The 144,179-nt window shown below is 42.3% G+C and overlaps 2 protein-coding genes across 2 annotated transcripts; one reads left to right on the top strand and one right to left on the bottom strand.

Annotated features, from left to right (window-relative positions):
- Positions 1–28,442: 28,442 nt before the first annotated feature.
- LOC147434987 (uncharacterized) lies at positions 28,443–65,002 on the bottom strand. The gene is made up of 7 exons (XM_086489710.1): positions 64,889–65,002; positions 62,968–63,002; positions 62,098–62,229; positions 50,427–50,486; positions 29,257–29,365; positions 29,098–29,153; positions 28,443–28,946 (listed from the first exon to the last, which is right to left on the bottom strand). The coding sequence occupies exons 1-7, from the start codon at positions 65,000–65,002 to the stop codon at positions 28,877–28,879; spliced, it is 576 nt and encodes a 191-aa protein (XP_086345836.1). The 3' UTR covers positions 28,443–28,876.
- Positions 29,385–39,871, top strand: LOC147434988 (uncharacterized). The gene has a single exon (XM_086491351.1). It carries the CDS (start codon positions 39,329–39,331, stop codon positions 39,869–39,871), a length of 543 nt encoding a protein of 180 aa, XP_086347477.1. The 5' UTR covers positions 29,385–39,328.
- Positions 65,003–144,179: the final 79,177 nt, after the last annotated feature.

Raw genomic sequence — 144,179 nt, 5'->3', positions numbered from 1 at the left:
AGATGTATAAAAAGATTACTTCATGTCTATGGAAAACTTTGTGGAAATCATGAACTATACAAGTCCACCTTTAAAGCTATCAAAGTGCCTAATCAGACTGATCCAAATTCATGTGGTTGGAGATGTCTTCTCCATGCACAGTATATACTTCAGAGTTTTTTTGCTCTTCATCCATTTATCTCAAAGGTATTTCCTTGTTATGGTATGGTCCAACATTAGTGCTATTATTAATTAAAGTATTGACCACAAGTTAACCTAATTTTGCAGAATGCTTTGGAAAATTATACATTGGAATATTTACAAAGGTACTGTGCTTCAATGATTCAACATCTACTATCTCTTTCAACCCCAAGAATTTTAGATGCAGAAGACAGTTTTGTCGATGACCATATTATAGCTTTAGCAATGACCAGTGAAGAGGTAGTCAGACCAGTTTCCAACACCCTAAACTAAATCCTCAAATTGACCCCATATTAGAGGAAAAGACACCGGTAAACTTTGCAGTTGGAGTGGTTGAATCCAAAGTTGGGGTTAAGCAATGTGGAATAGACCAAGCCCTAAAAATACATATGTAAAATGCTCCTCAAAGACGAAGAATGCAACAAAGGATCTAGGCCAAGCAGAGGAGGATAAGGGAGTGCTAGGGGAGGAGGCCAATATAGAGTCCTCGGCTAATATTGCAAATCAAGACACACAACAGAACAGGTTAACCATTCACCCATGGAAACACAAGAGTCATGTACACAAGCACAAGCGGTGGATACCCTTGGCAATACACAAGGAAACATCGACACTCAACAACAAAATGTCAAGATTAGAAATGACCAGTATGGACTCTTGCTTCAAATAGATATGGTTGTTCCAGTAATATCCATTGTACTTAAATAATAAATGCTTTTTTGTTTCTAACTACTTATATGTATGCACACAATGATTGCAGAGACTGATTATCTTGGATCTCAATGGATTGCTACTACTACGATAGTCGTACAGTGTACATACAGAGTTCTCCTATTTATGTAGTTTTTGCTTGGGAAATGTCAGAGTATTAATTCGACCAGGCACAAAGGAATTTTTGAATTTTTTGATTCCAAGGTTTAGGGTTGCTATCTGGTCTTCAATGCATGCCCATAACCTGAATCCCCTTGTTTCCATAGTTTGTAATTTGGCTGAAATTCAACGATCGGCTTTTCATTTTGTGTATAGTCAAAGAAATTGTAATACCATTGCGGGACATTTCCACCCGACTAAAGATAATGTACCACTTTTCTACAAGCCCTTTGAGCAGATCGATGTAGCTTATGATACTTTCAACACTTTGTTGATTGATGACACACCACATAAGGGTTTACTTAATCCATCCGGCACTACTATATCCCCACCTTCGTTTGAAGGGCATCTTCACGATTTTTACCTAGAGGACATTTTGGTCCCATACCTGCAAGAAATGTACTTAAGCCCATTGAGCACATCGGAATTTGTACTTACAAATGTACTTAGTAATTCATTGATTATACCTTAAATTGATAATGTCTATCTGTCTATGTGTTTCAAATACTCAAAGAGAGAGAGAGAGAGAGAGAGAGCCTTGAGCAAACACTTGATATTAAGATTAAACTAGTCAAAAATGTTACATTTCGTTGAAGCCATTCAAGGATGATTACATGGGCACAATTTGAATACGGCCAGAGAGATCTCCACAGAAAAAATGCTTCTCCCTTCGTTGCATTACTCTTTGTCCGTCCAGCAAGAAAGAAAATTTTACGGAGTCAATGTCAGCAATCTCCTCCACTATGTCATGTCGAAGTTGCAAAAGATAACATTGTTGCCTTATTGTAGTTATTGTCATAAGATTTAGGTCTTTGTCCACCACTTCCACGTCTATGACAGCATAGTTTGCCAAACTTGCTGCCTCTTGATCCATAGGCACATAGCAACCTTCAACAATGTGAGAACGCTTGTACCAAAAGGAGATTATTAATGTCTGTGTCGCAAGCATATACTTGACAATGAAAGTGTCAAGAGCAATATTGCAACATATGCCATCTGTTTCTTTCACATACCACCCTTGATCAAGAAGCTTATCACACAAGAGGGAATCAAATGATTTGCAGAGCAGCATTGTTTTAGCAGCATGTACTTTGCAAGTATGAAATAACTCAACAAAGAGACCAATAGGACAAAAATTTGCAAGTATCACCAATTTAGTGGGTACAGAGTTTTGGAGAGACCTCTGAACATCCCTATAGAGCATGCTCCTCAATGCCTCACTCATTGTTGTGTCGGGAACGGGCCAATCCACGGAGTTCCAGTTGGTTGGTAGTGGAACCTTCACCAACACTCCTCTCTGATTCCTTTGATTGAATTGGTAGAAATGGTCATAGAAGAAAATACACTCATCTGCCAGGCCTTTGCTAGTTCTGCCAGCATATTGCAAGACTCCAATATGAGCATGGGTCACAGAGATGAGACCTATAATGTACTCCAGTGGCTCCCATTCCGCATATGACGAAGGATAAACATCTATGAATGTAATAGAATAGAAATAAATACAAACATCTGTATAACCTAATTATATACCTGTGATAAGAGAAGAAAAAAACAGATTCTCATTTGAAATTAAGATAACATTTACAGAGGAGTGCTAAATAATTAACTTACAGTTGCATCGTGGATTATGCTCCATTGAGACATCGCCGCCATTAGCAATCACATCAAAGTGAGTGAAAACATGTTGAACAAAGACTTCTTTCATGGTCTTCTTACCGACCTCGACTTTGAAATCCAGAACTCTTGCTTTCCATGCAAAACGAAATATGTTTGTTGCTTTTGAGCTTTTTCTCCTTCTTGGCTACATAAGAACCCAAGAACCTCTGCTTATCCTCTGCTCTTGCCACCTATTATCTGTAGTGAGAGAGTTTGAGATTGAGATAGTGCTTATGCTACTACATGGTCTTCTTGGCACACTAATGGTGAGGCAGGTTGGGGACAATGTAGAGCAACCTCTAGAACTTCTTGGGCGGTGAAGCCATAGGTAAAACGGAGGGAGAATGAGGTTTGAAAGCCTTTCATAAAGGTAGTGGATATCTTTTAATGAAGGGAGAGATCTAGCTATCAATCAGTAGTTATCAATCAGTAGTCACTTGTCATGAACTTGACGGCTACTAGCAGTGGGCCCTACTTTGTAAAACCAGGAAGTTACCTTACAAAAATGGGAAAAAATTCAATATTTTAAAATGTTTTCTTTCATTTTTGTATTGCTTTCCATGTATTTCTACCTTATGTAAGGTTGCTGCTCATTGGCTGCACCTTCTTTTCTCTCTCTTCAATAAGGCCCTCCAAATGACCTCCAAAATTTCCTACTAAGACAAAATGCCATATGTAACAAATTCATCACCAAAACTGAGATAATGTATTGTACATTTGTCATCCACAAATTTGACTACAAGTCCAAGCCTAGCAAATGCAGATATAGACAAAAGACTCTTCTTGATCCCAGGTACATACAATGCATCAACAAGTTTGAAAGAACGGCCATTTGCAGTAGTAAGCACAATCTTTCTAGCTCCCTTAACCTGATAAGAGGCACAGTTGGCACAAGTGATTGAATTTCCATGAGGGAGAGAGTCAAGAGAGGTAAAAAAATCACAATGCAAGGTAATACAAAGCACCACTATCAAAATATCACACATATGAATCTGTAGCAACTGACATGCATGCATCATGGACAATAGGATCATAAGTACACTCTGCACTAAATGCCCACTCTACATCTATATCACCATCACAATTTCCTTTCACAAAAAACTCTACAATAGTTGCACTTGTATTGGACCCTGTGGTGGATCCAGTCGCTTTCTTCTTAGCCTCTTTTGCCTTCAACTTAGGACACTGCTTGATCAAGTGATCATTAGCCTTACAATAATGGCAACAAATCTTTGTTTTTTCCTTATCACCAGAATTCCCATACGAATTTCTACCAATAGAAGCATTAGGAATAGGTAATTTACCACCCACAGAAGAACCATGAGAAGTGGCTACATTGTTGTTACCACCTTTTCTTCTTTGAGTAGCTTACCCCCTTTTCTTTTTTGGAAAGTGACTCTTGCAACAGCAATGTGTATAATGCATCAAACTTGAAAACCTCAGGATCTCCTTGGGTCATAAGTCTCCAAGTACTAGAACAAATCTGGTAAGAATTTGGCAAAGCATCAAGAACAGTCTGCACAAGGGAACTGTCGAAAATAACTTCGCCTTCATAAATGAGTTTCTCAGTGATATCCTTGACACCAACAAGAAAAGTGTCCATCTCATCTTCCTCATGCATAATCTTTGACTCGAGGTCTTTACGCAGTAATGCAAATTTATCCTCAGTACGACTTGCATAAAGACCAGCCAGAATATCCCAAGCCTCTTTTGTAAATTTTGCTGAACAAATATGAGAAGTAATAGTATGCTTCACAAACAACATAATCAAAGCATGAGCCTTCCTATCTTTTACATCCCAAAATGATCTTTCTCAATCGTAGGAAAAACAACTCTGGCAGCAGCAATCTTGCCACCAAAACTTGCAACGTCCTCAACATCGCCTACATCCTCAGAACTAGGACGTACATCAATGCCCTACATAATATTCCAAATTCCCTTTGACACAAGGGCATGTTGCATCATATAAGCTCACATAGGGTAATTGTCCCCATCCAATCTATCCTCAGCATCAAACATCTCAAACACATCTATATTGTTATCAACCATGGAAAATGTTGCACCTGATGTAAAAACTGCTCAAAAAGAGGAGAAATGAAGCAGGAACAACACGTGCTATATAGCACAAACCATAGAATATTGTAAGGGACCTAGTACGCAAAAAATGGCACTGATAGAAATGTTGCACAAAATGACGAAATAGCCTATGCAGTACTTCATGTAGCGGAAAAAGAGGCCGAAATGAGTTCGAATTAGAAATCTAAAAAAACCAAGATCTTTGATCTATCTCAAAGTATTTGTTGACTTGCTGACACTTGCCAAAGCTCACAAAAATCTGAGAAACTAAGTAGGCATGTGCTGGAGCTACTAGCAAAACTAAGCCCGAGAGGATGCAACCTGCTCTGATACTGATTGTTAGAATTAGGGTTGTTGAAAAACACACACAGCTTGGAGAATATGAAGGAATCTCAAGACGCACAACAGAGAGTGTATTACTTAGTGTGCAATGGAAAGATAAAATAGCCCTAGAGTGATGGGCATATATACAATGCACGGGGAAAAAACCTCCTAGTGAGGGAAAAAATGCCCTGACAATCCTAAGTGTGTTCACACACATCACTACCATATGTATATAATAACAACAAGAAATCATGTTAAGATGTTTTTGATGCTTTGTGAGTGTTAATATGAAGGTGAATTACAAAGCTGTATCAATATAAGGCATGTATATGTGTAGATATAGGTGTAGTCATGCAAACACTAATGATAGGGCCATAGAATTAAAAAAATGCAACCTTTATGAATTGAATTGTATGCAAAATATTTTTAAAAAATGTGGGGCTATAGCAATAGATTGGTTGCATGAAAAAAAAAAATGTGGTGTTGCATGGGGTTAATTGTGAAAATGTGATGTTTTCAATCAAATGCAACACTACATTAACTTTGAAATCTTATCACTACCTAGGAGTCAAGAAAGATGCATGCTACTTATTTTTCTCATGTAGAATGGGTTCTTAGCATTAGCTCATGTAAGGATGCTTGAAACTTCACACATATACAAGGAGTATTGAATTTTTTTCCACAGCAGATATGCCTTTGCCAGACGATCTTGACATGATGATGCATAGTCAGGTGGTTCTTGATGAGGATGCAAATGGCATTGAGGTTGCTGATAGGGATAGGTTGGCACACATAGTGCATGTTTCATCGGATTTTGGGTCTCTCATGTTTGACCTTTTGGTCTCGAGACCTGATCTTGCTTATGCAGTTGGTGCATTTGTAGTGGGAGTTGTCAGTCGTGTGCTGACTGACACTGGCATTGTGCATTGTGGAGCCATGCACGTTGTCATTTGATACCTGCATCAGGAGTGTCGTCATAGCTCTAGCCACCCACATCCTGTGCTCTCTCTTTTCCCTTCTCACTCTCTACACACGCACTGCATTCGCGCACTCACAACCACAACGTGGTTGGTCCCTATCACGTTGTGGCATGACATCGAGTGTCGCACCACAACGCGATAAGGAGGTCTGGCTGGGTTACACTCCCCCTCCTCGTGTTGTGCCGCCACATTTTTCCTTGTCACGAAACTACACAAGGAGGGGGTTTGGTTGATCAAGGCCCATCCCATATCTTATTGTGCCACAACAGCCACATAGTCAACCTGGTGTCCCAGTCGACATACAGTATGCCATGTGTCCTTCATGCAGTGATGCACTCTTTCCAATGATATGCGCGACTCCATTAATTATGGTTGCTTCCTTATTTTATATCCCACGTTGAGTAATGATGATGATGTCATTGGGGCTTATATAACGTTTCTATTTCTGTATACCCCACTACTATTTGACCTCTGTCCTCACCTCTCAGAGTCATCTTTTGCGATCTAACCTTCTCATTGCTCAATCTTCTTCTTATTCTTCCCCACAATGTTTTCCACATTAAACACTTGTTTCCATGGCTCGTACAAATCAGACCGCAAGGAAGGTTTACCCGCAAGACAACCAACCTTCATCCTCAAGAGTTGCAGGCAAAACCCTGCCTAATTGTCAGGCAACAATGCGTAGTCGGAGATACGAGCAGAACCAAAGCATTGTGCTTGAGTTGTGCAAACTCCAGAGGCATATCTCTCTGGCTATTCCTAAGTTACCCTTCCAAATATTAGTTCTCCAGATTTGTGAGAGAACAAATTTGAATTTTTGATGGGCCGGAAGTGCGATGGGTTGCCTCCACGAGGCAGTTGAGGACTTTCTGATCGATCTGTTCCAAGACAGCTACATCCTCACAGATCATGCTCACAGAGTGACAGTGATGTCCCAAGATATCAATTCTCTTAGGCTATTATGCTTCAAGTACGATAAGACACTTGTTGCAGTCTACCTATCTAACAAGAGAATGTGACAATCCCTCCAATCACCAAAGTGAAGGTGTCCGATGTGAGCACCGATCAGCACATGTATGGCACACGTTTGAATGTGGAGAGGACCCAAGAGCAGCTTGTGGAAGAGCCTTTAGCTTAGTCAAATGAACGGGAGATGTTGTTAGCAATTGACCAAGCTAACAATGAGACCCTACATTTCCTCAGCCCAACTTTCAACATAGCACTTTTTGTCTGGGGCCAAATTTTGTATTTTGGTTTTGGCCCTCAGGAGATAACTGTTTTTAAAAATAGTGTGAGGGAGCTCACATAACAAATTTTAAATTTTGGTCTCTGGTATGTTATATTATTTTTGCAGACGTATTTATTTGATTCTAGCTTATTGGAGATCCTCATCAATTAATTTTATCAATTTGCAGCATGCTGGTTTCCAACCTTGTATGGAATCAACAATCCGAGGTAATCAATTTGGACGCACAGCTGTCAGTCATGCTTACCTCGGAGTTCACTTCCCTGATAGAAGCCGTCGATTGGTTTCAACAAGTCAACATAGACACGGCGAAAGTTTTACTTTTAGCTTACAACAAAAAGTAAGTGTTTTTTATCTCGCTATTTTTTGATATTTTGTATACTATGAATAACAAACTAATTCCTTATTTTGTGCAATCAATTCACATTGGAGCCTTGTTGGACTAAACATTGAGTGCAAGCATTGCTACCTTGCAAATTCTGCGCATGGTTTTCATGGGAATGTTCGAAGGTACGTAGTTACTTGTTTCTTGATTCTGCAATTTTGATGCAACGTGTGGTCACCATATGCTATGTCTTGTAGGTCCGTTCAAAAACTTTTTGTTGCATGGGAAGCATTGACCCAAGATAGTGTTTGAAAAGATATGTTGATTTTGAGTTGCAAGGTCCCAAAACAAGACGACAGTTAGTCTTGTGGATGGAGTATTCTTGCAAATGTGGAGCTTCTTTTGGAACGCATTTATGCTCTTTTGTAATTAAATTACATAAAAAAGCCACGAAATTAATTTGCAGACAAGGAACCTGGTAGATTATTTAAACGTCCATGTGGAGGCATTCAAGATGACGATGATCTTGAATATGATCAATCTTATGGAGATACACGTCCTCTAGGAGCCACCATGCATTTGTCCCGCCACAGCCATGACCACAACCTGGGCCTCCACCTTGGAGGTACGAAGCAGCACCTCAACCAACGACACACCAAGCGCCTGGTCCTGGCTCCCTCGTGTTTCTGGCTACTCAACCTCTAGTCTTTTTGTGATAGCCAATTTTACCTAGGAAGACGAGGCCATTGCAAAATCTTTTCCTCAACCCAAAACCATCACCCAACCCCCAGACCGTCTCCTGAGAATGACCCGGCACCATCAATACCTAAAGCTACCGAGGCTGCTCATTCACCTCCTCTCTCACCTTCCATTCTTACTAACTCTAACACTATACCATCCCAAAGTGAGCCTTTACATTCCAGTTATGATAATCAAGCCGAGGAGAGCTCCCCTCAACTGTAAATGAGAGCTACTAATCAATGGGTCTAATTGGACAATACAATGTACATTATTAAACCCAATGTAAAGACAACTTGAGTCAAATTTGAAAAGATAATTGGTCTTAGACTTTATTTGCAAGAAATTTCTTAACAATTCATTTTTGTATGAATATAGATTACAAGCTTGCTATCAACAACTTTCTTTAATATTCGCAGTTCAGAGCAATGTGATATATTGTGTGAGCCACTTTCTTCAATCAAGAGTTGCATTGCACTAGAAACATCAGTCATCCTTTATCTCTACACACAATGTCTTCTTCTCCTTTTTTTGAGGCACCTGTACGACAGTTAATCGAACAATTAGATTAGACCAATATTTTGTGATGATAACAGTAGGGAAACAATTAACACAGCTTTAATGTTTACATACGAAACATACTACCTTTCGCATGTTGCCCTGGAAAAGAAATTTTGGAGGCAAGCTAAGGTCAACCTCGTTCTCCAAATTCTTGCACATTTATCATAGTGTCACATTGCCTCGAATGCTAAGGACAATTAGCAGATTAGGTCCACACCATATCTCAAGCATTCTCAAAGGATTGTTCAAGTCATCAATTAAATCTTGGTCCAAAAGTTGTTCGTAGACGCAACTCTGAGTGCATATATGCGTGTTCAATGAGAACCTTTTGACTGTTTTACCCGTTTGTGACAAAAAAAAGTTTTTCACCCTACCTTTATAATTGTCCACAAACTTGTTTCCCGTGCGCTTTCTCTTCCTTGTCTGTAGGAGAACCCAACATCCAACCGTAATGGTGGTGGAAAGCCATCAACCGTTGTCCAAATTGAAGCTATTGAAAATTTCGATAGACTTAATACTTGCGGATGGTCATTGAGGTCTTCCGTTCTCCATTAGTGATTCTTCTATGGCAAGATGCACAACACACATGTGAGAGGGGGAGTGTTTTTGCGTGCAAACACAATACAATCAAATGCATGCAGGATAAATAGTTGAGCACAAATGAATGAGAATGAGTGGGAATACTATGAAGTCTCTCCTATCAAAAAAGTGCGCACAACTGCATTGAGTGTGAATTATGGTAAATTTGTCCTATATTTGGTCTTGGAAAGAAAGATTCAATCAAATCACCATGTATATTATTGTTAAGGTTTTTTATGCAACTAGAAACTATTTTTTTAAAATGTTGAAATTTGAGATAAAAACAAGGAAAATCCGAGCTACCGTTATGGTAGCCCGTCATCCATTGGTTGCATTACATTCTCTCTCTAGCACTAAAAGGACCAAATTTGAGTCCAAACTTTCCCTATTGGGTGCATAAAGTGCATAACCCTTTGCCAAAACCAAGAAATGAGAGTGCAAGCAAAATGAACATCCACATAGGCACAAGCCAACGCTTGGCTAAAATAGTTCTATAGCACCTGATACAAAGCACATAAAACCTAGAAAAAATTTGGTAGATTCTCCTCTATAAATGGAGAAAAATCTCAATGCAAATCTCAACCATAAACTGCATCCAAGATGCCAAAGTGGGAGAAGCTCTTGACCACTATAAACTCGCCAAAATCTGTCGACCAAAAGTATGGCAAAGTGGTATTAAACATCAACCATTGTAGTCTCCAAAAGAGGACTCAAAAACCATAAAACCATAACAAAACTCATTGCCAATGAGAAGAAATGCCAAAATGGCTATACAATGTGACATACAATGGCAATCCACACTCAACGTACATAAATGAAGTGACTACACATAAACAAGCACCAAAATAGGTGCAAACCAAAAACAGGTCAATGAAAAAACAATGCTCTCAAGAGAGCTCATCGGCACTCAAAAGTGCTTCCTGCACATGTACATTGGGCATCAATCGTGCACCATAACCATATGCAAATCCATCCACAAAGACCATGAACCAAAAATTGCTACCAAAGTGTCATGTGGAAACCTGTGAAAGAAGCTCCACCTATGTGCTCAAAGAATCTTATCTCTCGAGAGACCGTTATGATGGTGTGTACACGCCTCCGTGATTCTTTACCCAAATCCACCAAAAACCCCTAAAACCACAGGCTCTGTATAAGCTGACATTTTTTCTTCAACTCAGAATTTATGCAGACAACTTTGAACACTTGCCGTGCTTCCAAAACAGCATCAACACTACGAGAAAATAGAAAACTTGAAGTTTTTTGCATATATTCAGTCTGAGCTGAATATCAAAAAAACAATGAGGAATTTGCAAAAAGTTTCTTTTGCAAAGTTTCTTTTGCTTTCTATGAGGAGAAAAAAAATTTGAAAACAGTGTTGCTATGCACACAATTTATAGGACGGCACCTTCACCTACACACTTCTTCCACATTGTCTTATGAGTTTCCACAAGAGCATACATCACTTCACCTGAGCTCACAAGCTCCCATCATGTTCTCACAAAGCCTCCAACTCTCCACTACCAAGAGAGATCAAACTACCACCTTGAAGCTCGTGACACTGTCATGATCTTCGCGATCACCATGTGCTCTAATACCAATTGTGAGTGCGCGAATGCGGTGCATGTGGGGAGAGAGAGAGAGAGAGAGAGAGAGAGAGAGAGAGAGAGAGAGAGAGAGAGAGAGAGAGAGAGAGAGAGAGAGAACACAGGATGTGGGTGGAGCAACTCAACACAATGTGGGTGAGAGATCCCCTCATTCTTCTATCTAGTAGAGAATAAGGAGTGTACAAGTGATGGGTGTTCAGAAGCCTCTGGCGCATCCAACCAAGGTAAGAGGCACACCTCCTTTACCCCAACAACCCATACATGCTTGAGTATACCCCCTTACCAACAATCTACTCTTTAGCAGGAGTGATTGGGCTTAGTTCCTAGTCTCTTTAATATGAGACAAGGTGTTGGGGCACTAGGGAAAAGTCAATTTGTGTATGCACACTATGTCCCTTGCAAGTTTGAGAGGCTAAGCATGACTTCCTACTTGAGTGCTTGATATTTTATTACATTCAAGCTTACTTACTTGACATATTCAGCTTGGGCCACTCCTAGTATTTGTGGACTCTTAGTTCCCACCTCATCTATAATCCTTGAGCATCAGCAATCATTCTCACCACAACAAAGAGCATGCGGCATGTTTAATTTGGCCCCATAGGTCATATTTGATATTCTAGGATGGTGATAAACTCTCTCTCTCTCTCTCTCTCTCTCTCTCTCTCTCTCTCTCTCTCTCTCTCTCTCTCTCTCTCTCTCTCTCTCTCTCTCTCGTGCATACAAAATTGTCTTCTTTTCTAAACTAGGGATTTACACCCATCGTTACATGTTGGAGCCCATCCCCTTGAGTGCAATCCACACTCACATTCATCCAATGGAACTTCCATTATTTATGATGCAAGACATGGCATTGTGATCGGAATCATTGAAAAAGGTTCAAAAAATTGTTGATTCATGTTAAAATTTCTCCCTTTTGCTTAGCAAAAACCTCAAAAAATAATTATGAAAAAGATTCAAAATAAAGGTGACAAACAATTGACACTCAAAAAACAACTGACACTCAAAATGATGGCACAAAAATTGACATGAGAGACAAATAGAACCAGGACACTAAACAACCATTAAAACCAATGTAACAAACGAAGAAAACTTAATAAAAAATGACACACAATGTTAATGGCATAAACACATCTTCAAGAGAAAGGTAGGAATTAGGTGCAGAAATGATGGTAAGATCTGGCTCAACTGATGTCACCTCAACTAATGACTGACAAAGTTGTGCATCCCCAGAGATACCACTGTCTATGTGAAAGTCACCACAACAACCTGCTCTCCATGTAGCACGTCTCAAAAGAGACAGACCTCGCCTCTCACTCAAAGCATGGCTGCAAATACACAGAGACTACCTTGTGTGTTAAAAATATGCAAAGGGTATACCAGACCAGTCCTAGCACCTTTGGCTATCACCAGTGATCCCCTATGCATCTGAAATACCACTCTCCAAGCAGTACACAATGTCCACTACTCTGCAACTAACGCACTAAAATGAGACTCTGGTTGAGTCCTGGTACATAACGTACATCTCGTAGCGTAAGCAATGCACTGCTAGGTAAAGACATGAATACATCTCCAGCACCCTCTATGTCATATATTGAACCATCAGCAAACTACACACAGCCAAGTCTCCCACTAGAGAAAGAGCAAAAAAATCACGACATGGCGTCACATGAAAAACAACATGCTTGTCTAGTAGAAACGTGCAGACAATGTGCTATCCCAAGACACAAAGTATTCTGAAGGTGAAGCAATGGTACCCATCGTGGCCGCAGTGCCAACATGTCAGTCGCGATCATGAGCGAGAACAATGGAGACAACAACAAATGCCCAAACAGCCAATCCAGGAATGTACTCGTCCAAAATCACCTCACAAAGTCATACACAGAGCCAAACCGCTCTATCCAAAGTATCACTCAACGGTGCCACAAATGACATACATATGTGAGTAAAAACATGCTGCCAAAATGTGTCAATGAATATTCAATGTGCCAGAAAACCGTAGCATACACAACTCCTCACTCTTGCAAGAGTGGATACAAGAACACCAAATTGTGTCCAAACTGACAAAACCTGTGAAAGTGAGAGTAAACTTGATCATAAAATATGGCGAGTAAACTCCAACCACTATCCCATAAAATCATACACAAAGCATAAGCTCAAGACACCTGTTGTGTCGAAATCGGTATGCAAGCCAAAACACTGCAGAAGATGTCCTCAGCTACAAATGTCAACACCTATGGGAGTACTAGACTCAACCTGTATAGCTGGGAGTCAAAATTGGAAGCTCCAAATGGCCGAGCACTCATAGATCAAGACCAAAAATGCAAAGCAAAACACGCTCGTTAATTACCACCCAAAAGGGAAAACATTACACGCAAATCCTGAGTGCTACAAGAAATTGCAATCTCGATCGTACCAACGATGCGCTTAAAACTGCTGGGAGAATGTCGCTAGAGTTTTGTCAGCAAAACGGCTACAAAACCAATAATCAAAGTGACTGCATGCTCAAAACCATGAGCAACCAAAGCGCATTAAACTGCACTCCAAATGCATGCACCAATCTCCACACTTTGCATACATCATTGCAAACACTTGCAAATCTAGTACACAAATACCTGCTCTACCTATGACTGCCAAAAAACATACTCGAGGCATACATTGCCGAGCTCAAACTGCAATCACATGAGTCTCCATGAGCATCAAACCCCATAAGGCATACATCGTTCCTTGACTTTCCCAACACCTTGCAGCCGCGGTCAGTCTCCCAAACCGTTCAGAATTTGCAGACTTCCTTCTACAAAGTTGTAGACCACGCAAAAATAGTTGGGAAAATAGGGAATGAACCTGAAATGTGTTGTTTTTACAAGTCAAAACAGATCTGTAAAAATCTACATCTGTGTACCCTAGATGTGCAGGCGGTCTGAGTGACGTATCTCAAAATTGGTAAAGATTTTAAGAAAACTTTCTTCTGCAAAGTTGAAGAGGGAAAAAAAACGCCTAGGACTAGTGGGAATCATCTTGAACAAATAAGTTTTGATAGGCCAAAATAGATCTGCAAAAACGTGCTACAGTTTTTGTTGCTTCTTCTCATGCTTCCCTAGTGAGCTCCAATGGTGCTCTTATACCAATTGAGAGTGCGCAAATGCAGTGCGTGTGCAAAGAGTGAGAATGGGGGAGAGAGAGAGAGAGAGAGAGAGAGAGAGAGAGAGAGAGAGAGAGAGAGAGAGAGCACACAAGATATGGGTGGAGCTCCCAAATCTCATTCTATCAGCACCGTGTGAGAATGAGTGAGAGCTCGCACAGTGTGAGAATGAGTGAGAGCTCCTTATTCTTTGTATGTATAAAGAATAAGGAGATAAATGTGGATGATTGGATAGTGGCCGGCGGACACAAGAAAAACACGGTGAGGTACACCACCTCTACCTAACAATGGTGATTCCTTCCTATCGCATTGTGGTGCGACATTTGGATGTCGTGTCACAAAGCGATAGGGACCACCCATATCATGGAGATACTCCCTATCACGTTGCGGCGTGATATTTGGATGTCGCACCACAACACGATAGGGATCACCCATATTGTGGACACGCCTCCCTATCGCGTTGTGGCGCGACATTCAGATGTCGCATCACAATGCAATAGGGACCACCCATATCGTGGAGAGAGCTCCATATCACTTTGTGGCACGACATTTTTTTGTCGTTGCACATCCTTCATAATCAATAACCAAAAAAAGAAACAAATAGGCAGAGACAAAGGAACAAGATATGAAGACATTTGCATTATCTTCAAAGACTCCATTACACAAGACTAAGAGATGATTGATGCACTATCTTGTTTGTCCATTTCAGTTATTCTTCTTTCTCTTTTATCATTGGTGGTTTCTTGTCCTCACTCTTTTTGTAGTGCTATTTTCCTTAGCCTTTGCCTTCTGGTTTCCTTTGTTTTTCTTCTTCAGCTCCTTTCGAATTTCTTTTGCCTCAGCTAGCATTTTCTCGATCTCGTTCATTTTCGCCATTATCTTTTGGGAAAGCTTCGCCTTTCCTCTCTTCTTGTCCTCCATACCTGCATTGTGTAGATGTGAGTGAGTTCTGGAGTGTGCAGTCAAGGTGCTTTATATAGCTACAGTACTCACCCAACTAGGACATGTGTCATAGGGATGGTTGAGCTTGCCTCGGTCTTTGTGTTGCATTCATTGCACCATTACTAATGCAATCATAAGGGTGACTGAAAGACATGGTGGAGTTTTGAAGGAGTCTATATATAGGAGACTCGTCAAACCCCCCTTTGTATTCACTAGTGTTAGCCAGTGCCTTCCTACCTTCACCAACAACCCAAGTTTTCTTACCTCTCTCCACAAACGGATCCCTTTTAGATTGAGATAGAGGAGGAGCCGCCTTGCTCTAGCGAGGCACCCAAAGACAAGCTATACCATTTTCTCTATAGAAATGAGCTTCAGCAGCGAGAGTAGGAATTCAAGCCTATTTTCAACCCTGCCTTCTCATTGCAAGAGTTTTTGGCTTCTGCGTCACATTTCCTTGCAGAGTTCCATCAGACATACGAGAAACAGACGATCAGCAGCACATTTGAGTTTGGGGGTTGTCGATATGTTCATATGAAGAATATCAGTTTTGATTGTTTAAAGAAAGATATTTTCTACAAGACCAACCTCAAGTTGCCACTGCAGTCTTGCAGGAATGACATGGGATATCCCATACACAATCGAAAGTGTCGAGTTGCTGATTACTATTCTGGGTTTATACTCTTTTTGAATGTTAATCTAGACGATCACTGAGACACAACAGAGGATGCCAAGAGCAGTCACCGTTCAGTCACTCGTGATGAGTTGGTGCAACCACCAAGTGGTGCTTTGTGTGTTTCAGAAGGTGTTCAGTTGCCAAAGGAAGCTTTGCTAACAAATGTGCTCCCTACCATCCGCATCAATGATCATCATTATGTAAAATGCTTAATGACATCATGGAACTGTTTGACTTGAGAGAGGACTACTTTCTTGCTATAGTTGCTCAAAATCTACAAGAGGATGGCACTATAATTGACCCTTTTGATGACAAGTATTCAGTCATGGATGCTCGTGTAATAGATGGTGAGTTTATCGAACCAACAGAGGCACTAGAAATGATATACAAGGATGCAGCCACATGTGCCGTGACGCTTTCAGGGAGTCGAATTTCAGGGTGGTACTACATGAAAGGCTTGGAATCACAGAGATGGGGAGAATTGCTCCATCAACAACATTGGTTTCGTCCTCATCCTTTGCAAATGATAGTACAATTGACTTATGGAATGCTGCATTACTTGAAGAAGATGAAAATCAGAAGGTATACTCGTGTGTAAATACTTTTTTGCTTCCTAGTATGAGAGTTTCATGTGCATATACCAACACTTGGCTTTTATTCTCATAGCTTGTAGTCTATGATGATAAGTTTATTCCTCATCCCTGTGGACAAGGTAAAGGAGACTTGGGAGTTGAACACTCCAAACTTCTCCGAGGACAAGGCTGAATTCCCTCTTTTTGTATTGAAGACGCTCTCAAGATATCTAGGAGGTGCGGCCATCATATGAAATGCAGACAAGGTGATGATGCTAGACAAGCAAGAAACAGTCTCAATTTTTGGTGTAGGGTAGGCCTAGCATGTATGGCCTACACAGTTGCTACTTTTTGACACATGTTGTGTATGGTCTAGCTTGCGGAATCACAGACCCATGCCTGCCACAATATAAAAAACATGATCTGCTGAAACAAAAGCAACCAATCATTCAACTTATAGAAGAGGCCCTGCAGATTGAGGCAATTGAGGAGACTCAATTTCTCGACCTCAACATGCTTGCGACAAATGTTGATGACGAAACACGTCATTTAAAGAGATCAAGGCACGAGGAAGAGGGCCCTTGAGATAAGGTCAAGAGGCTAGAATATTTTGTATCATTTCTAGATGAGTAGAAATAAATAGAATTTATTTGTTTTATTCATCAAAGTTAGATTGATTATGTAACAATGTCTTGCAATGTATTTTTGTGGTTGCAACGATCATTCACATTATGAAAAGTTGAAATGATAAAGTATTAATTTCTTGCAATAATTTTATTTTTCTTGCAACCATCATTCAAAATATGAATAGTTGAAATTACATTGATTCTTCTAGATACATTACTTTTGGTGTTTGGATCTTGCTATGGCTAAGAGTTATGGCATAACTTGCAACGGTGTTGTCCAAACCCTTCCCACACACTGTTTTTGTAGCCGCCAATATGTATATTGTCTAGACATAGACGATAACTTCCATATCTCCTTTCTTCTCCATTTTTTGGCTAATCTCATCGCATGGCCAATCTGACTTTGTTTGACTTGGTCCTTGCGATGTGACATGTGCATTGGTTTTTTATACATCCATTGGTGTAGCTCCTCTAAGCTATTTTCTTTGTCCGTACCACCTCCATGTCGAGTGTGACTGAAATAATGAGTATGAGCTTGGTAGTGGGTTTTTCCATCCCTTGTGCAGACCAAACACCCAAGCTACCATATTGCCTTGCAAACCAAGGCATGTGATTACAGATAATGTGTTGCACACAAAGCATGCCGACATTATAAGGATGAGTATTCGCAATTCAAAAGATTATCATGTCATCAAACCAATTACAGTACCAATTAGTGAGTAATATATTGATTTGTCCACGCACTTATGATGTCTTGTGGAAGGTCTCCACAGCTTCTTGGAATTTTGTATAGTCACCATCAGTCCATGAGTTCAATTTGCAGAACTTGAATATTGCATCCAAGGTTTTCCATACCTTTGCTTTGTGAGTCCTTATTGCACCATTGTCTGCATGATCAACTACAGCATTGTGTAGATTTTTCCACCTATTGTATCTTAATGCTTGTCTTTCTTGTGCACTTTGGCTTTTGCGTTGTCATCCAGTTGTGGGCACTGAAAGGAAAAGTTGGGCTTTCACACCACCAATGGACATCTTCTTTGGAACATCCCGGCCATTTTTCAATCTCTTCTCATCATGCTCTTTCTTAACATGTCCTCCGTGCAAACCCATTTCTGAGAAGGCCATCCTAAGGCTGAGATTGCCCTTTGCTTCGCAGACAGAGGTCAAGTGGTCTACGCAAAATAGATGTAGAGAAAAATTAGTTTTTCTATTATTTTACAAAGTGCATGCATTGTGCATGTGTGTACTCTAGATAGTGGGATATCCAAAATAAGTCAAAAAATAGGGTCGCACAGATGCCTATCCGGAGCTCTTCTCCAAAATGGTTTGTCAAGGATGTGAACCCCTCCCATGCAATACCAGCAAGGGATTTTGCTTGTTGCTCCTTTGGAAACGTTGTGCATGCATTTCAAGGTTTTTAGGTCTCCAGCCATGTGCCACTCTACATTGTAGGATCCCATGCCCTCCGCATCCACTTTCTTTCCATTTCTCTATTCGCTTCTTGTTTTTGGTATGTCTGTTTGATAAAAAAACCCAATTGAATATATCGAAGTTCTCAATGAATACCTGAAAGGATACTTTTGAACTCTTTATATTGCACATTTGAAAGCATTCAATTAAAACATAACAATAAATTATCTTAAACACTTCTACGCACCTTGAACATCGCAAGAAGGAAAATGTTGTGCTCAGATTGCACAATAAAGTTTCAAGGATCATCTGGTCCAATGCTTGCATCCAGAGCTCTATTCAAAAGTGTGATTGTGACTCGCTCAACCTTTGTCTCCTTTACAAGCTCCCACTTATCTAGCTTGATGGCAAACTTCAAGACGTCGTTGCACTCTTCAGGAGTAACATCGAACAACTGCACAATGTATGACTGCAGCACGATCATATCATAAAAAAATATTTTTATAATTTTCATAGACCGTTTCTTCTCCTTTTGGCGATCTGTATGTTGATTCAATGTGGAAAGTACTTCCTAGATTTTGAAGCACCTCCTCGTTGACTTACCGTCTTGTTTTTTAAATAGAGAAAGGGTTTGGAAGTAGCGTGGGCTTGACGTGAAACTTTTTGACATGTCTTTGCACGAACCTGAGTAAGAGAAGTTATTAATCAAAACCCTTTTCTAGTGGAACAGCACTACAAATGATGCAAAACCCTTTTCTAGTGGAACATCACTACAAATGATGCTACATACTTAAAAATGGCAGCATATTCCTTATTGGATATACCAGCTTCATCCAAAATTGATTGAAAGTCCCGTGCATAGATTTGGTTCTCCTGTAAAAGGCTGTCAAGCTATTTAGCAACGATCTTACCATAGCGCTTATCATCCAAGAGGCCAACTACATTTTTGCGATTCAATATGAGCCCGTAATGGGCCGAAGAGGCGGTTGTGTTGCGCTCCACTTCCTTGTGAGGGTGAAGCAAAGACCTGTGCAAGCATATTAGCAGTAAGAGATGTGAGATTTTATGAATATAAACCTAAGAAGGATAGATGCACTCACTTGATGGCTTGCACTCTTTCTTGATTCCTCCCGAGCCAACTCTCAAGTCCTTGATGTCTCTTAGTTTTTTTTCTCTTTGGCGAAGACCTAGCACTGTTTTTTGTTTCTCTGAGTTGTTGTGTAAGCTCCTTGATGGTCTCCTTGCTGCCTTCAACCTATTGTGAATGCACAACTTTCTCGTGTAAGCAGACATTCTCGTTGTATACAATAACTCTTTCTTGTTTTACAGAACGTCATTTCTTGCAACCAACTGCAAGAAATGATGTTAGTGTAGCCATACAAACCATGGTGGCCATATCCGACATAGTTCCCTAAGGATGTAGTATCCTTAAAAGGTGGAGTGGAGTTTGTGACGGGATGCTTTGGATACATTCTTCCGTCTATCCAAAGGTCCATATTTTTCATGCCGTGTGATCTTAAGTTCTCCTTTGAAGCTTCGGATAGCATCTGCTTTTTTTTTTTCTTGCAGAGGGGTTCATACTCTTGTTAGAGACCTATTTGCATGTGATATACATCTCTCCTATTCCTCATAGAAGTTCTTCGTGGAGAAGCTACAAGTGTCAACTGAGACATGACTTATCAAAACTGTGTGCCGAAGGAGGTGGGGTCGATAGAAGAATGGCAATTTGAATATCGCGCGTGCGTGAGAGAACAGAGGAGGGAATGGGGGGAAAGAAGGAGGCAAGGAAATAGATCTTAGTTTTTAAAAATGCACAAGATTGAGATATTTGGCATTGAATTCAATAGCCGTCGCGCATATTGAAGTGTTATCATGACTAGAATACTTTTTGGGTTTTTTAATAAACATACCTTGCATGAATAAGATATCTAGATTTTAGAAAGCATGTATGAAAAAGGGTTAAAATGAATTTTCTATTATCTCTCTCTACGCTGACATGGCATTTCTTAATTACAAGGCCCAAATTTGGGTTCAAACTTTTCCTAATGATAGTTTTGGTGGCAACTGTTTGATCAAATGGTTGTCTTTTGTATATTGTTGAGCAGTGTTGCTCTTGTGGACAATGCATTTACACTCTGTGTGGGCTGATGTATAGACTCATTTTCTGCTCAGTTATGGCATCTTGTAGTGATAGTTTGTTATTGGATACACAAATTGGTATATCAAGCAGATCTCAAAGGTGCAAATATGTGGTTTGTTGGCATTGTGGCAGACTAAGGCACATGAGAAGACACTGTTTTAGGAATTGAGATAGCAAAGGATTCCATTGGTTGGTACTCGCCTTGATACCTTGAAGAGATATGTTAATGTTTTTTCTGCTAAAACAATAGGGAGGGAGGAGGGAGAGGAGAGGGAGGAATAGGAGAGAACAAAGGGCTTTTTTGGGAGGGAGGGGAAGGAATATTGAAAATGTGGACTTAGTGAGCGTAAGTATAAAAAAAAGGTCCCAAATGGTTTTTTTAATATGCATATATGTTGAGGGGAATTTCTAGGTCAAAAATAGGTGAAAATAATTTTTTTGGAATCCAAAAAATTCATTTTTTGGCCTTAGTTACGCACGGTTCTTGATGATGTGCCAAAAGAAAGAGAAAAGAGGGAATAGTTAATGCCACACTCCTTTTTCCCCTTCACTTTCAATAAGCTAGTGAGAGAAAGGGACCTCCTCAATCCACATCCTACATGGGCCTTAAAAAAGGCTAGAAAAGCCTATTAAAAACTAGCTTCTTGAATGCCCTTGTCTCCTTAACCCTCCACAACATTAACTTTAATCCCTTAAAACTAGGCTTTCTTACAAGGCCCATGTAAAGTCTATATTTTTCCTAATGTTGATCCGACTTGTTTCAAGTATAGATAATCGTTTCTCCAGTCTTAGATCAATTGTATCTGTCTTAGGAAAGGTGGTCCCAAAATTAACTCATAATTTTTTTTCTTTTGAAATTTACAATGGCAAATGTATGTTCATAGTCAATTCCACACAAACTAACTATCATGTTTTCTAACAATTCCATTGGTCGTTCAATGTGCCCATCTGCCAATTGCAATTTCATTCTTGTTTGCTTGATTGCCTGTTTGCTTGATTGCTTGATTGCTTGTTTTTTCCAAGCTTTCTAGGCTGCTTTTGTAGCTATGGCAATGCTAGCTCCACTGTCTAGTACAGCCATGGTTTTGACATCCTTATATTCCACCAAAAGAGTTGTGTTTCCTTCGTTGCCCTCGCAATAATCTTTCACTTTGTTCATCGGAACGATTTGACAAGTCTACTTTGAGATTCTTCTAAGCATAAATCTTTGGCTAATTCCTTTGTTAATCCTATTATTTCCACTTTCTCTAAAGTGTTTTGCAGATCTTTCCATAGATGTGGTCTGATCGCCTACAATTCTCCCAATGTTATGGTGCATTGAATAGGTGTTGACATGATAGAGTAAAGGTTATCCACATCTAAAGTCTGCTTTTCCCGATTCAATTTCATTGTTTTGCATACCAAGGATATCTCCCAAGTATGAGGGTAAGGTATTAAGTGTTTGGGCATTTGAAAAGTTTGACTTCCCCAATCTCAAAACAGAGAATGCCCATCCAATACCATGGGTAGTTGGTCTGACCAAATTCTTCACGGCTGGAGCTGACTTTAGAGTCAAACTTCCTCATTTGCCTCCCTAACTCTTTCCCACAAGTGATTTGTCCAATCTCCATTCACTAAGGGGATTCCTTCTAGCCCGTCCTCATTGTTTAGTACTATGGTTTTAGGTTTATCAGTTTCAAATAAAGAATCTCTCAATAACTTATTGTCTTTTGTTTCCACCTACTCTCGTTCTGCCCAATAGTTTTCAATTTTGATTTTTGTGCTTCTTCTACCTAGTTTGCACTAAGTTTTTGTAAGTTTCTATCTTCATTGCTTCCATGTCAGGTGTTGGGTAGTTTTTCCATTTACTTTTCATTATCTGACTTGATTTTAAGCCCGTCGCTTGAGCAACTTCTATTGCATCAATGGGTTCATAAATTTTGTCTATAACACTGAGACTCTCGATTTTGGCTTTGGTTCTTTGAGCCCAATCGACATTGACTTCATTCATGGTTGTCAATAGACTGGTTCTACCATGGTGGATTGCGATTGAGTGTACCACTCTTCCTCAGCTACCACAGTTGATAAACCAGCCTCATTATAGGGCATGACCAGTATTATGGCCTACTTTTCCACTTGTCCTTCAGGATGCATATACTTGATAGCTATTGCATTGTTTCCTAGCAAGGGTGGTTGTTGACCCCTAGCACACATTGTTGCCTCTCCATAGCCATGGGTGTCTTTTGCACGTGCCCCATGCTAGGTGGATACCTATACATAGGTTATCTTTGTTGTCTCATACGCACATAGTGGACATATTGTATTTTAGTCAATAATATCACTCATTAGTCTCATGCTTTGTCCATTTTCCTTCAATGGCACACCGCTTAGATGGCCTTGTTGGTCCCATGGGTTGCCCTTGCGGTGGACTTTGTCTCGACGCTCTTAGTGGCATCCTCTGCATATTGGTCATCTTGTCATTCATATGTTTGAGTGTATCCTCTATGGCATTCATTGGAGCTACCACAACAGGTCCATATGTGCTAGCATATTAGATGTGGTTTGCTCCCTCTGTGTATCCTTAACAATGCTCTCTTCACTGAAAATTTTGTAGTTGCCCCCCAAGTCTATGGCATCTAAGATGCATGCTTTTAGGGTAGTGTACATCTTGATATACAATATAGCATTTAACTCTTTATTGAGTAAGCCTTCTAAGAACAATGAGACAAGACTCTCCTCAGTTGGAATTTCCCACTTTAGACATCTACCGATGTACTACCTCATTCTACTTACGCAATCCCTTTCAAATTCTCCTTACTTTTGCATAAAGTTGTAGATTTGTGCTATTGTATTGTGCTTGGTTCCCATCTTTGAACTAGCACCAACAAACCTTTTAGCCAATGTTGGCAGATCTATAATGGATCCAAGAGATATGGTTTGGAACCATGTCAAAGCCTTACCTTTTAGTGTCATTCCAAGTTCTTTGAATTGAGCATGGAAGCCCGATATTTTTTTTCTCTCAGCACTTGTTGAAGCTAGCTAAATGTTCATATGGATCCCTAGATTCACTATATTTTTTATCCATTTTTTAAACTGAGTTGCTTTGACTCTTTGGTTATGATCAATGCCTTCTCTTTTGGCTAGTGGTACTTTGTCTAAGCTAGCTAAGTGTTCATATGGATCCCTAGATTCACTGTATTTTTTGATCCATTTTTTAAAATGAGTTGCTTTGACTCTTTGGTTATGATCAACGCCTTCTCTTTTGGCTAGTGGTACTTTGTCTAAGCTTTCAAACCAATTGCTTGGTAGTGGTGACTCGTTTGTTTGTCTTTTGGTCCTAGTATCACCCATTCTTCATCGATTTGTAGTGGTTTCTAATAAATGCTTAAACCTAAGCGAGGTTCCAATATCCAAATGCGTAGAAAAGGAAGACATTTATAAACTAGAGTCGGAGTAAGTGTTAGCACTTCTCCAACTATGGTCTCTAAAGGCCCCCCTTGTTTATACTCTCTCCAATAGACATTCTCCTCTCGGTTTCTTTGTTAAAACCTTGACTTTCTATTACATGCCCTGATCTAAGGTACATAAAGACACAAAATTCTCAATAAAATTGAATACTTGGCCTTTAGAACCAATACCAACCCTTTTCCATGTCACAATTCTAAACTGGCTCTTGACTCAACTTGATCTCAATCACTCCGATACAATCAACAGTACACAGGTCCGTCTATCAGCTACAAGTATATACAAGGAGGTCTGTTTAAAAATTTTCAATGTCAATTTTTTGAAAGTAGACAAAGGACCAATCTACAACCTTCAATTTCTCAAAACCCACTTTCTAGTGGCAAACAATGTCTAAATGACTTCAAATTTTTCAAGCTATATGTATGATAGACCTTCTATCCTTGGCAACCACAAAATGTCAAAATTGAACTCTTTGGAAAGTAGGAGATAATAAGCAAGCTTATTATCTACATCAATTCAAAAAAACATCTTTCCCCACCTTTATTGGTTCTTACTAGTCAAGTGTATGTTAAATAAGCTCCGAATAAGTTTTCATATGTTTTAAGAAAACTTAGCACAATTTCTCAACAGTTTCTGTGTTTGGCGATTTCTGATGCAATTTAAGTGGATATTCAAGTCAAAACTTTTCCAAATCACTTGAAACTTCACGCTTACACTCTATTAGCTAGATCCAATCTCCTTTGAAAACTTTTCAAAAAGTTGAATTTTCAAGGTAGGAGATAATAAACGCGCCTATTATCTCTCATGTCAAATTGAAGGATTTTTTTCACTTTTTTGACTTATGTTGAATATTCACACTATAAAGAAGTCACTTTTCAAGTTTCATGTTGTTTGATTCTGTTTTCAAATTTCTAGGCCAACTTTTGCGCTTTTAGATTTCAATGAGATATAAGTTAACTTACAACTCCAAATGGCTCAAACTTGAAATAGAGTCTAATTACACTATGTTCTAACCTGGGGTATTGTCAAATGCTGAAAATTTTGCATTTCAAGGTCCTAAGATAATTAGTGTGCTTATTATCTAGGTGTCCAGAGTTGCAAGTTTTTTTTAACTTTTTCAACTCACATACATAAAGCAAGGTATTTTAGGACTTTCCAAGAGATCTCATCAAATTCTATTTAGTTTTGGGTTTATTTATCTTCAATTACTTGTTGGTCAAGGATGGAAGTTATTTTGGCTCGAACATTGCACACAAATGAATTCAAAACTTTAAAAGCCTTTGCACAATTTTTATACTTCACTAGGACAAGATGAACTTGTCTAAAAAGTTCAATTTCAAGCGTTAAAAAAAATATATGCACTACAGGTTTGAGACAGTACTTATTTGGAATCTTTTTTGGAATCCTAATGTCATTCATGTCTCATACAACCTATTGTAAGTACTTTTTGTCAAAAAAATTCAAAATTGCATGCATACGTCACTAAAGAGATAATAATTTATTTATTTTACCACTTTTTGAAATTTGAAAAAAAAAAAAGAAACTGGTTGTGACTTACCAATGAGTTTCCACATCTTTTCCAAGACCAATTTTGATCAAAAATGTTGTTTTGTGGTATCTCGAGCTTACCTTATGAGTCCGAAACTTGAAAACTCTGAAATTTTGTAAAGCATTTCACTGACAATAATTGAGAGGGTGAGATACATAGGGAATCCATCTTGGTATCTACTTACTCTACTCTTAGTCAAATCATCACAAGGGTAGTGAAAAGTGTCCACCACCACTGACTTTTTTTTTCCTTCTAAAATAAGTGTCAGCTCTCAAACTTTGACATAGTCTAAATCATCAACCACTTGAAAACAACCTAATCTAAATCTAAAAGGTCCTCAGCAAAAACAACTTCTCCCAAGATATCTCCCCTACACAGTTGAAGTAGACGCACTTCAACCATGCGGTTTCTAAAATATGATATTTGACTCTAAGTGAACCTAGAGGAAGTTTGGACAATAATATCTGAGTATTAAGGTTTTCCTTAGTTTAGGGCACTTTGTCACCGATAATGTCACCAAAATGTAAGCTCATTGGTTGCCAAGCCTCTCTATCTTATTATAATGATAGTGAGAACCACATACATAAATGTTATACATTGGGACGTAATCGACATATTTAGCACATGGAGGCTACAAGAGGTTGTCACGCTCTTGAAAAACACATTCACTTCTTATCTACTCAAGCCTACACTCAATTGCATATCAAACATCAAAATATAACCGAAACATCCAGAAGTAACCCTCGATGATTCACCAAGCATACGAAGTCCAAACATGACCAAACTTATAGGACACTTAGGTAATGACTAAAGACACGTGCCTATGGCCTCAAATCACTTTTTTGATCACTTGCCAATGATCACTTACCAAAATTGCGCTTATTATCTACTGGACGAATTTGACGTAATTATTTTTTGTTTAGAATGCACTCTATAGCTTAGCAATGTTTGCCTAATACTCTTCTTGTGCATAAAATGTGATTTGGATACATAAAACTTGAGCTATGAACAGATTAAGAAGAGAATTATAAGCTACAACAAAACCACAAACTCGTCGTGAGAAACTTACGATGTTCGTAGAGCTTTCACTTGCGAATGCAATGTAACAAACGGCACTCTAAACACACTTTTCGCAAAAGACTTACGAATTCAAGAAGAAAGAGAAAAATTACACAGTGCTTAGAGACTGTACGTGCGCTTATTATCCACAAACCTTATAGAAGGGGTTTTTTACATACGTTGACTTTTATACCTTACCTTAGCCAAAGGTTTCAAAATGTGAACGGACTCAAATTTGGATAAGTAGAGGATAGAGATCATGTAGGAATAATTACAAACTGGAAGCTCTTGGCCTCGATTACCAATTACATTCTCGAAATAATAATCAAAATTAATCTTTGGACATAACTGGGTTTTTATATCAAAATTGATGGAAATTACAAAATTGGACTCAAGAATGTGTTGTGTTAGCTTGCTACTAATAGCACCAATAGGTGATAAAAATCTAGTATATGACCTTTATGCCCAACATAAAGTCTTATTCTTACACTTTCCATGACATTAATGAATGATGATCGTGAAGGCACATCCACACTTCTTTGTTGTGCACATCTTGTGTGATCGTGGCCCACTTTTCGTGCCTCGCCTTAGCGATGATACACAAGTTGAATGGAGCCGCTTGAGGATGACTGCCACTTTACCAATCTAGCCTTGTGCTCGATAGCAATAGTCCTTGTCACATGCTAAACATCATCCATTGGTACCATATGTTCAACAACACCATTCTTGCAAGCCCAACCACCACGCCCCCCCCCCCCCCCCCCCCCCCCCCCCCCCCCCCCGCCCCAAACGCAAAACACACACACACACAATAGTAATGCACGAGTTTTATCATGAAACTTTACTATTTGCCAAATCAAATGGTGCTTAGAAACACGCTAAAAACAAGATTATGTTAAACTAGACTAAATTATGTGGCGAAAGATCATAAAGTTAGTTCTATAGAGACCTTAAAAAGAAAGAGGGGTGCATGCAAATAAGTGAAAGATTGAAGATGAGTATGTGCCATGTTTGAAGCCAAAATAGGGCACCCACCACTTTCTAGCGATGCCCTTCTTAAGTGTGCAAACCCTTCACTTGCATTGGCATGGCCTCATTCAAGGAGATTGATTGATCGCTCAACCTTAAAATGTTATTGCTTTCAAACACATAGTTGACAATCCTTAAGTGAATGAGCTTTACATTGATTTCTGTTTTCTGTTCTTCCTCTTTGATGAGAAGAAATGAGCATCAACTGGTCGGTGCAATCCAATGGATGATGAAATGGTTCAATGTTGCACCTTGGCCTTGAAAATGCTCTTACATCTTTAGGTTTGAGGTTTAGCATCAACAAACCTTAAAAGTGATAATACTGGTTTCAAGTTAATATCTCTATTTAGAGAATGTTTTCTATTATAGGCACAAAATGCATGGCACCCTAGTACCTAGACGTAGCCACAAATTACACCCTAGCATCTTATATTTTGTTCTTAAATCCCATGCTTCAATATAGCATGCCCTCTATCATGCCAACAAACATTTGGTGTCCAATTTAGACAATGAGGTCCCTATGTTGACATCTACCCATTTCGTAAGAGGCAATGTCAGAAGTAAGAATTGGTATGAAAGAGGTGTCTTTACTATCTTCTCTACTAGAAGCACACCATTTTTGGACCTACAAACCATCAAACCCCATTGTGCAAAATTTGACTGCCCATCACAAAAAATAGGCTCAGCGCTTGTGATATAAAAGAGCAACTCCCATTGTCAGAAGCATTGAATATTTTAGCATTTGATTTCATCATAAGATAATGCACTTCATAAGCTCGATGATCGCTACCTATCACAAGACTGCCCTTCCAATTTGAAGTGAACTTCATCTTGCTGGCCTTTGGAAAGCAAGATGTACACAAATGTATTGTCACCATGAGGAAGAACATACAAAACAGCCCCAATAACCAGCCCCAATAACCGCAAAACATACAGTTTTGCGCGATATTTACAGAACGTTATGCTGGTTTGCACACTGACAAAGATGGGCTGAGGTTTATTGTCAAAGACATGGCGGAGCAAGCCATCATTGCTTGCTATTGTTCTTGATTTCAGGTCTGGCTGTCAGAGAGAGAGAGAGAGAGAGAGAGAGAGAGAGAGAGAGAATCCACTGCAGAGCTTTCTCTGCGGCTCACGGTCAGAGGAACCGCGCATTAGTGAGGAATGTCTGTATCGATTGTAGGCTGGGTATGCTGGTGTTCGCAACTGCCGTCAATCCTTGCCCTGCACAAGCCAGCAAAAAAATGAGAGAAGAGAGAGAGAGAGAGAGAGAGAGAGAGAGAGAGAGAGCCAAGTGATGCTGTTTTACACAATAACACACAGCACTTAAGTAGTATTAAGATGAAATGGGCATCCAAAATAAAATGAGGCTAACCTTTCCAAAATAAATTTTCCTTCTTTGTATTTTTGAGAATCTTCATATGCGGTTTCCTGTTTGAAGTTAACAATGCAGAAAATGAAAGTAAGAAGATGGCAATATGCTCGTTTTCAAACAAGGACACAATTTATCAGGAAGGGTTATTTCAACTCTTACATATCTCCACCCTACATTTTGATTGCAATATACACAATAAATATCTGCCACTACATGCATCCCAGTTGTCATCATCCGTTCTTCATAGTCACCGACAATCACATTCACTCTGCAACATACAACAGAAAAACACAGAAGATGAGATTGCAGATATTCTTACATGCTTGAAAACAGCTTCCGTTCAAAAAAAGTCAAAAGTTTTGGCGGGTAAACCCCCTCTCAATATGCTTTTCATGCATATTTTGTGTATGCATATAGATGTCCCAACATTGGACACTCTTTTGCGTTCCACCCATGCACTCAGATTGCAGGATGACTCAAACCATATTAACTTAACTTTTTTTCCCCCCGAAAATAAGATCCTTAATAAAACTGCCCATAGGGCTACAAACCACCTCTACTAGAGAGAGGCCTACATCAAAAGCATGGGGAGACTCTCGCAGTGAGTAAACAAGATATGTACAATGAGGCTAAATCACAAAATGGGAGGAGGAAAGAGCCACACAGGTGGCCGATAGTGCCATCTGGGCACATCCTGGACCATGGTGAAGAAGGGCCTTGGGCGCTAGAGTCGCACGAAAGCCTCTCTGCGCTCCCGCGCAGTCGGAGCTGCCCTGAAGCCTCTCAAACTGACCCCTGAGAGTATGGATCAACTCCAGCCAAAAGCGACAAACGGTCTCTGCCGGTGGGTAAGGGTGAGCCACGAAGATGCGGAAGCAACGGGTCCGCCAAATGAGCCAGAGTATCAGGCCATAGACGCGCTCCCAACACACCTCTGTCACTGCACCACTCTTGGGGGGCAAGCTCTGTAGCACACGGAAGTGTAGGTCAACCCCCTTGGATCACTATCATCCTGGTGCTGGAAGATAGCTCAAACTGTAGCGCAGGGCCGGTGAGGGTGGACCAGGCTGCAGCAGCCCAAGTGTACTGTCGCACTGTGGAAAGAGCTTGCATCAGCCGAAGAACCCGAAGCCAACAAACCTGTTGTGCCATGAGGCAGTCCCACAGACAGTGACGCTGACTCTACAAAGGATGATCGCAAGCTGCACACGCTGCCGAAAGGCCACTATGTACCAACCAGCTCCCCACTGCTGTAGCTCTGTGTGCAAGTAGCCACTGGCACAAAGTGACTCGCCTCGGCTGTCTGGAGTCCCACAACCGCTCCCAAAAGCCTGACGAGAACTCGGCTATGCGACCCTCCTCTTGCCAATGAAGTGTTGCAACAGGACGAGCCTCTCTCCGTTCTGGCAGTATGTGACGCCCAATCGAACAGTGTACTGAAAGAAAGGGATCCCAAGGTGGTCGGCTGAAGAGGAGTCTCTCCAAAACCACTCTCCAAGGTGCCACTGCACTCGTGCCAGAGGGCAGCTCTCCCAAGCTCAAAGCCTCCAGTGGCCTGTCTCAAGGTCTGCTGGGTCAGAATCTGTTACACAAGTCCTCCCACAGATGCCACTACTCGTATCCTCTGAAAATAGCACTCAGCAACCTGTGTAGCCTTTATTAAGACTCTGTGTAGTCGACCCTCATCCTGGATCTCGAAGAACATGGGGGGTCGGACTCCGAGCAAGCACGAACTGCAATGAGGACCTCTAGTCGTGTGAAGGCCCCCATCCATCTGGGAGCTGTTGTCTCTGGGGAGGTGAGCCAATCAGCTGGTAAAGCCTTTGTAATGTCCTGGCACATGCTTTGCACCCCTCTCATGCCCTGTAGCTGGATGCTTTGTACCTCCTCTGGCAAACTTGAAAACAGAAGCCAACTAGAGTGCGGGCTCGGCCCTCTACCATGGGACCCCAAGAAACATGAGGCCTACTACCAACCAAGTGGCCTCTCCGAGTGCTAACCATGGGGTTCCAAACAAGGGACTATCTCAAGCACTCCTCCGTGCAAGTGGGTCGGTGCTGCTCCAGGCTGCTCCCAAGAGCGAAGTAGGCTCGCAGCAAATAGATCCTCTAGTCTCCTGCTCAAACCAACTCTACGCATCTTTGTAAAAATCCACCTGATGGAAGGGCTCCAAGGGCCTCCTGCATGAGGCACTTGAGCTCTAAGCCGCTGATGCAACAACTCCTTCTAGGGCTCCTCCCCTGGAAGGAGTCCTCTGAAGGGCTCTGCTCTACTGTGCTGTGTAAGGTGCAACGGAAGTGAATGTTGAACTTTGCTCAAGATGAGTGCTCTGAACTATGCTCAAGGGTTCCTTTTACTTACAGAAGGGAGAGCCTTTCGTTCCTTTAATGAGAGAGTGCAAATGATCATAAACAAAGTGAATGATACTGTGAATGAAGGTGCTGAGATTGAGAGAGAGAGAGAGAGGAATACGAGACCAGAATGTTGTCAAACCCTCCTCCAAGAGCCCCACTCTCTATGGCCAGAGAGGTCTATGCTATCGATTGCACAAATCTGGTACAATGGTCTCAATGTCGACGACAATAATGACGGCGACGAGACGGGCTGAAATCTGCAAATCTGCTATCTGCTGAATTCTGGCACTGTGTCGGCGTGGACGGCAATGGCGACGATGCGACGACGATGCGCTGAAAACGCAGATGCTGAAATCTGTGAACAGCGGGCTGAAACTGAAAAGGCTGGTTGACCTGAACGCGCGGCGAGGAACTGCTGCGGGAAGGTGAGATCTGCAAGGTTAGGGGCTGTACCTGCGGAGTAAAGTGCTGAAAACTGAAAAACGCTGACGTGCTTGGGCTGAATTATCGCCGGGAACTGCAAATCGCTAAGTGGTGCTGCAAACTAGAAACGCTAGGTAGTTGTAGCAAAAACGCTATGCTGCTTTGCATTCTGTAATCTGAAAACACTGGTCACTCTGTAGCAAAACGCCAAGGCTGATCTGCAACAGAAAACGCTGGCTGGTCTTGATGGCTGAAAAACGCTAGGTAATCCTACCGGTCTTGCTGTGAAGGTGAACTGCAAGTGTAGATACTTCTTCTGCCTCTTCTGCCAGAAAGTGCTAGCGCTAGGTTTCTTTTATAGAGCTTAGCAAACTTGCCCTACCCAATTTCCCGACAAAGCCACTTATTAATAATAAATCTGTAAAATGCTCATGATGGATCCGGACTGTAATAACGATGATCATCCTGTGTGCAACCAAAGGATATGCAACTATTGTAAGTGCCTGGACATGCACGGCCTGCGCACACGCTCACAAAGGTGCCAGAACACTTCCTAAGCTGACCTGAACCCTGGACCTGAAGTAGCTTGTCCACATGCACATAGGGTTAGATGTGCACGTGACATGCTGGGTCTATGATCTCCAGCCCCCCCTGAGAACATGGTTGTGATGAGCTGCCAGGCTACTTTGGCCCGGGCTAACCGAGTGTCGCGCCTTGACCAAAGAAAGTTCCTGATCAGCCTCTCTAAATGGCTGATACAAGAGCTCGAGAAGATCGAGCAAGAAGTTATTAGAGTTACACCACCGTTGCTTCGCCATTTTGTACGGCTAGTGATTGTCTCGGGTTGGCCACCCATCACACATTATGTAGATTGCATGGACAGACACTTTTAGCACGTGTTCGGTCGGTCATTTTCTGAGCTTGGCTGGGTGCACACATTTTTAGCTACTTTTTGGGCTTTTATGTTTTTTGCACCAGTTACACATTTTTGCCCTACCTCAACCTAAGATTCTATAAATAGAATGCTTAGGGTCTTGTAGTCATATAGATTGTGTATTGAGAGCATCATTTGCAGAGCACTTGCGTTCTCTCTCTCTCTCTCTCTCTCTCTCTCTCTCTCTCTCTCTCTCTCTCTCTCTCTCTCTCTCTCTCTCTCTCTCTCTCTCTCTCTCTCTCCAACGTTTTCGACGCGAGTGGCTCACACTCTTTCCGTTGCTCACTCTCACATGGTATCAGTCGCCAACAACGGAGAATCTTGATTGATCTCTCCTCCTGAGGCTAGCGCTACCACTTCTACCGGTTTCCATCGCGGCGGAACTCCAAAACGTTGACTAGCGTTTTTCAGCCCTAGCGTTTTCTGCAAGAACAGCAACGTTTTTGCATCTATAGCCTTGATCTGCAATTTTCTCCCTAGCGCTTCCCTACTGCATCAGAATCGCACCAAACCAGTACCAACATCTGCTGGCGTTTTTACAAACCCTAGCGTTTTTGGACAGAACTGCGTTTTACAGACCTTGTTGCGTTTTTCCGTGCTTTGCTGGCGTTTTTTTGGTGATTTCCGGTGTTTTTCACAAAACGTTTATCTTGTGCACCTACGGGAGTGGCCAAGGAACACCCAGGAGTCTTCTACATTGCCTAGAACTTGCAGATCTACACCTTGGACAAGTATCTACACCCAACACCATTTTTAGTAATTATTACTTCCTGTTTTTTTCTTTGTTTTCAGCCCCTCGACGGCTGAAAGATGAGAGACCCCTCTCCTCTGACAGCACCCTTGGCAGCGTTTTTTGGACGGACAGCACGCTGAATTTTTACCTCTTGTGCAGTATAACCATCCCTTGCTTGTCAGGACACCATCCGGTGGTTGTCCGTGCGGTTATTTTGGATTGCTACAGCCTCGGGAACACTACCTTCATCGACAACTTGCGATCTTATCGATCTACCTATGGGACTTCTCTCTGAGCACGCGACATGTCGACTCCGAAGCAGAAGGGACAACAACAACAGTCCCAGAAGGGGGCCACTACGTCTTTTGCAACTACGGTCACTTCCACTTCTGCGACTACGGTCACTTCTGCCAACGCTACATCCAACAATTATGCCCTCACCCAGTTTGTTGAGGAGAAGAAGTTCGATTTACACAACTATTCTGTGTGGAGGACACGAGTCCGCACAATTATTGCCTACCATCAACTCTGGGAATGGTTGAATGATTTCACCCATTAGGCTACTCAGCCTTCCCTTGCCACCGCCACTCAAGCCCAGATCGACGAGTGGGTGGATCGGGACATACGAGTCTTCACCTTTCTTATGATGAACCTCTCGGACCGCATCACAAAGGAAGTTTCCAAAAAGGAACATGCATATCCATTGTGGAGACGGATTCTTGACCAGTTTGAGAAAACCTCGCTTGCGAGACAGATCACACTTGAACGGGAGTTGTATAACCTCGAGTTCAAGGATTACAACTCACTTGATGGGTTGACCCGGCGCATGCGGGAACTCTGGGACGACCTTGTCTCTGCCGTAGGTGACATCACCTCGGCACACATGGCTGGTCTCTTACTATTCAAGTTTCCCCCACGCTTTGATCCCTATTTTCAGAGTTTGCTCACATCTGGACGTACCTCCTTTCCCACTTGGGACGAGATTCTCCCTTCCCTTAGACAGATTGAGGGGCACTCCGCATTCCGAGCCGGAGGTGCTGTTGATGCAGAAGGAGCTTTGATAACTCAAGGAGGTAACAAAAAAGGTAAAGGTAAGAAGAAGAAGAAGAAGAGCAAGGACATCGAATGTTCCATTGCCACAAGAAAGGGCACAGAGAATCAGAATGCAGAAAGAAGAAGCGTGACGAGGCCAACATAGAGAAACAAACAGCCTCGACTGCAGTTGTAGCCTCTCACGAGAGGGCGGGGACCGCTCTTGCTACATCGCAGTCAGGTACTTGGGTTGTTGACAGTGGAGCCATCACTCACATGACTCCCCAACACTCATGGTTTAGCTCTCTCAGGGAAACTCACGGGCAGACTGTCACTATGGGTGACAACCATGAGATTCCAGTGGCTGGCACAGGCCAGATTACCCTCTTTCGTTCTACCTCAGACTCGAAGTTCAGTTCAGTGGAGGCGCTTTACGTTCCGAACATGGCCTTCAACCTCCTCTCTATGTCGAGTTTGGACTCAAGTTTGGACTCTCAAGGAGCTGACATACACTTTAGAAGTTGCACAGTCACCATTTCTGATTCTACGACAGGTACTATCCTTGCGCGCGATGAGCGCGATGGCTCCCTATACCGCTCACTGCTCTTCTGTCTAGGACCACAGAGTAGTCTTCTCTATGGCATGCACGATTTGGACATCTATGTTATCAGCAGCTTCAGCAGGCTCAGCAGGCTGCTAGGACCTCTATGATAGCAATACGCTCCTCATAAGGCGTATGCGAGGCTTGCCAGATGGGCAAGCAACACAGGGTTGCCTTTCCGAAGCAGGCTGTTATGTCCCGCTCTTAGGAGAGGGGATCTAGCCCAGACGCCGTCGAGATGGGCGTCCAGTGTCCGGGCGAACGTAGTGTGAACCTGGTCAGTGTGGCCGGTCATTATTATAAAAGGGAGGCCAAGGCCTCATTTGCAGTTATCGACCCCCACTACCAAGTGCCAGTGGTTAGCCCATGAGGCTAGGAGTGCGCGAGGTCACCTCGAGGAGGTGAGGCCGGGTGGTATGGGACGCTCGGTCTTACAGGTGCACGCCTGCGTCCTCGGACGCTGGCCCCAGCACGGGGGAGCTGCCGGATGGTGGCTATGGTCGAGTGGTTCGTCCGACACGTGTCTATAGGCGGTCCGTGTAGCCAGGAGATCCACTCTCTACATTCGTTTCATGGTATCAAGGCCGGCTTGGCTGCACGAAGAACTATGTGCACACCTACGGGCTGGTTAGAGTCGGATAATCACTGTTTTGTGTAATTTTTGATGAAATAATTACTCAATTGATCATTTCCTTCTCATGAGCTTGTATGCAAGTGATACATTGCTGAGTTTTACTGATTTTGTGATGAAAATCAGGCTTTCACTGATATATTTGCTGATTTTAATTGGCAAATTATTCATTTTGAGTACTCTGTTAATGCTTCTACTGGTTTTTGTATTAAAACCAGACTTTACAAAGGGAAAAAAGAGAGAGAGCGTAGGTCAATCTCTGTAAACTCAGAGAGAGAGAGAGAGAGAGAGAGAGAGAGAGAGAGAGAGAGAGAGAGAGAGAGAGAGATTTACCTCTCTTCTGCTTGTGCAGTTTGAGCCTACAGGGGAGGTACAGGGGACAGCGAGTGAGAGGATGCATTGCTCCTCCACGCTGGCTCCGAATTGGCACATCTTTTGCGTGTTGGGCACGAGCAGACACGCGTGGTCTGCTACCTCCTTTCTCTCCACGCGGCAACTTACGGCTAAGTTTCTTTTTTTTACGTTGTATCTACCTAGCGTTGGATTCTTTTTTTTACACTGAGTGCCTTGACTCATTGAGTATTGTTTTTTTTAAGTAGACAGGCCCTTTTATGTGTGGGCACCTTAAATTTTTTAAAGGTCAGTATGAAACCTGCAAGCTATTAAAAAAAGCACCTTAGATTTTTTAAAGGTCGGTATGAAACTTGCAGGCTATTAAAAAAAACCACTTACAGAGAATGAGTTTTTGCAGAAGAACTTAGTTTTCAGCCCTCTACTTATCTCTCCCGCCGCTCCTCTCTCTCACCTGCTCGCACTCCCGCGCTCCCGCCACCACCTGCTTGCCTGCGGATGCTCACGCCGACGCGTAGAGCTCCTCGAAGTTCAACCTTTCGCGATTGAAAAGTGCAAAAAAGGCCCAATTTTGCGTGAAACTTCCAGTTTTTCACAGACTTCGCCATGGATTCCTCCAACTCGGATGTGCAACATGACGATGCGCCAGGTAATGTTCGAATTCCATTCAGGCATGCTCTCTACACATGGATTACAAGTACTTTCAAGAGCTTCGACCAGCGTGTTACCACTCTCAAAAACGCGAACGTTCAGACGAACCTTCGCTTGGCCTCTCTCGAAGGGGTTGTGCAAGGGCTAAGGGCTTAGTTCCGGACTTACCGCTCTAGAAAATATGGCTCAGTCGACTACGCGAATTTCCGAGGGTGAAACCCATCTCCAGCAATTGCGTCCGCAATTGCTGCTTTTGGGCGTTCATCACAGGGTGGTCCAACTGCCACAATTCCGTACAAAACTACAAATTTCTCAGGAGAGGAGAAAGAGTGTACGGAATTGGCTGTAAATAACTGGCTGCATCAGTGGACCAAGTATTTTGACCTTCATCAGGAGTATGATGAACGAAGGATTCAGACGATTCCTCTCTATCTACACAGTAAGGCGCTTACCTGGTGGTGCGACATGACAAAGAAGCCTACGACGTGGGTTGACTTCTATGTGAAATGCAAGAGGGATTTCGCCAAAATGGATCCTTTGAAAGCTTACGACAAAATGCAGAGTCTTTCGATGAAAGCTTTGTCTTTTGATAAGTACACCATGGCTTCAAAGAAGCGCTCATCTTGTGCAAGGTGGATTCCACGCACGTTGTGCACATGTACTTGCTGGGACTACATGAAGATTACCGTGGGGCCTTAATCAAGGACAAAGCCACGACTGACGTCGAGGATGCAATGGCAAAGGCCTGGACATTTGATAAATGGAGCGAATTATGAGAAGAAAAGAACTTTAGACCATCAATCCGGTGAGGGCGCTTCGAGAAAGCGACCCCGATTCCAGCATAAGTCCAAATCACCGCCGAGATCTTCTCAAGAGAAGAAGAAAGCCAAAATGCTTCAGTTGTTGATGCAGTGAAGAAGAGGGCTTGCTTCGGATGTGGCCAGACGGGTCACCAAGTCAAGGATTGCCCCAAGAAGAAGACAAAGAAACCGCAAGGTCGTCCTTCGGTTCAGATTCACGAGATCTCAGGTAACTTTGATGTCATTCAAGTTGAAATCCATCATTTAGAGCACAGTTCATGCACTAACTGTACTTTTAGCACCAAAGTGTTTGATAAGCACGATTTTCTCCGTTTCCCCGGGAAGATCAATGGTCACGACGTGACCGTACTCCTTGATAATGAAAGCTCACACAATTTTGTGGATGCAAAATTGGTGCAGAAACTGAGCCTGCGAACATGGGACAGTGACCATGAGTATCGCGTGAAGATGGTTTGTGGCGAGGACACGGATGTATGGAATCGGATGGTTCCAGATTTGTCGCTCGAGCTAGCTGATTACAAAGAAAACCTGGATTTCCACATCATGCACCTAGATAGAGCAGATGTTATTTAAGGAATTCCATGGTTTTATGATAAACAAGACTCATTGTATATAGACTACGTAAATGAGTCTTACAAGATGGCAAGCGAGTTTTTTCGAGCGACAAAAGAAACGAGTGAGTCCTTCCGTAAAGTTAGTTGTGAATTGGAGAGATTTTCAAAAGTGATAAGGGAAAAGAGATGGTAGTAGAGTATGACAAAGAAGTAGAGATGGTAGTATAGTATGACAAAGTAGTAGAGATGGTCCTATGTCTAAGTGTAAGTGGCTATCATCCCCCTCATCCACACATGGAGCCACCTCGCACACTATGTGAAAAGGCACAAGCTTCAAAGTACCCTTGAGTTTGTGGAAATTCTCAAAATACCCCTCAAATTTCAAAAATTCCCAATATACCCTTGCATCATTTTGGGATGTATTTGCCCCAATTTTTACATAGTCTAAAGTTTATGACAATGGAAATCTATTTTAGTGTCTTAGAAGAAATTATTCACCAATAAGCTCACCACCAATAGAGGCATCTGCATCAAAAAATGATGAACGACTTCATCTAAAGAGGCCTCAATGCCATTTAAAATCCTGAATCTATCACCTTTTATTGAGGAGAATCAATCATCCTATGAAGTGTTGCAAAAGAAAAGATTTTAAAGATGTTTGCAGTTAATCAATGCTATTTTGGGAATTTCGGTAAAATTGAAGTTCATTTTGGGAATTTTTTGCCAAATGTGAGGGATTCATTGGGAATTTTTTTAATTTGAGGGGTATTTTGGGTTTTTATCCCCTATAAAGAAAGCTCCTAGGCATGTTGGCGATGTTGGACAGCTGATGTCGTGGACCTGTTTTGATAGGTGTCCATATTTTCGAATATGCCTAAGAGCTTTTTTCTAATATAAATGTGATCACTTGAATTTGCCATTAGTGATAGTGGCACCTACTCATGCTGGACCGGTCGACACCATCGTGGCTTGGTACGATGGTGCCTTGGTTTGGATTATGATCACTAAGGTCATATGAACGCATGCTTAAGTTGATAATGTTTAAAAATAAAAAGACCTTGGATCTGATTAGGAACCTGTTGGAACCAGTCCGGGCCGACGCGGACTGGTTTCGACATGTTTCACAAGAGGTAGAGACCGGTGTCGATGCCGCAAACATCCGTTGCCCTGTCCACAGTGAGCATTGCGCTCACTGCTCAGGTTCATCAATCGAGCTTGCTCACCATGGTTGCTATGGCCGCAGCTTCAGCTACATCATCCTCTACCTCGGCCATGGCTGTGAAATGCGCCTCTCCTCCTCCTGCATCCACCGCTACAACTACGCCTGCTAAATTAGGTTACTCACAGTGGCTCGTCCTACTGGGTCTCGTCTGCGCCCCCCTTCTGTTGCAACAGCAAGCGGCTATGGCGAAGGAAATTCCTCTCTTCGGCATCAGGAAAAGGGTAGAACAGGCAGAGAAAGAAGTTGTGAAGGAGGTGAAGGAGCTTGTCAAGGAAGGCGAACAGCTTGTGAAAGAAGGAGAGAAGGAGATCAGCGGTGTGGTTGCCCCAGCAGCGGTAGCAGTTGCATCAAAGCCCTCCATCAACAGCCCGCCCCCTGCCTACCAGGCCGCAGGCGTTGCGGGTGTTGAGCTTGTTGCTGTCCTCATTGCTTCCTCTGTTGTTACAGGTTTGGTCAGTGAATCATGAACCCTCTAATTTTTCATGTAGTCTGATCAACTCTATCATCTGTCAAGGGCTCACGACATTGAGTTTGTGCATATGTTCAGTTTTTCTTGTGCTTATATGCGTTGGTCTTCTTCCCAATATCATGTGTTATTGTGCGTAGCGATCTGTTAGCATGTGGGCAGTAGCAGGAACTTGTGTAAGCTGAGGAAGATTGCAAAGTGGGAGTGTCTTTCTATTTTATGTTGCAATGGTAGTCTTGGCGTGCATTCTTTTTCGGCCACCTGTGTATTGGATGGGCATGCCGCAAGGGATCACATGAGGGAGTGTTGTGTGTGTTATGAGTGACAAAATAGAAAGACTCTGGTAAAATTATTTACAAGTCTTGCTTGGAATCTCTGAATCACTTTTACTAATATTGTAACAACTCCTACAGTTGACAGACAATCCACTATCCTCCGCAAACCATGTAAGGCATCCAAATGGCGTTGCATTTTATCTAGGGAGTCAAAAATCAGCACAATATCATCAGCATATAGCAAAAAGTGGAATCCATGTTCCTGCTAGTTGTGCTCCTGTCACGTGACACATCCCACCATGTGTGTCCGTGGACAAGCTATAGCATAACAGGGTTCCGTCAGTCCAGTCAGTCTAGATTAGAAGTGATCTGGCACTTTTGTGAGTCTATTCGTAGACCGTGCATGCCCAATCACTTAGTATAGATGCATATCCTCTGGTTCCACACACCATGATCATAAGCATTCCCATCAGATCCATCAGAATCCTTCAAGGGAATTTTCCAGTGCATTTAGCCTATTTTACCTATTTTTGACATTTTTCACTTATTAATTTAAGTGATTTTTGTTGGAAAGTAGATAGGGCAAATTGGGTAAGAAAATATATAAGCAAACCAAGGTTAGCACTAAACAGCAGATGAGCAAGGAGAACGGCAGGCCACTGGCGACAGGTTCCCCCTCTCTCAGCAAGACTCCCGAATTCCCATTGGGCGATTTCCCCATGCAAGTATCCCTAGCGTTTTGCATCATCGCCAACAGCCACCTTTTTTTCCTTGGCGTTTTTCAGCAACCCAAGATCGCCGTAGCTTTCTGCACCTAGCGTTTCCAAAGCCAGTATCACCCGCAGTACCTTGGCGTTTCCAACATCAAATCGCAGCATAAGGGCAGCGCTTTCAGCACCAAAACGCAGCCACTATCAGCGTTTTTCCTCAGCCAAACCTGCGTTTTTCAGCAGCATAAAAACAGCCCCGAAATTCAGCGTTTCATTTGCAGCAGATTTCAGCCTTGAGCGTTTTTGGACAGCAGGTAAAGACATTCAGTTTTCAGCCCTATTGTCAGCCTCGCCATCCCCGTCGTCATCGTCGACATAGTTTAGACTTGCATCAGTTTCATGCATCATCATTGTACCAGTTTGTGCAATCAATCGTAGACCATTCTCGCCAACGAGAGTGGGGCCTTCGGAGGAGGGTTTTACAACAGTCTCTGGTGTCGTACTCTCTTCTCTCTCATCTCTCAGTCTCATACACTTGCACGCACAGTGTCCACTCACTTTGTTCGTGATCATTGCACTCTCTCATTAAAGGCGGAAGGCTCTCCCTTCCATAAGAACAAAAAGGAACCTTGAGCACATTATGGAGCACTCATCTTGAGAAAAAACAACATTCCTTCCACTGCACCTTACATTGGTATCAGAGCTTTGGCAGTGTTTTGTATCACTCAAGGAAAGAACCACAAGAATCACCAGGATTGTTTTTGCTTGTTGCGGTCACACGAACCCAAGTTCACTTGGGCGTGTCGATTCCTAATCGTGTTTTTGAAGAGTGACACGAATCTCAAGAAAGAAGGGCTTGTCCAGCCTCCCCTTGTGTCTCTTTCTCTCATTGAGAGCGGACCGTGCACTTAGCGACCGGCCACTCGACATGAGGTGGGAAAAAGCAACCTTGGTGTGAGCGCAAGGCCGCCCAGGGGTGCGCCTGCGGAAAAGAGTAGAACTTGGGTGAAGAGAAGATCCTTCTCAAACACGGTTTGCAAGCGAAAGAAAACCTCAAGAACCCAAGTCCCTCGTGGACTTAAGAACCAAAGATCATAGTGCATGGTCATCACCCGAAGCGGAATGGATACTTCGTATACAGGTGGTGAGCATGAGAGAGGCGATGAAGAGTTCGAGATTTTTCCGACCCTCCCCCTTCTCCATCTACGCCACAGTTGTACCGACTTCCATGGAGGTGATGGTCAAGTCGATGTTGGACATGATGGCCCAACAACAAGAAGCCAATCGCGAAGCAACTCGCCTTGCGATGGCACAACAAGAAGCAAATCGAATTGCGTTGGCACAACAAGAAGCAAATCGCATTGCTTAGAACGCGAGCGCGATGAACAAAACGAAAGAAAAGCACAAAGAAAGGAGGAACAGAAGCTCAAAGAGTGGCCTTGGAGGTCGAGCATGAGGCTCAAAGAGAACTACGCACTCAAGAATTGGTTCAACAAGTACTTGCCTCGAAGTCCAAACCAGCCAAAGATCGTGGTAGTTCTTCAAGTGGCGCAAGCCATGATGCGGATTCCAACAATCCAGTCACAGAGAAGTTGACTTTCAATAAGTATGATGGTAAGATGGATGCTACGGATATTCATTCTTGGTTACATCAATTTAATGCTTATTTTGCGACAACTAAGAAGACGGGAAATAGCAAAGTTTTGACGGTAGCCATGTACCTTGCCGGTGATGCCATCAATTGGTACCACGCATGGCAAGAGGCACAGTTAGCCACGCACCTAGAGGAAGCTGATGAATTCACGTCCCTGTCCTTCAGTTGGGCTGATTTCCAAGACAAGCTCAAGGCGCGGTTTATGCCTCCTCAGTACCTAGCACGATTGAAGGAAGATTGGCACAATCTCAAGCAACATGGTATGCCAGTCATGTCTTTTTCTAACCGTGTTTTGCAGCTCGGCACTCAATTACGCAAATCGGATGATGAGCACAAAGAGGCTTTCCTCTTTGGGTTAGACGAATACATCAAGTTTTATGTAGAAGTCTTTGACCCCGCGGATCTCAACAAGGCAGTAGCGATTGCTCTCTCCCAAGAGATGAAGCACAACAAGGGAAAGCCTAAGGAGAACAGGACCTCTCAGAATTCTCAGACCATGCAGAACGGTAAGAATGGTAAGAATGGTAATTCTTCTAGCCCTTCTTCCTCTAATTCCTCGGAAAAGAACTCTAACAATGAATCTAAGGGTAAAGCTAAAGCACCTACAAAACCTAAGCTAACCCCAGATGAAAAAGCTTCACAAGGAATTATAGGAGGATATATCACGGCTGAAGAACAAGTGATTTATGCTAAGGTAGATGTTTTCAATGTCACGTCAAGGGTCACATTAAGAAGGCTTGTCCTAAGGCAGCCCCACCTAAAGAACAAAAGGCACCCACAGCAAGCACAAGAACTATAAAACACCACCCTGAATCTTCTCATGACTCTGAATCTTCTCATGACTCTGAGACACATTGTTAGTCTCTTATGAAGTGTTATGATCATGTAAAGGGTCAGCGTTTTATCATATTGTTTGATCCAAGCAGTATGCATGATGTGATTAGTCCGTTTCTTGTTGAGAGAGCCCGCCTAGAGGTTAGTCAGAAATCTCCTCTCGAGGTTTTTGGCTTCATTCCTGGTATGGAATCTCTCATCACGAAGGAGTGCCTTGATGTGATGTTTACCGTTCAACAAGCTTCTTTCAGTAGGAAATTTCTTGTGTCTCCTCTCTCAGAATGTGATATAATTTTGGGCATAAGATGGTTTCGTGAACTCAACCCTCTCATTGATTGGGAGGCTAACACTCTCACTTTACATGCCAAAATTGACTCCCCCCTCATCATTCGTGCTGAGGAGGGCTTGCATTCTTCGCCTCTCATCTCTCATGTACAGGTAAAGCGTGAATTACGACAAGGAGCACAAGCGGCATTCATCTATGCTGCTCCAGTTTCCTAGAGCATTCAGGCTCCAGCTAAGTATTCAGATTTGTTTACCAAGTTTAAACATCTCTTTTTGCAGGATGATCTTCCACCTCGTCTCCCACCCGAGCGGCCGGAGGACCATCGCATCGAGCTTATGGAGGGGGCACAGCCTGTCAGTAAGGCTCCCTATCATTTGAACAAGTCACAGGAGGAAGAGTTAGAGCGACAACTCACGGAGTTGGTGGCTAGAGGATTCATACGCCCTAGTGTAAGTCCTTTTGCTGCCCCTATTTTGTTTATTTGCAAGAAGGATGGTTCGTCTCGTTTGTGTGTTGATTACAAGGCATTAAACAAGATGACCGTCAAGAACAAGTTTCCGATGCCTCGCATTGAGTATATGCTTGATAGGCTCAATGGGACAAAGGTCTTCAACAAGGTCGATCTCAAAAGTGGATACCATCAGGTACAGGTATTCAAAGGCGACATTTTCAAGACCGCTTTTCGCACCGAGCGAGGACAATGGGAGTATATTGTTATGCCTTTTGGATTGACAGGTGCCGTGGGTACATTTAATCGTCTCATGGTAGGTCATTGTGGCGATATGGTCGGTGTATGTGTGTTCATCTTTTTGGATGATAATCTCATTTTTTCTGCATCGTAGGAACAACATGAAAGAGATGTCAAAAGGGTACTAACTCGTTTGGATGAGTGTCAGTTGTACATTGCAGCTAAGAAGTCTGAATTTTTTCTTACTGAAGTCGCTTATCTTGGTTATATCATTTCTGCAAAAGGCGTCAAGCTAGATCCCGCGAAGGTGGAACAGGTTCGTAATTGGGATTTGCCCAAAACTGCATATGATGTGCGTTCTTTTCTTGGTTTATGTCAAGCATATAGTTCGCACATAGAGAATTTTGCACGCATTGCTGCACCTATGACTAATGTTTTAAAAGGGGTAAAGACTCGCCGTCAGCGCGTAGACTTGACCAAGGCAACCATTGAGGCTTTCGCAGCTCTCAAGGTTGCGGTGACAAAAGCACCGTGTCTTATCCTTGCCTCTTGGGATGATCCCTTTGAGGTATGGACGGATGCCATAGGCGTTGTGCTTCAGCAGTATGGTCGTCCTGTAGCTTTCCTTAGGCGAAAGCTTATTAGTGCGGAAAAGAATTATTCAGTTTATGATAAAGAACTTTTGTCTGTCATTCACTCTCTTAAGCATTGGAAGCATTTTCTTTATGGTAGAGAGTTTACAATTCGCACAGATCATCAAGCCCTCAAGTGGCTACAGTCTATGCCTAGTGCACATTGGAGTGATCGCCAAGCACGATGGTCACAATTTTTTGAGCAATTTGGAGGTTTGATTGAGTATGTGCCTGGAAAAGGTAACCCTGTTGCAAATGCGTTGAGTCGCAAAAGACAAATTTTGGCTCTTGAGTCAAGATCCACATTTTCTATTCAGGGTGAGTCTTTTGACAGCATGAAGAATCAGTATGCGGATTCTGAGTTTGGTAAGCATTGGTTGCAGGCTCTTGCTTCCCAAGGGCAAAGCAACTATCTCATTCGTGATGGTTTGTTGTATTTTTGTCAACGTTTATGTGTGTTGCCCTCTCTCATGCCAACCATATTGCATGATGCACATGATTCTCTCACGGGTGGGCACAGGGGAATGAACACCACTTTGGAAAAAATTGAAAGATTCTTTTATTGGCCTAAAATGCGAAAAGATGTGTTTCGTTATGTCACACAGTGCACTATATGTCAAAAAGCAAAAGCTCCTCGGGGTAAGCAGCAAGGCCTCTTGCTTCCGTTGCCTATTCCCAATGGACCTTTTCAAGATATTTCTATGGATTTTGTGACTAACCTACCACCAAGTTTGCATTCAAGGAACACTCAATGTTTGACAATTGTTGATCATTTCAGCAAGTTTTGCATGTTGATTCCTTGTAAAGCCACAGTTACTACAAAAGATGTAGCACGGTTGTTCATTAAGCATTGGTACCCCCTCTGTGGTTTGCCAAAATCAATTGTTTCAGATAGGGATGTTAAGTTCACGTCCAATTTTTGGCGCGCACTCTTTGAAAATTTTGACACTAAGTTGAATTTTTCATCAGCTTTTCATCCACAGTCAGATGTTTCGATCAAGGAAGGAGATTGGGTGTATTTAAGAATCATGAAGCAACGTCTTAAGCAGGTTGGAAAGGAATGTCCAAAGTTGTCTTTTCGTATGTATGGTCCATTTCCAGTCATTAGAAAGATAAATGAAGTTTCAATGAAATTGCAGTTGCCTAACTCATGGTCAATGCACAACGTTTTCCATGTTTCTTGGTTGAAAGTGTTTCAGGGAACACCTCCAAAGGACATTTCGGAAGAAGAAGAACCGGAGATCATCGATGAAGTTGAAGTCATGGAGCCGAAGCAAGTGTTGTTGCATCGGTTCCGACATGGTTCGAAGAAGCAAGTGAGACAATACTTTTTGAAGTTCAAGGATCGAGGAACCCACGAAGCGGTGTGGGTCAACGAAGAGTTTTTCAATGATTTTCCAGAGTTGTTGGCAGACTACAAGGAAGCCATGCAACTCGGTATCAGTACCTCACTTTAAAAAGGAGGGAATGTCACGTGACACATCCAACCCTATGTGTTCTTGGACAAGCTACAGCATAACACGGTTCCGTCAGTCCAGTCAGTCTAGATTAGAAGTGATCTGGCACTTTTGTGAGTCTATTCGTAGACCGTGCATGCCCAGTCACTTAGTATAAATGCATATCCTCTGGTTGCACACAGCATGATCATAAGCATTCCCATCAGAATCCTTCAAGGGAATTTTCCAGTGCATTTAGCTTATTTTACCTATTTTTGACATTTTTCACTTATTAATTTAAGTGACTTTTGTTGGAAAGTAGGTAGGGCAAATTGGGTAAGAAAACATATAAGCAAACCAAGGTTAGCACTAAACAGCAGATGAGCAAGGAGAACAGCAGGCCATTGGCGACAAGTTCCCCCTCTCTCAGCAAGACTTCCCAATTCCCCTTGGGCGATTTCCCCATGCAGGCATCCCTAGCATTTTGCATCATCGCAGCAGCCACCTTTTTTCCCTTGGCGTTTTTCAGCAACCCAAGATCGCCATAGCTTTCTGCACCTAGCGTTTCCAAAGCCAGCATCACCCGCAATACCTTGGCGTTTCCAGCATCAAATCGCAGCATAAGGGCAGCGTTTTCAGCACCAAAACGCAGCCACTATCAACGTTTTTCCTCAGCCAAACCTGCGTTTTTCAGCAGCATAAAAACAGCCCCGAAATTCAGCGTTTCATTTGCAGCAGATGTCAGCCTTGAGCGTTTTTGGAAGCAGGTAAAGACATTCAGTTTTCAGCCCTATTGTCGGCCTCGCCATCCCCGTCGTCATCGTCGACATAGTCTAGACTTGCATCAGTTTCATGCATCATCATTGTACCAGTTTGTGCAATCAATCGTAGACCACTCGCCAACGAGAGTGGGGCCTTCGGAGGAGGGTTTTACAACAGTCTCTGGTGTCGTATTCTCTTCTCTCTCTATCTCTCAGTCTCGTACACTTGCACACAGAGTATCCACTCACTTTGTTCGTGATCATTGCACTCTCTCATTAAAGGCGGAAGGCTCTCCCTTCCATAAGAACAAAAAGGAACCTTGAGCACATTATGGAGCACTCATCTTGAGAAAGAACAACATTCATTCCGCTGCACCTTACAACTCCTCTGTCCCATAGTCTCGTAATGTAATCAAAAGCCTCATCTACATACATACCAAACAATGTAGGAGATCGCAAGCATCCCAGCTTCACTCCAATAGTGGAGTGAGCCAAGGTAGAGATCTCCTCTGGAAAGCATACCTGCCCCACAACTGATTTCTATAAAGCCATGATCCTCCATATGCGCTTTGTGGGTATCCCCATGGCCTGCAGTCACCGCATCAATCTAGCTCTAGGTACTGTATCAAATGCTTTGCGGAAGTACACAAAGCTACAGTATATCCGTTTCCCATGTGAACTGCCCTCCTCGATAATGGCTCGCAGAGTTAGGCTGTGATCAAGAGTAGAGAAACCCCTCCTGAGACCTGCCTATCATGCTGCTCGTATACCATGTCTCTCTGTCCATCTGCTCATTGCTGCTCGAGAATGGATGCATACAACCATGCTAATGTGTGATCGATCATAATAGTACGGTAGTTCCCAGGCTCCACAAGGTCTCCTTCCTTTAGGATAGGCACTATAGTAGACACATTCCAAGTCTTAGGCAGGCCCTCACACATAGCACGGTTGAACATCATAGCTAGAAGCTCTGCAAGCATATCTCTGGCATGAATAAAATGCTCGGCCACTAATCCATCATGATCATAAGCTCTCCCAATCTTCATCCTATCAATGGCTTTCCTTACCATCTCCACAGTAAAGAAAGCATATGCATGTGGGCATGGCTCTAGTGTATCCGAAAGAGGTGGCTGCCCAAGGACTGTATATAGGGATGTTGCATATCGGCCCCACACCTCCGGAGAAGTAATAGCTAGAGCGGGAGAGGACTCATGAAAAAGCCGCCAAGCCTCGGCCAGATCCTGACTCTATCTCAAAAATAGCTGGTATAACTCTTACTCGAGGAAAGCAAGAAAGGCCCTCTTCTTCCAGCGTACTAAGCGTCGGAAGGCAATGCGTGACTGTCTATGAGAGGTGATTCCCAAAGAGATCTCTCTTTGTAGCTCGACTCTCAATTCTCTGCACTCCTCATCATACAAATTGTTCTGGGGTATAGTCCCAGAACAACGTCTCCGCTCGGACTGTTTATGTGGATATGCCTCCCTAACTACATCTTGTAGAGTCTCTATGGGTGAGCTCCTTCAAAAGTCACCCTGGTTCATCTGTGCATAACGTCTAGAAATTCCTTCCATGTAAATAGAGTCCGTCTCCGAAGTAAAAGTGCATCTTGTAGGACCTGCCTATGAGTTGTGGTGAACTGAAAGAAGATGTCCAATGTCAAAAGGGCATGATCCACTGCTACCCCAAAGGGCCGGGGTCCAACTATGAAGTCCTCGATATAAGAAAGCAAGCTCGGCATGGCCATAATATAATCCACTGAGCTCACCCCGTGACAATGTGGGAAATAGGTAAAGTCGGCTGTTGCTGGGAATCTCTGTAAGCCATTAACTATGAGTGCCCATATCTACCAGGTATCTCCCATACTCTGTACACTCCGTATCCTATGAGCGTTTGTCCAATCCCATATCTCTGGTGTCTAGTTCTCTCAATATCTCCTCCGAAGTATCATAGAAGATTGTCTGATGGTTGCCTGTTCGAGCATTAAAGTCCCCCAACAGAATGATATCTACATCCCTAAAGTCATCATCAAGTACAAAGAAAGAAGAGACTCCTCTAGGTGACGCATAAGTCAATGTACTTGGAGCAAAGTAGCATATGGCAATATAAAGAAATCTACATGTGACAACCTTCAATCTCACCCAAATGTACTTGGCATGATCGTCTCTCCGAACAGTATGTACAAGCAACTGCAAATCTTCCCTAAAAAGAACTGCTATGCTCAAATCTGGCATCTACTCAATGAGTTGTCTCTCCAGTACGTCCACTTCTTTTACCAACTCTCCATGCCTTTGTGTGTGTAGGTTTATCTGGTCCCATCAACTCCATAAGCTCCTTTACTTCTTCGTTGACTTTATCTCAATCTTTGAGACATGTAACTCTCACATGTAAAGCACGCGAGCGTCTCTGTTGTTCCTCCTCTAGTGTCATGTTGATTATGGTTGGTGTGGAGGTTGATCTCCCCTTCCCTTTTTCTTTCTTGGCGCTAACAAGAACATGGAATCCTGACAAAGCAATTGCCTAAAAGAAACTTAGAAGCGAGTAGGGATGTGAACCACTTTTCTTTGAAGGTGAAATCACCTAACAGCAGCAAAGCAATCTGCACTTACTCTGCCTCTAAAAAAGATAGCACAAAATTGCATTGTTGCATGTTGCTCCATGAACCACATCCCAAGCAGAGGCTAAAAACCACTCAAATTGTAGACCATTGTGTGACACTCAGCCGGGGTGCGATTTCTGAACCAACCACACAACAATCCATATAAGCTAAGTCTAATTCGCACCAGCCAAGCAGGGTGCAGTTTCTAGACCAACCATACAAAAATAAATGGTCTAGTAAGCCAAGTCTTAGATCATTCTTTAAATCTTTTTTTAAAATTATCTTCTCAAAGACTTTGAAAGTTACACAGCTCTAGGCCAGTATTCTAAAGTGATCTGTACGATCATAATGTCTATACTGCTTTACAACTGAGATTTTATCACTAAAATACGCTAACATCTAGAAAGACAGTCTTTGCTTTCCATTCTTAGTTCAAACTGCTATAAGCCAGTAACGGAATGACAAGAGCCTCAAAATATCCACCTGAAAGCCAATTCATTATATGGACTAAGGCAGTACATTAACTTATCAGGTATTTATAGAATAAAAAACAGAATGTCTTTTGTCCATACAACTGAACCCAAGATGTCCTTTTTGCTTTCGATTCTTCAGACATGATATGGAAGTAGCGAATTTTTTGACCAGCTTCTTAAATAAAAAGTAGCAGAAAAGGCCATCACTTACACACTGTTGTAAAGATAAGCCTTTCCACGTCGGCAATGGAACGTCTGAAGGCCAACGAAACTAAAATAAAAAGTTAGTCTTTCCAACAAGCCATTAGATCAATAAAAACAACTCATAGAAGTAAAGGGTTTGTATCCATCAATCCTTAAAGAAAAAACTTAAAATTAACTAACAGTGTCACCTCTCAAACTCAATAAAACTGCCTGTAAAATCTCCACACTTAATATGCTAATATTCATGGGAGGCTGGGACATAATTTCCCATCTACTGTTTTACACACCTCCACAACTTGAAAGGAGGGACAAGAGCCTAGAACTTAACAAAAGGTTCTTATAATCAACAGAACTTGAGTGAACGTCGAGACTGTAAAAGAAGGGTGAAGGTAAGGGGCAGCAATAAAAGGTCAAAGAAAAGAAGCCATTATGTGGCAGAATTTCCACAAAACGTGTTTCCATGTCTTAAAAAATTTCACTTTGGGGGTGAGGTTGCAACAGAAGATTGATGCAGCATAATGGTTGAAAAAACTTGAAATAGAAAATTTGCTAAGCAATCACGCATATAAGCACATGATGATCACGAGTCCTAAATGGGATAATAATTATAAAGTCTGATCAAAACAACAAAATGTAACAGCCATGGTATGCTAGATAGTCAGACATCAGTCTAGAAGCTGGCTTTCTTCATCTTAAGTTTTTTTTTCCAACTTTGAAGCATATCTGTTGAGTGACAAGCTCTTCATCACCCTCATCTCCTATCGACATCCTTCACTACGCTTGAATTGTTCTCATCTTTCTAGGTGCCAAATGTAGCCATTTCCCCTTCCACAACCCTGCAAGAAACAGGTGGAAATGCCATGTGATGCAGTTTCCCAAACAAGGAAGCATTTTCCCTAGCATTTCCCCAACAATGTTAGTGTTTCCTTGTATCCTCCTCCTCTAGGTAGCATTTCCCCCATTTCCCACTATCTTTCAGGTGCCAAATGTAGCCATTTCCCCTTCCACAACCTCTGCGGGAAACAGGTGGAAATGCCATGTGATGCCGTTTCCCAAACCAAAAAGCATTTCCCCAACAATGTTAAGTGTTTCCTTGTATCCTCCTCCTCTAGGAGGCATTTCCCACTACTATGGCTCCCACCTATCTCCATTATATTTGTGGATATTTGGTCATGTGAAGAGGCTAAATCAGGAAGAGATGAGGAGGATACTCCAAATCAGCCCACAACAGCAGCAAATCAGCACCGAAAGGGTGAAAAACAGCAGCAACCAATGATACACGATCCTCTTTGTCACCAAAAATCAACCCACCTCATTAAAGCTCCAATCAACATCCGGGTTGTGATGAAACCGATCGCCACTAAAAACACAAGCAGTGATTAACAGAACAGACTTCAAAATACCACTAAACTGGTAACACCTGCAACAGGGGCAGATTTTCCCTCAAACAGCAGCCCATGTAAAAACTCTAGAAAAGCTTGCATTAGTGGCTGCCACGCCAGCATCTGTCCTTGAAATGTTCTAGGAAGACAGACATGAAAAGCAATGCGAGTCCTCCAATGATCTGACCACCTCAAAAATACATCCATGATCTTCTCGGTGATTTTGACTGGACCATAGTAACTCATGCTAAGCTTTGGGTGAAACTTCTTCTTAACCTCTCATCTCTTTGAGTCTGGCCTTCTTAGACCTAAGGACCCAATCACCTTCTTTCCATTCCAAATCCTATGATGGTTATATGCTGGCTTCTTTTGCCTCTACTGAGGCTTGTGCAGAGCCTCTTTCACCTTAGCAAAACCTAAGGTAGGAGAAACCAAGGAGATTCTTATACCTGAGCAAATCCTAGCGCAACAAGGAAGGAAAGTGAAGGGTGGTAAGCTGCTCTGGAAATACTTGGTCAAGTTCAAAAACTACCTTGCTCTTTATGGGAAGTGAATGAAGGACGCTGACCTGCCGCACACTCCTCGATTATTAGAGCCTTTTCCTTGAGGCTTTTGGGTTGGCTATGATTATTCGAAAAGTAACGCCAATTCAATGAGTAGTCTAAACCAGTCTGTGTTACATGAGAGAGGAGCCACTCCACTCCTTTGTCACATATTCACGACAGATTGGATGTTTTTCTCTCTGACGTTTTGGGGGTACTAATGTGCTAGCTATAACTAGGCAAGCCACTCGCGAGGCGGTGAATCGACAACATACACATGTCGGAACTGAAAATTGTTAACGTTTGAACCCTAGAACAACTAGAGTCGAGACACATTAGAGCCTAGTTCTCTACCCAGATGCACTGGCCCCTAAGTCAAGCGCCCCATTCAGTACTTCTTGTTATATTATTAAGTCAAAGTACAACTGTCGAGTAGTCACTCTCTGCACCATGCATTGGTCTCCAGAGAGGACCTCCAAACCATTCCTTTAAAGGCACTGAAGCCTTGAAGCAAAACCTAGGCGCAATAGCTCAATGCTAAAAACAATAACCCCAAAAGCAAACCGGTGCCCAAAAAGCTCATAAACTCGATGCTTTCAAAAACTGCCCCGGAAAAGGAGCTCGAATGCCACATCAACATCTTGAGATTTGCGCGACGAAAACTCCCGGACTCACATGCCATGCCCTGTCATAAGTAAGGCTCCTCACTTGGGCTATTAACTCCCAAAGCAAGGTTGCCCGCAACGTTTCTCAACGTTTAGCATACAACTTCCGAGCAAATCCAGATGGTGCCCCTTATTGCCCAAGCGTTTCAATATGCTCGCAAATTGCCCATCCCTCCTCCCGATGACTTGCCTTGTTGTGCTTCTCCTCTTGCAGCATTTCAATACGCTAAAACTGGAAGGTAGCTCCACCGCCTACAAAAACGCTACCGTTAAACTCAGCGTTTCAAAACACATGGTCCAATGGACCTTCAGCTGCCACAGTCAAGGACAGCGTCTTGAAATGCTACTGCAACACAAGTCACAAACGCAACAACAGAAGGGGTAGTAGATAGCGCCGGCAAAGGGACTAATCATGAGCGTTTTGAGGTGCCGCCAAGGAGGCAGGGGTAAAACACCGCCAGCACGGGAAAGTTCTCCACAAATACTCTTTACGGTGTCGCCTTGTGTCACAAAGTAATGATGTGTCTACCCGAGAGCCGAAACCCTAACTGCTGCTGAAAACCCTAATTCTGGAAACACTAACCCTAAAACCTGCAAACCCTAAAATCAGCCAAAAACCCTAACCCTAACCCTAAAACCTGTAAACCCTAAAAATTGTCAAAAACCCTAACCCTAGGGCAGCAGGCTGAAGCAAGTAAAAGCGCTGACATGATGACGTGGCACCGTACAGAAGCTTTCCGGATTTTGCGCTGGAAAAAAAAGCAGCTGTTGCTCTATGCAAATTGAGAGAGAGAGAGAGAGAGAGAGAGAGAGAGAGAGAGAGAGAGAGAGAGAGAATACTTTTGCTTTATTATAAAACTCAAGAGAGCTTGAGAGAGGAAAGAGCCTTTGCTTTTATTTTTAGGCTTTTGATTTGAAGCTTTTCCGGGTTCTGCTTTTGGCATCCCTTGTAAACATTAAATAAGTGGTTTGGGCTCCCACTCTGCAGAGCATCTGGACGCAGAGTCTGAGAGTGAGACCCGAACCACTCTTGTACTTTGAACACTGATTAATACATAAAGAAATACCGAAAGGGGCGCCAGTCTTTGGGGCCAATATCTCTAGGCACGGAACTCTGCCGGGCTAGTGCAAATCTATTGTGCACGTGAGCTGTTTTGAAGTGGTTATTTGGTGCTGTCGTGATTGATTCTTGACTTGGAGTGTCCAAGTTTGTTACAATGGTATCAGAGCACGGCCGATTTCTCTTCTACGGGAAATCTCGATCCCAAATTTCTTTTTCCGCGACACCTATGGCTTCACGCAAGGATAAGTCGACTCCCCTGCATCCGGAGATGTGGGCACGGATCACAACGAAGATTCCGACAGAGAGTATGGCATGCCTCGGCCTCCTTAGGCGGAGCAACGAGAGATTCAGCGTCGTCAATTGATCGGGGATGCAACAAAGATGATGCTCAGTATTGCAAAGGACCCAAAATTGGTGAAATATATGAGCAAGACTTCTTTTCAGGAAGTGCACGAGCAGCGAGGCAGAAAACCACAACACCACCCCCGAAACCCGCTCTCAAAAAACCTTCTGCTCACAAGACATACTCAGAGAAGGAATTAGAAGAGGTGGTTGATGCACGGATTGCTCAACTTTTTGACGCGCAGAACAAAGCCAAAAAGCACGGGAGAAAGCAGAAGAAAGGCATTGACTTCCTGGGTTATTTGGGTCGTCAATCGACATTTGATAAGGCAAAGAAACAGAAGAAGCCTATTCGATTTGAAGGAGTACCCAGTTCTTCTTCTTCTTCTTCTGACAGTTCTTCTAGCTCTTCAGATTCGAGCGAAGAAAACAGAAAAGGCAAAAAGCGAAGCAAGAAACAACGCTTCGATAAGGGCAAGAAAAGGCAAAGAAGTCTAAATCTTGCCCATTGAGTGACAGTTCTACAGAGGACTCGTCTACAGACAGTTCAGACTCTGATGATAGCAACTTTTATGCGAACAAGAAGAGTTTTTATAAAGCCAACCAGTATGATTTTCTGGAAGATAAAAGCAAGAAAGTCCGAGAGTTTAAGGAAGGTGGACAGTCGATCAAATTTGACACTTTTTCAGGATACAAAGATGCTTCGAAGGGTTTGTCTTTTATACAGCAGTTCGACATCGCTTTCGCGTGAGGACGCTATTCAGAGCACTCCAAGATTCGAAGAGTTGCCTCTTATTTTAAGGGGAATGCTCAAACTTGGTGGTCCACGCTTCTTTTAAACAAGACTGCGCCAGTTAAATGGCTGAAATTTAAGAAGCTTTTTATTTCTTCTTGGTTGACTCAAGAGTATGAACGTGATATACGAGCTGCTTGGAACCATCTTTGGATGACCAAGAGAGATACAGTGGATGCTTATTGCGAGAGATTCTGGAGCTCTTTTCTACCCGCCTCGTCATTCAAGAAGATCTCGTTCAGAGGACAGATTGAGCGGTTTACCTTGGGTCTACCTACAGAGATCCGAGATCACTGCTTGGAACAGAAGTCCAGCTCCTATTCAGGAGTTGATGAGTATGCGAAACGGGGCTTTGCCATTCACTCTAACAATCTAACCTACCCCACCGATGAGGTCATGACACAACGAGCCGAACAGACTTCAGCGAATGAAAGTAGAAAGAGAAAGAGAAACCCAGAAAAGAAGGATGCACGACTCAAGCTTACTCCTCAAGAGAGAGCTCGCTTCATCAGGGAGGGGAAATGCTTTGGATGCGAGGAACATGGACATATCTCCGCGAACTGCCCTAACAAGGCACCGAATGAACAAGATGAAGAAAGGCCAGAAAGTTCTAAAGCAACTGAGAGACGTGGCAGAATAGGCAGATAAAAAGCAAAACTGGTACCACATGGCGTGGGGCCTGAACCGAATCAAATGAATGGAAGTACAAACTTTGCCGCTTTTGGGGCAAAGCGAAGGATCAGGAAGCTCTTTTGAAGGAGCCAAAGCCAACTTCTTTTCACTTGGAATTGGCGGCTCGATTTAAAACTACGCCCGACAGGCTGAGGCCACAGGCAGAGGTAGTTCGACTGGCACCCGAACGGGATGTTGCCATTACACCGAGCATTGGCAAACTTCGTTTGCAATGATAGGGGTGTTCAAGGCACGCGAGTGACGTTCTACGCGAAATCCCTTGATTCCACAAGAACTACGCCGTGGTTGACTACCGGACCGAGAAAGCGACTTTGACAAATGAAGGGCTTAGAGAATGTACTCGATGAACGTCAGTTTCTTTACTCATTCTTCTGGAAGAGAACTGAACGATGGATAAAGTTCGAATATGTTTTGACTTGAACAAAAAAAACGCCAAGATTTTCTCCACACTCATGCCGATTGCTTTTTAGAGGGCCTGAGAATCATACCATTGATCTGATACCTGGAAGCACACCACCGAACCGGCCACCTTACCGTGTGACCCGAGCACAGAATGAAGAATTTATGAACCAAGTGAAAGACCTCTTGAAAAAGGGTCTTATCCAACCTAGTACTTCACCGTATTGCTCTCCATTGTTGTTGGTTTTGAAGAAAAACGGATCTTGGAGAATGTGCATCGATTATAGAGCTCTCAACAAAATCGCCATCAAGAACAGATTTCCGATTCCTAGGATCGATGATATACTCGACAGATTACAAGGATCCTCGTGCTTTAGCAGGATTGATTTGAAGAGTGGATATCATCAAATCAAAATCGCGCCGGGAGACGTCTACAAGACAGACGACTTTTGGGTTATTTGAGTTTTTTGTGATGCCTTTTGGCTTAACCAATGCTCCTGCGACATTTAAGCGGATGATGGCCAAGATTTTTTCAAGAATACAGGCTATTTGTTGGCACTTTCTTTGACGATATCATTGTTTTCTCCAAGAATGAGAAAAAACACAGAGATCATCTGCTTCAAGTCTTTCAGGTATTACGAGATCACAAGTTAGTGATTAATGCAAAGCAAAGTGAATTTTTCCTACCAGAGATACACTTTTTGGGACACATCGTCTCAGCAGCAGGAGTGCAAATGGATCCGGCCAAGATAGAGACTATCTGTGATTGGCCCGATTTGAAGAATGTCCATGAAGTTAAAAGCTTCTTGGGACTGTGTTCGTACTACAGGCGGTTCATTCGAAAGTTTGCAGAGGTTGCTTCCTCTTTGCATATCTTGACACGGAAAGGAGTCCCTTTCTTGTGGGGACCCACAGAGGTGACTGCCTTTCAGACATTGAAAGAGAAATTGACTACGGGACCAGTTTTGACTTTGCCGGACTTGCAGAAGTCATTTGAAGTATATTGTGATGCTTGTGGTCGTAGTCTAGGTGCGGTCTTAATGCAAGAAGGCCATGTCATTGCTTACGAGAGCCGATTGTTCTCAAGGCCGGAGATGACAGCACAGATTTATGAGAATGAGCTTTTGGCGGTTATCCATGCTCTTACTCAGTGGCGGCATTACCTACTCGAAGCGAATTTTAATGTCTTTACAGACCATCAGAGTTTGCGCTACTTCTTGTCACAGAAGCAGCTTTCGAAAAAGCAGATGCTGTGGGTGAACATCTTGTCACAGTTTCACTTCTAGATTGTCCATGTTCAGGAACAGAAGAATGTGGTGGCAGATGCTTTGTCTCGAAAGCTGTTGGCTCTGGCTATTTCCGCGATACATCATAGGAGCTTCGAGGATATGGTCGACCAGTATTCCACAGATACAGATTTTGCAGACGTTTTCACACGGAGACGGGATGGGGAGACAGTAGCGGGATATTCCATTCGGGATGGCTACTTGATGAGAAAAACCATGTTGTGCGTTACACAGCCGTTGAGAGAAAAGGTTATGACTGAATGCCATTGTCCACCTTTTACGGGTCACCGCGGCATTGCTACCACCATGAAAGGGATAGAGAGATACTTTTTTTGGCCGAGACTCAAAAAGGATGTGAAAGAGTTTGTGCACCGTTGCTTAGTATGCCAGAAGGTCAAATTTGACAGGCATAAAGCACAGGGATTGTTACAGCCTTTACCCATACCCACCCGCCCTTCGGAAAGTATTGCAATGGATTTCATTTTTTATCTCCCGAGAACACAGTGGTCACGATGGTATCTGGACTATTATTGACAGATTTAGCAAATAGGCTCATTTCATTCCAGTGAAGAAAACAATCAAGCCGGATCACTTAGCGAGATTGTTTGTGGCCCAGATTTTCAGATTACATGGCATGCTTGAGACGATTGGCTCCGACAAAGACCCCAGATTTACGAGTTTGTTTTGGAAGGAAATTTGGGAGAAATTGGCACGTGGTTGCAGTTCTCGTCATTGTTCCACCCGCAAACTGACGGGCAATCTGAGATTGCAAATTCAGTGGTTCTAGATTTATTGAATCTTATATCTCGGATTAGAAGACTCAATGGGAAAAATACTTACCTTTGGTGGAATTTGCCTACAATAACACGATACTCTTCGACGTGGAAGGCGCCATTTGAGATTGTTGAAGGTGCTGCGAAGGTTCTACCCTTCCTAAGCACGAAAGATAAGATTTTTGAAGCGGATGAATATACGCGAGACTTAGATACGGCTTTTGCCAAGGTTCGCAAGACTTTGCAGAAATCTCAAGAACGACAAAAAAAGGTAGCGGATCGCCATCGTCGCGACTTGAAATTGAAGGAGGATGATTGGGTGCTCTTACGTTTTGAGAAGGCATGCCTAAGAAAGAAAAAGGGAAAGGAGAGGCTTTTTCCAAAGCTTAGTATGCGATACTACGGACCTTTCCAGATCTCTAATAAGATAAATGATGTCTCCTTCCGACTGAAACTGCCTGATACTTGGAGGATTCACAATGCATTTCATGTGAGTCTCTTGAAACCTTACAAAGGTGATGTGCCTGATGATGGGGAGCATGATGAGCAACCCAAAGTGGAAGAAAACGAGGAGATCCTTGTTCCTGAACAGATTTTGGCACATAAGGATACGAAGAATAAAGGTGAAGTCCGAAGACGGTTCTTGGTTAAGTTCAAGAACTCTCCTGCATTGGATGCGAAGTGGATGGAGGAGGACCTAGCAGATACTCCTCAGATTGTGAAACTTTACCTCGAGGCTTTGGTTTAGCATAGTCGACTCCAAATGGAACCGAGAATTCAGCTTGCCCGGAGATCTGGTGCAGTGGGATGCACAAGAGGGGAGTTACTCCGCTCCTTTGTCAACAGATGCCTTGATTTTGATACTAGAGTCACTAATGTCTCTTTGAGCTTCAGGGAATTCTGCTGTATGACTTTATGAAATGGAATTCCTGATTATGATACTGATTTGTTCTTGACTTCTTTTAAGTGCAGGAATTGATAGACAAAATAACTACAGCATTTTGGTTTGATTGATCTCGAATAGACATGGTTGCAATAGGGGTTAGTCAATCGGACATCGATGAGGTCCCGATTGGATCTAGATGCGATTGCTAGCTACATTGCCGATATGGATGTCCTGTAAAGTCTAGTGATGTCCTATGATGTTGTGTGATGTGACTGTCGATTGGTACATGTGCTAGATGTGTGTTCCTATACGTAGGTACTAACAGTCAGTGTCTACTAAGAGTAATCGAGGGCGATTACAATGCTTTCAAGAGGGGGGTATGTCACAAAGTGACGACGTGTCTTCCTGAGAGCCGAAACCCTAACTGCTGTTGAAAATCCTAATTCTGGAAACCCTAACCCTAAAACCTGCAAACCCTAAAATCTGCCAAAAACCCTAACCCTAACCCTAAAACCCGCAAACCCTAAAAACTACCAAAAATCCTAACCCTAACCCTAGGGCAACAAGTTGAACCCGGAAAAAGCGTTGGCATGATGACGTGGCACCGTACGGAAGCTTTTCGGATTTTGCACTGGGAAAAAAAGTAGCTTTTGCTCTACGCAAATTGAGATAGAGAGAGAGAGAGAGAATACTTTTGCTTTATTTTAAAACTCAAGAGAGCTTGAGAGAGGAAAGAGCCTTTGCTTTTATTTGTAGGCTTTTGATTTTGAAGCTTTTCGGGGCTCTGCTTTTGGCATCCCTTGTAAACATTAAATAAGTGGTTTGGGCTCCCACTCTGCAGAGCATCTGGACGCAGAGTCTGAGAGAGACCCAAACCACTCTTGTACTTTGAACACTGATTAATACATAAAGAAATACCGAAAAGGGCACCAGTCTTTGGGGCCAATATCTCTAGGCACGGAACTCCGCCGGGCTAGTGCAAATCTATTGTGAACTATGAACTGTTTTGAAGTGGTTATTTGGTGCTGTCGTGATTGATTCGTATTGCACCACTCTACAGACGAATGCGAGAATATGTAGCTACATTTGGGCACTTCCCTATGTGCATGTGCATGTGCGTGTGCGTGTATGTGTGTGTGTGTGTGTGTGTGTGTGAGAGAGAGAGAGAGAGAGAGAGAGAGAGAGAGAGAGAGCATCGTCTGAGCCTTTCATGCCTTATGGATTGCACGTGTTTGCTCTATGCATCACCAAAAAACGGGCTCCCCTCCCCCCCTTTCCCCTTCTCTCTTGCACGTGCCCTCCACTCTGTTTTTTTGCCTCAAAAGCATGGAGCAATCTAGCTAGATTCTCACTAATAAAACACCTCAAAAAGATTGGCAGTACCTAGTGGGTCTATCTCGATTTTCATTATGTGAAATCTTCACAAGGTGCTGACTTGAAGTGTCCAAGTTTGTTACACCTTGCTCCACCAAGGCTCTGATACCATGTCAAAGTCGACGATGCGGAAGCGTAGAGACCAAGGGGAGAAAGCAAGAGAGAGAGAGAGAGAGAGAGAGAGAGAGAGAGAGAGATTGTTGAACCAACCAACCTTGGCAATACATACAATGGGGGCCGAGGGTTGCTTATATAGCAACCTCAGTAAATTGCCCTACCTAGACTTTGACAAATAAGTAAAATAAATACCTAAAAGCCAAACAAAATAATGGGATCACATTGGGCAATTCACTTCAGATGCCAAAACTCTAACAGCTGCAACATGTCATTCCTCACCTTATCACTTAATTATGTCGATGTATTTGTATAAATAAGTCTATGCCAAGCTCTCATTGGGGATCTTTAAAAGCCCAACTAAGGCATGTCAAAGAAGATAATCATGGACCCATAAAGGGCAACATCCTCGATTTGAAGACAGAGACCCATGTGAAGAAGAAAGGAAGAAGCATGCTAGTTCACCAAACTAATAAACAATTCTATCACGATGCTCTCTGGTAAAATAATCATACTCTTCATGTTGGATCCAAAGATACTTGATTTATCTGCATAAACTAAACAATCTGTTGTACAAGAAATAGCTGATCGGATACAAAGACTATAGAGCCCTTGAGTTCTCCATGCTTATGTGAATTCCCATGTAATGCAAGGGTTATTTTCACTTCACTTGTCACATTCCCCTTCACTTGTCACATTCCCCTTCACTGATTGCTGGGCGATTATGTGTCACGGTTTTGCTTGCATTTCTCCATTCTTCCTCCAAGCACTTGTCTGGTGTTGATAATTTGAATGTGTGAGCATAGAGTTCTCTTCCAAGATCTCTGCAGGTGAAGTCTCTTGAAATGCCTCTATGCAAATATTTGTATGAAGTCTTTTGAAATGCCTCTATGCAAACATTTTTATAAAGTCTCTAGAAATGCCTCTATGCAAATATTTGTAGTCAACAAAAACACAAGCTCGGCCTTTAACAAACAAAGAATAATATAGTTAAACATGGGAAGAGAGATGTTGAAAATCCAAATTTCAATCGACCATCTAAAGGTCATTATTATGTTTCTTAAATAAAACGGAAGTTACTCTTGAGGCAATCAATGAAAAGAAACCATAATTAGGTAAGCAAGCTTTGTAGCAAAGATGAAGGCAATTAAATCTATGCTTACAAAAGCATGCTTTAAAGTAGGTCTCCACTTGATCCTATTTGCAAAATCTTGGAGGCATTTAGCAATCCACCAATTTTGTGGCATCTACAGCATTATAAATTTGTTCTATGCTGTAACAGTAAGTAGTGTTTCGACTGTATAACCAGTAGTAGCAAAGGAAGCAACACTTGTTAATGACGGGCATCAAGGAAGCAAAAGCCTACCTTCGACATAAGATCATCAAACTTGGCAAGGTGAGTGTGGCATAAACGGCATTTATAAAACATCCCATCCAGCTTTTGTACATGGATGCGTCCCATCTTTGAGCTGTCACAATTGTACCGTCCTTGCAATGTCTGGTAAAGAATCACATGCAAGCACAACTTTTATTTGTTGACATCAACAAACCTAGTTGCCATACTCTTTATATTTGGCTTATATTGTGTACAATCATTGCCAATAAGTTCACGAAAACTTAGTTATTTTTGGTGGTCTTGATGCAATTCCTTGAGTCAAAATTTTATACTTTTGTCATTCATACTTACATGAACACAAATTAGGAAACAAAATGCATCCAAACTCTTCTTGAAGCTGCTTCTTCTATAAAACAACTTTGAATCCAAACACAGAATTCTTTTGTGATAAGCAATCATCAGGCTCTCTGTTGTTTTTTCTTAACTCTCCTAAATTATACGTTTAAGTTCTCGATTTGTTGTTTAGGGATAAATTGCATTGCTTTTCCTCTATGGTTATCTAGCATACGAGAAATATGGGGTAGGACCATATGCTAGTGAAAATATGTTCATGATCATAAACAACTCGTGCTGAGCCAGTTCATGAAAAAAAACATGTCTTATTCAAGACTGGATGACAAGTACTAACGGGACAAGTACTAAAATTGAGAATCAAACAAGACAAAATTTTGAAAATATACAGAGCATCATGTATGTCGAAACATTTATTCCAGAAAAAAGAGCCCACAACGCACAATGTTCTTGATCAAGACCCAATTAAAGAAGATGACAACACAATCTGCCAAAACATGGCCCAAAAGAGAGAAGGGTCAAACAGAGGGGAGGCAGCAAAAGACTTACTTGAAATTGCTGCAAGGTGGGTAGGTCTCAATCAACTACCCCTCACAAACAAGCAAGGATTTCCGGAAGCTCTTCTGCGTGCCCTCGTGCTGGACATGGAAAGGTCAAAAGAGGCGTGATGGCCCAGTTGAAATGATGGAGGAGAAAAGGTCGCTTAGAAGAAGGAGGACCTGTAGGCTGTAAAAAGAAGGTGGGGAGGCACGGCAAGCAAAAAGATGCCTATAACTTAGAAAGAGAAAGACCGGCGGGTGTGTGGACCGCCTCTCGACTCTCTCCCCTTTGTAAGAAACGCGCGCACGCGCACACACAGGAGCGGGAGTAATAAGTATCTATCTACTTAGAGGGTCTCTGAGAAATCCTCGTGACTAACACATAGCATTAAAGAGAGGGGGATCGAGGGTTGGGAAGTTCATGCACGAAATTCGGAGAGATCGCAGCCATCGATGCACACTTAAAAACTAAACCCGGCCACAAATTAAACTCGGGCAGCGCTTATAAATCTACTAACATAATATGGCGGAAGTATTAAGCTTTTACATGTGTCGGTATATTCGAGCTTGAGCTTGGAGGAGAGAGAGAGAGAGTGGTTTGCGACCGCGTTGGGCACTTGCACAGAGAGAGTCGAATTGAATGGCAGGGATTTGTAGACGCTTGAATGCGGGGGTTGTCTCCTCGAAGAGCGGCCCAGCTCTCTTTCTCTCTCGCAGCAGTAGCAGGTTGCAATGAAAACCTGGCATGCACCCTTTCTCTCTCTCCCCCCCCCCCTTCGTGCGAGCTACGCAATGCAACCTCTCTCTCTCTCTCTCTCTCTCTCTCTCTCTCTCTCTCTCTCTCTCTCTCTCTCTCAATCTGCAGAGCTTCGAGCACCACCTTCGTTTCCACAGCACTGCTACATTTGGTAAGCTTAATTAAGGTTTGAGATTTTCGTCCTTTTGAGCTTAATTAAGCTTTTGTTTTCAGCTTTCCAAATTCCAATGGAGCCAACTCCTGCAAGCAGAGGTAACAAGCACGAGGCTTGCCTACTACAGCTAATGGACATGGAAAGAAGAGAGAGAGAGAGAGAGAGAGAGAGAGAGAGAGAGAGAGAGAGAGACTCTAAATAGTGATGATCAAATCTGGAGGCATCATGGCCCCTGTCCACCTCTCTCTACGCATCGCGGTTCGCAACCTACCCTGCACAGCTCTGTAATAAGCCTCCATTGCTGCAATTGCCCTCTCTCTATCTCTCTCATACGTTTCTGACTCTCTCTCCCTCTCTCTCCTCCACGAGGCGACGGAGAGCTTGGTAGTCTGTGCGCTCGGCTCATGACACAGAAAGGGAGGCCTTCTCTCTATCTCGCGGCGTGTCACCCCAACCTCATGCATTGCAACAACGAAAAACTCTCTCTGCGCACTCCTGCTGGAGCCCATCGGCTCTCTCTCTTCTCCACATTTTCCCCTATTAAAGACCTGCGAGCATCTCCTTAGTTTCTCTGTAATACGCCCAAAACCAGATTGAATTACACATCAGCAAGTCTCATTTCTGAATGCAGCTTCTTCACCTTCTAAACTATCCGGTTTCTTTGGAATGGAAAGTTGTAAGACGGTTGATAACTGAGACTTGATCAAGCTCCGGTCGGGTGCAGGAAATTGTAAAATATGGGGATAGAAAGTACAGAAATTAACTCTCAACTCAAAGCTTAAAATTTAGTTAGAAGAGCAAGTGAAGCTGTCGAATATAACTCCATTGCCTCACAGCAGATGCGATATTCTTCTTCAACGAGTGCTTTTGACATTCGGGCCTAACGTGGCTTTAGTAAATAGGGTTGTTTTAGCTTGAATAACATTTGAATTAAAGTAATTGATTGGTTCTTAAGCCGTAGGATCTGCTACAACTATAGTGATTAATCATGTCTATGGTTTATATGTTGGCACTCCACACATTTTTGTGGTCGTAATCCACTGCAAAATACTGCAATGCTCTGCAATTCCAGAATGATTCATTCCAAGCTGAGGCCTCTGTTGATGATTCTGCTAGCAGTAGCTGGAGCGCCATCAAGGACGTGGTCTCAATGCAGGCTGCACATGAAAATGCCTACTTCAATGGAACAACAATTTGGCTAACTGTCTTCAGAACATCTCCTTGAATGGGGCCACAGAGGGCAATGGCAGTGGATGTGAGAATCGAGATGTACGTGCAGAAGGAATGCACTAAAGTCATAGTGCACTGGAGTCCAAAAATTCAAGAAAAAATTTTATTATAGAAGAGATCCACATCATCGCCCACCCACCACTCACCGTCATCTTTGCTTTATCTTGAAACCCAAAAAATACAACCAAACTCACGCTTGAAATTTTGAATATATTTGTTTCTCTTTGGAATTGCAATAAGAGGACCTCACACGGTGAGTTTCAAGACTATGCTTAAACTATTCCGTACACCTAAAAAGGAACACTTCAACACATTCACACGTGTTTGATTCATTTGCCACCGCCTATAATAGCAAGTAACCCAATGCCCACAAAAAGGTTAACTTATTATTTTAAGAATGGTGACTTGCAATACCAAGTCAAACCTCTCAAAAGGAACGGACCTTTTCTCTAACTTTTGCTCTTTTAGCAAAAGTTAGGAAAAGGAACCTCTTCTCCTATTTTCCCTCTTAACTACTCCAAACTCTTCGTGTGAATGCACAAAAGTGAAAAAAAATCCCTTAATTCCTTTTTCAAAACCCACCGCGTGAAAGCCTTCTAAGTAGTTTCTATCTCTTTCTACCAATCAAAAAGTGCATTTTCAAAACAATCAATGAAAAATTATAAGGTTTTTTTTTTAAATATTCTATTTTTTTCACTAACAAAAAGGCAACACATCACTATGGTCTTAGCCCTTTGGGCACGCCAAAAAGAGAGAGAGGGAGAGAGAGATTAATTATTTCTTTTTTGATCCTTGCAGATTGTTAACTTTTTTCCTTGGAAGATTCGTCAGCCAGTAAGCTCTCTCGCTCTCCTATTACAATTTTTCATCCCCTCGCTCTCCATCTTCTGTTCATCCAAAGTCCATGGCTGTCCATCTCTCTACCTCATGGCAGCAGTGTTCGAGAAAAATAATTTTTCCAAACATACGAAATATCTTTCTTTGAATTTTCCCTTAGGATATTTAAGTTTATTTTTTGGGTTTTTATACTCTTTTTTTCTTATTTTTGGGTGGAATTTCTCCTTTTCCCCTTTCCCTTAACCCACTTTTTTGAAATTGAAAATGACATGATATTAAGCCGAGATGCATTTTTCCAAAACACTACATGGAAGCCCTTCCCCAGCTCTGACCTCAAAATTTATGCTTCCCTATCTTTCTCTGACCTCAAAAACAAAAAGAATATGGATAAATTTAAAAATTGCATATTACTTTAAAACTATAACAAAAACAAGAAAATTAGTTTGTAAAGAAAAAAAAGAATTTAGATAGAAGTAAATCTAAAAACTAAAAAAAACAATTCGATAAGAAAATTAGTTTGTAAATCAAAAATTGCATATATTGTTACTTCAAAAAAGGAAAAATATATATATTTTGATGTAAAATGAAAAAAGAAATAATACAAATAGAAGTAAAAGAAGAGATTAAAATGAAGAAATTAGTGAAATAGAAAAATGAAGGAAAAAATCTCAATGCAAAAAAAGAAAGGAAAAAAACATTAAATTAAAAAATATGCAAAAGCTATCTTCCAAAATTCCTTAAATACCCCTGGTGGTGAGAGTAAATTTCTCCCAAGATAAAATCTTTTGTAGCTTTTCATAAGAAGACTGTCTATCAATACAAGATACCAAAACTAGAATTTGAGCTGGTTATGTAGGTTTTGGAGATGGATTGCTTCATTAGTTTTAGACATGATAGCCTTTTTTTGGAAGTAATATGTGACAAATTACATGGTAAGCACTAGAAACGGATCTCAATTGTCAAAAAGAAGTAAAGATTAGGGAATCGTGAACAATTAAATCAAAATAGATATTTTGGGAATTTCCACAAATTAGAGGGGTATTTCGATAATTTTCCCTTTCTTCTAAAAGCCGCCGTAACAACTGCCAAAAAATCTTATAAACCCAACCCTTCCAACAATTGCAATTTGCACCAATTCAACTTCTCTTTTATCCCATATTCTGTTGCGTTGCTATGGAAGTAATGCCAACAACACAACACTGTTTTTTGGCACTAATGTTTTGTGCACACATGCTACAAAGTGGAGCTCCAAGCTGAAGGACTCTTGCGTATGCAAAAGCTATGTTTCACAACAATTTTGGACGGTGGAAAAATCTGCATCTACTTCCCTTCTAGGCAAAAAAACATAATTGCCTAGGGTGGGGCAATCGTCTGCACTCTTGTATGTGAGTTATGAGCACTTGCTCACACAAACATTCTCCTGCTCTAGACATTGCCTCGAAGGTGATTCACGTTTACTCATTCGTTTCCTTGATCACAAACATCAAGGCTTACGACGTCATAAAAGAGGGGAGAGGGGGTTGGGGGGGGGGGGGGGGGGGGGGGGGGGGGGGGGGTGAGAGAGTTGACCTCGGCATTGCACCTCCATGTTTATACCCGTGAGCCTCTACATTTATGCCCTAATTGCAAGGAGGAGTGTGAGCATTGCTCGAGATTGAGTGTCTCAAAATGAGAGAGAGAGAGAGAGAGAGAGAGAGAGAGAGAGAGAGAGAGAGAGAGAGAGAGAGAAGTGAAAGGGAAGCAGGGTTCGGATGTGCAATCACATGTAGTTGGCATAGCACAAGTCATTGACAAGCCCATGCTCCAAGATGTCGTCTCTTGGAGAACACTGATTGCAAGGTATGCTCAAGGTGGGCCTTTGATGCATCCCTTTGCTAAATTTTGTGAGTATGAAAGATGTCTACCTTCTTTGGATGCATCTATTATGAACGTAGTTGGCCACCTTACCTTTCATGTACTGAATGTTTGATTATTTTTCTCATGCAAGTGTTATTAGATTCATGTTACTCTATGTGTATTGTAGAGTTGTAGTTAAATTGGTACTTCAAAGTGATAGGCTTCAACAGGTAGTGAACAAGCATGCAAAAGGCCAGATGTGATTGGCAAATTTTGACAGTGCTTCACTTATCGCTTAGAGATTCAGTTAGATTTTAGGAGTAGGTGTGTGTGTGTTGGTTTAGTGTCGGGGGAAAAGTCATTTGGTGAAGACTCGATGTTAGCTGGTGTATGAGCAAGTTAGAAGGCCCTTCTCATAGCACCTTTGTTTGAATGCCCACATCCTCGTTGGGATCATGTGTGTGTCATGGAGAGATGTATGGAGATAGGCACACACATGTGCTATTGGTAAAAGCGAGTCAGAGAAAAAGAAAATTTGTATCAAATGTTTTTCTATCAAAGACAATTTGGCGGGTCGTCCAAAGGGGGAAGGATAAGAGAAGCAAAAAAGGTTTAATGTAGTAGGAGTAATACTAAGAGACCTCAATGATCTATGTAAGGAGAAAAAGAAAATTTGTATTAGATGTTTTTGTATGGACACAAATGCACGATAACAAAAAGGAAGATGTACACATTAACCTTCTCCCTTCCTCCCCATCCTCCCGCCCCCTTCTCTCTCTCTCTCTCTCTCTCTCTCTCTCTCTCTCTCTCTCTCTCTCTCTCTCTCTCGCCGAAGATGGAGTGGGACATACTTACATTTGAGCATGGGTAGACAAGTATCGGTAGGTTATTAGTGATAGTGTCCATCGTGTGTGTGTGTGTGTGTGTGTGTGTGTGTGTGTGTGTGTGTGTGTGTGTGTGTGTGTCATGGGGAGATGTATAAAGATACACACACAGACACAGACACAGACACATGTAACGGTGGTAAGAGCGAGTGAGACCCGCCGGTAGGCGGGTCGCGTGAGCTAGTTAATAATAAAGGGTTGTAAAGTTGCACATGTGTACAACATGCGTGCGCAGGTGAAATGGCTAGCCCATGCGTCGCAAAACTGGGGCTACGAGGTAGTAGGTTCAAAATCGGGTGACGGATGGCATGATTTTTTGCTTTGTTCGGGTTTCATTTTGCCTCGGGATCTTGCCTTGGACTTCCCAACCGTCGATCCCCTTACCCCCCCTTTGTGTCACTTAGAGTCGTGGGTGAGAAATGCCATCGTAAGTATTTGACAGAATCTTGAACCGTAACTCACTCTCTCCCCCTCCCCTGGGCCTTATCACCTACCATACAAGGACTTCAACTAGTCTTGCTTGGTGGGCATTGCTATAGAAACAGACTAGTACGGCCAGCGGCCTCTCTCTCTTTCTCTCTCCCTCTTTATCGCGTGCACAGGGGCTTCTTTCAGTTTTGGATATTGGCCTTCATGTCACAGATTTCGACACGTGTAAAGGGTTCCCCCCTTCAATGAGAAAAGAAGTGTGTATTTATTTGATATATAAATATGATGATCGAGATTGAGGATGTACCACTGAGGAAAACATGTAGCTAAACTATACTTAAGGAAGCATTGACAAACTCAAAAATACAAAAAGCATCAATATACTATAAAAATTAACATGCACTATCGACCGCATAATCGTGTACGGGTGTCGTCCAATTGTTCAAGATGGAGGGCAATGTTTGTGTCAAGCTACATAAAACCATTGTGAAACATTTTGTCTTGCAACGAAGCACCACATTTGAAAATGTTAAGTATATAGTGCACGTGATGCAGAAGTTCCATACAAAAGTATGGTGGATAGTTGGCACTATGGTCTCTCCAGAAAAAATAAGAAACGAAAGCCATGCCTTGGCTCGTAGCATTCATGTGTTGCCCAAAGCAAACATACATACATAGGGAATTGGATGCAGATAATGGACCTTGCAATGTTGTCGAGTTGGAGTCATGCTTGTGCAGTCGAAATGTCTACTGTTGTGAATATATATTCTTTCTGTGACACACAAAACAAGAGATAATACAAATACAAAAGATCTAAGAGATAGATTAAACTTAAAGAGAAGCACATATAACTTTATGTTCTACGTTATAGATGGTGTAGGGTTTACTGTAGTGATGAGTTCTCACTTCATAACTCACAGCATCTCAATCATTATAGTAGAATGACTCAATTAGCAAGCTATGAATACTGAGGTGGGGGACACCTCATTTTGTTGTTTTGACTCTACATATACTGTTTAAACGTAGCGATAGGCTAATATTAAACGCAACGTGAATTTCTTATGTGAGATTTGGGTCTAGGATAATGGTCTAGATCATGCCAAGCGGCCAACCTTGAGGAGAGGTCAAGCGAGGCTAGCAGCGAGCTCTTAGCCAATGCCAACACGATTGAACAGTATATAACTCATGTGTATCAAGAGGTTGTGTATGCATATTTTCTTGATTGCTCAGAGGTTGTGTATGCATGTTGCCTTGGTGTCTCAGGAGCTCTCTAGCTTGTACAAAGAAATCTGCACTGGCATACAAAGAAGCGGTTCGACGCCTCGCACAAAAAGACTAGCAAGCTGCCTCAAAACCTCAAAAGGCAATAGCGCACTCTGGCTCTACGGAGTCCATGCAGCTTCACTATCGATAGCTTGATGAGGGCAACTGCACAAAACACCCCACAGCTCATCATCGCCAACACTGCTAGCATATCCATTCTATCTATCCTTGCAAGCAATATATTCTTTGAGTCCTTCAATCAATGCATTCTTGTCGCTATGATCCTTCCTACACTCAAATTTCATCCTCTCTTTCATAGTATCTCAATATTTCATACTTTTCTCATGTCGATCATGCTTACCCTAATCTCCATCATTGTAACATTTACTGGCCTAAAAACTTGTGTGTAGCGGAAATTAGCATGAACATAGTGGGCATTTCATTAGAATAGATTCCTAATGAGAATTACAAGAGTGCTTGGGTGGAGAGAGCAACAAAAAGCATAACACCTAATTAGATATCATGAACAATACTTTCAAAAGAGAGAGAAATTAAGCTATTAACAACAGTTGAGGACCGGATTTGCATGGAGCCGGTCCCCCCTCCAAAAGGCTTTGTATTATGGTTTCTCCCATCAAGAGAGACATTGTACAATACAATTCTTTGTGTTCCTTCAATACTAGCTAGTGCAATGAAGATGAAAGCTTCATGCACTAAGCAAAACACTTAGCAAACACAACATTAATTATGCCCGGTCTCAAACCCAAGACCTCACACACCTTCAAAGATGGTGAGAGCTAGCAGGGTATGAGAGTAGATTGAGAGGAAGAAGGAGTATCTTACGAGAAAGATGTACATCTCCTTACATAATCACTCATATTAGCATAGCTTAGCTTAGTAATTAGCATGGTAGAGGAGATGAGCATGCATTGAAGCTTGGCTCTTGGTTGGTTCGCATCCACATGCCAAGAGTGTGTCAATGTAGGCTTCTATCTCACAAGCTTGGAGTAGGTGATGAGCTCTCCATTAAAGCTTGGGAAGAGATAGTCTTCTTTTCTTCACACATGAGATTGTGTGAGTGTGTGTGTGATAATGCCTTGCAAAAATCAGCCCCCTCTCTCTCTTGGGCGAGCCCTCTTGCTATTTGCTCTTGCTCTACCCTCATTGGACCTCCCCAGGTCAAGCCAATGACCATTAAGCAGCATAAGTGATAGCCTCCTGACATGTGTCCCCCTTTCCCCTTTTGTGAGAGCTTTAGGTAATTTAATAATTCAACTAAACTCTCATTGGACCCCTTTGCCTCCTGGCCAATAGGAATCAGGTAAGCCATTGGGCTGCTGAATGCTCATTGGACCCCTTGGGAGACTGTCCAATAGTCTTCTAGAGGACTTAATTCTCATTGGTTCTTTTATTAAGTGTTTTTAAATTAATTAAACTAGATTTACTCTAGCCTAATTCTCATTGGTCCACCTCCAAGGCCATCCAATAGGAATTGGGTACACCTTGTGGGCATCTGGCCTAGGGAGCTGACATGTGTCCCTCATTCCCTTTGTGTAAAGGGAGCTTGTGTGTGTGTGTGTGTGGCTTTCTCTCTCATCCACTACATGCTAGGCTTGCCCCCTCCTATGTAGGGATGTGCAAAGACTTTTTTGGACACACACAAAGCATCCAATTCCCCTATGCTTGACCTTTGGACACAACCTTTGAATTTTGGAACCTTAGCATTTTGGAAGTCTTAATGGGCTGAACCTTAGGGTCTTTTTAGCCCATTGTTGCACATTGCTCTTTTGCAGATGGCCCCACCTTTGGATCCCTATTTTCCCTCCTTTGGATCCCTACTGTGGCCGGTCTGCTAGCTTAACCAATATTCTAGCCTTTTCTCCCCTGGCACTTCCCCATATTAAATGATCAGTTTAACATGAGAAAATCACTTAGGAGAATTAGATATTGATTATTATGACATTACCTCTCTCTTGAAATCATAGTCGTCCTCGACTATGGTGTATAGAAGATAAAGTATATTCATGAGTCCTTTTCTTAGCGGGTAGAGGATCCCTATGTTACCCTACGACATCATTCCACAATGGATGACTAGTCCATTTGGCGCTTGAGAGCTTGAGGCTGCCGCAAGCATGTTTGCACATTAGTCCTATCAATCTTCCATAGTAGAGTGACAAGCTCTACTTGGTGTTTGGGAGACGTCGTCTCCGCAAACTTGATCTAAGCATGCATACTACTTCATTTTTGTGCACAGTAAAGAAAAAGAGAGTATTATAAGACAAAAACTTTGTTCATTTTTAACATTTTGTACATTTGCTTACTCTTGGGAAGCATTGTAAGCATTGACAAGGTTTAGGTTATCCTTTAATTGTATGCCTTGCATCCATCTAGCATCTTCAAAAGGATAATTCTTAAACTTAATAAGATATCGTCAGATAGTCTTACCGCCTCTTAGTACCTTGTCTTCATGTCGGAGAATGGACTCGGGCTGCAGCACCTCTTCTTGGTCCTCGATCTCCGGTAGGTCTTCAATAGTTGGTTCTTGAGGTGGCTCTCCTTTGTAAGGCTTTAATAGGCTCACATGGAAAGCATTGTGTATGAGCCAATGATTGGGCAACTTGAGTTGATAGGCCATCTCATTGATTGGCCTAAGAATCTGGAAGGGACCATAGTACCTTTTTTCTAGTTTAGCATAGTCCTTTTGGTGTCCCGTAGGATTCTTGCCCGTCGTGTGCCTTAATCGAGCCTTGGGAAACTTTAATAAGACCCAATCATTTTCTTTAAAGGCTTGGGCTCTTCTGTGCTTGTCAGTAGCAGCCTTTTGCCTTTGCTGTGAGATAGAGATAGCATTCTTAATCTTTTGAAAAGATTCTTGTAGGTCTCGGCTATACTCATCTACAGCGACTATCTTCCCATGTACCTTAAGTAGCAAGGGACTTTTTGATCTTCCCACAATTACCTCGAAAGGTGCTTTTCCCGTGGAAGTATGTACAGTGTTATTGTAAGCATACTCCACTAAGGGTAAGTACTTCTCCCATTGGGATCTTTGATCTACTTCCGTTACATAGGCTTTTAGTAGATCGAGAATTCTTAGGTTAGCTATTTCACTTTGGCCATCCATTTGTGGATGATAGGCCGAAGAGAAGTTTAGCCTTGTCCCTAAATTCTCAAAGAGACCCTTCCAGAAATTACTGGTCATTCTAGGATCTCTATCCGACACTATGGACATTGGCAAGCCATGGTACTTGAAAATTTGTGAAATGAAGAGGGTTGCCATTTGATGGGCTTTGATAGTCTTTTTGACAGGTATAAAATGAGCTTTGTTTACTGAACCTGTCTACTATCGTCCATATTCCCGTATTCCCATGGATAGACTTAGGCAATCCAAAGATAAAATCCATGGATATGCTCTCCCATGGTGAATTAGGGATTGGCAAGGGTTGAAGCAATCCAAGTTGCTTCCCTCTATCAAATTTTGTCTTTTGGCATACCACACATTTAGAAACATACTCTTGTATGTTCACTTTCATGGTAGGCCAATAGAAATATGTTTCAATTCCCTTTAAGGTAGACTGAATCCCTCTATGTCCCACATAAGGTGGAGCATGTGATTCATACATTACTTTCTCACGTAGTGAGTTAGTAACACATAGTCTATTGCCGTAGAGAAGATAACCATCTTGTAAAGTAAATGGTTCTTCTTTCTTCCCTAATGCAAGGGCTGAAATCACATCTCTAAAATCGGGATCAATAGCATACTCATCTATCATTGAAGATAGATCATTGTGAGTTGCTATGGAAACCGCATTCACTCTCGGCCGTCTTGAGAGTGCATCAGCTACTTGATTATGCTTGCTAGCAATGAAATTGCGAAAGGAAATTTGCCCACCTCATTTGTTTGTCGGAGAGCTTGGTTTGCGTCATGAAGTACTTAAGACTTTGGTGATCCGTCTCGCAGAATGAAAGGAGTCCCCAATAAATAGTGCTTCCATGAGTCTAAGGCATGTAGAACTGCAAGGAGTTCCTTTTCATATATGCCTAGAGCTTGCTCAACAGGGTCGAGCCTTTGACTCTCATAGCCTATGGCGTGCCCTTCTTGGAGCAAAATAGCTCCAAGGCAATCACCACAAGCATCACATTGGACCTCAAATGGTTTTGAGAGATCCGGTAGTGTAAGCACAGGTTGAGAGATAAGCTTTTCTTTAAGCTTTTCGAAAGCATTGTTCTCCCTAGCAGACCATGTATACCTAACGCTTTTCTTTGTTAGGTCATGTCATGGTCCCGCAATTTGTGAGAACTTTTCTATGAAGCGTCTCTAGTATGCACACATAACTATAAAGCTTCGTAGTTCATGAAGATTCCTTGGTTTAGGCCATCCTTCTTATTACCTCTAACTTTGATGGATCCATTTGGATGCCATCTTGAGAGATAATGTGACCCTAAATACTGAATCTCTTGCAAGAAAAATTCACTTTTCTTTCGATTAACATAAAGTTTATTCTCTCTCAAAACTTGAATTATTACCTGGAGGTGTTGCTTGTGTTCGTCTAATGAATTAGAGTAGATGATAATATCATCAAAGAACACTCCAGTGAAGGTTCGATGAGGCCTGAACAGCTTCTCCATCAAGCGGTTGAATGTGGCTAGTGCATTGGTCAAGCCAAAAGGCATGACAATGTATTCATAAAGACCAAATGTGGTGCGAAATGCGGTCTTTACAATGTCTTGATCAACTATCCTTCTTTGATGATTGCCACTTTTTAGGTCAATCCTACTGAAGTAGGTCGATCCTTGTAGCTTATCAAATAGGTCTTCTACCCGTGGAACGGGAAACCTATTCTTGATAGTGATCCTATTTAGTGCTCTATAGTCAACACACATACGATATGTGCCGTCTTTCTTTTGCACTAATAGCACAGGTGAGCAAAATGGAGATGAGCTAGGCCTAACCATGCCCTTCTCAACTAACTCATGCACTTGCTGCATAATCTCCTCTTGTTGAGCTTGACACTACAAGAGGTTGTGTGCTCTTGTGACGCTGTTAGCGACGGAAATACACTGGGTTTTTATAACCCCCGGCGTCGCTGAAACCGTCGCTAATAGTGTCGCTATGAGAGCGTCGCTATATGCGTCGCTATAATCGTCGCTATATAGCGATGGTCATAGCGACGGTTATAGCGACGTTTACACAGAAGTCTATAGCGACGCTCATAGCGACGCTACAGAGCCATAAATAGCGACGGTTATAGCGACGCCCGAGAGAATTTTTTTTTTGGTGACAGGGCATTGAATGCCCTGCCACCCATCAACCATATTGTACTTGATTCACTTTTTAAAAAAAGTGCAAGGGTAGATAATAGACCCAAAATAGTCACCCACAAGACGCATTGTTTGCAAAATTGACAAGCGTAAAATTGACAATTGTACACATCATAGGCAAAATGAATTGATTGGCAAATGTAATAATGACAATTGTACAACATCATAGGCATAAAGAATTGATTGGCAAAATGAACTGCGATGACAAATGTAATAATATACATGGTTCAAAAAGATGTATAAAATCCGTCTCATGATACATAAGCTATGAGAAACCCTAAACTAATGCTATCTAGCTACGGCTAAACTAACGTCGTCTAGTCAGACGTCTCATCGCGTCCAAGCGGCGTATCTGTCGGATTCTGCAAAAAAAGACAATAAGACAGCTTTCAGTAAGTATAAACATATAACGACATTTATAAAACAATACAAAAAATAGAAAAGAGTAAACCCTAATACTAACCATGCCGCCGCGAGAACTGAGAATGTCCATCAGGGCGTTTAAGCCCATCTTGCCTGCGTACTTGCGCTCGTACGGTGTGGGATCACGTCCTGTCATTGACCACTGTCAAAACATACAAAGAATTCATTATGTTAGAATTAAAAAACTCATAAACCCTAAACTATCGAACATAAAGAGCAATGCGAAAACACTTACAAAATCGGCCTCAAATGATGCCCATCCACCGCTCCCCAAGTGGTGCGAGCTCCCTGCCTCTACTCGCGCTCTAGCTGCATCCTTTTGTTGCTTCCACTTGTCGGGATTCTCGTGCGCTGCTTTCTTCGCATTCTTCCAATCTTCTTTGGCCAGCCAATCTGGCCTGTTCCACCCATGCTTGATTGCTTTTTGCACTTCAGAACGCTTGTGTTTGCAGTATTCGCGCATTCGAATCTTCATCAGGTCTTCATTGAAGCGATGATCCCTTGTTGGAACGGGAAACTCATCATGAAGTATACTGATGACTCTGTTTTTTAAATCACTTGGTACTTCACTCCATTTGTTTAGTATGTAGTGTCTAAACAGCTGAGAGCAAAGACCACGCATGCGCGAGATCACCTTCTTGCCATCATCATCCATGATGATGCCGCCGCTGAAGTCGACAGAGTAAGGCAAGCCCTCTGGCCGGTGACGCGTGAACCTGGGTGTCCCGGTAGGGGTCTCTAGCGGCGTGTCGATGGGGGTACGGACGTCAGTTTTCTCCACCGGCGTCTGGGCCCCGAAGTGAGGAGTGTCGAGTGGGGTGGCCCCTGGCGGAGTAGGTAGAGGTGTGTAGCTGCTAGGAACAGTCAGCCGTGCAAAACCTGGCGTAGATGGCGATGTTGTGGCTGGTGTGGGGGCGGGCAAAGAAGGGGAGGGTAAAGAGCCTCGTCGAACACGAGGCGGTGTGGAGGCATCGGTGGCGGAATCCCCACAACAACCGCCACCGCCACCACTAGAGCGCCGGTGTCTAGACGAGTGTGAAGCTCGTCTCGTTGACGCCGAAGCTTCAGAGCGCGCCGAATGCTCCGAAATAGAGGGAGATGCGGATGGAGTAGGAACGTGCGATGATGCGCCAGAGCGATGACGCTCCACGTACCACTGTCTCTGCTGCGGTGACAAAGAAGAAAGAAACTCCTCATCATCCATACCTGCATTAAACACACGAATATTTAAACTTAATATTGAATGAATAGAGTAGACAATGACGCAAAGACCATTAAATACAATGACGTAATGACGCATATAAATACAATGACGCAATGAATTGAGTGATAGAAGAGGCAAGTCGAAAACTCAGAATTTTCAATCAAAATATGTGAGCGCGAGTAGAAAAGAGCGTTATACACCATGGAAGGTACTTAGAGAGCCAGAGCTTTTACAACACGGAGCAAAATTGTTCAAATACAATATTTGTGGCTTTAAGAGATCTCTCTCTCATCCTCGCATAACTCAGCATAACTTCCTATATCTATATAGAGCTCTCCGTTTAAACACATATCCTCTGTTTCATTTTGTAGCTCCTCTGCATGCACCCCATATAGAGTAGTAGCATCTTGATGCTCGTCTGGCACCACCGCAGCGGCTTCTGATTGAGCATCTTCTTTGATCTCCTCCATTGATGCCGTTGTGATTGGCACATAGTAGCCTTCATACGTCCTTGCACTACGAGGGGCTACCTCTATGACGTACCACCAGTTTGATGTAGACTTTGTAGGATAAAATATTACCTGCCAGAGCCACATAACTCACATGAGAGCTTTCAAGCACATAACTTGTAAAAGGGGGTTGTTAACTATTTACATGCTTACTTGTTCACAATGCTCGGGTAGTACGAAAGTGTCTCTTAGGTCAGTCCATTTCTTAGTAGAATCCACCTCAAGAAAACCAGACTCTCCTCTACGCACAGTAGCGTTGCGACCCTCCATGATTATCTTGAACCATTGCACGTCAAACAAGTCGACAAAAAATCCTCTGTAATCGATCCTCAAAATCTCTTGCAGCGTGCCGAAGTAAGTGAGTTCCGCCACCACAGGATCTGTATCAGAGGAACGTCGTCGACTAGACTGTTCAAATTTTGCCATGATTCCACAATCTTGAGTAAAACGCTTTTTGTCGATTCGTTCCACCCTAAAATGTCGACCTTTACACCATGCTGCTGTGTATGACTTATACTACAACGAACAAAGATTATGAGTGGCCGTTCAAACGTTTAGAAATAAAGTCACTAGCTAGTCGTACATTGCAAACTTACCTTGGTCGCGCAACCCCGAGAGTACTCCCACTCTTCCTCAGTCACTTCGTCACCGCATTGTTGTGCGCTTTTCAATTGGTTGTGCAACCATCTTAAGCTCATGAAGGTTGGTAGGCTCTCCAGAACCGTCGGATAGTGCATCGGTGGTCGTCTTCCCCATCTCCACTCGATTCGTGCCCTTTGTCGCTCTTGCTTTGCATCCTCATATTGTGAAATCCACTTTTGCATCACTGGATTGTGAAGCATGCAAAATCGGTTGATTTTAGCCTCTAGATCTTCCGTCATCTTCTTCTCAACACCGAGATTGCACATGACAATCCCAGATATGCGCTCATCATCTATGGTTCGCCATAGCGTGTCCCGGGCTTTATCAAATCCGTCTAGCCACTCTCCAATGTACACTAGGGACTCTGATACCAACCAACCTTCTGCCATGCTACCCTCCGGACGTGCCTTTTGACGCACATATCCCTTAAGAGTTTTCATGAAACGTTCTAAGAAGAACATCCATCTGGAATGAACTGTGCCAGCTATTTCCACCTCATCAACTATGTGAACAAGAAGATGCACCTGAATGGTTAGCATGGTAGTAGGAAAATGTTTCTCAAACATGCACACAAGCTCCGCAGCATTTAGTTTGGCGAATGGTATGGAGTCTACGTTGATCATGAGTCGGGGCCAGTATGGTAACTCGTACCATAGAGATAGTCTCTTCATCCCTGGAGGCAATCAGTCATCGCACATCTCCTTCTGCTCTAACCATGCTTGTGCAGACATCCTTGGTGGCTCTCTTCCCAAAAAGCCATCGCGTAACACATGATTCTCTGGAAGATACGCTTGATGACCTTCGTAGATTTGCTTCTTCAGTGAGGGCGCCCTACGTGAATTCAATCTAGGTCCACATGTGACACATGCTCTGTATCTGCTTGTTTGAAGCCCTGCATGTATACACATGATAATAGATCAACTATGGGAAAAAACAAGATTTACAGTGTCTGAGTGAGGAGTGTCAATAGATCACCTGAGCATTCTATTAGCCCGGGATAGTCATGCATGGTCCACATTAGAATGCCTCTGATCAAAGCATTCCGTCGTCCTGTGTGTCGGCTCATATCCACCACCTCTATGCCAATCCACAGTTGTTGTAGCTCTTCCAATAGTGGACGAAGATACACATCCATATTCCCCACTTTATATCGCCCTGGCACAATCAAGCTTAGCCATAGGTGCCCCTTCTTCGTAGTCAACCACGGGGGAATGTTGTAGTTGACGATGACAACGGGCCATACACTGTAAGATGTTGATCTTTGACTAAATGGATTCACGCCATCCATAGCCAGGCCTAAGCGCAAATTTCGAGCTTCCCTGGCAAAATCCGACCATGTTCCATCTATATGTTTCCAGGCTGCGCAATCTGCAAGAATTCGTAGCACACCATCCGAAGATTTATTCTCCTCATGCCATGATGCTAGGGCGGCCATGGACTTACATTCGAAGAAATGCTTGATGCGAGGAATCAGAGGAAAATGTCGCAAAACCTTTTGTGGAATTTTTGTCCCGTGGAGATCTACTCGATATCTTTCGGAATCACATTTCGGACACTTCTCCATGTCTATGTGTTCCCCTCTGAAAAGAATGCAGTCATTAGGACAAGCGTGGATAGAATTGTAATCCATCCCCAAGTTTCGCAAAATCTTTCTTGCTTCATCTCGGGAATCTGGCATCACATTGTCAGCTGGTAGTATGTGCTCTTTAAGCAATCTACACAACATAAAAATACGATACAGTCGTGTAAAAATCTATCAGATCATTATACATTTAGAGTTTTATTAAAGTAAACTAATTGTAATAGATCACCTGAAAAGCGTTGTGACGCTAGTGTCACTCCATCCAAACTTTGCCTGCATGTTGAGAAGAACCAGGAGTGCTTTCAATCTAGACATACGTGCTCCATTATACAATGGCGTATCGGCTTCACTTTTCATATCATCATAGATAAGCCTTTCTGAATCCATGATCGTCTCGATCATTTCATCAATCTCGGGCTCAAACATTGCCTCGTTGGGAATGTGCTCCGCATGATCATCCCCCGAGCTGTCAGAGGCTACATCTTGTGGCCTCACATATGCTGCTTGACCAAAGCGCCTGCGAACACGTCTATTGGGTTGCAAGATTGCTGCTTGTTGGCCAGCGTCAGAGTCCGACGAGTTATAATTGGCAACAACTCGATCTATAATAGATGGATCGAACTCGCCAAATTCATGAACGTGCTGCAAAGAAACACGTCTTGTCCGTCGCACAGCATGCTTGCATTGATTACAAGGACATAAGACCCTCGTTGAGAGATGGGTGTTTCGGTTGGACAGTCCCACATCCTCGTCACTACTCATAATGAGGATAAAAATCTTATAACTTGGACAACAAATTTAATATTCTATTGGCATTCTTCGTCTTATCTCTCTCTCTCTCTCTCTCTCTCTCTCTCTCTCCCTACACCTCACATTCTCTAGTCGGTCTAGAGGTGCACGGAGATCAGAACCACCGGGTTATAATCTCGTCTTTATTGGTCAATACCTATATTTGTGGGTACAAGAAATCTACAGACCCACGTCTACATGATACTGCATGTAGTGGACAAAACCCCTTTGCCTCTTCTCTAGCTGTAGCACTTCACAGCATCTTAACATCTTTTCACAGTAGATCTTTTCACTGTTCGTCTAACTCTAAACCCTAAACCGTAAGTAATTCTTGCGTGGACTCGATCTAACGTAAATAAGCGTAAATCTAAATAAACGTAAATCTAACTAAAAATAAACCTAAATCTAATTTAACGTAAGTCTACATCTAACCTAATCTTTAACGTCTTTTGGGATAGTTTCCTACGACGTTAAAACTCTCTTCTTCTTGTGTGTGTGTGTGTGTGTGTGGGTAAACCTAAATAAACCTAAGTCTAATCTAATATAACATAAATCTAAATCTAACGTAAATTATGTTATATTAAAAACAAAGAACTAAACTAACAGGGATTATAAGAACCTTAAAACTGATTTAACACATAATTTTTCACATAACTCGGCAAGAGTTGGCATTCTCATCACTAAAGATGTGAGAGTTAACTTCCGGCGGTGACGCTGCCTCATCTCCATCCACATCTGACGACAGCAATTGGCCCTTTAGACCGTTCTTGCTCTTGTTACTAACTTTGAAGTTGCTGTTGAATGACTAGAGGTTGTCTAGATGGTAATTGTGTCGGGGATGTAGTGACTCTTGCCGCCCTGAAGATCCACCTTCTTCCCTATCTTCTGAAGACATTTCACCAGTACTTTTGGATCGACGGAGCCCACCATGAGTGAAGGCAGCAATACCCTATATTCCATTGAGGGCTTTCTTCACCCGCTTCATGCAGGCATCGCAGTCTATGGAGACCTAAATCTAATCTAATATAACGTAAATCTAAATCTAGCGTAAATAAACGTAAATCTAATTAAAAATAAACCTAAATCTAATCTAATTTAACTTAAATAAACCTAAATCTAATTTAACGTAAGTCTACATCTAACCTAATCTTTAACGTCTTTTAGGATAGTTTCCTACGACGTTATAACTCTCTTCTTCTTGTGTGTGTGCGCGTGTGTGAATGTGTGTGCCAATAAAAAGAGATAAATGGTATAACCTTTCTATCACCCATGCCAAGTATGATAGATTGGTTATGCCATTTCCCTCTTGAATAATAGGTCTTGAGTTCAACTCCTCGTCGGCTAGATCTTTAGGTCTTTTAATTTTAATTAGTTTCCTACGACGTTAAATTAGTTTCTCTCTCTTTCTCTCTCAATGTGTGTGCGTTTTTTTGTTTATGCATGTTTTCTCTCTCTTTTCCTCTCTCAATGTGTGCGTTTTTTGTTTATGCATGTTCTCTCTCTCTTTTCCTCTCTCAATGTGTGCGTTTTTTGTTTATGCATGCTCTCTCTCTCTTTTCCTCTCTCAATGTGTGTGTGCATTCTTTGTTTATGTATGTGTGTGTGCGTTTTTGTTTATGTTTGTACTCTCTCTCTCTCTCAAAAACACTATGTGTGTGTGTATGTGTGTGTGAGAGAGAGAGAGAGAGGGAGAGAGAAAGAGGGGAAGGGAACATGAGAGTGAGGAGAGGGAAGGAGCATACCTGGCTCTCCTTCCTCTCCTCGTGTGTGTGTGTGTGTGTGTGTGTGTGTGTGTGTGGAGAGAGAGAGAGAGAGAGAGAGAGAGAGAGAGAGAGAGAGAGCGTTACCTGCTCCTTGCTTGAGGGCGCCGAAAAACTCAGATCTGAGATCTGACTTTTTGGGCGCTCTCTGTTATTTTTTTAGCCCAGTCGGCGTCGCTATGAGCGTCGCAAATTTACTTGTAAATTTGCGACGCTCATAGCGACGCCGGGATTTTTTTTTTTGAGCGTCGCTAATATGAATAGCCTCTTGTAGTGTGAGAAAGTCTATAAGGAGGTTTGTTAGGCGGTGAGCTTCCTGGAAGAAGTTCAATTGCATGGTCATCATTACCTTGTTTAGGAGGTAGCTCACAAGGGATGTCGTCAATAAAAACATCTTGAAACCCCTTGAGAAAATTGGATAACTCTAATTCCTTTTGGTTGCTTTTATTTTCTTTTGCTAAAGCATTAGGTTCATTTGAGAATCTTTAACAAAAATCATGTACGCGAAAATAGAGCTCCTTATTGACTTGTTGAAAGCCGGTGTATGTACAATGGGGATAGTGATACCCATTTCCTTAGCATCTATATACATGTCTTTTTCCATGAACTTAAAGGAGATTCTCCTTTCAGGAAATTTAACATTGGCAGCCAGGCGGTCAAACCATGGTGCCCCTAGGATTACATCCTCATGCTTGAGAGGAGAGATAAATAAGTCCTCTTTGTCCACATAGCCTTTGACATGAAGCCTCAATTTCCCGATTAAGGGAGTGACTGAAGCCTCTTGCCCCTTGAAGGCACTGTCTGCGGGTAGGACATCTCCCATCTCGTAAGCTTGTATGCCTAGCTTGGTGGCCAACTCTATAGATATAAAATTGTGAGTAGAACCAGGGTCAAAGAGAATAAAAGCATCATGTTCTCTTACCTTTCCCCAAGCATGGCATAGAGGAGATCCTTTGTGATGAGTTTGGTGAGTCTCCTCCTCTTGGATTTCAACCAAGGAAGCTCTAGGAGGATCTTGGCGGTTGTTCTTTTGGGGACAAGCACGGTATGCATGCCCTTGTTCGCCGCACTTGAAACACCGATTATCTTTGCGATAACGCTCAAGCTCTTCAGGAGAGAGTTTGTTTTTACCTTTGTAAAATCCCTTCTCTTTAGCTTTGTTGGAGTCGCCCTTAGGAGACTTTTGGACATTGTCCTTCCCCTTAGGCTCGTTGGAACCCTTATTTTCCGTGGGCTTATTATTTCTTTTAGCCCCCGTTTGGAAATTGATTCGAGAGGCCACCATAGTATGGTGTATTACCGCCAATATGGTACGTGGCCTTTGGGAGCTGACATACTCCGCCATTTCTTCGGTTAAGCTCGCACAAAATTGTTGGCTTTGCTCTCCAAAATCCACCTTTTTGAAGACAGTGGCTTTGAGTTGTAGGTCCCAAAACTTGTCTACATATTTGTGGATGGATTCATAGGGAGAGAGCTTTGAGCTTCGCCATTCGGTGAGTACTTTGTCTTTGGCATCGGTGGCCAAAAACTGCTTCATAATGGAAGCTCTTAAAGCTTTCCATGTTCGTGGAGCTTCACCGTTGGCTCGTAGGCTAGACCACCATTGCCTGACGGACTTTTGAAAGTGCATAGCTACATGGCGTAGCTTAGAGGACTCCGTGAAGCCCTCATCTCCAAACGCCGCATCAAATTGCTGGATAAAGGCCAAGACTTTGTCCGTAGCACCAAAGGTGCCATCATAGGTAAGGAAAGAGATGCTCTTCCCTCCCTCTTTGAACTTCTTCAGCTTGGATGACCTCTTCCATGCGGCATAGGATTTCCTATGGCCTCTTCTTTTTGATGTTTCAAAGGTTGCACCATCACTTTCTTCAGAAGGTGAAGAATTTGAAGAAGGTGGAGAAGAGGGTGACCTCTTTCTCGCCTTTTTCTTGTCTTGATCTTCGTCGTCTTCACCATCACTTTCATAAGAGGAAGAGGATGAAGAAGATGGAGAAGAGGGTGTCCTCTTTCTTGCCTTTTTCTTCTCTTGCTTTTTATCATCCCTCTTTGAATTCTGGTGTGGAGAAGAGTGTGTTGGTCTTCTCCGCTTTGGTGGTGATGGAGAGCGTTTAGCCCGCCGTCTTCGTGGAGCCATCTCCGCCGAGGTGGCGGAAGACTCACATATTTCTTGTTCCTTCGGTGGAGGCTCTTGAGTTCTCCTTTGGGAAGGAGATGCATCATCAAGAAGTAAATTCTTGAGCCCTTCGTATGGATTCTCTTCTTCTTCCCGAATCGGAGAGAGACCTCTTTTGGAAATCTTACAAGGAGGCTTCCTAGGTGTTCTCTTGTCATGGTGGTGAGCTTGAAGAATCCCGTGAGCACGGAGCTGCCGTTGCATTTCACTTTGGAGAGATGGATTGCCCATGGCTTGTTGAAGCCTAGAAACAAGATAGTTAACAAGCATCGGAGCATCATTAGTAGCTTGCTCATTAGCAAAATCAAAGTTATCAACATTAATTTCACTCTCTTTACTATTGTCAGCCATTCTAACAACTTTTAGGTGTAAACTTTTTAGGTGTACTTTGGCACTTCAAGCCCTAGTTGCTACTCCTCTTTACCCCTTTAGAAAAAGCACTCAAGCTACTGTACCCGCGGCTCGAATACCATTAATTGCAAGGAATAGAAGAGAGGGTCTTTCGACACCAAAACAGCACCGGCTCCTGTCAAGCTTCTAATAGCTCAATAGTGGTTAAGCCGTAGGCAAGCCCCGTAGGACTCCACTATTAAGACCATAGCTCTCAACGGTGATGCCCCGTTAACTACACGAAGGCAGGCGCACTGCAAGGCTGAAAAATCCCTATTCTACTTACTCACAGGCAATTAATAATACCAACCATTTATAGCTAGCTTGAGGACCTCCCTTCTTGAGCAAGAAAAGAGAAACCATGTGCTCTGATACCAATGTAACATTTAATGGCCTAAAAACTTGTGTGTAGCGGAAATTAGCATGAACATAGTGGGCATTTCATTAGAATAGATTCCTAATGAGAATTACAAGAGTGCTTGGGTGGAGAGAGCAACAAAAATCATAACACCTAGTTAGATAGCATGAACAATACTTTAAAAATAGAGAGAAATTAAGCTATTGACAACAGTTGAGGACCGGATTTGCATGGAGCCGGTCCTCCCTCCAAAAGGCTTTGTATTATGGTTTCTCCCATCAAGAGAGACATTGTACAATACAATTCTTTGTGTTCCTTCAATACCAGCTAGTGAAATAAAGATGAAAGCTTCATGCACTAAGCAAAACACTTAGCAAACAAAACATTAATTATCCCTGGTCTCAGACCCAAGACCTCACACACCTTCGAAGATGGTGAGAGCTAGCAGGGTATGAGAGTAGATTGAGAGGAAGAAGGAGTATATTACGAGAAAGATGTACATCTCCTCACATAACCACTCATATTAGCATAGCTTAGCTTAGTAATTAGCATGGTAGAGGAGATGAGCATGCATTGAAGCTTGGCTCTTGGTTGGATTCGCATCCACATGCCAAGAGTGTGTCGATGTAGGCTTCTATCTCACAAGCTTGGAGTAGGTGATGAGCTCTCCATTAAAGCTTGGGAAGAGATAGTCTTCTTTTCTTCACACATGAGATTGTGTGAGTGTGTGTGTGATAATGCCTTGCAAAAATCAGCCCCCTCTCTCTCTTGGGCGAGCCCTCTTGCTATTTGCTCTTGCTCTACCCTCATTGGACCTCCCCAGGTCAAGCCAATGACCATTAAGCAGCATAAGTGATAGCCTCCTGACATGTGTCCCCCTTTACCCTTTTGTGAGAGCTTTAGGTAATTTAATAATTCAACTAAACTCTCATTGGACCCCTTTTCCTCCTGGCCAATAGGAATCAGGCAAGCCATTGGGCTGTTGAATGCTCATTGGACCCCTTGGGAGACTGTCCAATAGTCTTTTAGAGGACTTAATTCTCATTTTTTCTTTTATTAAGTGTTTTTAAATTAATTAAACTAGATTTACTCTAGCCTAATTCTCATTGGTCCACCTCCAAGGCCATCCAATAGGAATTGGGTACACCTTGTGGGCATCTGGCCTAGGGAGCTGACATGTGTCCCTCATTCCCTTTGTGTAAAGGGAGCTTGTGTGTGTGTGTGTGTGTGGATTTCTCTCTCATCCCCTACATGCTAGGCTTGCCCCCTCCTATGTAGGGATGTGCAAAGACTTTTTTGGACACACACAAAGCATCCAATTCCCCTATGGTTGACCTTTGGACACAACCTTTGAATTTTGGAACCTTAGCATTTTGGAAGTCTTAATGGGCTGAACCTTAGGGTCTTTTTAGCCCATTGTTGCACACGGCTCTTTTGCAGATGGCCCCCCCTTTGGATACCTATTTTCCCTCCTTTGGATCCCTACTGTGGCCGGTCTGCTAGCTTAACCAATATTCTAGCTTTTTCTCCCCTGGCACTTCCCCATATTAAATGATCAGTTTAACATGAGAAAATCATTTTAGGAGAATTATATATTGATTATTATGACAATCATTATGTCGAACTTGTCTACTGCGATCTCCTCATCATTCCTTCTACTATTTTTGTCCTCATGTCAACTCTAGGGTCAATCATGTTATCATGTTACCATCATCACTACTTCTGTGCTCTTCCTTTTCTTTCAGCTTAGCTCAAGGTCCTCTTGTATAACATTGATTCTCCCTTCATCACCACGGACAGAAAGCTCATATCTTTGTTTGTCTTTAGTCTTGTTTTTAGAGGGAAGGAGGTCTTAGTTGGAAAGCCTGCGGAGCTGCTTTAATTTTATATCAGAGACTCTTGAGCCTGCATGAGAGTTTTTGGGACAAGTGTGGTGTAGAGTTGGGCAATGACTATGGTCAATGTGGCTTGATTACAGTAAATTTAGGAGCTTGTGAGGTGTTTTTGATAGTTATGAGCCCGAGATTATGAGCACCCTCGGTTACAACGCTCTTCTTTACTCAACGGGTAAGTACATGGGTCTCATAGAGATGGAATCTAATGCAAGAAATAGTGCAGGTCTTACCTCCAAACTATATGGTTTTGGGTAGTGTCTAAACACTTACAATGCATGTGGAATCTGGAGAATTCCGATGAAAGAAATAGTGTAGGTCTTACTTGCAAACTATATGGTTTTGGGTAGTGTCTAAACACTTACAATGTAGGTGGAATTTGGAGGATTCTGATGGTGGTGCACATGGTTTGATCCGTGTGAGGTGCATACTCATCAGAAGAATGTTTTTGTATATGCATGATTATGATGGTGCTTTGGTTATGGGTGGTCCTACCAATTGATATTCACAGTGTCCATAGCCACATGCATAGCATAAATGGTTGCATTTTTTTGTAGGAGCTTTGGCGACTCAAGTTTTTCATACATTACAATTATTACCAAAGCTTGAATGCTTGAATGCTTCAAAAATAAGGTCACCATGCTACCTTGAATGTGATTTGGGAGTTATCAGAATGTAGAATTGTCTACCATAGGTAAGGTTTAAGGAGCTTGAGAAGGTGTAAGGCCTTTAGCTCTTGAGTTATAATTTGAACTCTGTGATAAATAACCTTTTTTTTAATGCTTGATGCCCTTTGGAAGTTTTCACATTCCTGCTGCTATTCTGTGTGAACTAGGACCTATAGGGACTTCGAGGGGTAGTGTGGGAAGCACACTTAGGATTCATTGGGTAGGGTCATTGCTACACTATTGTAGCATTGCTAATCATGGGAATCATATGTTACACCACAAAAGGTGGAATGCCCTTCATATCATGATGTGTCCAAGCAAATATGTCCTTGAATTATTTGAGGAGCTCCTTAAGTATAGCATGTTCAATCTCATTGAGGTCTAAGTGATAATAATTGTTTTAGACTCCTCATTGACGTCTGCGAATTCTATCTTGTTAACTAACGTTGGACCATCATAGACTCCACTACTTCCATCGGTAGGCGTTTGTTGGGCTTTGGTGTACACAACTTTTTTCTCTCCCATGGTATAAGCTTAAATGTTTGGTTGCAGGATGTAAGCCTACAGGCTCTTGTTGTGCAAGGGCCTTTGATCTAATTTCCATTTCCTTTTGTTGTTGAGCTAATTTGGTTTTGTTGTCTCCTTACAATACGACTCAGTTTTGGCTTCTCTGCAATCTCTATTTGTGTGATGTTGAGAGGTCGCGAATTGCACCACATGACACTTTGAAGGTATTCACCCCAGTTGTGTACCAACTTTTGATGAGCATCACATGCTTCCACATAATTGAGCCATTATGCAGTGGATCTCTTTTCTTTTATATTAACACGTACATTCACTTGATATCTTTGCCTTTTAAGCCTCTTGCTCTTTTTTCTAGGTTTTGGTTTTCGATTGCTTCTAACGCAGAATCACTAGATTCATCCTCATTCATGTCCTCTTCACTTGGGATAAATTGTTATAGGATGTTGTATCAGGCCCCAAAAGTTTCGTTTCCAGACTTGAGCCATGTGATTCCAATTCCCCATCAAGCTCGTAGTTGATTCCTATTGGTAATTAAGCCTTTGAGTCGCATTGGTCACAATCTTTTGAGGCGCTATCAGTTTAAATGTCATTCAAGTTTTCACCTTTTATGTGTCATCAGAGAGTATATGGATTGCACTTAACATGTTTACTGGTGAAAACTGCGGCATTTTGTCCCCTCATGTGTTACCCAAGTTGTTCCTCTATTTCCCCAGGTGCATCTGGTTACCACTAGGTGTATCAAATCGACGTTGTTCGACTTGGCCATTCTAAGCAGGGCATCCATATAAGGAGAGTCCTTTCCAATGTCCGTCTCTTTCTTATAGGTATAATATGTTGGGGTAAGCCTTAACTTACACTCACAATGAGAACACTCCCTAAAAGCCAAGCATGCACCATTTAAGTGCATAGTCACATTTTCCCTATGGAACCTACAAAGCCTCACACATGCTACTCATTCTCTATACACATGCTACACACTTGATAGCCACATCCTACTTGTGGTAACTCACATGACCCTTTCCATTTCCACTTGTGGTGCATATCCATCCAATCACTGATTGCACTTCTCCACATTGAGCCTATAAATGGCCATTATCCAAAGCTTGTAACTCTCTCCAATTCTAATAAATCAAGAAAGTTATTTTCATTCCATATGTGTATTGAGATCAGTCTAATCTCCTCCTAATGATCTGTTGGCTATGGTGCAACCATGAATGCCTCATTGGTCTATCCACCATAAGTTGTACATGTGGTATCAGAGCTAATGCATAATTAGTGTGTCCTAATTACATTGGTTAAGATCTCTATGCTAGATTTAGTGCTCTTTCTTTAAGCGCTAAATTATAATGCTTTGGGTTTAGGCTAATTACGTTCAACCTGATTTTTTCTATCATTGGATTTGGGCAAGTCTATATGGCCACTATCCTAATCAATGTTTAGGGATAATTAGATTGAGAAATTAGGTTGTGTTTCTTTTAAAAGACTTGCTTGATTATGAGTGCATTGCTTCTTTGATTTTTTCATTTTTACGAGCCAAATTATTTCCCTTGAGAACGCCTATTAGAAATTGCAATCTATATGTCTGCGTAGATATCTACATAAGCTCTTTGATGCACTAACCCATACTCTATTTAAGCAAATTCATAAAAAAGATGGCACGTTGATTATACTCTTGGTGATACACCCTTAATTCTCTGCTCATTACCTTGATTGACATTGTATGTGTGTGTGTGTGTGGCCTTAAAAAGGTGTGTGCGTGCGTGTGTGCGCGTGGTTCTAAGGACAAAAAAAAAGCTATGTGGGGCCATTTTTCACTAAAGAGGTCGAGGCTTCTTTCCTTTTTGGAGATGCCCAACTTCAAAGGCATTTCATGCCCACCTCATTATCAAGTGAAAATCGCTTGGCTACCCCTCGTGCCACCTCATCAATTGTTAGTGGGAGAAGGTTTATTCGGCTTCTCTGTCACCATCACAACCCGCTAGCTTGTTGTGCTATGCCTCCAACTTGAAAGAATAGGCCTATGACCTCCTACTACCCTGTCCTCCATCTTCATTGACTGCGTCAACTAGTCATCCCTCGTTGGTGGACCCGCGCTCGTTACCACCCTCAGACCCACGTCACCACCTGCAAAATTCTCATTGCTTGGGCTAGAGCCCCGCACGCCCACGTGTTGTTTTGCCTTGTCATCCATTGCACTCACCATCGTTTGCCAAGGCTTGCTAGGCTCCAACTCATTGCCATCTAAATCATTGCCCACTGTCACCTTGTCACCATCCAAAGCATTGCACCTGTTTGCATTCTGCCACACTTTAGCATGCACCCTACAAACCAACTACAACTTTGCCAGGCCTCTTCAACTAGCCTATGCACCTGTTGAGTTTGTCTCGTCAACAATCTCCCTAAAGCTACTGACCCACTGTAAGGCTTTATTTTCCGCATATTTGCCAAAGTAACTTTATGATTCAATACAGTGAAAGATTTTTCAAGAAGAACTTGAAAAGCTTATCAAATGTGGATTCATATACCTTATTAAGAACTCAGAATGGGCTTCTCCGATAGTCATTGTGCCAAAGAAGAATGAGAAACTTTGAGCATACATGGACCTCAAAAAGGTTGATACAACCACTAAGAGAGATCTTTATCCCTTGCCATATCAGAAACATGTGTTTGAGAGAGTTGCACGCAAGGAGGCTTATAACTTTTTAGATGGGTACTCTGGTTACAATCAAATTACCATTGCCCTAATGGACCAAGCTAAAATTTCTTTTATAACAGAATTCAAAGTGTTTGCATTTCGTGGAAGTTTGGCTTAACGAATGCCCTTGTTACCTTCCAATGATTGATAAAAACTGCCTTCAAGGAGTATTCAAGGGATTTTTGTGGGGGGTTTGTGAAGCTTTTCTCTTAGAAAGAGCATCTGCCATGTTTAGTACAGACGGTGTTTGAAAAGTGCAGATTCCATCGCATCTATTGAACCCTTTCAATGGCCATTTCTTGGTTAGACATGGAGTCATTTTAGGACATATATTGATTTAGAATGGGATTTCTACAGATGAGGGAAAAATTAAAGCTATTCTAGAATTGCCACCATCTACAAACTATAAGGGGGTTCAAAGATTCATATGACATGTCGATTATTATCGACAGTTTATTTTACACTTTGTTGAGATAGCTCATCCATTGTACAAGCTTCTTATTGAATTTAATTGGATCGAGGAATGTGATCGTGCTTATGGGTTATTAAAGAAGGCACTGACAAGTGCCTTAATTTTACGAGTGCCCGATTGAAATATATTTTTTATGTACATATCGATGCATTAAATTTTATTATTGATGCGTTCTAACTCAGCCAGGAGAACATAAATTGGATTACCCCATTAGCTTTATTAGCCGCGAGTTAAATGATACCGAGATGAACTATACCACTTCATATAAAAAAGGTTTAGTTATACTCTGTGCAATAATCAAATTTTTGTTTTATGTTGGTCATCGAGCGTTACTATATCTAGTAAATAAGAATTACAAGATGGTTACACATTCTCCTCGAATTCGATTTTATAGCGGTTGTGAGGCCCAAAAAAAAAGGTCATGGATGATCATTTGTCTCGCATACGCGATGGAGAAGCCCCCCACTGGAGTTGATAATGAGTTTCTCAATACTTCCCTCTTTATGGTTGAGACCATGTCCAAATGGAGTGTGACGATTGTTAACTTTTTAGTTAGTGGTTTCTCATCCAAAGAGCTTCAAAAGAATTTTAAGCTTGAAAGTTGATCAAAGAATGTAAACCTTACTGCTTGACTGTAGGAAATCTCTATAACAAAGGACATAATGACATTCTTAGGCGTTGTGCCCATGAGGATGAGTATTTATATATTTTGCAAGAAGCACATATAGGCATAGCTGGAGGTCACTTTTTTGGAGATTTGATTGCTAGAAAAATGTTGCAATTAGGCTATTGGTGGCCCACCTTATTTAAGGATATATAACTTTTTGCAAAAGGGTTTGATGAATGCCAATATTACAAAAAAACAGAGCGAAATAATCAAATACCCTTATATTCTATTAAGGTGACCCAACCGTTTGAAAACTGGGCCTAATACTTTTTAGGTCCCATTAGTCCTATGGTTGTAACACCTAATCTCAGTATATCATCGTTGCCATTGATAATGTGATGAAGGATGAAGCTAAGGCTGCGTGCAAGGCTAGGCAAGGATATTTGAACTTGTGAGTGAAATTGGTACCCATTTTACAAATGAGGTGATAAGAGAAGTTACATTGAGTTTCATGATATCCCACCACAAGTAGTTTATCATTCTCAGTCTTTGAGTGGCTTCTTGAAAAGTTTGGCTGGTAACCCATTAGTCCAACTTTTATATCCTTGAGAGGCTAGAAGAAGAGATGCAATTGGATGTGTAGAATGCTGTGGTGGAGAAGGATAGGAGAAATAAGTGGTTTGACTGACATTTAAAGAATAAGGATATCAAGGTTTGCGATAAAGTCCTTATGTGTGGAGTGTGTAACGAAAAATAAAAGTTGAAATATGTTGGAAAAGAACCATACAGAGTATGTGAAATTACCCCACAAGGTACCATTTGTATGGAGACTCTAAACGGAGTTGAAACCAGTGGATTCCTCAATGGGAGTAAATTCAAAGGATATTGTGATTCCCTAAGCCAAGAGGAATTATGTGCCATTCAAGGTAGCCAAAGGCCCAAGCATAGTTGAAAAGTTACAAGCCCAAATTGAGGCTTGATAATGACAACAGCGTATTAGGTGCCAATGAGAGGCTAATCTTGGAGTTACACTTCATTTCAAGTTGAAACAGACAATGATTTTATAGACTCTGACTTTCCTCTATGATACCCAATTGAGTTAAATAGCAGATTTAGGACTGTGGGAAGGGAAAGATCACGAAGTACTCCACACTTGTTCTGGAGCTAGTTTGATTCCACCTAGCTCAGGAAGGGGGAGTCACATGAAGCTTCTATCTCCTCATGTAATGCATCCATAGATGTAAAAGCTTATACAGAGTGTCTGCCTACCACTGTCAATCTTCATGAAAATACAAATGAATCTACACCTTCCATTGTAAATTTATCGCTTCAAAGAACATTTTGAGTTCATTCATGGGAGAGCACCTAAGGTGGTGGAAAACAATTGTCTAAAGTCCTCCCCTGTTCCCAAGTGGAGTAAATGGTTTCAAAGGGTGATGACATCTCTTTAAAAGGCATGATCTACCCGAGGAAGGGGGGAATGCAACTCAACATGTATCTTCCTCTGAATTCCCTCTTAGCCTTCCTTCCCTAACCTTTTAGCTTTCAAATATTAGGGAATGTATATATGTAGCCTTATACTCAAACCAAAATAAAAATAAAAGGCAAAGGAGCAGGAGCCATCTAGCAATGAGAGTGAAGCATACAAGATCCAATGCACATTCCAAACTCACAATGTCACATCACGCACAATGGAACAACCTTTATGTCATTTGCAATCTAACCAAAATCTACCCATGTTCACAGGTATGGTTAATTCACCAGCGTCATCTACGGTTACTTTACTAAGAGGTATCCTCTTTACTTTTCTCAAGTGTGTCACATGATGTACCATGTACTTACCTCTAAATGGGATCTTGTAGCTAAACTAGCGTGTGAGGAAAAAGTTGAGGATTTAGAATGAGTGTTACATCTATTGACCATGAGTGATCTCTACCTAGTAGAGAATGTCACCATGACTGCAAAAGCTTATCCTTTTGAGCAAGATGAGTATCCATGCCTAGTGAAATTCCTAGTGAGCTTATGTGTATGGGATGATGAGAAATATTTATCACATTGCATGAATGAAACTCATGGTCTCATTGAGGATGGATTTATTTATATTGATGATGAGGATAGAGTTTTAGTCTTAGGACTATAAGCCAATCTATATAACATTCTCTTACCTTGAAGGTAGGTTAGTGTTCTCCACTTTGTTTCTATTTTTTCTTCAAGTGAATAAATGAATTCTTGTGGACTGCAAGACAAGCTAATAATGCCAACACTCTAGTGTTACCATATACATGTGGTAGTGATGTGTGTGAACACACTAGGACCGCCGGGGCATTTTTTCCCTCTTTAGGAGGTTTTTTCCCCCGTGCATTGTATATACGCCCATCACTCTAGGGCTATCTATCTTTCCATTGCACACTAAGTAACACACTCTCTATCGTGTGCCTTGAGCTTCCTTCGTCTTCTCCAAGCTGTGTGTGTTTCTCTGCAACCCTAATTCCAACAATTGGTATCAGAGCAGGTCACGTCCTCCCGGGCTTAGTCGCCAGCTGCTCTAGCACACGCCTGCTCACTTTCTCCGATTTCAGTGATCTTTGGCGAGCGTTCGCAGGTCGACAAATATTTTGGGTAAGCTCGAAGAGCTTGGTCTGCTCAGAATTTTGATTTGGGCTCATTTCGGCCTCCGTTTCCACTACATGCAGTACTGCACAGGCTATTTCGTCATTTTGTGCAGATTTTCTGTCAGTGCCGTTTTCTGCATAACAGATGCCTTATAGTCTTCTACGGTTTGTGCTATATAGCACAAGTTGTTCCCGCTCCATTTCTCCTATTTTCGAGCAGTTTTCACATCAGGTGCAGCATTTACCATGGCTGAGGACAGGTTGGATGGGGACAACTACCCTATGTGGGCTTATATGATGCAACATGTTCTTGTGTCAAAAGGTGTCTGGAACATTGTGCAGGGCATTGATGTATGTCCTGGTTCTGAAGATGTAGGCGATGTTGAGGATGTTGCAGGTCTTGCTGCAAGGATTGCAGCTGTTAGAGTTGTTTTGCCTACGGCAGAACAAGCTCGTTGGGATGTTAAGGATGCGCAGGCTCATGCATTGATTGCGTTTTCTGTGAAGCGCACCATTATTCCTCACATCCGTTCAGCAAAATCTGCAAAACAAGCTTGGGATATTCTAGCAGGTCTTTATGCAAGCCGCAATGAGGCTAAAATTGCTTTGCTGCGTAAAGAACTAGAGTCGAAGATTATGCATGAGGAAGATGATATGGACACTTTCCTTGCTAGTGTCAAGGATATCAATGAACAACTCATTTCTGCAGGTGAAGTCATTTCGGACAGTTCCCTTGTGCAGACTGTTCTTGATGCCTTACCAGATTCCTACCAGACTTTTGCTAGTACTTGGAGACTGATGACCCAAGGAAATCCTGAAGTTGTCAAGTTTGATGCATTATGCACATTGCTGTTGCAAGAGTCACTTTCTAGAAAAAACAGGACTAGGCAGCGTGCAGTTGAACAGGCTTTTATTGCTTCTCAAAGAAAGGGTGGTAACAGTAATGCAGCCACTTCTTATGGTTCTGCTGTGAGTGGCAAAAATTCTGTTCCTAATGCTTCTGGTGGCAGCACTTCGTCTGGCAATTCTGGTGATAAGGGCAAAAAGAAGATGCGTTGCCATTATTGTAAAGCCAATGATCACTTGATCAAGTCGTGTCCTAAGTTAAAGGCCAAAGAGGCTAAGAAGAAAGAGGGTGGTTCCACTGCAAATGTTGGTTCCACTACAAATGTAGCCATTGTTGAGTCTTCTGTGAAAGGAGATTGTGATGCTGATGTTGATGCAGAATGGGCTTTTAGCGCAGAGTGCACTTACAATCCTGCTGTCCATGATGCATGCTTGTCAGTTGCTGCTGATTCACATGTGTGGTATTTCGAGAGTGGTGCTACAAAGCACATTACCTCACATCGTGAATTGTTTACCTCGCTCGAGTCTGTCCCTCATGGGAATTCAGTCACTTGTGCCAACAACGCCTCTTATCCAGTTCAGGGAGTTGGAAAGATTGTGCTCACTGCTGCTAATGGCAGTTCCTTCACACTTGTTGATGCACTTTATGTACCTGGGATCAAGAAGAATCTCTTGTCTGTATCCGCACTTGCTAGACTTGGACTTGTAGTCAAATTTGTGGATGACAGATGTACAGTTCATGATCTCAGTTTTGGTGATGAAATTGTTGCATCTGGGCTTTTGTGCCGTGGGCTGTATAAGCTCACTTTGTATGACAAGTGTGGACAAAATTTTGCAAATGCTGTTGCAGATTCAAGGGCTATTTCAGATGCAAAACTTTGGCATGCATGTTTTGGTCATCTGAATTTTGCCAGTTTGCTGCGTTTGCAGAAATCTGATATGGTTGCTTCTTTGCCACCTCTTGAAGCACCTGTTAAACATGTTTGTGAAGGCTGTATTCTGGGTAAAATGCACCGTTCTAAGTTTCCAAAGGATGGTTCAGTTAGGGCCACATGCAGGTTGCAGCTTGTGCATAGTGATGTTTGTGGGCCCATGCAAACTCCGTCCTTGGGCAATTACCTGTACTTCGTGACTTTCATTGATGATTACTCCAGGCATGCATGGGTATTTCCGCTTAAAGCGAAGTCCGAAGTTTTTATGTGCTTCAAACAATTTTTGGCTATGGCTGAAAATGTCTCAAAATGTACTATGGGCACCCTCCGTTCCGATCGAGGGGGGGAGTATATGTCTCATGAATTTAATGCATTTCTGGCTAGTTGTGGGATAAAACACCAATGTACAGTGCCTTATACACCTCAGCAAAATGGTGTTGCTGAGAGGAAAAACAGGTCACTAACGGAAATGGCACGATGTATGGTCAAAAGTCAAGCTTTGCCGCATTCTTTTTGGCTTGAGGCCATCATGTGTGCCACTTATGTACTTAACAGGTGTCCTACGAAAGCTTTGCAGTCTATTACTCCATATGAAGCATGGCATGATAGAAAGCCTTCTATTGAGCACATGCGTGTTTTTGGCTGTTTGGCATATGCTTTGGTGCCACAAGTGCAGCGCATAAAATTGGATGATAAGGCTGTCAAATGTATTTTTGTTGGTTATAGTGCTGAAAGCAAAGGTTACAGGTTGTATCATCCGCAAACAAAACGTATTCTGGTTTCACGGGATGTAGTGTTTGTGGAAGACTCTGTTCAGCCCTTGCTGTCATGTACTAGAGACAGTAATGTAAGCTCACAGGACATTTATGACACTTTGTTGCCTCTTTTCAGTGGTGGATATACGAATGTAAGTTCCAATGAGGCAAATGTACAGCCTATGGGGGTTTCTGAAAATGTTTTAGAACAGCCTATTACTGATGCAGATGTACATGATGTACTTGATGAGGAAAGGGCTGAAAATGAGCAGGCTAGAGGTATGCCAAAATGGCTGGTGCACACTTTGCGTGACAGTAAATTGGATGCACCTTTATCTAGTCGTACTCGTTCAGGCTCTCGCCATGCATCTTATGCATTAGATTGTTATGCTTTGGCTGTGTCTAGTTTACATGATGTTGAGGAGCCTCTGTCTTTTGATGAAGCACAGAATTCAGAAAATTGGATTGCTGCCATGAAATTAGAATATGATGCACTTATAGAGAATGACACATGGACTTTATGTGATTTGCCTCCTAGCAAAAAGGCCATTGGTACGAAGTGGGTTTACAAGTTGAAACGCAAGCCGGATGGTGAGATCGATCGCCATAAGGCTCGACTTGTTGCAAAGGGTTATGCACAACAAAAAGGCATAGATTATGAAGAGACTTTTGCTCCCACTTGTCGTATGACTACTGTGCGTTTTCTATGTGCATTGGCAGCTCATTTTGGTTGGGATGTACATCAATCAGACATTGTTACTTCTTTCTATAATGGTGACATATTTGAGGAAGTTTATGTAACGCAGCCTCGCGGTTTTGTCATAAAAGGACAAGAGGACAAAGTGTGCAAATGTAAGAAGGCTTTGTATGGGTTGAAGCAATCTCCTCGTGCTTGGTATGAGAAAGCTGACACTCATTTGGTTAAACGAGGCTTTAGTAACAGTCCAACAGAAAGCACATTGTATGTAAAGCGTGAGGATGATGTATTTCTCATTGTGGTTCTTTATGTTGATGATTTGCTGATCATTGGACCAAATGAGAGACATATTGCTGAATTTAAGGCTGATTTGAATGCTACTTTCAAGATGAAAGATTTGGGGCTGTTGCATCATTACTTGGGTATACAGTTTAAGCAGTGTGATGGTGGTATTGCCTTGTGTCAGAAAAGCTACATAGAGACATTGCTATGTAAGTTTGGACTTGAGGATTTCAAACCTATTGCCACTCCCATGGAAACAGGTTTGAAGTTGAGTCTACATGATGCTGGCGATCCTGCTGATGTCACTCTTTACCAAACTGTTGTTGGCTGTCCCATTTATGTATGCAACACGAGGCCAGATATTCAGTTTGCAGTCTCGTAGGTCAGCAGATTTATGCATAGCCCAGGGTCTAAGCATTGGCAGGCTGTCAAGAGGATTTTCCGCTACCTTAGTGGCACTTTACATCTTGGCTTGTTTTATCCCAAGGGGGGATCATTGCCGCCAGACTTACATGCTTTTTCGGACTCAGATTGGGCTGGTTGTTTTGACACGCGAGTGTCCACAAGTGGTTTTTGTTTCATGCTTGGCAGTTCATGTATATCATGGTTGAGCAAGAAGCAACCTACTGTGGCCACTTCGAGTTGTGAGGCTGAGTACAGGGCAGTCTTCACAGCTACGGTTGAGTGTGTATGGCTCAGACGCCTTATGGCTGACTTGGGTGTTGGACAGGACACTGCCAACACTATCTACACTGACAGTCAGAGCGCATTGGCAGTTGCGAGGAACCCAGTTTTTCATGCTCGCACAAAGCACATTGAGGTGCATTACCACTATGTCAGGGAGAGGCTCTCAGCAGGAGAGATCAGCTTGGCTTATGTGCCAACACAGGACAACCTTGCAGATCTTTTCACAAAGGCATTGTCTCGTGAGAAGCTTGAAGCTTTCCGCAAAGCTTTGGGCTTACTCCCCTTTGTGGACTGATCCTGTCCTCAGGGCATGGCACTTCCCTTTACTCATGTGCCAGCTCTCGTTCACCGCATCACTCCAAGGGGGATTTGTTACCATATACATGTGGTAGTGATGTGTGTGAACACACTAGGACCGCCGGGGCATTTTTCCCCTCTTTAGGAGGTTTTTTCCCCCGTGCATTGTATATACGCCCATCACTCTAGGGCTATCTATCTTTCCATTGCACACTAAGTAACACACTCTCTATCGTGTGCCTTGAGCTTCCTTCGTCTTCTCCAAGCTGTGTGTGTTTCTCTGCAACCCTAATTCCAACATCTAGCTCATTAATTTATGCGGGTCCCTAATTTATGATTGATTTATACTCTCTACTTGGCCATGCAACTTTCATAATTTCATGCATCTCATGCTTGCCATTGCTTTCTTGTTCTTAAATTTCCATATCTTTAGTGACTTGCCTTTTGTTGAACTAGCATACTCTCACAATGATTAATTGATTTTGGAGTGCTTCTATACATCGGAGGGGCTGTGATATTGTAGAGGACAAGTGCATTGTCTTGCGGTGTTTTTCTTAATTGTGAGCACATCCATGGGCCACTACTCTCTTCAAAATGTTTAAGTTCTACAAGAGCCATACATAGTGGATCAATCAATTTCACATATGTTCTGTATTCTTGCTTACCATCCAAGGTATCTACCCCAATTGGCACATTCATAAATTTTGAGGACGATATTTACATTAGAAAGGGGGGCATGTTAATCCACGATGGTGGTTAGCCCTTATTTTGAGTTTTTTTAGTCATGGGCTAGGCTTGTTGGTATTGTATGTGCATGGTAGGTGATTGGGTGATCGTTGATGAGAGGTGCACCATAAACTTTACCATATTAGGTTTTACCTGTTGTGGCTGGTCAAGTGTGGATGCTCATGTGCGAAAGAGACTGACCCATATATTAGCCATTGTAAACCTAAAACTCTCTCATTGTCATAGGTGCAATACACAAAGTGCTCTTGCTCTGTCTCCTTCTCCATCACGTGCTTGTGGTGGGTATGAGAGTGTGTGAGTGCATGAGAGAGAGAGAGAGAGTATGTGTGCGTGATCGAGCATTGCATGTTGTCACTATTTACAACGAGGTGATTGATACGGTGGAGTACGACTTCTTCTTCTTCACGGTGTGAGGATCACTTGATGACAACACAAGGAGGTGAGTGACACATGATTGTTGTTTGTTTGGGCTTATCGGCACCACGGTTATGTGTTTGTAGTCTTTGTGGCTCACACACGGCACATGACAAGTCCCTTGCATTAACAAGGTACTTTATAAATTATGAAAAGATGAGGTGATGAAAGTTGTGTGACCAGTTTTTGCTTCATTTATTTAGCATGGAAAATACAAAAAACTTCATTTTAAGGGGCCTCTAATTTGTGTGTCTGTTACAAGACTGGGCACCCTCCTGTTGTATGTGATTAACTGCAATTGGAATAGCTGGCTTAATGGTTAATTATGTGTTGTCTATTTGATTTTACTAATGGTGAGTGCATGATGACTTATAGATTGGAATTCTAAGAGTTGAGAAGGAGGCACCAGCAAATGATAATCCTTTCGATCATTTTACCTTTGCATAGTATTTCAGATCTTTTATTCAATAAGCCACTATGGATGTTGTAAATAGCTCTAATGATAACTCACCCTTATTCTTTGCGTTATGGCTGCCAAAATTGGAGGCCCCTCTTTTACAACTAGTCCACTTTAGTACTTGGTGGAGCACATCACTTATTGCATGTCCCCTAAGGGCGAGTTTTCACTAGAGCTATTTACAGCAGCCATAGTGGCTTATTGAATAAAAGATCTAAAATACTATGCAAAGATAAAATGATCAAGATGATTATTATTTGCCCGCGCCTCCTTCTCAACTCCTAGAATTTCAATCTACAAACAATTATGCACTCACCATTAGTAAAATCAAATAGACAGCACATAATTAACCATTAAGCCAACTATCCCAATTGCAGTTAACCACATAATACATGAGAGTGCCCATTATCATATGTTGTGGATGAACATGTTGCAAGTATACCAAACATTCTTCATCCCATAGCCTCATGCTAAACCTTGAATTACAATGACATTTGGCCTAGATTGTATCACCTCAACATGCTTGATGATTGCTACAAAGTTGCTTTGCCGTTCGCACAATATCCCTTTACATGTCATTATTTATAAATTTTGATTTAGAAAATCATTGTCTAAGAGAGTTCCATGAAAAAGTCTTGTGACTGCTCTGATCATATGAAGTCATGATCTCAAGCTTAACACTTGTCTAGATATAAAGGGACTGCTATAGGCATCTTCAAATTTTGTAGGGTATCTACTTAGATATGAGATGCTTTTGCTGATTTGCATTTGAAATTAGCCATACAATAATAGAGTCCACAAAAGCCTTAGTTTCACCAGCAAAACACATAATCTATAATAGGGCACCAATACAAGAGAAGAGATGACAGAGGACACGGGTTATGTATCACAAGCTAATTATGCTTATACTTTTATTGCTTTAATTTAGGAACCTTTAGAGGTTGCTAATTGGAGCCCTTGCGATACATGCATAGTCTTTCCAATAGATAAGTTTATAAGAGGAAGTTGCTAATTTAGACCCTCCACACATTGTTTGTGTTTGAGAGTAGCAGTAAGTAGCGAAAATCTTATTTCTTCTCCACATAAAAAAGAGAATTTTGAGAAGCAAGCCATTTCTTTCACTCAATGCAATCTTTTTGGTCCATATTTACTTGGAGATGATGCATACACCTACTCATGCTCACCACACTTCCCTTTAGGAGTTACATGTCGAGAGATTTTTAGTGGTGCTTGAATCGACTACCTTGAGGATGCTATCCAAGCACCTTATGAATTGAGCTATAGTGTGATGGATGAGGAAGCGTCTTACTTGCATTGCTAAGATAAAACTTGTATAAGAGATAATCTCAACTAATCCCAAGGGTTTGCGAAGTGGGGAGGGGTTGCCTCCTGTTTTTCTCTGTTCTACCTGTGAGCTCTATGTGGTGGGGGCGGCCAAAGGCTGGGGCTGTGGGCAGGGAACAATGTTTAGTGGGCGGTGGCATCAAGGGCCAGGGCTGGGTTGGGGACCCAATGCGGTGCTAGGCACGGGGTTGTGTTTTGTTGGGGAGCCACTAGTCGTGCCTCCCCCTTTTTGGCTTTGCTCTTCCAGCCTGCACCCAATCTTTGCTAACGGGAGAGTGTTTCCTCCTGCCTCCTCCTTGGGAGGGAAACGAAGCATGGTGGATGCTCGCTGATGTGCAAGTCAGGGTGTGGTAGGCCTTGCGCAACATGGTGGCATCGGTGGGCTCCTCTCTTGAAGGTGCATGGCTCTTCCTTTAAAAGCCTGCGGTTCTGATTGTTCTTCTTGTGACTGCTTTACTACTACTTGATCTCATGGATCTCCTTGGTGATTTGGCTTGATGCTACCTTTCAATATTGGCCCCTTCGGATCGGTGATGGAGGCTTTGGACTCCGCCCATCTTGCGGCTTCTCCCTTCGGTTCGGGTGCTTCTCTGTGGTGGAGGTTGAGTACGTGGCAGGTAATTGTTCTTTGGTGGTAGCTATGTTGGAACACCTGTAATGGAAATGGCCTATGAACTTTTAGAATAGCGGAATTAAGAGAATTAAAGTGAGCATTTTTGTGAGGTCGCTTCGAGAACATAGAGGGTGAACTTAATTGATGGTAGCAGCATGAACATAGTACTTAATTAACTTGGCATAAACAATTCTTTTGCAAGAGAGAGATTATTAGAGAACATGACAATAGTTGAGGATTGGATTTACTTGGAGCCGGTCCGCCCTCCAAAAGGCATTTATATTATAAATTCTTCGATCAAAAGAGACTTGGTACAATACAATCTTTGTGTTCCTTGTGAGCTTGGTGATGCTATGAAGATAGAAGCTTCATGCATCATGATCATAACATAAACTTTGCAAAAAGCATTAACTATCCCAAGCCTCAGTCCCAAGGCCTCAAACACCTTCAAAGGTGGAGAGAGCTAGTGGGGAATGAGGATAGAGAAGAGGAAGAAGAATCATCCATAGGAGAAATAAATAGTTCCTCACTTATCATCACTCTTCATGCTTAGCATAGCATAATAACATAGTAATGAAGATGAAGAAGATGGCAAGCTTAAGCATTGAAGCATGACTCTTGGTTGGATTTGCATTCCATAGGCAAGAGTGTTGGTGTAGGCTCTCCACTTCTCAACAAGCTTAGAGAAGGAGATGGAGCTCTTGCCTTTGCACTCCACACAATGAGAGAATGTGTGTGTGTGTGTGGGAGAGTATACCCCCTTCTCATGCTTGGTCCACCTCTCTCTCTCTCTCTCTTATTATTTAATTATTTCATTTAGACACGTGTCCTCTTTTTCCTCTTTGAGAGAAAGAACTTAATTATTTATGTTTATGCATCTAAATTCTCATTGGACCCCTTCAAAATCTATCCAATAGGATTCAAGAACATCATGAGGGCCACATGTGGAGGATCATTTGAACATGTGTCTTTTATGCTTCTTAAGTCATTTGGTTTGAATTGAATACTTCAAGCACTTAGTCAATCAAGCATGGAAACTATTGACGCCTCTTGAGAGTTTATCTTTGAATTGAACACTTCAAGAACCTTAGTCATTTTTAGCATAAAAATCACCTCAAGATTTGGGCAAGGTTCCCACAAATATTTTAAGCACTTTAGTTAGCAAGCTGACAAGCACCTCATGCTTGGGTAGGGTTCCCACCTCAAGGTCAACCCTAGCTTGCCTAAGGTCAAAGGACTTTTTAAGACTAACTTTTGGAGGTCTTTAATGAAGCTAACCCTAAGGTATTTCAAGCTCCATTAGATGCACTTTGCTCTTTGATAGACTACCTCCTTTTGGATCCCTATTGAGATGTAACCATCTCTTCTCTTGGTCCCTTGTTGAGGTAAATCTAGAAGCAATTATTGCACATTGCTCTTTGGTAGACCGTCTCCTTTTGGACCCCTATTGAGATGCAACCATTTCTCCTTTTGGTTCCCGGTTTAGATAGGTCTAGAAGCACATATCTATATCCTAACTCTTGTTCCCCTTTTATATTCCCATATTTAAATGATCAGTTTAATACGAGAAAATCATTTGGTAAAGTTAGATATTATATTTTATGACATTACCTCTCTCTTGAAATCATAGTCGTCGTCGACTATGAGGTAGAGAAGATAAAGCCTAGTCATTAGTCCATGTTTCTTAGCAGGTAGAGGATCCCTTTTTACCCTACAACATCATTCCAAAATGGATGACTAATCCATTTGGTGCTCGAGAGACTTAGCTGCTGCTGTAGGCATGTCTGCTCTTTAGTCCATATCATACTTTCAAAGTAGAGTGACAAGTTCTACTTGGTGTTTGGGAGACGTCGTCATCACAAACATGATCCTAAGCATGCATAATTTTTAAATCTTTTGCATAATAAAAGAAAGAGAATGAGTCTTATAAGACAAAAACATTGTTCATTTAAAATGCATTTTCATTTGCTTACTCTAGTGTAGCATCGTAAGCATTGACAAGGTTCATATTATCCTTAAGCTAAGTTCCTTGCATCCATCTAGCATCTTTAAAAGGATAATTCTTAAACTTAACAAGATATCATTGGATAACGTTACCGTTTCTTAGTACCTTGTCTTCATGTCAGAATTGGTTTGGCTACAATACCTCTTCTTGATCTTCGATCTTTGACGGGTCCTCCATTATCGATTTGTTTGGTGGCTCTCCTTTTTGTAAGGCTTGAGTAGGCTCACATGGTTAGCATTGTGAATGAGAAAATGGTTGGCCCATTTTAACTAATAAGCCATCTCATTGATTGGATTAAGAAATTTAAAAGAAAGGACCATAGTATCTTTTTGCGATTTTAACATAATACTCTTGGTGGCTCGTAGGATTCTTGCCCGTAGTATGCCTTAGATGAGCCTTGAGAAACTTTAGCAAGACCCAATCATTTTTCTTAAAGGCTAAGGCTCTTCTGTGCTTATTAGCAGTAGCCCTTTTTGTCTTTGCTGTGAATGGATATAGCCTTTTTAATCTTTGGAAAAGATTCTTGCAAACAATTTGAGCAATATGAAATTTAAATTATGAAAGAAAATTTGCCACCTCATTTGTTTGTCGGAGAGCTTGGTTTGCGTCATAAATTTCTTGAGGCTTTGTGATCCATTCGTAGGATGAATGGAGCCCCCAAGAGATAGTGATTCCATGTGTCTAGGACATGTACAATAGCTAAAATCTCTTTTTTGTATATGCCAAGATCCATTCATCGCATTGAGCCTTTGGCTCTCATATGCTATGGCATGCCCTTCTTGAAGCAAAACTGCTCCAAGGCAATCACCACAAGCATCACATTGGACCTCAAATGGCTATGAGAGATCCACAAGCATAAGGATTGGTTGGGAGGTAAGCTTCTCTTTGAGCTTGTCAAAAGCATTTCGTTCTTTAGCAGTCCATGAGTACTTAATGTTCTTCCTTGTTAAGTCATGCAATGGTCAAGTGCTATTTGAGAGAATTTTGCTATGAAGCGTCTATAGTATGCACACGTATCAATAAAGCTTCTTAGCTCATGTAGATCCTTGGATTAGACCATGATTTTATTACCTCCAACTTTGATGGATTCATACATACACCATCTTGAGGGATAATGTGACCTAAATATTGAATCTCTTGTAGGAAAAATTCACTTTTCTTTTGATTAATGAAAAGATTATTTTCTCTCACAACTTGAAAGATTACCTGGAGGTGTCACTTGTACTCCTCAAGAGAATTTGAGTAGCCTAAAGATTTTTTTCCATCATGAGTTTGAATGTGGCTAGAGCATTTGCCAGGCCAAAACTTGTAACTTATCAAATAGATCTTCTACCCGTGGCACGGGAAATCATTTTTTTAATAGTGATCCTCTATAGTCGACACACATGTGATATGTGCCATTTTTCTTTTGCACTAAAATTATTGATGAACAAAATGGAGAGGAGCTAGGCCTCACCATCCCTTTTTCCACCAATTCATGCACTTGCCTCATGATTTCCTCCTGTGAGCTTGTGAAACTCTGTGAGGTCCCCACCCCGTCGTATCAAACAACGGATCTGATGGTAAACCTGGTGGCCACTAGATCTATAGCGGAAGCAAACAAAATGGTTCAGGGTTCAACTAGCGGACGATCTCTCATCACAAAGTGAGTCGAGTTCGAGCCTACTAGCAACGAGATCTAGCTCACCTCGCAGGGGAAGCGTACTTAACTATCTAGCGATCCTAAGACCCACCTTCCAAGAGGAGAGAAACCCCGAGCGCCTTTTTCCCCATGTTTCAGAGGAACGTACACTCGAGATTTCACCGCTCTAGGGGCAATGAGTATTACTAATATCGAAGTAAGCACAATGGGGACAGAGAGTTCCCGACCAATCGGGACCACCCTTCTCATAGGCATTGGCAACCTGAGCCAAGCCCCCACTTTCCACCCCCACACTCACACTTCCTTGTGTGTCCTAATTACTACCACAAAAGTTGTTCAACATAAAAGTTCCTTGATTAGATTCCGATTCACAATGTTCGTTAAGACAGCCCTTCAACCAACATTGTAAGCGGCACCAAGACAGTATTCTAGTAAAAATTCTACTCAAACTTATTCATAAAAATTCCAATGTTCTGGAGGTACAACATCCCCCCTCCAGCGAGAGTTCACTCCTCCCGTTGTCGTCTAGCTGCCCATACAACTAGGTATGTCCACCGCATAGAAAGCACGACATGGACATTCCCACCGCTTAACCAACAGACGTGGGTTCCCACCGCATAGAAAGCAAGACGTGGGTATCCACCGCTTAACCAGCAGACGTGGATTCAAGAGCCCTTAACCAGGAACTCTGCCCCCTGTGATCAGTAGGGGGTTCAGGACTAGTTCAACATTGGAAATAGAATGAACAGGCCGAGCTAAATTTTCCCTAGCAGACATTCTTTCCTATTGCAAATAGTATATCCATCAATCATTTCTTTCCTACTTTAAACTTAATGTACAAATGAATTCAAATGCCGAGGTGTCCGTCGGATTTCTCCAACATGTTTGGGGATATGTTCATTCCTAGCTAATCGTATGCAATGTTAATTAAACAACTTGAATAGAAATTGGGACCTACCTCTTCCATTTCTTCATCAATGGCCCGTGAGATGGCCGGTGTTTGTTCGTCCATGGGAGCCTTTCCTTTTCCGTTGACATTGCTTGTTCCCGCCTCGCGGTCGTGGGCTCCACCGAAGCAAGTTCTCATAACTGGGGCCATTTTTCTCACTACTTAAATGATAGACTTTGAAAAAAAAAAGAGCTAAGGTTCGAGAGTAACATGACAAACCAATCGGCAGATTAGATTTATTTAAAGACTCCTTATGCACGAGGTTAGATTTTTCCCTATTTTGCCCTAGCAAATTTTAAGGGTAATTCTGTATCCACCCTATGGGAAACGACTCTAAGGTTAATTACTTGGCTTAGATGATTAAGGAATTCAGAGTTTTTCTAATTGATTCACGAAAGATATGAAGTAAGCAAGCTCATTCATTTTCCTAGAGCAATATGAAGGTGCAGAGTGACCGCAGGCATGTGTGATGGAAAAACCTTCTTCTTATTGGACTAATGACGGATTAATTTTCAGCCTTAATCGCATCTAATGTGGGAGAAGATTAAGTATAATTTAATTACAACTCTATTGAGTAGTGAAAGATTGAATTATGACAAATCTACACTATTACTAGCTGACAATTTATTGACTGTACCGCCTAGAGAGAGAATCTTTCCTAAGCATGCATTAATCCTTGATTAAGGATGATGAATGGATGAATAAATTAACTAAATGAATGATAATTATGTAATGAAGTACAACTATGAAAACTTAGAGAGCAGCTATAGAGAATTATAGCTAAAAGTAGGCATAGTAGACAAGAATTATGAGTGGGTAATGATGAGATTAAGAAGAGCAGTAATTAAATCATAATTACCGTGATTAGGGGCTGAGAATCCTCTTAAATTTCTGATGCAATGAATCCTCAAGATGGGAATTTCGGCAGCACCTCCCTCCTTGCTTCTCCTTCAAAAGCTGTGTGTGTGCCGACAGCACCTTCCCAATGTGTAGGTGTGTGAGTATGCAATGTGTGTGTGTGAGCATGTGTGTGTGTGTGTGTGTGTGTGTGTGTAGGCCTTTAAATAGGCTCCTACAGGCTGAAAATCGATTTGTGTTGCTAATTGCATCTGGATGAGCACTCAGTCCTTGCATGGCAAGTCCAGTTGCCTACCCACCAAGTGTCCAATTGGCTCAGTAAACTGACTCTCACAATGAGTTGCAGGCTTGGCAGCTTCTCCAAAACTCCCACAAAGCAAGAGGGCGCCCCGTAGCTGCTAAAGCAGGTCTGGAGTGGGCTGGGACCTGTTCCCACACAGCCTCGGACCCCCGGTACCTCCCCGGACAATTTTTAGGAAATTTGGTTCTAGGCTAAAACGGGTCATACGAGTCGGATTTTGAAGCCGAAAATTGCTATACGAAGCTCTAATTAAGACGTACTGGCTCGAGTACCTGCCATATTTAGCAGCCCCTCGGGGTCCGAAAATGCATTTGTTTCAAATTCGGGGTACGGGTGCAGATTTTCGAGACGGTCGAGACTGGACGGGTCGGGTGACCAAAAACTTACTATTTTTAGAATTTTTTCACAAAAATTATTTTAATTCACATTTTGAAGCTTTATAACATTCTAAACATCATGGCACTGACAGAATCTGGAAAACTGCTAAAAATAGTAACTTTTTCTATTATGATCATTTCAAGGTACAATGGTGCTTTGTTTTTTTTTTGGTCGGGGTCAGAGACCTTACAACCTCCCGAACGTGAAAAATTTGAGATGTCCTCATCTCAAGAATACATTTGGGTAAATTTTACGCTAGCTACTTAGGTACATATATCCTTTGTCTAAAGTAAAGATATCCTTTGATAATAGAGTAGTCTTTGGCTTTATGCGTCTTATTCTGCTGAACTTTGATGAGATTCTGGTGCTTGATTTATTGCTCACTAGGATTAGCAATTGCATCATACATTGCTGGTCTCTCATCAGCTTCATCACCCATAGTTGGTTGTCTCACTGCGGCATTAGCGAAAGCTCTACTTCCTTGTCCTATGTTTCCTCTTCCTCGGCCTCCTCTTCCGTTTGGTTGACCTCGCCCGTTGACGTTCAGAGATACATTATTAGCACCAGATGTTTGGGAAATCCTTTTTGGACATCGACTTTTGTAATGTCCATACTCCTGGCACTCAAAGCATCTTATATTGGGAAACTCGGTAGCTGTCGTGGTAGCTACTACCGGACGATGGTTGTATGCAAGGTTGATTGGTCTGTTACTCCAGTTGTCTGTCCTGGCCCTCTTTGACAAATAGTATTGAATATCTTGGGTAGCCCTCTGAATCTCTTTAGCTAATGGTTTGGCCCTTAGCAAGGCATCCTGTAGTGTCGTTGGCCTGAGAGCTTTTAACCGAGTATTCAAAGGATCGATTAGCCCTTGGCAGAACCTCGCCACCTGCTGTTCCAAGGTCATCTTAGGAGCATATCTCCGAAGAGTGACAAACTTTGCATAATACTCTTCGGCAGATGAAGTCAGCTGCCGAAGTGAAAAGAATTCATTCATCTTCAAGGTTTTATAGGCGGGTGGTAAGTAACGCTCCATCACAGCAGCCTTGATGTCTTCCCATGACTGGGAAGATCCCTTGATATCTGTGCGCTCCTTGCCGCACTGTCGAAGCAAGGGACTTGCCAATACACCGTGTGCGAGCCACAAATGGCTCCAAGCACACAACAAGCCTAAACTAGCAAGCTCAAGAGAGCAAAGGGTGTGTCACTCACCGCTCTACGCTCGCCTTCGTGGTGGATTCCTCGCCGCGATGAAGAAGAAGCTGCAGTCGTGCCGCGCTCAACCGCTTCGCCGCCGTCGTGCCTTCGTAATGCTCGATCGCACACACACACTCTCCCTCTCTCTCTCTCTCACATACACACACACACAAGGAGGTGAAGAAGAAGAAGATGGAGATGGAGATGGAGCAAGAGCACTCTTCTATTGCACAAATGAGAGAATGAGTAAAAATTAGGTTTAGTTGGCTTTTATATGAGCTCACCCCATTCACACTTGGGCGCCCATGCTTAGCCAACTAATCCCTTGAATGTCCCAGTTAGAGTGCGCCTCTCATCGACGATCACTCTTACCCTTTTCCTATTGGTCCGACAAACCCGGTACCTGACTCTAAATAATACAACGTTTATAGATCATAGGGTGTCCGTGTGCCGTGAGGGTTAACATGCCCCCCTTCCTGATGTAGATTCCGTCCTCGGAAGCTATTGAGTTGAAGCTGGTTCATCGAGATAGGAGAGCAGTTGACATGGATGTGCGTAGCCTTCTTCAATCACTGCAAAATCAAACAACATTGCCACAGTAATTGCATTCTCATATACAATTAAAAATCACATGCAATTTTAGACAGACAAATTGATTGGTAACAGAATTTTAGACAATTTGTTAGCAATAAACATTGAATTGCAATGTAATCAAATGCATAAACAGATGTAAAGGTAAAAAATTAAACAAGTCTGGGGTCGCTAATTTGACGGTCGAAAGGCACTAGAGATCGAATATTAATACCATGGGTAAGCTTCTTAATTATCTGTGGTCAATTAAGTTGTTTAATCGCGAGAGCCAAGTATTCATGTTCGAGGGCTGACTAGAGGCTATATCTAGAAAACCTTGTAGTTAAGCTACCATAAAAGGAATTTCTCATGAAATCATCGCCTGACTGATTACTTTTTCATTGACCCCCCAAAGTCTTTTCACATTGATTCAATTATGATGTGTGTGCTTATTTTGTATGCCTTGGGTTTTTTGCTTTTCAAGGAAAAGCGCCCACACTGGGAACCTCTAGGGCTCTAGTACCATAGGCGATACATGTGAGTGAAGTACCAATTTAAGCAGGGATTTCTCTTCCAGCTTAAAATTTTACATTGTGGCACTTTGATTTTTTGTTTGTTCATTTTCAACATTTAAATTTTGTAACTTTGGGGGGTCATATAACATTGTTACCCTCCCCAGGCTCATCACATTAGTAAACTCCCTTTATAATACTTAAGCTAAAGGTCACTAGGGTTAAGCCCACTAGAAAGCCCTAGTACATTTCACACAATGCTGCCTAAATCGGATTAAGAACCTAAGTAACCATTGCTTATTAGGAAGGCATTCCCCATGGTATTAAGAGAAGATTTCTAATACCTAGCTTGGTCAAACTAGCTTAGTCGGACTACTTGATTTGTACACCTAGACAAGAGATTATGACAAAACATTACATTGAATTAAATGTTTGATAGTAAGCAAATGCGCTGAATATTATGCTACCAATCACAATCAAAGCAGACAAACATGGATGCAAAAAGATAAGGGGCAATGCTAATGGACAAGAAACACCTGTTTGTGTTGATGGTCGCGCTTGATTTGAAGTGTGAACGAGAGAAAGGTTCCATGAAGGTCCAAATCCTATCAATAGCAACACACTCCTGTACACACTAGGAAACAAAAGGAATACCTCCAGGAGGCACATTAGTGGGAAAAGAGAACTTCGCTAATCTCTCAACTCTAAAACAGAAACACTCCTATCGTACTAATCTTACCTACCCTCCATCACTCAAGTGATGAGGATCAAAGGTGTTTTATGGCATAGGTTTTTGTTTCACTGTACCAGATGTGACATGTGTAGGTCTGGGTCAATGTTTTGACTTTTATTGCGCATACTCATTTGCTAATTGCTCTTGCTCTTTATTTATTTATTTATTTTTTGTGAGTATAAAGCTTTATATGTACATTCCCTAAGATTGGAGATTGAGAGGTCAGGGAGAAAGGTTGAGAGGGAAGCAAGTGAATGATGGATGTCCACAAACACTCCCCCCTTCCTTGGGTAGATCATACCGTTTGAAATGAGCTTGTCACCCTTTGAAACCAATTGTTCCAGTTGGTAATAGGTGAGAATTTTTGCCAGTAGTTTTCTATTACCCTAGGTGCCTCGTCAAGCTGCAAGGGTGGTAAGGTACTCTCCCAGGATCGAACTTGAAGTGGTTCATCAGGTGATTCTTGAACACTGGGAGGTGTGGATTCTTTTGTAGCTTCATGGAGGTCCACTACTATAGATGGAGGCTGTGTAGAAGCTTTTACCTCTATAGATGTATTACATGAGGAGCTAGAAGCTTCATGGGACTCCCCCCTTCCTGAGCTAGGTGGAACAAATCGTTCTTTCTTTGGTACCCAAACTAGCTCGGGAGCGGGTGTGTAGCATTCTGTGATTTTTTTCTTTCCACGATCATTGATTCGTTTTGGAGCTAGGGGATTGGGCTCACTTGGGTCAGGTGATAGGTAAGAGCACAATCTACGTTTTGGCACCCAGATTTGATCATTTCCTTGATAGTAGCCTTGGGCTTCCAATAGTCGTTTAGGGATCCATCGCAACATTTTCTTACTTTTCTTGGAGCGAGTGGTACATTTCTTACAAGGCTTCTGTTTTTTAGCACTAGCTATGGTCACTAAAGAAGCTTTAGGGACCCACTTGTATGTTTTCTTCGTTACATTAGGATGAGTCTTGTCGGAAGCGATATGCATTGCTTGTAGCATATTTAAGGGTATAGGCATTTCATCCCCCTCAGGTGTTACCCAGGTCGTCCCCCTATTTCCCCAAGTGTCTATGGTTGCTGCTAGGTGGACCCAATCTACATTGTCCGACTCAGTCATCCGAGGTAGGATATCCATATAAGGAGAATCTTGGCCAATGTCTGTATCCTTCTTACAAGTGTAACAATATTGTAGTGGGGCCGAGTGAACTGTGGTGTCAGAGCGATGATCAATAATGGTTTTACTCCCTAAGGGGTGTACATTACCAGTCACCAAATCCACTCTAAGGACAGAGTCTTGGAATTGCAAATAGACATGATTTTTAGACCAATCGTGAACCATTTGTGCTTCCCTCATGAATGGTCGTCCTAAAATCATTTCATATGACATAAGGTGTTTAGAGAAATCCATTACAATGAACGTATGTCGTACCTTGTGTCCTAGAACTTTGATCTTAAGATCCTTGAGCATCCCCATAGGTTTGGCTATGGTACCATTTGCCATCTTTACAACAATGTTAGTAACACTGAGGCGGGGTTTTCCCATGGATTCCCAACAATCTTTTGTAACGATGCTAACTCCCGCACCACCATCAAGAATTCCCTTTATAGTTAATCCCTTGGTAGTGATGGGTAGGGTCGCATTAGACTCGTCGCCTTCAAAATACTGCCCTAGTTCGTTAATGGGTACCTCGATCACAGACTCGTGTCCATCTAAGTCAAGTGATTGCACATGATTTTCCTCATCAATCATAATAGAGTTAGGCCTATTTGGTTGCGCAAACTGCGGTAATCCCGTTCGTAGCTCTCCGTTAAGGAATGCTCGAAGTGCAAGGAATAACTCAGGATCTCCATACAGCTTTGCTATGATCGTGGTTCGGACCTCAGAAGACATGAAGTCCACTAGTTTGGCAACATTCATTGGCATTTTGCAGGGTGTAGGTCCTAGACTAGGAACTGGTGAGGATGGAATCTCATATTCCTCAATGGGATCGGGTATTCCTTCGTTAAACATCCTTTCCAACAAGAAAGGTGTATGCTCACTTTCTGATGTCCCGTCCTCACTCCCTTCTTGGATGATACTAGATATGGCTAACGGTCTATGGTTCATGTGGGGTGGATGAACTTGCGTGGGAAACACTGTGTCATGAATTTTGACATGCATGGGTTCTGGTTCTAGTTCCCCTTGAGTCTCCTCCACTAAACCTCTTAGATGTTTCACCTGCTCAATCTCGTCTACTGGGTTTGGGTACGTCCCAATCTTCTTTTTACGATTCTTCCCTTTTTGCCCCTGCGGTTTATCTTGGGGGTCTTGGATTGGATTTGGAAACACTTGTGGTGTTTTGAGAGGCTCTTTATGGTTTTCTCTTATTCGGTTTTCATTTGGTTCCATGTTACGGTTTTCTTTGTCGGTCTTTCCCTTTGTGGTATTGGTTCTACTCTCCATTGTCTCGATTGAATTTGAATCATCCTCGAGGTCATTCATATACACGGGGTCATCTCCTGTTCCTATGTTTGTTTTGGAACTTGGCTTTGAATTTCCCGTATTCTGCGACCTCTTCCTTCGTGTCTTCTTTTTCTTTGCTTGGATAACTGACGCGGTATCTCTCTCTTCGAGGATATGGCCTGGCCCTTGAAGCATGGACCGTGTAATCGCATAAGCGGGTGCGACGGGTGGTATTGGCGATGTCACACTAGCAATTTCGACCAAATTTAGGGGTGTGATTTTAGGCGCATTTGGGTTATAGGGGCATTGGGCAATCAAGTGATCTATGCCACAACGATTACATGTGAGTATTGGCATTGCAGACGTGCTCCCTTGATTCATTTGCATCTGTGCAGCATTCTTTTGCAGCCTAATAGGGCACTCCGTTGCTCGATGTGGTCCACCACACTCGTAGCATTGAAGAGGTGGCCTCCTAGCCTGGGTGTTGATATTTTGACCTCTGGATGCGAGAGCAGTAGCTTGATAAACCGGCTTGACTTGCCCCCAACAATCTTCCATGTAGTATATAGGACACTCTTCCAATGTATCAAGTCCGTAGGCAATACTAGTGTCTATTTCCTCCTCACAGCCATTTGCATAAGCATTAGATGGCTCGCAACCCACTTGGTTCATAGGGGCGACTCTTGGATGCGGGGGCTGCGGTCCTAGCACAAGAGGTGGTAGCGGTGTAGCTTGTACAACATTTTGAGATCTAGGGACCATGTGTTGCGGTAGTTGCTCAACAGGTGGAGCAGGCATCAATACAGGAGCTCGAGGTGCATCCGTCCAGGCTACAGGTGGTCTATTTGCCATCATACGTTTGATCATTAAACAATCCTTAGCTTGGTGACCATACCTACCACATGCGTTGCAAGTTCCATTAAATTTTACTCTAAACGTAGGGCACTCACTAGTGCTATGTGGACCTAAGCAAATGGAACACCATTGTTGCTCCCTTCTTGGATACATGTGACTATTTTGAGGGGGTCGATTATCCTTAAGAGACTCTTGGATTGCCTTGGTGAGGTTTGTCAAGAATGTCTCAAATACCTTTGGCTCATTGGCAATGGGCTTTGCAGTCATGGGTTCATACTCAATGGCTTGTGAGCTAGTGGATCTCGTGTCAGTAGACACCCTCATGCCTGCTATCATCAAGTTGTCCTCTAATTGGATTGCATTGGCAGTGACATCTTCCCAGGTTGTGATACCTCTAATCACTAGTCCATTATAGATTCCTTCATTCGTCAACCCTCGAATGAATCGATCAAGCAGTTGGTTATTGTTGAAGCGCTCATTTACAGGGCAACGAGAGTTTAAGTGCTTTAGACGACTAATGAAGTCCCTTACTGACTCTCCTTCCTTACATTCGGCCTTCTGTAGCTGAGATGCTACACCCCAAAGCACACCTTCTCGTATGTACTCCTTTAGAAACAACCTTTGAAGGGTAGGGTAGATTGTTTTCTCGTCCACCCTTAGGGTTCTATACCAATCTCCAGCCTTCCCACTTAATGTCAAGCTTAAGGCATTGCACTTATATAGTTCGTTGCGTTCCCCTAAGGAATCACATACTTGTTCAAACACTTCAATGTGTTTTCTAGCATCTTCGTCCCCATTGAATTTTTGCGTGAGTTTGGCAATTTGTACTGCCTTACTTCTAGGCTCTCTATCAGATGCATGACGCATATTTTTCGCGATAGATCGACCTATGGTTTGAGCAAACGCTGCCAAGTCACCTATGTGAGGAGGCAGGGCCGATGGAGGTACTCTTGGAATCATATGTGGGAGAGGGACGGGTACCGGTCTTGACATATGTGTGGATGATGCAGGATATGGAACATAACCGGGCATTGGTCCACTCGGATAAGGGCTAGGGAGCGGCACTCGAGGAGCATAAGCAAGTGGTACAATTGGAGGTGTGGGGGCCATGGGTGCATAAGGGGCTAGAGGCACATACGGTCGAGGCCCCATATTAGGTATTACGACACTAGGTAGTGGCACTACGCTAACCGTAGATGTCATCGGTACATTCTCTGTCAGGCTTATCCCTGGAGTGAGCACTGTGTTTTCCTTAATAGAGGGTTGAGCCAAGTTAGGGAAGCTAAAGTTGTCGCTCGGAGGCTCAGATTGCATAGAGACCCCAGGTGAAATGACGTAAGATGGGTCCATGGGGCTCATTAGAGGAGTCTCCATTTGTGATAGAGTAGGCTGTTGAGCCTTGCTCGTATCCAGAAATCTCATGGGGCCAGTTGAGAGTATATTTACCCCTCGGTTTTGCCTTTCTGATTGAATAATGCCATGGATAACATTACAGATCATTTTCTGTTGATCTTCGATGCTCGTGGCACTAGAGGTGGATTGTACAATCTCTATCCATCCTACATGGTAGGCGTGGCCAGAGTGTAGATCCGTCAACACCTCAGTGTGGAGGTCGTATGTCCAATGATCATTAATGAACAATCCTTCTAGAGTCGACGTGTTAACGGTTTCTTGTGAGGTAGAAGCAATTTTGCTCCCCGTGGTTTTACTTGTCACCAATGGTACTCTAAAGGGAACTTCTGAAGGAGGCAGCTCAACAGGGCCTTCTTGGTAAGAAGTTGGCAGGATATCCACATGGACACTCTTTGGGGGTGTGGGGTTCACGTGCGATGTGAAAGGAGAGTCCACTTCCCCACCCCCTTCGTGTGCTTCATTTGCATCAGGTTCCGAGCGAGTAGCTCTACCTAATGTTTCCATGAAACGGCTAAACATACTAGTACTAGGCTGTGGAGCTTCGGGAGGTGCATGGCCTTCTCTCTCAGTGTTTTGGGTAGGGTATGCTTCCATGATTTCTGAGTCGGAGGAGGAATCACTAGCGGCTATTTTAGGGTCTTGGGTGGTGCTACCTTGTGTCCCCGCTGAGGGTCTAGAGCCTATCGTGGATGGGTAATGGGTGTCCGTATGAACAGAGGCACCCTCAATATGCTCGTGTTCTAGCACCCGCCCAGAGCGTAAGTGCATGTGCTTTTGATACCCTAAGGTGTCAAAAAGCTGCTCTAGGAGGCCTTGTGACTAGTTTTTAGCGTGTTTTTTGTTTGTTTTTTTTGCTAGATTTTTTAGAGCGTGTCGTGGAATGGGCCGTGTGATAGCTCGAAACGAGCGTATCGCTAGGAGGGATGCGCTGTGCTTTACAGCCCACTGTTTGGTTCTTTTTTGCTCCAGAAAAGCCCGAAACAGTCTTTTCCTAGCTGGGGAACTAGGCTCCAAATAGCAAGTCTAAGGGTGCAAGTGGGAAGAGAAGGGAGGAGAGTGGAGGACTTGTCCCACATGCTCTCATTCCCTCTTGAGGGAGTAGGGTATATATATAAGAGTGAGTCTGGTATATATCATAAGACTGAGGATTGAGGCCTGGGCCTGGGCTTGGGCTTGGGCTTGGGGAAATGATCCCGATCTAACTTTTATACAAACCAACCCGTCCGTTTTAAAACTCACGTTTTTTATTTTTGAAAATTTAACCTCCCCCTCACTCACGTTTTTATTTTTCGGATTTTTTTTTTCCAGATTTTTTTTTGAAAAATTTATTATTTTTATTTTTATTTTTTGGTACGCGTTTTGGTGCGCGTTGACCTCACCTACCTACTTTCTGTCTCACCTAATTACTAGCCTGCTTAATTAACTACCTGTGCGTCTAACTGTGCACAAACCAAAAAACACAGAAAATGCAAAAAATTAAAACTTGACAGAACTGTGCAGTGCAAACCAGAAAATGCAGAAACGCAAGAAATGCTAACTGTGCAGTGCAAACCAGAAAACGCAAAAAACGCAAAAAACGCAAAAAACAGAAATCTCCACACAACTACACACACTCATTCCTTGCCTTTCCTATGATAGAAATTGCACCACAAGAACGCGTAAAGTGCTTAACTGAGCTTAGTGTAGGGCATTTCCCCGGCAACGGCGCCAAAAATGTGCGCTCCTTGCTGCACTGTCGAAGCAAGGGACTTGCCAATACACCGTGTGCGAGCCACAAATGGCTCCAAGCACACAACAAGCCTAAACTAGCAAGCTCAAGAGAGCAAAGGGTGTGTCACTCACCGCTCTACGCTCGCCTTCGTGGTGGATTCCTCGCCCAATGAAGAAGAAGCTGCAGTCGTGCCACGCTCAACCGCTTCGCCACCGTCGTGCCTTCGTAATGCTCGATCGCACACACACTCTCCCTCTCTCTCTCTCTCTCACATACACACACACACAAGGAGGTGAAGAAGAAGAAGATGGAGATGGAGATGGAGCAAGAGCACTCTTCTATTGCACAAATGACAGAATGAGTAAAAATTAGGTTTAGTTGGCTTTTATATGAGCTCACCCCATTCACACTTGGGCGCCCATGCTTAGCCAACTAATCCCTTGAATGTCCCAGTTAGAGTGCGCCTCTCATCGGCGATCACTCTTACCCTTTTCTTATTGGTCCGACAAGCCCGGTACCTGACTCTAAATAATACAACGTTTATAGATCATAGGGTGTCCGTGTGCCGTGAGGGTTAACAATATCCAAGTCCCTGCAATGTTGTTTCCACCAGATCTTGGCATCGCCAGACAAGCGGAACATCGCAAGCATGGTTTGGTTCTCGGGTTGAGTTCTCGCAGCTTCGAAATAGTCATCCATAGCCTCCATCCATACTTCTGCATCTCTTTCCACATTTTTCCCTTCGCCTTTAAAGGTTGGAGGCTGAGCTTGCTTAAGGAGGAGCTTCTTCTCTTGCACTGCCGAGTAGAGAGCAGCAGGCGGTGCCTATCCAATGGTATAAAACTCATTACTATAGCACTCTTCTCAAATGAACCTAAGCTTTTCCATACTCAAGAAGAAATTTAACTTTGGGCTTAACCAGCCTACTTAATCTGTACATCTATCACAAAGGATTTTAACCATTTCACCATTTTAATTCCATTGAATACATCCAAAATTGTTCGATAAATAATGGTAAAAACTTTACTCGAGAGCTTTGATCCATACTTATAACTTTATGTGCATCAACAGGCTACCTGTCCGCAGCACTAGTCGCACCAACGACTTATCAAAAAAACATCATGTGAAACCCACTGAATCCCAACAAGCTCAACAAGTAAAACTCTTTAACATCACTCAGAAGACAATCCACTAGGCAAATCCAATGTCATTATTCTGGGAAACATCATGCTCAAGCTTTGAGTACGAGCTATCCTACAATCCCTTAGTTTTTAAAATTTCAAACAACATCATTTTCCAGTTCGTAAACCTATAGCTCTAATACCAGGTGTGAGGTCCCCACCCCGTCGTATCAAACAACGGATCTGATGGTAAACCTGGTGGCCACTAGATCTATAGCGGAAGCAAACAAAATGGTTCAGGGTTCAACTAGCGGACGATCTCTCATCACAAAGTGAGTCGAGTTCGAGCCTAGTAGCAACAAGATCTAGCTCCACCTCGCAGGGGAAGCGTACTTAACTATCTAGCGATCCTAAGACCCACCTTCCAAGAGGAGAGAAACCCTGAGTGCCTTTTTCCCCATGTTTCAGAGGCACGTACACTCGAGATTTCACCGCTCTAGGGGCAATGAGTATTACTAATATCGAAGTAAGCACAATGGGGACAGAGAGTTCCCGACCAATCGGGACCACCCTTCTCATAGGCATTGGCAACCTGAGCCAAGCCCCCACTTTCCACCCCCACACTCACACTTCCTTGTGTGTCCTAATTACTACCACAAAAGTTGTTCAACATAAAAGTTCCTTGATTAGATTCCGATTCACAATGTTCGTTAAGACAGCCCTTCAACCAATATTGTAAGCGGCACCAAGACAGTATTCTAGTAAAAATTCTACTCAAACTTATTCATAAAAATTCCAATGTTCTGGAGGTACAACATCCCCCCTCCAGCGAGAGTTCACTCCTCCCGTTGTCGTCTAGCTGCCCATACAACTAGGTATGTCCACCGCATAGAAAGCACGACATGGACATTCCCACCGCTTAACCAACAGACGTGGGTTCCCACCGCATAGAAAGCAAGACGTGGGTATCCACAGCTTAACTAGCAGACGCAGATTCAAGAGCCCTTAACAAGGAACTCTGCCCCCTGTGATCAGTAGGGGGTTCAGGACTAGTTCAACATTGGAAATAGAATGAATAGGCCGAGCTAAATTTTCCCTAGCAGACATTCTTTCCTATTGCAAATAGTATATCCATCAATCATTTCTTTCCTACTTTAAACTTAATGTACAAATGATTTCAAATGCCGAGGTGTCCGTCGGATTTCTCCAACATGTTTGGGGATATGTTCATTCCTAGCTAATCGTATGCAATGTTAATTAAACAACTTGAATAGAAATTGGGACCTACCTCTTCCATTTCTTCATCAATGGCCCGTGAGATGGCCGGTGTTTGTTCGTCCATGGGAGCCTTTCCTTTTCCGTTGACATTGCTTGTTCCCGCCTCGCGGTCGTGGGCTCCACCGAAGCAAGTTCTCATAACCGGGGCCATTTTTCTCACTACTTAAATGATAGACTTTGAAAAAAAAAAGAGCTAAGGTTCGAGAGTAACATGACAAACCAATCGGCAGATTAGATTTATTTAAAGACTCCTCCTTATGCACGAGGTTAGATTTTTCCCTATTTTGCCCTAGCAAATTTTAAGGGTAATTCTGTATCCACCCTATGGGAAACGACTCTAAGGTTAATTACTTGGCTTAGATGATTAAGGAATTCAGAGTTTTTCTAATTGATTCACGAAAGATATAAAGTAAGCAAGCTCATTCATTTTCCTAGAGCAATATGAAGGTGCAGAGTGACCACAGGCATGTGTGATGGAAAAACCTTCTTCTTATTGGACTAATGACGGATTAATTTTCAGCCTTAATCGCATCTAATGTGGGAGAATATTAAGTATAATTTAATTACAACTCTATTGAGTAGTGAAAGATTGAATTATGACAAATCTACACTATTACTAGCTGACAATTTATTGACTGTACCGCCTAGAGAGAGAATCTTTCCTAATCATGCATTAATCCTTGATTAAGGATGATGAATGGCTGAATAAATTAACTAAATGAATGATAATTATGTAATGAAGTACAGCTATGAAAACTTAGAGAGCAGCTATAGAGAATTATAGCTAAAAGTAGGCATAGTAGACAAGAATTATGAGTGGGTAATGATGAGATTAAGAAGAGCAGTAATTAAATCATAATTACCGTGATTAGGGGCTGAGAATCCTCTTAAATTTCTGATGCAATGAATCCTCAAGATGGGAATTTCGGCAGCACCTCCCTCCTTGCTTCTCCTTCAAAAGCTGTGTGTGTGCCGACAGCACCTTCCCAGTGTGTAGGTGTGTGAGTATGCAATGTGTGTGTGTGAGCATGTGTGTGTGTGTGTGTGTGTGTGTGTGTGTAGGCCTTTAAATAGGCTCCTACAGGCTGAAAATCGATTTGTGTTGCTAATTGCATCTGGATGAGCACTCAGTCCTTGCATGGCAAGTCCAGTTGCCTATCCACCAAGTGTCCAATTGGCTCAGTAAACTGACTCTCACAATGAGTTGCAGGCTTGGCAGCTTCTCCAAGACTCCCACAAAGCAAGAGGGCGCCCCGTAGCTGCTAAAGCAGGTCTAGAGTGGGCTGGGACCTGTTCCCACACAGCCTCGGACCCCCGGTACCTCCCCGGACAATTTTTAGGAAATTTGGTTCTAGGCTAAAACGGGTCATACAAGTCGGATTTTGAAGCCGAAAATTGCTATACGAAGCTCTAATTAAGACGTACTGGCTCGAGTACCTGCCATATTTAGCAGCCCCTCGGGGTCCGAAAATGCATTTTTTTCAAATTCGGGGTACGGGTGCAGATTTTCGAGACGGTCGAGACTGGACAGGTCGGGTGACCAAAAACTTACTATTTTTAGAAATTTTTCACAAAAATTATTTTAATTCACATTTTGAAGCTTTATAACATTCTAAACATCATGGCACTGACAGAATCTGGAAAACTGCTAAAAATAGTAACTTTTTCTATTATGATCATTTCAAGGTACAATGGTGCTTTTTTTTTTTTTTGGTCGGGGTCAGAGACCTTACAAACTCAATAAGGAAGTTTATTAGGCGGCGAGCTTCCTAGTAGAAGCTCTATTGCATGGTCATCATCCCCTCGTTTTGGAGGTAGCTCACTAGGGATGTCATCAATGAACATCTTGGAATCCATTTAGGAAAGTAGACAACTCTAATTCCTCTTGGTTCCTTTATTGCTACTTGTGAAAATATTAGAATCATTTACAGGTTGTCTAGAAAAAATCATATATGCAAAAAAATAGAGCTTTTCATTGACTTATCAAAAGAAAACGTATTTACAAGGGATATGGTGTTCCCCGGCTCATTAGCATCTATGTACATGCTCTTTTCCCTATAGATTCTCCTTTCAGGGAACATCATGTTGGCAGCCATGCGGTTGAACCATGGTGCCCCGAGGACAACATCCTCATGTTGGAGAGGAGAGATAAAAAAGTCTTCTTTGTCGACATAGCTTTGAACATGAAGCCTCAGCTTCTCAATCAAGGGAGTAACGGAGGCTTGCTATCCCTTGAAAGCTCCATCGACAGTTACAGTATCTCTCATCTTGAAAGCTTGAATGCCCAACTTAGTGGCAACTCTGTTGATATAAAGTTGTGAGTAGAGCCAGGGTCAAATAAGATGAAGGCATCATGCTCCGTTTTTCCCAAGCATAGGAGAGTGATGAGCCTTTGCAATCAGTATCCTCTTTTGGAGCTTCAACCAGGGAAGCTGTATGAGTGTCACTGCGTACATTTCTTTTGGGGCAAGAACGATAACCATGTCCTTGCTCCCCACACTTAAAGCATTTATGGTCTTTATGAAAGGCCTCTAATTCTTTGGGAGAGAGCTTATTTTTACCTTTGTAAGCTCCATTCTTCTTGGCTTTGTTGTTGTTGTTGTTGTTTGTGTTGCCTTGGGAAGAGTTTTGAGCATTGCTCTTCCCTTTAGCTTCATTTCAATCCTTGTTTTCCATGGGCTTGAAATTTCTTCTCACCCCTTGTTGGAAATTGATCCTTAAAGTAACCATACTGTGGTGGATGACTTCGGTGATAGTGCTAGGCTGTTGTGAGTTGACATACTTGGTCATTTCTTTAGGTAATCCAACACAAAATTGTTGCTTTTGTTTGGCAAAGTCTATCCTTTGAAAGACTGTAGCTATGAGATATAAATCCCAAAACTTGTCTACATATTTGTGGATAGACTCGTTGAAGAGTAGCTTCAAACTTCGCCATTCGGTGAGCACTTTGTCCTTGTAATCGCTTGCAAGGATTTACTTCATTATGGAAACTTGTAGAGTTTTCCATGTCATTGGGGTTTTGTTATTCCTACGAAGGCTAGCCCACTATTGACGAGCAGATTTTTGGAAGTGCATAGCTACATTGTGTAGATTGGAGGATTCCATGAAGCCCTCGTCTCCAAAGGCCACACCAAATTGTTGGATGAAGGCCAATACTTTGTCGGTGGCACCAAAGGTGCCATCATAGGTAAGAAAAGAGATACTCTTTTCTCCCTCTTTGAATTTCTTGAGCTTTTGGGACCTTGTCATGCAGGGTAAGTTTTGCAATGTCCTCTCCTCTTGTATTCTCTAGGAGAATAACTATTGCTTTTGTCGGAAGAGGAGGAAGGTGAAGAAGAAGGAGAAGAGGGTGACCTCTTTCTTGCCTTTTTCTTCCTTTATTTCCTCTCTTCCCGAGGAGAAGGACTATGGGTTGACTATTTCCTCTTGGGAGGAGTGGGCAACAGTCTAGACGCCGTCTTCATGGAGCCACATCTTTAGAGGAACTTAGGGATTCACTTCTTTCTGGTTCTTTGGATTCCTCCTCTCTTATGGGAGAGAGTCTTCTTTCAGGAGTCACATCAAGAGGCCTCCTAAATCTCTCTCCTCTTGGAGAGGAAGGGAAATCCCATAAGCACGAAGTTGTTGAGTAACTTTGGCTTGCAAAGTAGGGTTGCCCATAGCGTGATGCAACCTAGTAATAAGATACTTGATAAACATGGGGGCATCATCATTAGGACCTTCATGTACAAAATCAAAGTCATCAATGTTTACTCTACTCTCTTGGTTATTGTTAGCCATGCTAATTATACTTATGTGTTTACTTAGTGTATTCTTTGGCAATTCAAAACCTTAGTTGCTACTCCTCTTAGCCTTTGAAAATAAGCACTTAAGTATCTACACCCACGGCTCGAATTGGTTAATTATAGAGAGTAGTGGAGTGGGTCTAACATAGCAAAATTGTCGAGCGATAGCTCCTTTTCGACTTCTTATGGCTCAATAATGGTAAAGCCGTAGGCAAGTCTAAAAAGACCCCATTATTAATACCAAAGCTGTTGAGGTGTGCACCATATCCTACATAGTGACTCAACAAAATCGATAGTAGATCCCAGTCCCACTTACCCTAATATAATTAACAAAATCAATCATTAATAGGCTACTTAAGGACCTCTCTTCTTAAGCAAGAAAAGAGAAACCAAATGCTCTGATACCAATGTAATGGAAATGGCCTATGAACTTTGAGAATAGCGGAATTAAGAGAATTAAAGTGAGCATTTTTATGAGATCACTTTGAGAATATAGAGGGTGAACTTAATTGATGGTAGAAACATGAACATAGTACTTAATTAACTTGGCATGAGCAATTCTTTTGCAAGAGAGAGAGAGTATTAGAGGACATGACAATAGTTGACGACTAGATTTACTTGGTTCCGGTCCCCCCTCCAAAAGGCATTTGTGTTATAGATTCTCCCATCAAGAGAGACTTGGTACAATACAATCTTTGTGTTTGTTAACCACTAGTGTCCACTTCTAGTAGTCATGGGCCAGGCTTGTCGGTCCAATAGGAAAAGGGTAAGAGTGATCGTCGATAACATGCGCACTCTAACTGGAACATTCAAGGGTTAGTTGGCTAAGCATGGGCGCCCAAGTGTGAATGGGTGAACTCATATAAAAGTCACCTAAACCTAAAAATCACTCATTCTCTCATTTTTGTAATTGAAGAGTGCTCTTGCTCCATCTCCATCTTCTTCTTCATCTCCTTGCGTGTGTGTGTGTGTGTGTGTGTGTGTGTGTGTGTGTGAGAGAGAGAGAGAGAGAGAGAGAGAGAGAGAGAGAGAGAGAGAGAGAGAGAGAGAGAGAGAGAGAGAGCATTGCGATGAAGAGGCGGTTGAGTGTAGCACGATGGTAGCTCCCTCTTCTTCATGGCGAGGAATCCTCCACGAAGGCGAGCGTAGAGAGGGGAATGGAGAGTTTCCTAAAACAACACTGAGCCATGAAGGGAAATACCCCTGGGACAACATGCATAGAAATCGAGCAATTGGGTGCTCGTGAGCTAGTAGGCAATGTGGGTCAAACTATGGGGAACAACAATGCTTCCACCTCAAGAGAAACCTCTAGTACCCCTACCCCCCCCCCCCCCCCCCCCCCCCCCCCCCCCCCCCGAGCCTAGAAGGGTTATTTCTCAACAAAAATTGGGAATATGACCTACAAAATGAAACCTTGAATGACCTATACACGGGTTACACATACCATATAGGTTGGTTAGAAGTTGTACAATCTACTTCTAGCACCACAAGTCTAGAGGAGCGGCAACAGATGGTCTGCAATGTCATCCATAGCATCATCTAATCGGGGAGGCAAAACTGAGGGATTAACATCCCTTCAACGGGCCTTATGAGATTCTTGGATACGGGAAAGGCCAGACAACCAACACTATCACAGATGGAAACTCCTTCAGTGAGTCCAATGGACCCTTCATATATTGTGTCGCCTGGAGTTTCGGTACAATCTGAACCCACAAGTAGTAGTTTTACTTTTCCAAATCTAGCTCATCTTTCCCTTGATGACACCACGGCTACCATGCCTACCCCAATGATGGGCATGCCAAGAAACATGCCATGGACCTCATTTGTTAGTAAAGCACCACCACATGGTAGCTCAATGCCTGCAACAGTACCTACAAGTGTGTACCAATCGTATACACCTATGGGTCCTCGTACTCATGTAGCCCCTACCCCTCCCATTGTTTCAACAACCTATGCTCCACAACCACAACACCCAAGCTCTTATTTCAACGGGACTATACCGGCTAGCATTAGCATGTCACATATGATTTCTGCTATGCCTAGAGCCACACATATGAACTTTGGGCCACCACATGGCACAACACCGTACAAAACTTGGAACCCAAGGGCTTCCTATGCACGAAGCCCAATGCCAATACCTACTCCACATGTAGTCTCAGGAGCGCCTGCACCTGCAGCCACTATACCTGCTTATTTAAGGGATTTAGCAACATTTTCTCAAACCATCGGTCGATCTATTGCTGAGAATATGCGTAACACGCCTGATAGAGAGTCTAGAAGTAAGGCAATACAAATAGACAAGCTTACACAAAAATTTAGTGGAGATGGGATGTGAGAAAGCATATTGAAGTGTTTGAACAAATATGTGATTCTCTAGGAGAACACAATGACCTGCATAAGACTAATGCTTTAAGCCTAACCTTAAGTGGGAAGGACAGGGATTGGTATAGAACCTTAAGGGTGGAAGAAAAAATTTACCCTACTCTTAGAAGATTGTTCTTGAAAGAATACATACGAGAGGGAGTGCTTTGGGGTGTAGCCTCTCAGCTCCAGAAAGCCCAATGAGAGGAAAGAGAGTCAGTGAGAGACTTTATTATTAGTCGCTTGAAGCATTTGAATTCTCATTGTAATCCAAATGAGCGCTTCAATAATAACCAATTGCTTGATAGATTCATTAGGGAATTACGACATGCGGATATCTGCAATGGCCTAGTCATTAGAGGTATCACCACTTGGGAAGCAGTCACCACCAATGTGATCCAATTAGAGGATAATTTAATGAATCAAGGAGAAAAAGTGTTTGTTTAGCCTAAATCTACTAGCTTGCAAGCATCGGGGCATCAACCAATGACCCTAAAGCCTATTGCTAAAGAGCCAAAGATGTCTGAGATGACTTTAGCAGATCTCACTAAGGCCATTCAAGAGAGTCTTAGAGACAATTGTGCTCCGCAAAACAATCATATGTATCCAAGAAGGGAGCAACAATGGTGCTCAGTATGCTATGGTCCACATAGTACGAGTGAATGCCCTACTTTTAGAGTAAAATTCAATGGGAATTGCAATGCCTGGGAGGTATGGTCATCAAGCTAAGGATTGCATAGTATTTAAGCGCACGATGGCCAATAGACCAACCTTAGCATGGACAAACACACCTTGAGTGCCTGCATTGATGTCGGCCCCACCTCTTGAACAAACATCACAACACATGATCCCTAGGGCCCAAAATGTTGTTCAAACAACACCCTTACCAGACCGCAACCACCACATCCGAGAATCACATCTGTGAATCAAGTGGGTTGTGAGTCGTCTATTGCTTGTTTGGAAGGATGTGAGGAAGATATAGACCCTATTATTGTCTATGGGATTGATGCGCTTGAAGAAAGTCCACAATACTACATGGAGGACTATTAAGGACAAGTCGAACCTGTCTATCAAGTAGCTGCTCTTGCTGTGAGAGGCCAAAATATCAATTACACTGCCAAGAGACCCCCTCTTCGACGCTATGAGTGTGGAGGTCCACATCGTGTGGCCGAGTGTCCTATTAGGCTACAAAAGAATGCCCCCCTAATGCAAACCAATCAAGCAAGTACATCTACAATGTCGATACTCATGTGTAATCAATGTGGCATAGATCATTTGATTGCCTAATGTCCGAATAATCCAAATGCACCAAAGATCACACCATTAAACTTGATTGAGGTTATCGAGGATCCATTACAAAGTACACCTGTGGTACCAGTAAATGTACTCACACGATTGATGCTCCAAAAACAAAATTATATTCTGGAAGAAAGCGACACGACATCAATTGCCCAATCTCAAAAGACAAAGAAAACACAAAGGAAGAGATTGCAAAAAGCAGTGAAGTTAGACCCTAGTTCAAAGACCAACATAGGGACTGGTGACGACCCCGTTTATATGAACAACGTTGAAGATCATTCTGATTCAGGTGAAACCCATGGAGACCAAAACGACCACTAAGAAAGAGACCAACAAGGAAGATCGTCATGAGCCACAATGGCCAGGATCCAAAAAGAAGATAGGAACTTATCCAAACCCTATAGAGGAGATCGAGCGAGTCAAGCAATTAATGATTTTGGTAGAAGATACCCAAAGGGATCTAGAACCAACACCTAGGCAGATCCAGATTACAGACACATTGTTCTCTACACAACAACAACCTCACAAAGTCCATAGACCCCTAGCCATACCTAGTCTTATCCAAGAAGAAAGTGACAAGTCATGGGGAAGTGGGCGGACTCAATTCTTGTTGGAAAGAATGTTTACAGAGAGACCTTATCGAAGAAATGGAGATCCCATCTTCCCTACATCAAGGGACTGAATCCCAAAAGGTGCCGTTAAACATTTTCAAATTGATGGATTTCATGGCTTCAGAAGTTAGAACCACCATCATGTCCAAACTATATGGAGATCCTGAACTATTCTTAGCTCTTCAAGCTTTCCTCAATGGAGAACCAAAGGTCAGGCTACTACAATTTGCACAGATGGATGGAGCTAGGGAGATGCCAATAGAGGAGGAACACTTAGATCCACAACCCAACCTAGATGAGAACCCTGTTGTAGAAATACCTGTTAACAAGTTGGGACAATACTTTGAGGGTGATGAATCCAATGCAACAATACCAATCAGTACCAAGTAATTAACTGTGAAGGAAATCCTTGATGGTGGCGCTGGGGTTAGCATTGTGATTAAAAATTAATGGGAGACTATGGGAAGATCTCGCCTTGAGACCACAACCATAGTAGTAAAGATGGCCAATGGGTCTATTGTTAAACCTATAGGGATGCTAGAAGATCTCAAGATCAAGGTCTTTGGACATTTAAAAAACAATACCTTCATTGTTATGGATTTCTCCGAGCACACTATGGCATCTGAGATGATCTTAGGACGTCCTTTCATGAGGGAAGTAAAAATGGTGCATGACTAGCCTAAAAACCATGTCTACTTGGAGTTCCAAGATTCTATCATTCGAGTGGATCTTCTAACTGGTCGAGCACATCCTCTAGGAAACAGGTTTATAATTGATCATAGATTTGACACCACAATTCACTCGGCCCCATTGCAATATTGTTACACATGTTAAATGGACACTGATGTTGCGAAAGATTCTCCTTATATGGACGTTCTACCTGGGATGACTGAGTCAGACAATGTGGACTGGGTCCACTTAGCAGCAACCATAGACACTTGGGGAAACAGGGGGATGACCTGGGTAACATGTGAGGGGGATGAGATGCCACCACTTGTACCCTTCAATATGCTAGAAGCAATGCATATAGCTTCTAATGACCTACAAGATGAAGGCTTGACTGACATTGGAACCAGGAGCGTCTCATAAGACTATAGCCCGTACGATTTGGAGTCAGAATCATCAATTGAAATTGACTCTGAGGATGAGGAATTTGAGTTAAATCTTAGTGCACATGTGGGGACAAACCATTCAGGGCCCAGTAGTACCCTAGATGACAATCTATCCAAGGGAGCACAAGACACAAGTTGCGATCTAGAGATCGGCCGTAATAAAAAATTAGGCAAGAAGAGTAAGAGATATAAGAGGTGATGATATTGAGCAAATATGCGTGCTAGAATAAATGAAAAGAAATCTACCGCAGAATGGCTTAATTATATAAGGGCATGTGATGCTCATCAGAAGTTGGTAGATAACTGGGGTGAATACCTTCAAAGCGTTGTGTGGTGTAGGCCACAACCCATTGACATTGCACAACTAGAGGCTACAGAGAAGCCAAATTTGAGTCGTACCATAAGGAGACAACAAAATTGAGGGTTAGCTCAACAACCAAAGGGATTGGAAGTGAAATCACAATCCACAGAACAACAGGACCCCACATACTTACACCCTGCACCACCTGAACATTTCAAATCCTTCAGCACAGAGGAACGTAAGGTTGTGTATAGAAAGGCTCAAAGAAAATCTATCGATGGAAGCAATGGAGCTTATGACGGTCCAGTAATAGTTAAGGAAATAGAGTTAGTAGACCTAGGAAAAGAGTCCAAACTTGTTTTCATTGCCCAAGATCTGATAGATATTGAGGAGTGTGTACTTAAAGAACTTCTCAAGGAATACAGGGATATATTTTCTTGGTCATATTATGATAAAAAAGGTGTTCCACCTTCCATGGTGCAACACACAATCCCCATGAATAGCATGGCTAAACTAGTTCAACAATGACCCTACCCAATGAATTCTAAATATGCAAAGATTGTTCAAGAAGAGGTTGAAAAGCTTGTGAAATGCAGATTCATATACCCTATTGAGCACTCAGAATAGGTTTCTTCGATAGTGATTGTGCAAAAAAAGAATGAGAAACTCAGAGTGTGCGTGAATCTCAAGAAGGTCAATGCTGCCACTAGGAGGGACCATTATCCCTTGTCATATTCAGAACATGTGCTTAAAAGATTTTCAAGGAAGGAAGCTTATAGCTTTTTAGATGGGTACTCTGGCTACAATCAAATCAAAATTGTGCTAGAGGACCAAGATAAAACGACCTTTATAACCAAATTTTGGAGTGTTCGCATTTTGTGTTATGGCTTTTGGCTTAACCAATGCCCTTGCTACCTTTCAAAGATTAATAAACACTGCTTTTAGAGAATAGTTGAGAGAGTTTTGTGAAGCTTGCTTAGATGACCTTTGTGTTTATTCCTCTTGGAAAGAACATCTATCATGCTTACAAAAAGTGTTTGAGAAGTGCAGATTGTATCACATCTCCTTAAACCCTTTCAAATGCCAATTTTAGGTTAAACATGGAGTCATTTTAGGGCATATAGTGTCCAAAAATGGGATTTCCACAGATGAGAGCAACATTAAAGCTATTGCTGAATTGCCACCACCTACAAACTATAAAGGAGTTCAAAGGTTCATGGGCCATGTTGGTTATTACAGATGGTTTATTTTGAACTCTGTCGATATAGCTCGTCCTTTGTACAAACTTCTTATTGAGCTTCACAGGACCACGGAGTGTGACCATGCTTATGAATCATTGAAAAAGACCTTGACTAGCACTTCTATTCTACGAGTGCCCAATTGGAATGTAATTTTCCAGGTGCATATTGATGCATCAAACTTTGCTATTGGGTGTGTTCTAGCTCAACCGGGAGAACATAAACTGGACTACCCCATTAGCTTTGCAAGTCATGATTGAATGATGCCGAGAGAAACTACACCACTACAGAGCGAGAAGGTTTAGCTATGATTTATGCAGTTAAGAAATTCCGCTACTACCTTCTTGCCAACAAGTTTGTTTTCTATGTGCATCATTAAGCCTTGTTGTATCTAGTAAATAAACCTTCTTCCACGGGAATAATTACATGATGGTTGTTAATTATCCTTGAGTTTGATTATTTTGTTGTAGTAAGACCTGGTAAAAGGCATGTCATGGCGGATCATTTGACTTGCATACCCAATGGTAAAGCCGCTACTAGAGTCCATGATGAATTGCTTGGTACTTCTCTTTTCCTAGTCAAGACCATACCTGAATGGAGTGAGAAGATTGTAAACTTTTTAGTTAACGGTTTTCCACCCAAAGAGCTTCATAAGGACATAGTGGAAAAACTATTAAAAGAATGTGAACCTTATTCTCTCATTGCAGGAACTCTCTACAGGTTAGGGAAGGATGATACTCTTAGACGATGTGCTCGTGAGGATGAGTATTTATACAAATCTCAAGAAGTCCACATGGGTATATCCGGAGGACATTTCCGAGGGGAACTAACAGCTAGAAAGGTGTTGCTAGAAAGGCGTACCTTATTCAAAGATGCATCACTTTTTGCAAAAGGATGTGATGAATGTCAACGTTACAAGATCACACAATTGAAAGGATAAGATGCCCTTACATCCTATTAAAGTGACTCAACCATTTGAAAAATGGGGTTTGGACTTTGAAGGCCCAATTAGTCAGGCAGCTCGTAGCACTCAATCTCGATATATTATCGTTGCCAGTGACTATGTGACAAAGTGGGCATAAGCTAGGGTGACACGTAAGACTGATGCAAGGTCAACTGCTAAGTTTCTCTTTGAGAACATTATTACAAGATTTGGTTGTCCCTTTGAGATTGTCAGTGAAAATGGCACTCATTTAATAAATGGAGTGATAAAAGAACTCAATACCATCTTCATGATAGCTCATCATAAGTCCACACCTTATTATCCACAAGCAAATGGCCAAGTTGAGAGTACCAACAAGACCTTAAATTCTATTTTGACCAAAACGGTGGAAGCTCATCGCACATATTGGGATTTGAAGCTGACTGCATCCCTATGTGCTTATCGTACTTCTTACAAAGTGGCTATTAATTGTACACCATTTAAAATAGTATATGGCCAAGAAGCAGTAATGCCATGGGAGTTTGTAATTCCTAGTCTGCGCCGCGTAGCTTCACAAGAAGGTTGGGATGGTAACCCTTTAGTTGAGAGCTTATATATCCTTGAAAGGTTAGATGAAGAAAGGCAATTAGCAGTGCAAAACGCACTTGTGGAGAAAGATAGGAGGGAGAAATGGTTTGACCGTCATCTAAAGAACAAAACTATCAATGGTGGTGATAAAGTCCTTATATATGGAGTGCGTAACGAAAAGAAAAAGTTGAAATATGTGGGAAAATAACCATATAGAGTATGTGAAATCACACCACAAGGAATCATTCATGTGGAGACTCTTGATGGAGTTGCATAAATTGGATTCCTCAATGGGAGAAAATTTAAAAGATACTATGATCCTTTAAGTCAAGAGAAACTACATGCCATCCATAGAAAAAAGGCAGCCAAGGCACAAAAAGCATTGAAGAAGATACAAGCTCAAGCTAAGGCTAAGGAGCGACAACAACGCATAAGATGCCAACGAGAGGCCAACCTTGGAGCTACACATGCATTCCACGTTGAAACCAAGGAAGATTGGTTGGACTCTGACACACCTCTACAATACCCTATTGGGCTAAACAATGCCTATCGAAAAGTGCTATATAACGCCTTATTGGACATGGGTGCTAAGTATAATCTGCTATCATATGGGGTGTGGTGTCAATTAGGGAAGCCACCTCTATCTGAGAGTATTATCCAAGTCAAGGGTGTCAACAAGAAAAAAAACTGCGGTTTTTGGAATCTGACACACTTTTGTTAGTTATGACAATGGGGTTGTAGCTCAAGACTTTTTGGTCAGGCCTGCTGGAACTATGGAGGGTAATATAAACCTAGGACGCACGTGGATGATAGCCACCAAATGCACTATTGATTGGGAGACTGGGGGTGTCACAATACAGAAACCAACTTTTAGCCCTACCATGCAAGCCATAGTCCCTGAGATATTTCCTTTTAAGGAAATAAAACCAAAACATTGCATGTCCAAGAGGTTGAACCATATATCCCCATAGCCCAACTCTCTAGAGCTTCAACTGCTGTAGTTGAAATAAAACTTGAAACGCACAAGACCCATCCTAATATAACAAAGAAAACATATAAGTGGGTCCCTAAAGCTTCTTTAGCAACCATAGCTAGTGCTAAAAGACAAGAGCCTGGTAAGAGACATCCCACTCGCCCCAAGAAATGTAAAGAAACGTTGTGTTGGATTTTTAAAAAACTATTGGAAGCCCAAGGCTACTATGAAGGAAATGATCAAATCTGGGTGCCAAAATGTAAATTGTGCTCTTACCTATCACCTAACCCATGTGAGCACAACCATGTAGCTCCAAAATGAATTGACAATCGCGGAAAGAAAAAAATCACAGAATGCTACACACTCGCTCTAGAGCTAGTTTAGGTACCGAAGAAGAACCCAAGAGGTTGAACCATATATCCCCATAGCCCAACTCTCTAGAGCTTCAACTGCTGTAGTTGAAATAAAACTTGAAACGCACAAGACCCATCCTAATATAACAAAGAAAACATATAAGTGGGTCCCTAAAGCTTCTTTAGCAACCATAGCTAGTGCTAAAAGACAAGAGCCTGGTAAGAGACATCCCACTCGCCCCAAGAAATGTAAAGAAACGTTGTGTTGGATTTTTAAAAAACTATTGGAAGCCCAAGGCTACTATGAAGGAAATGATCAAATCTGGGTGCCAAAATGTAAATTGTGCTCTTACCTAAATCACCTAAACCATGTGAGCAAACCATGTAGCTCCAAAATGAATTGACTATCGCGGAAAGAAAAAAAATACACAGAATGCTACACACTAATGTATATATAAAGCCCTACACTCACAAAAAACAAAAATAAGAAAGTAAAAGAGCAAGAGCCACCAAAAAAAAATCTGGAAACCTATGAGTTCTATACATAACACAAAATCATAAAAACATATTATGCACAAGGACACGACCTTTTGACACGACCCTTGTAATATCTGCACTCTAACCATCATCTATCTGTGTGTACGATATGGCAAGTACGCTAGAGTCATCCACTCCTGCCTTGGGTGAGAGGTATCCTTTTTACTTTGCACAAGTGTTTTATATAGTCTACGCGGTGCTTGCATGTGAATGGGATTTGGTAGGTACGCTAGCATGTGAGAGGAATTTTGAGGAATTAGAATGGTTGATATGTCTCTTGACCACAACTGATCTATACTTAGTAGAGGACGTCACCCCGATTGCACAAGACTACCCTCTTGAGCAAGATGACTATAGGCGTCTAGTGACCTTCTTAGTAAACATTGGTGCCTCTAATGATGAAGACGATTTACATGATTACACGGATGACACATATGGTCTCACAGATGATGACTTTGTTTTTCTCAACGATGAGGATATGAGTTCTTAATCCGATTTAGGCAGCATTGTGTGCAATGTACTAGGGCTTTCTAGTGGGCTTAGTCCCTATTGACCTTTAGCTTAAGTATTGTAAAGGGAGTTTACTAATGTGATGAGCCTGGGAGGGTGACAGTGTTATACGACCCCCCAAAGTTACAAAATTAAAATGCTAAAAATGTACAAGAAAATAATAATCAAAGTGCCACAATATAAAATCTTAAGCGGGGAAGAGAAATCTTAGCTTGATATGGTACTTCACTCACATGTATCGACTATGGTACTAGAGCCCTAGAGGTTTCTAGTGTGGGCGGTTTTCCTTGAAAAGCAAAAAAATCAAGGCATACAAATAAGCACACGCATCAAAATTGAAACAATGTGAAAAGACTTTGGGGGGTCAAAAAAAAAAAAAAAGTCAGGTGATGATTTCATGAGCAATTCTTTTTATCGTAGCTTAACTATAAGGTCTTCTAGGTATAGCCTCTAGTCAGCCCTCGGACATGAAATACTTGGCTCTCGCAATTAAACAACTTAATTGACCAGAGAAAATTGAGAAGCTTGCCCATGATATTAATAGTTGATCTCTAGTGTCTTTTGATCTTTAAATTAGCGATCCCAGACTTGTTTAGTTTTTGACCTTTACAATTGTTTATGAGTTTGATTATATTACAATTTAATGTTTATTGCTGACAAATTGTTTAATATTCTGTTACCAATCAATTTTTTTGCCTACAATTGCATATGCTTTTTTATTGTATATAAGAATGCAATTACTGTGCCAATTTTATTTGATTTTGCAGTGATTGAAGAAGGCTAAAGACATTCATCTCGAATGCTCTTCCACCTCGATGAACGAGCTTCAACTCAATAGCTTCCGAGGACGGAATCTACTTCAAGAAGGGGGGCATGTTAACCACCGGCATCCACTTCTAGTAGTCATGGGCCGGGCTTGTCAGTCCAATAGGAAAAGGGTAAGAGTGATCATTGATGAGAGGCACACTCTAACTGGAACATTCAAGGGTTAGTTGGCTAAGCATGGGCGCCCAAGTGTGAATGGGCGAACTCATGTAAAAGTCACATAAACCTAAAAATCTATCATTCTCTCATTTGTGCAATTGAAGAGTGCTCTTGCTTCATCTCTATCTTCTTCTTCATCTCCTTGTGTGTGTGTGTGTATGCGAGAGAGAGAGAGAGAGAGAGAGAGAGAGAGAGAGAGAGAGAGAGAGAGAGAGAGAGAGAGAGAGAGAGAGAGAGCATTGCAACGGCACAGCGGCAGTGAGGCGGTTGAGCGTGGCACACCGGTAGCTCCCTCTTCTTCGCGGCAAGAAATCCTCCACAAAGGCGAGCGTAGGGCGGTGAGTGACACACCCTTGCTCTCTTGAGCTTGCTAGATTAATCTGGTTGTGTGCTTGCGGCCATTTATGGCTCGCACATAGTGTACTGCAAGTCCCTTGCTTTGACACGTGGAATAGATGCACATAGTGTTCTTTGTGACCTTGGTGATGCTATGAATATGGAAAGCTTCATGCATCATGAGCCTAACATAAAATTTGCAAAAAAGCATTAATCATCCCAAGCCTCAGTCCCAAGGTCTCAAACACCTTCGAAGGTGGAGAGAGCTAGCGGGGAATGAGGGTAGAGAAGAGGAAGAAGAATCATCCATAGGAGAAAGAAATAGTTCCTTGCTTATCATCACTCTTCTTGCTTAGCATAGCATAATAGCATAGTAATGAAGATGAAGAAGATGGTAAGCTTAAGCATTGAAGCATGTCTCTTGGTTGGATTTCATTCCATAGCCAAGAGTGTTGGTGTAGGCTCTCCACTTCTCAACAAACTTAGAGAAGGAGATGGAGCTCTTGCCTTTGCACTCCACACAATGAGAGAATGTGTGTGTGTGTGTGTGTGTGTGTGTGGTAGAGAATACCCCCCTCTCATGCTTGGTCTCTCTCTCTCTCTCTCTCTCTCTCTCTCTCTCTCTCTCTCTCTCTCTCTCTCTCTCTCGTATTATTTAATTATTTCATTTGGACGTGTCCTCTTTTTTTTTTTGAGAGAAAGAACTTAATTATTTATCTTTATGTATCCAAATTCATTGGACTCTTTTGAAACGTATCCAATAGGATTCAAGCACATCCGTGAGGGCCACATGTGGAAGATCATTTGAGCATTTGCTTCTTAAGTCATTTAAAGTGAATTGAATACTTTAAGCACTTAGTCAATCAAGCATGGAAACAGTTGATGCCTCTTGAGAGTTTATCTTCGAATTGAACACTTCAAGAACCTTAGTCATTTTTAGCATAAAAATCACCTCAAGATTTGGGCAAGGTTCCCACAAACATTTAAAGCACTTTAGCTAGCAAACCGACAAGCACCTCATGCTTGGGTAGGGTTCCGACCTCAAGGTCAGTCCTAGCTTGCTTAAGGTCAAAGGACCTTTTAACACTAACTTTAATGAAGCTAATCCTAAGGTCTTTTAAGCTCCATTAGATACACGTTTCTCTTTGATAGACTACCTCCTTTTGGACCCCTATTGAGATGGAACCATCTCTTCTCTTGGTCCCTTGCTGAGATAATTCTAAAAGCACTTATTGCACATTGCTCTTTGGTAGACCGTCTCCTTTTGGACCCCTATTGAGATGCAACCATTTTTCCTTTTGGTCCCTTGTTGAGATAGGTCTAGAAGCACATATCTATATCCTAACTCTTGTTCCCCTTTTATCTTCCAATATTAAATGATCAACTTAATATGAGAAAATCATTTGGTAAAGTTATATATTATATTTTATGACAACACCCATGTTTATTTTAGCTTCCTATGTCACTTTGGATTGGATACGGCGGGGTGGCTCCCCTATTCGCTGACATTATCCTTGTTCTGGTGATATAGGCTTGTCTAGTTTTTGTATTTGATGTTGTCTATGATGTGTGTAGGTATGATGTGGTATGTTGGGGCTCTCATGGCACATTATGCGCATGAGATGACCTTGTTTTTTTTTTTTGGTTTCTAATTTACTTTCAACTCACCAATTAGTGAATACTAAAAAAGAAAAAAGAGATAAGCTCAAGGAGATCCTTTTTTTGCCATACTCGCTCAATTTAGTGAGTTAAAATTATATTAAACATCAAAGAGATTACATGTTAAACACTGCTCATATACATTGAGCTAGGGTTTCAAAACAAAATACTACAACCATCAGCCATGCTTGAAACAAGCCATGGGATCACAAACACACCAAGCAGGAGCACAACCATATATGAGTCCATAGCTAAGCTTTTACAGGGAAGCCGAAAAACCCGCTACAAATACATAATGTTGAATAAGGTTACATTGGCTACGTACCACCATCCCTAACCCTCTCACACCAAATCAGATGCACCCAATACAACCAAGACTTGTAAAAACCTTGGTACATGCTCGAAACAAGCCATGGGATCACAAACACACCAAGCAGGAGCACAACCATATATGAGTCCATAGCTGAGCTTTTACAGGGAAGCCGAAAAACCCGCTACAAACACATAATGTTGAATAAGGTTACATTGGCTACCATCACCCTTGACCCTCTCACATCGAATCAGAGGTGCCCAATACAACCAAGACTACATAAAAACCTTGTTACATTCGCCCATGAACTAGCCAAAGATAAGCATCGAACCAGTACGAAGAGCCCGCGAAGCACATCGATCAACGAGCCCAATCCCCATACCAACACAGACGACCTCCAAATGGAGCTAGATCCACTTGCAGTTGAAACCAGGACTCGATCTCACCGAATCACATAGGGGGTGCCACCATGCATCAAGGGATGTCACCGGGTGATGCATGGCCCCAACCATTCAGACTCGAACCACCAAGACCTGTATATGGAAAAATGACAAAGGTCACCTTTGAATCCTGCAAGGGAGAGGGTAGGGAGGCTCCACCTAGATCCAAAAAAAAGGGAGGTCGAAGCAGCGTAGGATGACTAAACGGAGCCGAAGCAGTCGGAGACCCCCCACTAGGGCACATCTGTGCCTTGCGGGCAACTTGCCAACCCCGTCAGCCTTGAACCGCATCTGCCCAGGAGCACCTCCTGCCATAGAGAGCCCTCCAGCTCATGGCTTCGTGTAGGCAATGCGCAACAGAGCTTTTGCGGCCGCCTGCTCGTACAAACCCTAGCTCTCATAACCTATCCTTTTTTCCCTCAAAAAAGTCATAGCGATTATATTAATCTGATAAAAAAATTTACAAGGTAAGCTCTAACCACATATTGAGCCAAGGTGTCAAGATAGACCATACACACACCCAAACCATAGCATCAGATACATCGGCTAACAAAGGGAGCCACCTTGAGACGAGCATACCAACCGTACAAAAGAGACACAACAAGGATGGGGGTTGCCACCAAGCAGCATGGAATTCCACTACAGACTCCTTGACCACAAAATTGTCGAGACAAATAGCATCGTAGAGAGCAAGGACCATCCGAATACCTTTGATATGGTGGGGCCCGTAAGTCCCCATCACTCGAAGAGCTCTTGGGATTCCACCAAGGAGAAACCGCTGCCACTAATGCACTCCTAAGACAGACTCTCCTCAATTAACACACTCGAGCCAAACACCCACATTAGATGAAGCCCTTCACAACCAGCAAAAAAGACACCCCAGTAGAAGCATTACCAAGCCATAGAGGCATCATGCAAAGGAGAACCTGCCACGAAAATCTTGCATGTTGGAATCTGCCACCAAGGGCCAATCTCATCACAAACACCGTTTAGACATTGTCTAGAGGGGTGTCCTCCACCATTCCCAAAAAATAAGGGCTGGGCCGAGGCACGACCAAGGAGGCCTACATGTCACCTCCCTCCCGAGTTGCCTGCTACTCCATAGGCCACAACCACCTCATTAATGCAAGCTCCAATGACCACAAAGCACAAATCCACCTTGCTATAGCACCGGCTCTAAGCCCCCTCACCCCCCGACCTTGCAAGGTGCAGACTTGTAATCGCAAAAGCTTCGCGCCCCGACCCAAGAATCATAGCTCGCATAACCTATCTTCTTATAGCTCAAGGAAGATCCTAATGATCAGACACCTCTAAAGATAAACACTTGCTTAATCTTTATGAGTTCAAAATTTTTGTTTAAGTGACCCCACAATGCTTCTAGAGATAGACATTGGGCGACTTCATTTTCCCTTGTACAGAGTCCCTTTCCTACTGCAAAGCTTTTCCACTTTGAGACAATGCACCTTTTGCTTTCCTTGGAAGTTGGGCTTCATTCATTCTAAAGCGAGGAACGATATCTTTTTTTTCTCCAAAACCCACAATTGCTACTGAATTATATTCATCAACCCAGAAAATTACAATGTCTTGTCATGCTTGTGTTGAGTCATGACATCATCTAGGGACTATAACTACATCGGCAGCTATCCCAACCAACTCACTCCCTTATCCTTGAATTTGCACAAAGTCTGAAAACATTTTATAACGGTTGGAGTGTAATTTTTAGTAATGATACAAATCCTGTGCGAATCAAAGCAAACGTCTTTATGAACACATAGGGTCACTTGGCCACACTCGATCGCATGACCTGGTTCACAGAGCGGGAGTACTCTAGCTCCTTTGGGCTTCTAATTGTACAAATCTCGTGCGAGTAAAAGGAAACGTCCTTAATGAATGCATAAAGTTGCCCAGTCGCACTTGAACCCATGACCCGCGTCGCAAAGGTCGAGTACTCAACCAACCAAGCTAGGTCCTTTCGACAAGGACTTCGCATCTTCAATAGAAGAGCCAAGAGTGTGGTACAATACAATACACTTTTGAGTCTAGCAAATAGGTAGCCAAAACGACTTTTTTACAAACCATTAATTAATTAGTTTTTGTGGGTGTGGGGGGGGGGGGGGGGGGGGGGGGGGGAGGGGGGGGGGGAGCGGTTTATTTGTTTTTTTTAGTGCTTAAGGGAGTCCTAAGGGCAGCCAAGGCGAATAGCCTAGTGGTTAAGCTTGTCTTTTTAGTGTCTACGTGTTGAGGTTAAATCCTAGGGATTAGGGGTGCTTTTGAAGCTAACTCGAGATGCTGAAGCATCTTGGGAAGATACTATGCATTGAAAAGTGAAAGTTCGAGCCAGTAGGTAGCCAGTAGTAGGCAATTACTACTAGAAGAGTAGAAAATAATTAGTGTACAAATTATTTTCTTCTTTTCTTTGTATAAGATATAACGTTTGATGACAAAGTACGTCATATTGGTGACTAGTACAGTCGGCCGCCTTCGGCGGCCTCTCTCTCTCTCCCCCTCTTTATCGAGTGCAATTAGGTTTTTTTTCTTTTTGGACTTTCGCTTTCAGCTCGCAGATTGCGACACATGTAAAGGGAAGCCCTTCCGCCATATTATGTTAGTAGATATTAGGAATCTCATAAGATCCTCTTAGGCTTTTGAGGGTGAAAAGGAGGGTTATCGCACGTGGCAGAGAGAGAGTGAGTTATGTAAAAAATAAAATGAAGTTGTTCGTCTCCAAAGCCTAAATAACCAACTCAAATTACAGTTTCACTCTTCTTATGAAAAGGATGGCACGTGGAGGAGAGGGAGGGGAGCGGGGAGATCTTTATGTGTGGAGTCGGTCATTGGCTTAGGCTACCATACAACAACGCGCTTCTCCTCTCCCTTGCCTTTCTCTTTGTCGGGTTCATCTACCGGTGAGGCCATGACTCACGAGTGTAGGCGATGGTGGATAAGGACGGAGGCCGTGAGGGAGAAAGAGATTATCTTCTCTCTCTCTCTCTCTCGTCATCTGCAGGGGAGGGCATGTGTGAGGGCCCAAGAAGCAGATAAAGAGGGATGCAGTGAGCAAAGGGTCTGCATGGGAGTATCGCGGCAGGACTAAGGCAAGCGAGGGAGGTGAATTGTTCAAAGCATGCAACAAGTGCGCATGCTACAGGACAACCCCAAATGGGCGGGCAAAGGAGGAGGGCCGAAAATCGGCAAATTAGGTGCGAGATGGCGTGGACTCTATGTGTGTGTTCGAACCATGGAGATTTCCAAGTGGACGGGTAGGGAATGAGGAGCAGTGGCATGTGTGCATCACCTCCACCTTACATCTCAATGCTAAAACGCATTAGGCTTTTAGGGTCGATGGAATCTTCAACGATGGTATATTGTGGCATTTAGCGATGGGCTAAAACAACTCTTTTTTCAAATTTTTAGCCGTGCATTAGTAACCTATGTGAGCAACTTTATATTGAAACATTTAAAAGTTAACCTCGACCTCTAACATCATCTTAGCAAACGATGATTTTTTTTGCTCACGTATAAAAAGCAACATGAACAACGTAGTAAAGTGAGAATTGTCCACTACTAGTATGTGACCTGCGAGTTGTTGCGATGATAAAAGATTAAAAAAAGAGTCGCAAAACCGTAGGTTCTTTAAGGGCTTTGTGGTTCTAAAAGCAAAGGCAAGGCCCATGGCTTAGGTGTCCCTAACATAGTGGATTAGCAACAACTATAGAAAGTCGACTTCAGAACGTGGTCACACGAGGCTTAGTTATAAGTAAGTTGGGCGGATAACTAAGACTCTTGAGTGAAGCAACTTATTTCTACTATGCCAAGGCTCTTGTAAGTATACCAAAATTGGCATGGTTGCAAAGGCCCATTGCCTGCACCTTTCTTTTTGCTTTTTTCAGCTTTCGCATGTTGACGACGTTATCTGCACCTCTTTAAGAGAGAGAGAGAGAGAGAGAGAGAGAGAGAGAGAGAGTTACACGGCCATGGTAGCTACAACGCATGCAAAGCAAACATTTTGTTATGAGGCACATCCAAGGCCAACTACCGGCTTGTGGTTGGAGCTCAACCACCAGGTGGCAGCAGTGTCGGCTCAATTTTGGCTTAGTATTTTTGCACGACCATGGAGTAGGCTCGATGATCATTGAATTTTCAAAATAAAGCATAGTAGGCACAATTATTTATTACTAATAATTGTGCCTCGCGTGACCACCACCTAAATGGTGTGGCTTGCTCTATGTAATTTTGCTTTTGTAGTGTGTCAATGAGATTGTGCTAACCAAGGAGTTTTTTGTATGTTGACCACATTGTGTGTGTGTGTGTGTGTGTGTGTGTGTGTGTGTGTGTGTGAGAGAGAGAGAGAGAGAGAGAGAGAGAGAGAATGAACAACAAATAATAGATTATAAGAGTTTAAATCTCTGTGAGAGAAAGAATAGCAAATAACAAATTATGAACGTTAGTTTAAATCTCTTTTGAGAGAGAGAATACCAAATTATGAGCATTATTTTAAATCTCTTTGAGAGAGAGAATAACAACTCTCTCTCTCTCTCTCTCTCTCTCTCACACACACACACACACACACACACACACACACACCCCCCAAAAGTCTTGCAGTGATTGCTTCAATGTCAACACCTTGCTTGGCATGGGCGATCACCACATTTGTGATAAAGAGGCAATGTTTTGGTATCCAAGTAAGCTTTTGATGGTGTCTATCATGTCAATGCCAAGGGGCTAATGTATGCCATTTCCCTATGCTCTCACTTTACACCATTGCAATAAGTTTGATGCAATGGGTAATGCAAAAAAAGAAAAACATGTCTCTGTATTTTGATAGGAACCACTATGAAACTTGTCAACTATGTTGTTTATAT

Source organism: Adiantum capillus-veneris, chromosome 19 (genome assembly GCF_014529385.1).
Source record: "Adiantum capillus-veneris isolate H3 chromosome 19, ASM1452938v2, whole genome shotgun sequence".
Classification (NCBI taxonomy): Eukaryota; Viridiplantae; Streptophyta; class Polypodiopsida; order Polypodiales; family Pteridaceae; genus Adiantum; species Adiantum capillus-veneris.
Note: the sequence above shows the minus strand (reverse complement) of the source record. Positions and strands in the feature narration are given on the sequence as shown.

Coding starts and splice junctions, on each gene's coding strand:
- LOC147434988 (XM_086491351.1), top strand. CDS start 39,329: ATGCCGCAAACATCCGTTGCCCTGTCCACAGTGAGCATTGCGCTCACT.
- LOC147434987 (XM_086489710.1), bottom strand. CDS start 65,002: ATGGCGCTCCAGCTACTGCTAGCAGAATCATCAACAGAGGCCTCAGCT. Junction 29,154..29,256: donor AAAATGTAGGGTGGAGATAT/GTAAGAGTTGAA, acceptor AACTTCAAACAG/GAAACCGCATATGAAGATTC. Junction 28,947..29,097: donor GGAAAATTTATTTTGGAAAG/GTTAGCCTCATT, acceptor TGGCTTGTGCAG/GGCAAGGATTGACGGCAGTT.